Consider the following 144,179-nt stretch of genomic DNA (forward strand, 5'->3'; position numbering starts at 1 on the left):
GATTCTAAGCCATTAAGCATGGTGCACTAAACTATCAAGTAGTCATCATATTGAGCTAGCCAAACGTTTATAATGTCTGCATCTGCTCCTGCAATAGGTCCGTCACCTAGCGGTGCATCAAGGACATAATTCTTCTGTGCAGCAATGAGGATAAACCTCAGATCACGGATCCAATCCGCATCATTGCTACTAACATCTTTCAACACAATTTCTCTAGGAACATATCAAAATAAACACAGGGAAGCAACAACGCGAGCTATTGATCTATAACATAATTTTGCAAAATACTACCAGGACTAAGTTCATGATAAATTTAAGTTCAATTAATCATATTACTTAAGAAGTCCCACTTAGATAGACATCCCTCTAATCCTCTAAGTGATCACGTGATCCAAATCAACTAAACCATAACCGATCATCACGTGAAATTGAGTAGTTTTCAATGGTGAACATCGTTATGTTGATCATATCTACTATATGATTCACGCTCGACCTTTCGGTCTCCGTGTTCCGAGGCCATATCTGCATATGCTAGGCCCGTCAAGTTTAACCTGAGTATTCTGCGTGTGCAAAACTGGCTTGCACCCGTTGTATATGGACGTAGAGCTTATCACACCCGATCATCACGTGGTGTCTGGGCACGACGAACTTTGGCAACAGTGCATACTCTGGGAGAACACTTCTTGATAATTAGTGAGAGATCATCTTATAATGCTACCATTAATCAAAGCAAGATAAGATGCAAAAAAGATAAACATCACATGCAATCAATATAAGTGATATGATATGGCCATCATCATCTTGTGCTTGTGATCTCCATCTCCGAAGCACCATCATGATCACCATCGTCACCGGCACGACACCTTGATCTCCATCGTAGCATCGTTGTCGTCTCGCCAATCTTATGCTTCTACGACTATCGCTACCGCTTAGTGATAAAGTAAAGCATTACAGGGCGATTGCATTGCATACAATAAAGAGACAACCATATGGCTCCTGCCAGTTGCCGATAACTCGGTTAAAAAACATGATCATCTCATACAATAAAACTTAGCATCATGTCTTGACCATATCACATCACAACATGCCCTGCAAAAACAAGTTAGACGTCCTCTACTTTGTTGTTTGCAAGTTTTACGTGGCTGCTACGGGCTTAAGCAAGAACCAATCTTACCTACGCATCAAAACCACAATGATAGTTTGTCAAGTTGGTGCTGTTTTAACCTTCGCAAGGACCGGGCGTAGCCACACTTGGTTCAACTAAAGTTGGAGAAACTGTCACCCGCTAGCCACCTTTGTGCAAACCACGTCGGGAGAACCGGTCTCGCGTAATGTTGGTCTGGGCCGCTTCGTCCAACAATACCGCCGAACCAAAGTGTGACATGCTGGTAAGCAGTATGACTTATATCGCCCACAACTCACTTGTGTTCTACTCGTGCATATAACATCAACACATAAAACCTAGGCTCGGATGCCACTGTTGGGGAACGTAGTAATTTCAAAAAAATTCCTACGCACACACAAGATCATGGTGATGTATAGCAACAAGAGGGGAGAGTGTGATCTACGTACCCTTGTAGATCGACAACGGAAGCGTTAGCACAACGTGGTTGATGTAGTCGTACGTCTTCACGGTTCGACCGATCCAACCGTTACTCCGGCACCTCCGAGTTCTTGGCACACGTTCAGCTCGATGACGATCCCCGGGCTCCGATCCAGTAAAGCGTCGGGGAGGAGTTCCGTCAGCACGACGGCGTGGTGACGATCTTGATGTTCTACCGTCGCAGGGCTTCGCCTAAGCACCGCAACGATATGATCGAGGTGGAATATGGTGGAAGGGGGCACTGCACACGGCTAAGGAACGATCACGAGGATCAACTTGTGTGTTCTAGGGTGACCCCTTGCCCCCGTATATAAAGGAGGGAGGGGGAGGTGCGGCCGGCCCCAAGGGGTGTGCCTGGAGGAGTCCTACTCCCACCGAGAGTAGGACTCCCCCCTCTCTTGCCTTGTTGGAGAAGGGAAAGGGGAGGGAGAAGAGGAAAGGGGGGCGCCGCCTCCCCCTTCCTTGTCCTATTCGGACTAGGGGGGAGGGGGCACGTGGCCTTCCCTAGCCGGCCCCTCTCTTCTCCCTTATGGCCCATGTAGGCCCATTAACCCCAGGGGGGGTTCCGGTAACCCCCCGGTACTCCGGTAAAATCCCGATTTCACCCGGAATGAATCCGATGTCCAAATGTAGGCTTCCAATATATCAATCTTTATGTCTCGATCATTTCGAGACTCCTCGTCATGTCCGTGATCACATCCGGGACTCCGAACTAACTTCGGTACATCAAAATGCATAAACTCATAATAACTGTCATCGTAACGTTAAGCATGCGGACCCTACGGTTCGAGAACAATGTAGACATGACCGAGACACGTCTCTGGTCAATAACCAATAGCGGGACCTGGATGCCCATATTGGCTCCTACATATTCTACGAAGATCTTTATCGGTCAGACCGCATAACAACATACGTTGTTCCCTTTGTCATCGGTATGTTACTTGCCCGAGATTCGATCGTCGGTATCTCAATACCTAGTTCAATCTCGTTACCGGCAAGTCTCTTTACTCGTTCCGTAATACATCATCTCGCAACTAACTCATTAGTTGCAATGCTTGCAAGGCTTATGTGATGTGCATTACCGAGAGGGCCCAGAGATACCTCTCCGACAATCGGAGTGACAAATCCTAATCTTGAAATACGCCAACCCAACATGTACCTTTGGAGACACCTGTAGAGCTCCTTTATAATCACCCAGTTACGTTGTGACGTTTGGTAGCACACAAAGTGTTCCTCCGGCAAACGGGAGTTGCATAATCTCATAGTCATAGGAACATGTATAAGTCATGAAGAAAGCAATAGCAACATACTAAATGATCGGGTGCTAAGCTAATGGAATGGGTCATGTCAATCACATCATTCTCCTAATGATGTGATCCCGTTAATCAAATAACAACTCTTTGTCCATGGTTAGGAAACATAACCATCTTTGATTAACGAGCTAGTCAAGTAGAGGCATACTAGTGACACTCTGTTTGTCTATGTATTCACACATGTATTATGTTTCCGGTTAATACAATTCTAGCATGAATAATAAACATTTATCATGAAATAAGGAAATAAATAATAACTTTATTATTGCCTCTAGGACATATTTCCTTCAACTTTTGCCTTCCGACTCGCCCCGTCGCCCGTTCCCCTTCCCGATGGCACCCATCACCGCCACCGTCCCCGCCGCGCTTAGTTTCTACCCCACCTAGAGGCCACGATGGCCGCGCCTAAGATCTTACTAACGAGGATGGCCTCGACCTGCGCCCTGGAGACTGCGCACATGACGCACTTCTTCAAGATTGACGGGTACAAACTGAACAGGGGCTTTGGCGTCGGCAAGTCCATTGAGTCCGCTACCTTCGCCGTCAGCGGCTAGGACTGGTGCGTCCGCTTCTACCTAGATGATCATACGGAGGATAACAAACACTGTGTGGCTGTCGACATCATGCTCAAGACCGAAGTCACAGAGGTGAGGGTACTCTACGATATGTGGCTGGTCGACCGACAAGGCCACAGGGCCTCAACCACCATGGTTTTCATTTTCATCGGAAAAGACCAATCACTTTGCAACTTATCTACTTAAATGCTAACCAATGAGGTCTGCGGTTTTCTTAGTCACATTGCAAAGTGGGTACATAACTCTGGTTGAATTAGAAGAGTCGGATATGAATCAAATCAAGATCACAAGAAGAGGGGGAGGATGACTTTACTGAATATGTGGAGTTGCGCCGCCGCCGCCCACATCCGAGTTCCCACCTCGCTGCTCCTATAGAATGGCCGCCTCATTTTGCACCACTCTATGCGTTCCTTTCTGTCGAAAGAAAGGGGATAACCGAAGCAGACCTAACGGAGAATGCCGTTAGCTGACAGAACTGAAAACTGACGAAACTGAAAACGACACCTAACACTGAACACAAAACTGTTAATTGAATTTGACACCTACGACTTCAGACACTAGACTGATAGACGAATAAAACCAAAGTCAAAAGAATGGCTAAATAAGGATACAACCAAAGAAGTAAAACAATACCGATGGAAAAGTCAAATGTCACAAACTTTGATCAAGTTTGTGAAGAAAAATATTTACATCTAGAATGCCAAACATATATCATTAGAATTATCATAAGACTTAGTTTCATAATTCACATATTTGGTATTGTAGACATAAATAGTTTTCTTCATAAAATTGGTCAAAGTTTGACTTCTTAAAAAATCTATATACACTACATTATGAAACGGAGGGAGTACTAGTGACAGGAGATAATCCCATTTGTTTTCAGAAAAAATAGAAAGATGATGAATGCTAGTGGCAGAAATGTGGTTACTGCTTTGAAACTTACTGAAGACCCACACCAAACAACTCCGAACAATAATGAAAAAAATGCAAAACACTGAAAGCTGGACAAAAACACTTCCATCAAACACAATGTCTGAGGAGTTGGATCTTACCGACATAACTGAATTTGATAGTATACTGAATACTGAATTTCAAATAATTGAAAAGTTACTCCCAGCATTGAAAAAATGGTCGATCTAAAAAAAAATCCAAAATCTTTATCTTTATCTAATAATAAAGGACCGAGGCTTTCATAGTTCTCCATACGTTAACTCTTTATATTCGTTGATTTTGTGTTAACGATAAAGATTGGTGGATGAGATTTATCTACCTTTTTATTTAAAAGTAGATTTACATAAGGAAAACACGTAGATGGAACACATCAACCTTTTGAGCCAGGACTCTACTCCAATCGACATATGCACGTACACGGTTTGGACTCTACTGCAATTGCCATATGTTGCCGGGCTGCACGTACACTATTTGGTTGTGAGTTCTCCTTTATATGCGTGGCGTGCCTGAACCAAATAGTAGACAGAAAACTGATCCGTTTTCGGTGGCCGTACTCATGTCCCAGGCCGTGGTGGCAGCGGTGACGTCGTTGTCGTTGGCGATGTTGCTATATACGCGGTGTGTCATTGCGGGTCTGGAGGATGTTCCATGTGGTGGGGTTCCGCCGTCGTCGCCGTTGTCGGGGGCGCTGCTACGTGGCGTTTCATCGTGGATCCGCAGGATGTTCAACGCTGGCGTGGTTCCCGCCGTCCCCCTTCGCGCTGCTCAACGGCAAGTTGTCCAGACCATGTTCACGTCCCTGATCTTCGGCGCTGCCTGTTAGGTAATTCAAACAATACCCAGTTTAGTTTTGATGGATTTACTACTAAGTGGTCACGTATATGATAATAGTTGTGTTGAGTCACATATATATAGTACTAGTCCGTGTGCTAGTAGGTTTGGGTAGCTAAGTTTAGTAAAGGTGTGATCAGCGTTGCCGGGTATTTAGATTAAGAAAAGGCAACGTGGCTTAGTTTGTGTTAAAGTAAAAGTACTAGTCATGTTTGGTTCGGAGTGCAGAACAAGTAAAAGTCGGTTTGAGGTCCTGGGTTGGTTGGTGCATATATATATGCACAACTATTGCATGAGTTTATTGTATCAAGGAGAAAAAAGGAGAAAAGCAATAAAAAGGAAAACAAAGGCACGACAAGGGCCCTTGGCTATAAGTTTTGTGTGTGCGTGTGTTCATCGTATTTGATGTGATCGATCCTGTAGGAGAATTTCCAACAATTGGCATCAGAGCAAGGTTGATTTCAAGCCGCGCTTGCCCCAGGGTGGCGACCCGACTAGCGCCTCGGGGCGGGCGATATAGTCGCTGGGTGGTGCAGCGACGAGGGGCGGGTGATATAGTCGTTGGGTGGTGCAACAACGAGGAAAGAGCGGGCGATACGGTCGCTTGGTGGAGCAACGACGTGGAGGATCGGGCGGTAGTCGTTCCACGGATGGACGACGAGAAGGCGGTGACGATGCCGTCGCAAGCGAGGCGACATGTGATTGTCGTTCGGCAGAACAACCAGGAGGAGGGCGACAGGCTGTCGTCGACAATGCGTTGGTGATCATTGATGGTTATGGAGACGTCGAAGTTGCAACACCGAGGAAATCATTGAGATCATCGTTGGGGGGTGCGAGGAAGAGGCGACAAAGTTGCGAGCTGTCGTCAAGGTGTGTGCACATGAGTTCTTGTAAGGAGCGTCCAAGAGTTCAAGTGTGTGAGTCTTCTGCTGCAGTTGAGATGCGTCACTGGCGGAGGAGAATTGCGGGTGAGAGCGGGCGGAAAAAGGAATTCGTGCCTTGAGTTTCCATTCGTGGTGGTGGAGTTCCAGCGAGTTCATATACGGTGGAGATTAGTTGCACGTATATGACGAGTTGTGTTGCTGTTGGATAGGAGGTGTCGTTTGGTAAGTTGCGTCACCAACGACAAAAAAAAAGATGTGAAGGTGTGACGGGTGAAAAGATGTGTCTCCCCATGTGCAAAAAGAAACCGATGTGAGGATGAAGATCAATGTAAAGGTGGACGCGCACCAGTTAAGTCGAGTTCCTGCATGAGGCTATGCGTTTAGTCGGCATGTAGCACGCTAAGATGTGTCAGCGTGACTGGTAGTCCGAATAATCGTTGGTTCCAGTCTGCAAGTCAGTATGAAAAAGAAAAGATGGTGGTGAAGTGGTGGCCATGAAGAGAGAAGTTGTGGTCCGGTTAGTCGCGTCACCGGAGGCAACCGGCGTGACAAGCTGAAGAGATGGTTGTCTGCGCGTTTGGTAAGTAAAGAATCGGATGTTTGGATTAGGGGGTGATTATTAGGTAATTCAAACAATACCCAGTTTAGTTTTGATGAATTTACTACTAAGTGGTCATGTATGTGATAATAGTTGTGTTGAGTCAGATATATATAGTACTAGTCCATGTGCTAGTAGGTTTGGGTAGCTAAGTTTAGTAAGGGTGTGTTAGATTAGGAAAAGGCAACGTGGCTTAGTTTGTGTCAGAGTAAAAGTACTAGTCGTGTTCGGTTCAGAGTGCAGAACAAGTACAAGTCGGTTTGAGGTCCTGGGTCGGTTGGTGCATATATATATGCACAACTATTATTGCGTGAGTTTATTGTATCAAGGAGAGAAAAGGAGAAAAGCAATAAAGAGGAAAACAAGGGCACGACAAGGGCCCTTGGCTATAAGTTTTGTGTGTGCGTGTGTTCATCGTATTTGATGTGATCGATCCTATGAGAGAATTTCCAACACTGCCGACCTTAGCTTCACCTCCCGCGCGTCCACACCAGAGCTCTCGGCGTCGCCACGGTCTTTGCAACCTCGCCGTCGTGGTGCCAGCCATGGAGGAGCGATGCACCGGGCATGCCGCGGTGCTGAGAGCGTGTGTCCTCATCAGGGGCCACATGCCCACCATGCTGGCACTGGCGCTGCCTACCAACCTGGGCATGTCGGGGGTGGATGTGCTATTTCACCTCCGGGTGGTGTCGCACCGGACGGCCGGGAGGCTGTCGAGGCCTTCTCGATTAGTCTACATCCACATGCCCTGCGTCGTCCTTGAGATCATCGTCAGCTGCTTGTTCTACAGGAGCTGCAGGAGGAGTGAAACAGACGAGCTGAGAGAGCTAGAGCCCGAGCAGAAGGTTGGAGATCACCTATCTATCATTTAAAAACTACCTATCGATCTGTTGGTTAGAAAATTTCCTTTGGTAACTCCGGATCCATGTTCGTGTTTCGCAGCAGGACTAGCCCCTCCTTCTCCCGTGAGTATAAAAAAAAACTCAAGCCCGTACCACTATTGTTTTACCCAGCAAAACCCAGAAGCCGTAACGGCAACTTCTGGAGGCGGTTGTTGCACTTCTGGAGGTCGAGCAGGGAGGTATAGCCCTTCTTCTTCTGGTGGACCGGATGAGACATCCCCAGCGGAATAGCGGATAGTGCAACAAGACAACGGACGCTTGCCTGCCGCACCCGCACTCCAACACTAGATGCACGGGTTCACGGCGCACCTTTCTTACGTGGGTTGCCTAGACATCAAGTAAACCCACGATGCACTTCTTCCACAATGCTATTCATTATCGTGGTTTCAATTGCATTGGGCAATTTAGATATTTGGTGCCAAAGCTTGAACAATATTAGTTTTTTCCTATGACATATCACGAGCCCTCGTACCTGTTGCTGCTCTAGATCGAGTTCGTATGCTCTTCTCAAGCCTAGCGTCATGGATATTTAGTTCCTTTGTGATTTTGAGTCAGACCGAGCATGGCAAGTTGGCAACACTACTGCAAGATGATAGTAACTACAAGAGAAAAAAAAAATCATATGTGCAAGGTGAGTCCGCACTTCATTCAAACTCCTTGCTTTTTCTCTTGCTATATCTCTGCCTTATATTTTCTTCTCACATTTTAAAATAAAAATAGATAGTATGAATTTGGCTAATGTGGACTGGTCGACACATGACAGATCTATTTTGGTCTGGATCCTGAGATTCACTTGTTGAGTACAAGGTGCACGTGCTATCTTATAACTCTCTGGTAGTGTGTTGGGGCTGGGGAAGAGACAAGGAGAGAAGAGAACAATTCAACGGGGGAAGAATAGAGAAAGGAGCAGCAAAAACAATGGTCATTGATTCTGTGCTATTGCAACGGATGAACAAATAATGAAGAAAGATGAACGAGGGAAGATAAACCGGAAAACGGAAGAGTGGGTGCTTTCTTGGCAAGCATTGTCATACTCATCATCCACACTTCAAGGGTAACCTTCTATTTAGTCTCAAACTATCAATAGCCATACTTACTATTAGGCTAAATGGTTATGTGATATTTCTTTCTCCTCCGTTGCAATGCACGGGCATGTTTGCTAGTACTGATAAAAACTAAACACAAAGCCTTCATGTTAAAGCTGAACACTAACCAAATAGACTAGCATTTAAAAGGTTTTCAGGCCCCATATTAAATTGTTCTTGACAGTGCCATACATAACCAAACAAAAGATACCTATAAACGAGAGAAGACACATAGTTCGTCCATCCCGCGGAGCGACATAGACAGCTGACATCAGTAAGACATAGATAACAACGACAAAAACTAGAGCATTAACACTGATGGTAATCTTAAATCAGGTTGACGACAACCATCATTTCTAGATTGTCCAATGCACTATTCCTAACAGTGATTAGCACCACTCGGCCAACCTATTTTAGTTCGTTCTCCTCCGTGAATTCCTCCCAGCCATCCTTGCTGAATGCTATACGACCATCTGGAAAAAAGGAAGTGAGGAAATAAATATGAAGGCTAAAGAAGTGAAATGAGAAAATATAGATAGACTAAAAACTGAATGAATGCTAAACTAGCAAACTAACCTACCACTGAAGAAATGAGTACCAGGAGAAAGCTACAGATTACTCACAAAAAAGAGAGGAGAAAGCTACAAATGACTGAAACCTGAATAAGACTGAAAATGTCACTGAACCTAACCATGAAATACATAAATCAATAACTGGAGAAAACTTAAGGACATATATATTGAAGAAACCTGGTAGACTGAGGAATGACACTAAAAAAAATGCCTACCACCAAAACAAACTGAGAAATAAATATCTAAACTGAAGAAAACTCTGAAAAACTGAAAGAAACCTACAATGAAGATGATTGAAACTGAAAGCTAAAAACTGAAACACTGACCAGTCATCTTTAATTTCCATAATAAATCACTGAAAAAATTATCATGGACAAACTGAAAAATTGAAGAGTAATCACTGGAATCATGGAGGCTGATAATAGAGAATACATGGATGCTGATGACTGAAAACACTGCTAAATAATAATCAATGTCTGAAGCCTGATGACAACTAGCACACAAACAAAATTTGAGAAACTAATGGATGAATGACAAGTGAACTAAAGGAAATGACAGAAAAAACTAATCAATGATAATGGATCTAATGACTGAAGAGAAAATAAACACAGATGAATGGAAAGGAGTAAGAATCACTAGAATAGAAACCAATAAATTCTAAACTGACAAAAATCAACAAGGACTAAAGCTACATTATGAAGACAAAACTGAGGAAGACACACAAATAAGAAAAACCGATGCCTTAAAAGACTGAATCAACTACAAGACTGAAACTAGAATTGAGATACTGAAGAATAAACATTACAAAATTAAAATACATAGACAAACTCCTCCTAGAGAATATGCATTTGCATTTCAGTTATTTTATTTGATGTATTATTTAGAGCTCTCGCCCCGCCCCTCCTCTCCCGCCTAGCACCGCGTAGCTTCCCAGCCTCGCCGCCGTCAAATCCCCGCCGGTAGCCCACCCTGTGATTTGATTTTCGGCCGAAAAAAACTAATTTCGGCCGAATTTCGGCCATCTCGCCATGGCCCCGTACATGGCCCTTTCGGCCGAAAATTTTGGCCCAATTTGAATTTTGCGGCCCGGCCCAGCTTCTAGAGCGTTTCTGTTAGGCTTCGACCGAGAGAAAACCACGAGCCCACACGCCCTAACCCTAGAATATCCCTTTCCTCTCGATCCTCCTGTGTGTGGCGCCGCCGCTGCGCACAGGGCACATCTCACACAATGGCGGCTTCTTCGGCCAAGGCGGTCCTACCCTCCTGCCCTCCTCCACGTCTCCTCGCCTCCACCCCATCCACTACATGTGCGTTGCTTCTCCAAGATTGAGGCATGGTGCTCGACGGATGCGGCAAAGGAGCTGGTGGAGCGCGAGCTGACCAGTTCAATGGAGGCAGGAGCATGGAGCAGCGGCAGCAGCATGGTGGGCGGCCGCTTGATTGAATCTTAATTCTGGATGCTTTTATATCTTCCTACTTGAAGTATGTATGCAGTTTTGGTTCTTCAGCAATTTGGCCATGCGGCTCTGCTTTTCTTGTGCTATTTTAGATTAAGGACTGTTGTGCTGCTATAATTATGCCCTATTTGATTCAGATTTTGCTCAAATTTCCGCCGAAATTCTGCTGAATCTCGGACAAATTTTATCCAAAAATTCAAATTTTGTTTCTGCAATTTTGTCCGAGATTTTACCGAAATATTTGAAATGGCCGAAATTCGGCCATCCCGGTCAGGGGCGAAAAAAAATACAAAACGAAAATCAAAACACAGAGCCCACCTCAACCTCCCTCCCCCAGTCCTCTAGCCCTGCCATGGCGTCCCCCAACGCCGAACCTGCTAACCACGGCGTGACCCTCTCCGACGAGCGCGTGTCCTCCGGCGACCGCTGGCTCGACTCAGGGAGCGACTCCTCCGCACGCTCCTACTGCGAGGTCGCGAGCCGCTCCGTGGCTCCCTCGGCACCCCCTGCCCCTGGACGCGCGGCGGCACCACCACGGCAGCCTGCCAGGAGCCGGTTCGGCCCCGCTCCAAGATGCACCACGTCTCCAGCGCCAGCGTGGTCGATGCAGACGGGTTCCAGTAGCCAAGGCGCAGGAACCGCCGCCGTCGCCCGCGCCAGGTCGACGTGGCCAGCTCCGCCTCGCGCCGCCCGCGCCAGGTCGACGTGCCCAACTCTGCCCCACGCCGCCCGCGCAGCCCTTCCCCTGAAGAGGCGCCGGCAATGGCAACGACGATGGGCCAGGCCATGGCCCTGGTCGCGCTCACCGTCACGACCGCAAGCACAGACGCACGGAGATGCAGCCCGCCGGCCGCCCTGATGGCATGGTGGTGGACTGCCTCAGTTGGCGCACCGAAGACTAAACCTCCCATGCGGACGGTGTAGCCATGGCGATGGGCTGGCCTGCTCCGCCCGGTGCGGCAGCGCATACGGCCACCCAGCCTCGGAAAGGCATGTTGTCGTAGTCTAGTCAGCATGGAGCCTCACGCCGTCGTCATCGCGCCAGAAAAGGAAAGGGTAAAAGGAAAGCTAGGCATGCTTTGCCGATGGGCCAGGGCTGCAGGGCTGAGGGCATGTACAATGGTGGCATATTGATACATATGCTTCATGACAAAAAGTAATTTGAGACACCTACATTTATTTTTTTCTCCCCAATGCAAGCTATCATTAGTAGGCCTTATTAAAAAATAGAAAATAAAGACTCTAGTACACATGCATCTCTACTTTCACTCCAACCTTTTCATCTTTTGTCATCGGACCACACTTTTTCTCTTCAAGCACCCGCCTCTTGGAGAGGATCCCGCTTCCCTATCCGAACCTACTTTACGTCATATCCGATCCTACATGGCATGCGAGGCATCACCTTGAGGCTATGCATTGTACATGCCCTGATGGCGCCCTCGTGGACGCGCAGCCAGGCTCGTCAGGGACAGCTGGCGACTCGCCGGTGGCTTCTGCTGCTCTGGACCCCCCGAAATTTCAAATCCGGTGGCCTCCCAGCTCGAGGACGACCCCGCGGGGCCACCAACTGCCGCTCCTTTCCCCTCGGCCTGTCCCTCACCTGCCCCCTCAACCTGTCGAGATCTGGCCGTGCTTAGCAAGGTCCCAGACTCGCAGCTGGCTTCGCCAGCGCTGGCGCCCCACCTTGTCGGGCCAAAGCGGCGTATCCCCCACATCTGATCCCGAGGGGGCGCAAATCCCGTGCGCTGACCAGGTCGCGACTCCGTCCACCCCGTCCGCGCACGCTAGATCAGACCGCACAGGACTCGAGCTTCACGCGGCATCTCCCTGATGCGGCTTGAAGCTACGTCGGTATTTCCCCAAAGAGTAAGGGATGATGCAGCACAACAGAAGTAGGTATTTCCCTCAGATGTGAAACCAAGGTTATCGAACCAGTAGAAGAACCAAGCAACACAACGTAAACAACACCTGCACACAGATAACAAATACTCACAACCCGACGTGTTAAAGGGGTTGTCAATCCCTTCCGGGTACGATGCCTCAAGATAGGCAAACGGACATGAGATAAATTGTAGTAGATTGATAGATCGAACGCCAAATAAAATAAATAAGAATAAATTGCAACAAGGTATTTTTGTGTTTTTAATTAGTTTAATAGATCTGAAAATAAAAGCAAAGGAAAATAGATCGCAAAGGCAAATAATATGAGAAAGAGACCCGGGGGCCGTAGGTTTCACTAGTGGCTTCTCTCGAGAAAAATAGCAAACGGTGGGCGAACAAATTACTGTTGGGCAATTGATAGAACTTAAAATAATCATGCCGATATCTAGGCAATGATCATTACATAGGCATCACGTCCAAGATTAGTAGACCGACTCCTGCCTGCGTCTACTACTATTACTCCATCGACCGCTATCCAGCATGCATCTAGTGTGTTAAGTTCATGGAGAAACGGAGTAATGCAATAAGAACGATGACATGATGTAGACAAGATCTATCTATGTAGAGATAGACCCCATCGTTTTATCCTTGTAACAATGATACATACGTGTCGGTTCCCTTTCTGTTACTGGGATCAAGCACCGTAAGATCGGACCCACTACCAAACACCTCTTCCCATTGCAAGATAAATAGATCAAGTTGGCCAAACAAAACCCAAATATCGGAGAAGAAATACGAGGCTATAAGAGATCATGCATACAAGAGATCAAAGAAACTCAAATACTTTCATGGATTTAAAAAGATAGATCTGATCATAAACTCAAAGTTCATCGATCCCAACAAACACACCGCAAAAGAGTTACATCATATGGATCTCCAAGAGACCATTGTATTAAGAATTCAGAGAGAGAGAGGAAGCCATCTAGCTACTAACTACGGACCCGAAGGTCTACAAAGAACTACTCACGCATCATCGGAGAGGCACCAATGAAGGTGGTGAACCCCATCCGAGACGGTGTCTAGATTGGATCTGGTGGTTCTGGACTTTTCGACGGCTGGAGGAATATTGCGTCGACTCCCCTAGGGTTTTGGGAATATTGGGGTATTTATAGAGCAAAGAGGTGGTCCGGGGGGCACCAGAGGTGGGCACAACCCACCAGGGCGCGCCTGGGCCTCCTGCGTGCCCTGGTGGGTTGTGCTCTCCTCGGAGCACCCCCAGGCGCAGCCAGGGCCCATTACGTGTCTTCTGGTCCATAAAAAATCTATGTAAAGTTTCGTGGCATTTGGACTCCATTTGGTATTGATTTTCTATGATGTAAAAAACATGAAAAAAACAGCAACTAGCACTTGGCACTTGGCACTATGTCAATAGGTTAGTACCAAAAAATGATATAAAATGACTATAAAATTATTATAAAACATCCAAGGTTGATAATATAACAACATGGAACAATCAAAAATTATAGATACGTTGGAGACGTATCAGCATCCCCAAGCTTAACTCCTACTTGTCTTCTAGTAGGTAAGTAATAAAAACAGAATTTTTGATGTGGAATGTTACCTATCGTGTCATATCATATTTGTTTTCTTTATAGCATGGACATTTGGACTTTTATATCGTTCAAAGCAATAGTCTATTTTTGACATGATAATTTAAATACTCAAGCATATCAACAAGCAACCACGTCTTTCAAAATATCAATGCTAAAATAAGTTATCCCTAGCTCATTATGCTCAATCATTGATCCATTCATGAAACACACTCGCATATTAGCTACACCCAATACTCAAGTACGATCATATTGCCTCCTAGTTGGTGCTTTTATAAGAGAAGATGAAGACTCAGATTCAAAATAAAAATTGCATAAAGTAAAAGAAATGCCCTTTGTAGAGGGAAGTAGGGATTTGTAGAGGTGCTAGAGCTCAAAGCAAAAAACTTACAGATAAAAACATTTTGGGAGGTGTATCCATCCCACCAACGAAAACGACTTAGAGTTCCTGTCGGTGTCAAAACCGGCCGATCTCGGGTAGGGGGTCCCGAACTGTGCGTCTAGGCCGGATGGTAATAGGAGGCAGGGGACACAATGTTTTACCCAGGTTCGGGCCCTCTTGATGGAGGTAAAACCCTACGTCTTGCTTATTTAATATTGATGATATGGGTAGTACAAGAGTAGATCTACCACAAGATCAGAGAGGCTAAACCCTAAAAGCTAGCCTATGGTATGATTGTCTGTTGTAGTTGTTGTGTCCTATGGACTAAAACCCTCCGGTTTATATAGACACCAGAGAGGTTAGGGTTACACAAGGTCGGTTACAAAGGGGGAGATACACATATCCGTATTGCCTAGCTTACCTTCCACGTCAAGTAGGGTCCCATCCGGACACGAGACGAAGTCTTCAATCTTGTATCTTCATAGTCTAACAGTCCGGCCAATGGATACAGTCCGGCTGTCCGGAGACCCCCCAATCCAGGACTCCCACAGTAGCCCCTGAACCAGGCTTTCAATGACGATGAGTCCGGCACGCAGTATTGTCTTCGGCATTGCAAGGTGGGTTCCTCCTCCAAATACACCACAGAAGAATTTGAATATAAGGATAGTGTCCAACCCTGCAAAATAAGTTCCACATACCACCGTAGAGAGAATAATATTTCCACAAATCCAATTTGCTGACTTGTTTTGGCAACATGACATCATGCCATGGCCCGGTGCTTATTTGAACCGTTTTTCTTCAACCAGCTCCACACATAACGCAAGGCGGTTTCTTGACACGTCTTGTCAAAGCAGAGATCGTGTTCCCCTAATTACGGGATTCTCATTAATACGGTCGTGGGTAACCCAACCGTGTCTAGGACTCCTAGATTATAGGCAAGTCCAAACGGCCATGGAGAGGACGCTTGATATTCACCCTCTTTATAAAGGGACAAGGTTTTCGCTTTTTCCCTCTCGTGCTCAACCGAACCCTTCCCCCGCCACGAGTTCTAACACCCAAAGTCCAGGTCAGGTGCTCCGGATCTTCAATCATGTCCGGATCCAGCCTTCAAGGCCGATGGATGCCCTCCTCCGTTACGGAAGAGGATATCAAGAAGTTGAGGGAGGCCAGATACCTGACCGCCGAGGTTTCGCATCGGCTGCCTGCCCGAGGGCAGGTCGTCCCTACTCCTGAACGCAACGAAGATGTCGTGTTCATCTCCCATTTCCTCCGAGGTCTAGGCCTCGCTGTGGATCCCTTTGTAAGGGGTTTGATGTTTTACTACGGGCTAGACTTCCACGATCTAGCCCCAGACTCCTTTCTTCACATCTCGGCATTTATCGTCGTGTGTGAGGCCTTCCTCTGCATTACCCCCACTTCGATCTATGGCTCAAGACCTTTGACGTGAAGCTGAAGACAATCGAGGGACAGCACGCAACATGCGGAGGAACATTAATAAGCAAGATTGCGGGAGCTCTGTGGCCAAAAGGTTCCTTTCCAGAGGTGTCCGGATTATGGCAACAGGAGTGGTTCTACATCACAGCTCCCAGAAGTGCCAAGTGGGTGGCTTCCCCCGTTTTTTCCGCTCGGGCCCCCCACCACAACTAATGTCATGGATTAGCAGAGGGCTGAGCTGGGGTCCAGCGAAGGACCTGCCCATACTGCAAAGCCGCATTCAATATCTCTTCGAGGGAGATTTTAATTTGGTTATGGTGATGCAAGTCATGCTGGTTCGTCGAGTCCAGCCTTGCAAACGTCGGCCCCTTCGCTTGTGGGAGTTCAACCCCGAAGGACCGCGCGCTATTCAAAGTTTCCTCGGCCTGACGCACGAGGAGATGTACAAGTCATTCTTCGGACCTCAAACAGAGTGTCCGGACACTACCGAGGACGTGGGCCTGAGTAGCAATCGCACCGCCGAACAAGTAATCCTCAAGCCGAACACACCGTCCTTTATTTATTATGATGTCATTTCTGAGAAGATGATTCGGTGTTCGGCCAGGACTGGCTAACCAAGGCGAAGATGATTTGGTGTTCGGCCCCCCTTCCTGAGGGTTTGGAAAATCCGGTACTGGAAAAGATGCTCGAGCGCGCACCTTGCCCGGAGCCCTCGAAGGAAGATGGGGGGGGGGGGGGGGGGATAATACGGGCGCCAGCAGGCCCCAATCGCTGCCAGTTCCAACCGAGGGAACGAGCGCCTCCTCAAGGGAGGATAACCAAGGAGAATATTCTGGCCTTCTCCCGCTACGGGGGAGGAAGAGGACTGCCTCTGAGGATCCGGAAACCGAGGCCTCCAAACGGGAGAAGAAGTCTCCAACAGAGGGTCCTGCCTCAGGGGGTGCTCTTGCCGCACAAAGTCCGCACGGGGACCAGCTCTCCAACGAGCCGTAAGTGATCAAAAACAAAAAACTTTAATAGTGAAGGTATACTACCTTTCTTCTGAGAAAAATAACCGAAGTATATACCTTGCAGTTCGGATCTTAGCCCTTCTCAGCTGAGCTCGTCTTCGGGGGACCTTCTTCCGGAGATGATGGAGAGCGAAATGCCTCCCACGGACTCCCCCGCTCAAGAAGCGGGCGACCTTGAAGTGTCGTCACGGAGGGCCTCTCCGGATCTGGTGAGGCCAGAAGATAATCCCATAGTCACCCGAAGTCCCCAGTGTCCGGCTCTTGAAGAGAGCAAACAGAAGAGTCTGGCACCGTCTGGTATGCGGTCAGACGTTCTGAGGGAGCTGTTGGAGCGAGCGGCCATCTCAGAAGAACACCGTACGTTGATGGGTACGGTGATGGAAAGAATTTCGTCCGCCGAAAGCTGATTACATGAAGCATTTATGAGTCTACTGACGGGCTTTGAGGTACATGAAATGATATATTTTGGGTCTCTAATGTAAACAGATTGCCACGTCATCGCATGCATGCATGTAGGAATCTTTTTGGATTTTCAGTTTTTAAAATGTTTTATCTCTTAAACAAAAAATCCCATTGAAAATCCGTTTTCACCATTAAATCCCTCGCGATGAGATCTTTGAAACTAGATCCCATGTTGATATGTTTTGATGAATTTTTTTTGGATTAAAAGTTTCCATGTCTATTGCATATGAATTGCCATGATGTTTACATTGAAGTTGCCATGATATGTGACGGTGTCCTGCACTAGGGGGTACTCACCACGTCGTCTCCCGATCTATTAGATTGGGCCGAGGACCCCCGTGGCCATATACTCATGGGCCAGTTCGGACGGCTACCGCATACAAGGAAGATTCCACAAGACTTGGCGATCAAGACAAGGACTTCTCCCCACCGGCGTATTCGGCTAGGACTCTTGTTATCCTAGGCCTCCGGTGCATTATATAAACCGAGGCCAGGCTAGTCAATATACAATATATACAACAATCATACCATCGGCTAGCTTTTAGGGTTTAGCCTCCTTGATCTCGTGGTAGATCTACTCTTGTACTACCCATATCATCAATATTAATCAAGCAGGAGTAGGGTCACTGGTAGAAAAAGGGCCTTTAGTCCCGGTTCAATCCAGAACCGGGACTAAAGGCCCTCCACGTGGCCGGTCCACCTTTAGTCCCGGTTGGTAACACCAACCGGTACTAAAGGAAATTTTCTGATTTTTTTTTGAATTTTTTTTTGAATTTTTTTATTTTCCAATTTCTGAATTATTTTAACCTCTAATCTCTAATCACCCCTCATCACTGCTCAATTTAATCTCTAATCACCCCTCATCATTACAAATCATCTAACTTCCCGAACGGTCACCCATCCTCTCACTACTCCAGCCTGAGTACGCTTAACTTCCGGGTTCTATTCTCCCTCGTTCCCAAGTCTGCACTTGTTGTTTTCCTGACAATAGTAAGATGTCAATCCTATTAACCCTCAGGAATTTAGCTTGAGCATGAAGTCACATATTTCACTGTTTGAGTTTAAAACTATTGTTCTAAAAAACAATAATTTTTTAGTAACACTAATATTTCTTGAATAAGTAGTTTGACCATTGTTTGAGCACAGTTTGACCATAGTTTGACCAGATTTGACCAAAATTCAAAAAAGGTGAAATAATTATTTAATAACACTAATATTCTTGAATAATTATTTAGTAACACTAATACTTCTTGAATAAGTAGTTTGTCCATAGTTTGACCAGATTTACTGAAAATTTAAAAAAACTGAAATTTGAGCATAACTTTTTTTCCTTTTGGAATTTGAGGATTCTACAAATTTGCAAACAGGCCATAGGCGGTCTCCATCGGATGTAACTTTTCGAGTAGATGATTTTTCATATAAAAAACTTTTTAATCCGAGTTCGTATGCAAAAGTTATGCCCATTTTACAAATTCTTGAGAGATTTTGTAAATAAAGTCGAAATTCATATTTATATATTTTCCCAACAACTAGACCACATATCACATGGGAAACTTATTTTATTTTTATTGACATTTCCATCATTTTCTTTTGTTTTTTCTAAAACTGAAAAGGCGGTCCACGGGGGGCGGGGGGGGGGGGGGGGGGGGGGGGGGGGGGGTTTGAAAATGGGACCTTTAGTACCGGTTCGTGCCATGAACCGGTACTATTGCCTCAAAGCCCATTAGTCCCGGTTGGTGGCACCAACCGGGACTAAAGGTCTAACCTTTAGTACCGGTTGGTGCCACCAAGCGGGACCAATGGGCATCGCACCCTTTAGTCCCGGTTCGTGGCACGAACCAGGACTAAAGGGCCCAGGTGAACCGGGACTAATGCCTTAGCCGCACGAACCGGGATAAATGCACCCATTGGTCCCGGTTCTGGACTGAACCGGGAATAATGGGCTTACCCGGCCTGGACCAAAGCCCCCTTTTCTACTAGTGGGTATTACCTCCATCGAGAGGGCCCGAACCTGGGTAAAACAAAGTGTTCCCTGTCTCCTGTTACCATCCGGCCTAGACGCACAATTCGGGACCCCCTACCCGAGATCCGCCGGTTTTGACACCGACATTGGTGCTTTCATTGAGAGTTCCGCTGTGTGATCGACAGAAGGATCGATGGCTCGCCTGCAGATCAACTGCGACTTCGGCATCTTCGTCACCAGCTCGACTGGTCACCTTGGTTCGACCAAGAATTGCGCCCTGTGTTCGGATCACCATGTCCGGACGAGGGCCTTCATCAAACATCAACTCCGATCTCTATCAAGATTACGGAGGAATCATCTATGGAGCTCGGGGGCTCAACGTCAACATTGCCCTCAAGCGACCGTGCTGTTTTTCTGGACAGCGAACTCGTATCTGCCACCACCACCGCCTCGAGTATCGCTTTGACGATCGCTTTGGTGGAATTGTGCGGAATTGAGTCTGCAACAACCCTGGAAAATTTCATCGAGTTCCGATGGAGGAATCTCTGGCAATCCACGATATACCGGAGCCCTGTCAAATCTGGACGAGAATTTGGATGAGTTTAGGGCGTGGTGTCCAGCTTCTAGCTCGGACGTCCTATGGAAGATCCAACCTTTGATCGGCTAGGGAATTCCTATATCTACCACCTCTCAAAATTTCGGCTCCATCCGACCGTCTAAACTCCGGGAACCTTCCGATTAGTGCATCACTTTTCGGATCTGTTTTCTGCGCGAAAACAAATCCGGCCCGAGTTCATCTTTTTTATGAACAGGATTTCAGACATCCCTTTTGAAGGATGTTTTGTATGGGCTATTGTGTTTTGGTCCCCAACACATCCCACTAACTGTAAGATCTTTTGAACATGATCTTCAACATCATGCTGGTGTCAAACCAGTCCGGTAATATTACTCCACGGCTGCCGACCTGCGCTAGACATGGCGTCACTTTGTTGAGCCGAGCTCAACTTCTTCGGATCATCAACTCGGCAAGCCGAACAAGAGTCCGACATCGCGAAGGATAAATCATCACCAACATCGCCGCCCCACGGATTACACGGAGCGGGCATACCGGCATCGCCGCACGGTCGCTTCATCAAGCCGGCATCGACCACGTCACGACCTGCATCGACAGGGCCGCACTATTGCTTCTTCAAGCTAGTGTCCATCACGCCGACCTACTTCGACTCATCGGCTGACATCGAGGCTTCGACATCTCGGCTGGACCGGGAGCTTTGCCATCTCTTCATCAACCTACTCCGGACACTTCGGCGTCACTAGCCGACCAGCTCCGTCACATTAGCTGGGCCGAGGGCTTTGCCTCGGCGAGTCAACCTTTACCAGCATTGCCATGCCGTCGTTTTATCGCCCATCAGGCAATGGGTGTGCGGAGCGGGTCCCAATTTTAGGAATCACCTTCCTTCAGATTGCTACAACAAATAAACCAGGTGCTATTAATCCCAGTATTTTTTGCTTGTTTGGGTTCATTTTTCCCAAGGAATTATTACTCTGGTTTGTCTGTCATATGTACACAGGTCTATCAAATGGTGGCTGCATTAACGACAGTCGCATGGTGGTTCGGTCAGTTTCCGTACATAGTCCGGCGAATGCCGCACTCGGAGCCCGGACCGACCTGTGAATTCAGGCTTTGCCACGCCTTTACCGCATCACGCCGACGCCCTGCATCGACTTGACTTCGACGCCAGGCCATATTTCTTTTATTACTCACTTTGCATAAATTACTTATTATGCAACAATTTTTTTAATTATCATTATTACTATTATCTCCGGTTTGCACTATTTTTTGTGCACAGGAAAATGATCCGGGGACTTCGGCGTCACTCTGCCGGTCTGCATTGATCGTGCTATGTCACCACTTCGGCATGTCGAGCTCTCCGCTCCGCCACCTCGGGACCAGCTTGGGGGATGGAACCTTGCCCCGCATCAAGCTCGGACCGCGTCATCAATACCGAACACATTAACCAGCTAAGTCGCTTTCATGCTCAAAGCTTTAATTTCTAACTTGTGTCCGGTTCGACCAAGCATTATACTTTTTTGGAAAAAAGTTGCTTGTAAAAAACTTTCTTGTCCAAACTTTGTTTGTGACGCATAAATTCAAATACCCAATTCATTCGGGGGCTTCCTTCATGAAGCTTTTCCACTTGCATATGATTATACTTGTACGGCTTCGTTCCTTATTCGTGTATTATGCCACAATATGCACCACATTGACTTAAGCGATTTGCAAGCTGGGTTGCCTCGCTCCTGTGTTTACCCCTACGTTCCCGATTGTTCGGCTAGGGAGTAAAGGGAGCACCTCTGCGATTGTCACGATCGGGTCACCCGAGCCGGACCTCAGACTGGGTGAAGCCGAAAGCTAGCGCTCTTATAGTTATTCAATGATGGTCGGCACACAACGGAACTCATGAGTACAAAAAATCTATTGCACAAGTCTCATAATAACAATGAGCACCGAAGAAAGGTATCGGTGGGGGTACTATTTTCTTCGAAGATGCTTCTTACTCTTCGCAGTAATATAGCATAAGTTTCCTGAGCGCGCTTTGTCTATTACAGCCTTATGGCCTGATTGCCTGGTTATTGGAAACACCATCGATATTCTCGACCGATGGAGTACATAACACTTTTCGGTCCTTGACCGAAGAGGGAGAAGCCGACAGTCGGTTAAGACGTGTTTAAAGTTGGGTTGAACATAGATATGATATAAGTACTTCGGTACATGCAATCATTCTTCTCCCAAGTCACTTGGGAGCTCTTAAGTTTATTTAAGCCGTTTTATAATAAGTGTTCTTGTTCTTAGTCATTGCAAAGTTTTATTATTATTATTTATCACTCCTTTTTTCGACACGAGTGTGCGGTCACTAGCCGGGGAGCCTAATTTCTCTCTCAAAGCCGCTAGAGTTTAGTTTGCTAAGCTGGCTTGATGAGAAGTACTCCGCCCTCGGGATAGGAGGTTGAAGCCGTAGGCTGACCCGCTCGAAGTCTTGAGATAGGATGTATCATGTTAAAGCACGACAGAAGCACTTCTTTTTTCTAAGACCAACTTTCGGATTGGCACCGAACACTTGATATTGTTCGGACGTCATGTTTTTACTGACGTTTCTTGGTTTTCCAAGCTTTTTGGCACTTTTAAACTATTTGTGCTTTTCCAGCATTAGTCTCGCAGTGCAACGCCGGACACCTTTAGGGATTCGGCAAAAACATTCTCAGATATTGCTATATATGCATCGGTTTCGAATTGTGTCTTCGGTCAATAGTTGGGTTGCCCGGCTCCTACACTTGCTTCCTACGTTCCGTTTTGTTCGGCTAGGCGTGCAAAGGGAGAACCACTGCGATTGTGCTTCCAGCTCACATGGTTAAGCACCTTAGTGGAGAAAGCCGAAAACTGACTGTCACAATAAGTGTAAACTGGTCAGCGATCCGACGACTTTGACGGGCCATTCATAACATTGGCCGAAGTGTTTATGGCTTGACCTCGACTGTCGCCGAACACTACCGGGGGCTATTAACTGGCCTCCCAAACTAAATCCTCGATATTTTGCTCTTACATTCGAGCTGAGGTTTCATGATCATGCTTAGCATGACAACCCAAAGAAAGGAACCGATAGCGGGACTATTTTCTTTGGAATACATTTCTTCTGTTAAACAGTAATATAACATATCTCTCTGCGTACCTTTGTTTATAAAACCGTGTGGCCAGATTGCCTTGTTTGTCGTAAATCTTTGCCCTCATAAAGGCTTTATAAAGTAGGACAAACACTCCTCGGCTACTGGCCAAGGAGGTGGAAGCCGATGGTCGGTCAACAAAGTTTTGTACAATGCGGATCCGAGCATTAATGACGTAAAGTACTTGGATACATAGAGTCATTACACATAATTTGTGATTTTACTATGGATATTGATCCTTAATTCGGCCACCCGTGCCCGCAGTAAGGCTCGGGGGCTACTGGGCTTCGGGCTTATTATTTACAAATATTAAAGGGGCACATCGATCCCCTGATCTGGTGTTGCCACCCGACCAGTGTCTCGGGGGCTACTGCATTGCTTGTCCAATGCAGAAAATTTTATGTGCAATATAGTTTCCGAGGAGATTTTGATCCTCAGGTTGGTTGGCCGCACCCAACCTGAGTCTTGAGGACTGAGCACGCCGCTTTTGTGTCCCGAAGTATTCTGCCGAGCTAGGACTTGATCCTCAGGCCGACTTTGCAAATCAACCTGAGTCTCAGCGGCTACTGGGATCAACGGTCTTATGTCATCCTTCATGTGCATCTCGGGTTTTAGACCGATACACACCTTGAGGGCTACTGGCTATATATCTCAGTAGAGAATAAATTGCACCAATAAAAAATATTGACAAAAAATCGGCCCATAGTCGGGGTGGTGCACCACCTCGGAAGCAGTCCGGCATAAAGCTCGGGCGCTAGTGGCTGGCTCCATAGAGGGCATTTCCGGCATTAAGCTCGGCTAAACTCCTTCAACTTTTTTGAACCAAGGTGATATGACACCTCGGATATAGTCCGACATTGGAGCCTGGACACAGTCCGGCATTGGAGCTCGGATATATTTCGGCGTTGGAGCTCGGATATACAGTCCGACGTTGGAGCTCGGATACATAGTCCAGCGTTGGAGCTCGGATACATTCCGGCGCTAGAGCTGGGAAGCGGTCCGACGTTGGTGCTCGGCTGCAAAAGATACCTCGAATGCAGTCCGGTGTTGGAGCTCGGACGCAAGAGGACCCTGCCTCCCAGGAACAACTTCAAACCCGAGGTGTGGCATAAAAATAACAAGGCATTAATAAAGGCTGGAAACTTAAAGGGGCTCCTCGGATACCCGACGTGTAAACTCGTCGAATGCATTTCGGCGATCCTCAAGATCAAAGATAAAGAAGATTTGTTGAACCAGTTTTCAAGACTGGCAACCAAAGATGAAGAACAGTTTGAAAGAACCGAGGAGCGTCCCTAACTTGAAGACCGGTTCAGGGGGCTACTGACGGTGTCCTGGACTAGGGGGTACTCACCACGTCGTCTCCCGATCTATTAGATTGGGCCGAGGACCCCCGTGGCCGTATACTCATGGGCCAGTTCGGACGGCTACCGCATACAAGGAAGATTCCACAAGACATGGCGATCAAGCCAAGGACTTCTCCCCACCGGCGTATTCGGCTAGGACTCTTGTTATCCTAGGCCTCCGGTGCATTATATAAACCGAGGCCAGGCTAGTCAATATACAATATATACAACAATCATACCATCGGCTAGCTTTTAGGGTTTAGCCTCCTTGATCTCGTGGTAGATCTACTCTTGTACTACCCATATCATCAATATTAATCAAGCAGGAGTAGGGTATTACCTCCATCAAGAGGGCCCGAACCTGGGTAAAACAAAGTGTTCCCTATCTCCTGTTAGCATCCGGCCTAGACGCACAGTTCGGGACCCCCTACCCGAGATCCGCTGGTTTTGACATCGACAATATGTTTCAGCTATTTTCTTCTACATTTAAAAGTAAATTTTGACATTTATAAAACGGGGAATTAAGAAACTAGACTTGCCATGAACCATAAACTAAAATTGCCATGATACATGCACGTAAAATTGCCATGGTTCATACAAAAAATAATTTTCATGGTCAAAGTACTGGAGTTGCCATCATCAAAATACTAAAATTGCCATGATCTACAAACTAAAATTGCCACATGGCAACTTTAGTTTAAGCCCTATGGCAACTGCAGTGTAAAAATCATGGCAACTTCTGGCAAAAAAAATTTCGTCGAAACATATCAACATGGGGTCTAGTTTTGAAGATCTCGTCGAGATGGATTTAATGGTGAAAACGGATTTTTAGTTCGCTTTTTTATTTAGGAGATACAACATTTTTAAGCTGAAAACCAAAAAAATTCTGCTGATGTCATCTATTCATACGTGGCAAAATGAGTGGTGATGGAGGCATGTGGGCGATGTGCAAACGCCCACAAGTGTGGGCGTTAACATTTCCATATATTTTTTGATAGTATCGCACATGTTAAGTGTGCCCTGTGTAGATAGTAGCCCCTGAGACTCTGGTTGTCATCGAGAACGGTGGCGAACAGAGGATCATAGTCCCATGTAATAACCAGACTGCCTTTATGTGCAGGTGGTGGAAGCTCCGGTGGCTAGCCAGACTAATGAATTTGCCGAACTGAAGCGGCAATTGGATGCGGCGGACGCCGACATCGATCTTGTTAACAAGCGGCCTGACGAGACACAGGGTAAGTAATATTTTCTGGTGAATGTCACATAATAAGAGCAGCATGATGCCAGTATCTTTAATATGTTGTGACTGTAGACGGAGCTGCCAGCGTGGAGACCCTTCGGGCGGAACTCGCCCGAGCCAAGGAACAAGCGAGGGTTAGTAATGCGGCTGCTTTGAAGGCGGCCGAGGAATTAAGAGCCGAGAAGGCTGCGCATTGCAAAAGCAAAGAGAAGATGGCCAAGATGGCCGTGGAATTAAAAGGCACTGCTGACCGTTGCCAGTTCCTCGAAGAAGAAAACTGAGTCAAGGCAACGGACCTTGAAAAGGCCACGATGGCAACCAAAGACACTCGCTCTGCTATGAGGGCGAAGAAGGAGGAGCTGCGCGAAGCCAGGGATATTGCGGCTGGGAAGCCCTTTCTGCTGCAGAGGAAGTTCGGAGATCCGCGGTATGGCCCTCTGGACCGGCTATGGAGTTCGGCAGACACATATATGGACTTGGCTGCAAGCGCTGTCGATGCGGCCGAATACATCCGAGATCAGACAGATCGTGAAGTGGACAAGCTATTCTGGTCGCAATTTAACGCTCCAGAGCGTCCGCTTCCCTTGACTGATCAGCTAGCCAAATGGGCCGAACTTAATAGGTTGTCCGGGCTTGCCATGAGGTCCGTCGTAGATCATTTGTGGCCGGAGAAGCCGAAGCCGAACAGCTATTTCAGCTTAGTGCAGCAGTTCCTTGGTGCGGTGCCGCGCATTAATGCGATGAAGACGTCGGCGTGCGTAGAAGGCTCGCGGATGGCCTTTGTCCGTTGAGGGAGTCCTGGATTAGGGGGTCTCCGGACAGCCGGACTATCTCCATTAGCCGGACTGTTAGACTATGAAGATACAAGATTGAAGACTTCGTCTCGTGTCCGGATGGGACTCTACTTGGCGTGGAAGGCAAGCTAGGAAATACGTATATGGATATCTCCTCCTTTGTAACCGACCTTGTGTAACCCTAACCCTCTCCGGTGTCTATATAAACCGGAGGGTTTTAGTCCGTAGGACAACAATCACAACATACAATCATACCGTAGGCTAGCTTTTAGGGTTTAGCCTCACTGATCTCGTGGTAGATCTACTCTTGTAAGACCCATATCTTCAATATTAATCAAGCAGGACGTAGGGTTTTACCTCCATCAAGAGGGCCCGAACCTGGGTAAAACTTCATGTCCCTTGCCTCCTGTTACCATCCGGCCTAGACGCACAGTCCGGGACCCCCTACCCGAGATCCGCCGGTTTTGACACAGACATTGGTGCTTTCATTGAGAGTTCCTCTGTGTCGTCGCTGTTAGGCTTGATGGCTCCTACTATCATCGATAGCGATGCGGTCCAGGGTGAGACTTTTCTCCCCAGACATATCTTCGTATTCGGTGGCTTTGCACTGCGGGCCAATTCACTTGGCCATCTGGAGCAGATTGAAAGCTACACCCCTGGCCATCAGGTCAGATTTGGAAGTTTGAATTACACGGCCAACATCTGTGGGGACTTGATCTTCAACGGATTCGAGCCACAGCCGGGCACGCTGCACTGTCGTGATAGGTATGACCTAGCTCTGCTATCAGACGGTACCCCAGAGGCCGCGCCCGCATCAGCTCCGACCCTTAGCTCGGAGCTAGCTGCGCTAATCGAGGACGGGCGGCTAGACACCACCTCAGGGGCTGCAGTCTCAACGGCAATCGAGCCGAACACCAGCATAATCCTCTGCGCAGCCCGTGACTCCAAGGTGCCAGACTCTTCTCCGGACCCCGAACCATCCGCGCCCCTGCGAATCGAATCCGACTAGGCGCCAATCATGGAATTCACCGCTGCGGATATCTTTCAGCACTCGCCCTTCGGCGACATTCTGAATTCAATAAGGTCTATCTCTTTGTCAGGAAAGCCCTGGCCGAATCATGGCCAAAAGAACTGGGATACGGATGATGAAGAAATTCGACGCCCACCCACCACCCACTTTGTAGCCACTGTCGATGATTTAACCGACATGCTCGACTTCGACTCCGAAGACATCGACGGTATGGACGACGATGTAGGAGACGAACATGAGCTAGCACCTATAGGGCACCGGAAGGCCACCTCGTCGTATGACATATACATGGTGGATACACCCAATGAAGGCAACGGCGACGAGATAGAGGAGGATGACCCCTCCAAGAAGCATCCCAAGCGCCGACGTCAGCGCAGCCGCTCTAAGTCCCGCCAAAGCAAAAGTGGTGATGCCGACGCAGGAGATAATAACACTCCGGATAGCGCCGAAGACAACAAAAATCCCCTACAGCAAGAGTTAGATCAGGAGGATGAAGGAGCCAGCTCTCCTAAGAGAGCGGCTGGCGGAGAGGAGGAGGATGACAATTACATGCCCCCTTCGAAGACAAGGAAAGCCTCGGCGACGATGAATTCGCCGTACCAGAGGATCCCGTCGAACAAGAGCGCTTTTAGCGCAGGCTTATGGCCACGACAAATAGCCTGAAGAAAAAGCAGCAGCAGCTTCAAGCTGATCAAGATCTGCTAGCTGACAAATGGACTGAAGTCCTCGCAGCCGAGGAATATAAACTCGAGCGTCCCTCCAAGAGTTACCCAAGACACAGGTTACTACCCCCACTGGAGGAAGAAGCGTATGATACGGCTGATCGGCCACCCCGTGGCCGCGATAGAGAGGCATCCCTACCGAAAGCTCCGCCTCCGCCCCAACGCCATCCAAATAAAAAGGCATGGGGAGATATGCCAGACCTGCGAGACATATTGGAGGACAAAGCAAAGCATTCAAGATCGATCTACGGATCACGAGGGCGCATAACTCTACAAGACGGTAAACGTCACGCCGGATACAGTAAAAGCAAATCCGGTTGGGCCGAACATAGCGGGCAGGACCCATACGAGCTACGTCGCGATATAGCCCAATACAGAGGTTTTTTGAGTCCCTAAACACTTATACCACTTAGGGCGAGGGGCCGGCTCCGTCCGGCTTACAGGCGTGTATCGCGCCCCGAATTCGGCCTTCCGAACACCAGGGGCTTCGCCGAAATTTAAAATTATAGAATTCTATGGCTAAGTGAGAGTGATAAAGCAATATTAGTCCGGTTGCCTTGTTCGTTGTACTGAGCACCTCCCTCGAAGGACCCAAATATGGGAACAAGAGTGCTCAGGTTTATCCTGAACACCCCAGCACTAGCGGCATGGGGGCAGAAGCCGAGGACTAGCCATCTCTCAGATTGGATAAACAGCCAAACAGAAGGTAATATTTTAAATTCACAAAAGCGTTGCATAGCGAATATGATACAAGTTTTCATACATACAGGACAAAACGAGCAAGTCTCATTCAAATATTACATTTTGCGAACACTCATCCACGATAAGACGGGCGCCCGGCAGAACACCCTCGTAGTACATCTCGGGGTGGCGGTGCGCCTTACCCTCCGGCGGCCCCTCCTTGATCAGCTTCATGACGTCTAGCTTGACCCACTGCGTTTTTACATGGGCAAAGGCCCGGCGTGCACCTTCAATGCAGACGGATCGCTTGACGACCTCCAGCCGTGGGCAGGCATCCACAAGCCGCCTCACCAAGCCGAAGAAGCTGTTCGGAAGGGCGTCGCCAGGCCACAACCGGACTATGAAGCCCTTCATGGCCTCATCGGCCGCCTTATGTAGCTCGGCCATCTACTTCAGCTGGTCGCTCATTGGCACCGGATGTTCGGCCTTAGCATACTGAGACCAAAACAGCTTCTCCGTCGAGCTTCTATCCTCAGCCTGGTAGAACAGTGCGGCATCGGACACACTGTGGGGCAAATCTGCGAATGCTCCTGAAGAGCTCCAGATTCGGGTAAGTAATCGGTAATTCACCTTTACATGCTTGCTTTGCATATAGAAAGCCTTACTCGCCGCTATCTTCTTCATCGCGTCGATCTCCTGAAGGACCTTCTGGGCCTCGGCCTTGGCACTCTTCGCGCTCCCACGGGCCGCGGCAAGCTCAGACTCTCTCGTCTTCAGGTCAAGCTCCAACGCCTCGTGCTTGGTCACGAGAGCCTGGAGCTCTTGCTGCACCTCGCCCACCCGAGCCTCGTGCCTCTCTCGCTCGGTGCGCTCCTAGGCCGCCTTTTCTTCGGCCTGGGACAATGCTTGCTTCAGGGTCACCACCTCGGTCGTGGCCCCTGGCAAACATACAATGATCCTGTCATTTAGCAATCGCGTCCTTTTTCTCATCGACAGACGGGGTATTACTTACCCTTGTTCTCCTCGAGCTGCCTCTTAGCAAGGCCGAGCTCTTTCTGGGACCCCTCGAGGGCCTCCTTCAGTACGGCGACCTCCGTAGTCAGTGCGACGGACGCCAGCAGCGAAGCCTGCATATGCATATTGACATACTTATATTAGACTCCTGCGATATTATTTGATCCTCTGTTCGGCTTTTCTTTGTGAACATCGAACAAAGCCTCAGGGGCTACTGTCTATGCGGTAATATTTCTACTACATTTTAAAACACTTACCTCGAAGCCTGTTAGAAGGCTAGTACAAGCTTCAGTCAATCCGCTCTTGGTGGACTGAACCTTCTGGATCACCGCACTCATGATAGTGCGGTGCTCCTCCTTGATGGAAGCGCTGCGGAGCGCTTCCAACATAGTGTCCGGTTCCTCTGGATGGACAGAGGTCACCGGCACAGGCGTCTCACCTCCCTTAGAAGGGGACGACCTACCCGAGCTCGGAGCCGTTGGAGGGTTCGGCGTGTTGTTTGGCTAAGGGCCGAACTCGGAGCTCTCGGGGACCCCGTCCCCTTGGCTCCCGGAGTCCGGAAGGTCGCCTTGAGGCGCCTCCGGGACTGCCCCCTCGTTCCGGTGCCTCTTGAGACAGCACCTCGGTGTCGTCGGCTGGATGAGGGGAGGTGGCGGTCGGGACTGGATCGCTATCCATGTCCGACGCGCCCAGGGAGCCGTCCGAGGATACCTCGATATTGGCTCGGGGTGGCCTGCACAATTGAGTTCGGCGTTAGGGAAAGCAATGCGACAAAGGAATCCTATGGGTTACTTTGGTATCTGAATACTTACGATCTCCCTTGGGGCTTGGCCCTAGGCAACCACTCGTCTTCACTTTCGTCGGCGGTGGTGGAGCTGTCCGGAAGGAGCATCCTTCCCTTCTTGGACCCTCCGGCCTCCCCAGTTGGGGCAGTGTCGGTGTCAAAACCGGAGGATCTCGGGTAGGGGGTCCCGAACTGTGCGTCTAGGCTGGATGGTAACAGGAGGCAAGGGACACGAAGTTTTACCCACGTTCGAGCCCTCTTGATGGAGGTAAAACCCTACGTCCTGCTTGATTAATATTGATGATATGGGTAGTCCAAGAGTAGATCTACCACGAGATCGGAGTGGCTAAACCCTAGAAGCTAGCCTATGGTATGATTGTTGTTCTGTATGTTGTCCTACGGACTAAAACCCACCAGTTTATATAGACACGGGAGAGGGTTAGGGTTACACAAAGTCGGTTACAATGGTAGGAGATCTACATATCCGTATCGCCAAGCTTGCCTTCCACGCCAAGGAAAGTCCCTCCCGGACACGGGACAAAGTCTTCAATCTTGTATCTTCATAGTCCAGGAGTCTGTCTGAAGGTATAGTCCGGCCATCCGGACACCCCCTAATCCAGGACTCCCTCAGTAGCCCCTGAACCAGGCTTCAATGACGACGAGTCCGGCGCGCAGATTGTCTTCGGCATTGCAAGGCGGGTTCCTCCTCCAAGTACTTCATAGAAGATTTTGAACACAAAGATAGTGTCCGACTCTGCAAAATAAGTTTCCACATATTGCCATAGAGAGAATAATATTTATACAAATCTAATCTGCTGACATATTCCGTAGTGTGACATCGCACCATGACCAAGCCTTTATTCGAATCGTTTTATTGTCCCACCTTAGCGTGTCATGCGAGGCGGTTTCCTTGGCACGTCTCGTCGAAGTAGAGTGTTGGGGAACGTAGTAATTTCAAAAATTCTCCTATGCACACGCAAGATCATGGTGATGCATAGATACGAGAGGGGAGAGTGTGATCTACGTACCCTTGTAGATCGACAATGGAAGCGTTAGCACAACGTTTTTGATGTAGTCGTACGTCTTCACGGCCCGACCGATCAAGCACCGAAACTACGGCACCTCCGAGTTCTAGCACACGTTCAGCTCGATGACGATCCTCGGACTCCGATCTAGCAAAGTGTCGGGAAAGAGTTCCGTCAGCATGATGGCGTGGTGACTATCTTGATGTACTAGCGTCTCAGGGCTTCGCCTAAGCACCGCTACAATATTATCGAGGACTATGGTGGAAGGGGGCACCGCACACGGCTAAGAATATGATCACGTGGATCAACTTGTGTCTCTAGGGGTGCCCCCTGCCTCCGTATATAAAGGATCAAAGGGGGGGGGGCTGCGGCCGGCCAGGAGAGGGCGCGCCAGGAGGAGTCCTACTCCCTCCGGGAGTAGGATTCCCCCCTTTCCTAGTTGGAATAGGATTCGGGAGGGGGGAAAGAGGAGAGAGAGAAGGAAGGGGGGGGGCGCCCCCCTCTCCTTGTCCTATTCGGACTAGGGGGGGAGGGGCGCGCGGCCCAGCCCTGGCCACCTCTCCTCTCTTCCACTAAGGCCCACTAAGGCCCATATACCTCCCGGGGGGTTCCGGTAACCTCCCCGTACTCCGGTAAAATCCCGATTTCACCCGGAACACTTCCGATATCCAAATATAGGCTTCCAATATATCAATATTTATGTCTCGACCATTTCGAGACTCCTCGTCATGTCCCCGATCCCATCCGGGACTCCGAACTCCTTCGGTACATCAAAACTCATAAACTCATAATATAACTGTCATCAAAACCTTAAGCGTGCGGACCCTACGGGTTCAAGAACAATGTAGACATGACGGAGAAACGTCTCCGGTCAATAACCAATAGCGCAACCTGGATGCTCATATTGGCTCCTACATATTCTACGAAGATCTTTATCGGTCAGACCGCATAACAACATACGTTGTTCCCTTTGTCATCAGTATGTTACTTGCCCGAGATTCGATCGTCGGTATCTTAATACCTAGTTCAATCTCGTTACCGGCAAGTCTCTTTACTCGTTTCGTAATACATCATCTCGCAACTAACTCATTAGTAGCAATGCTTGCAAGGCTATGTGATGTGCATTACCGAGAGGGCCGAGAGATACCTCTCCGACAATCGGAGTGACAAATCCTAATCTCGAAATACGCCAACCCAACATATACCTTTGGAGACACCTGTAGAGCTCCTTTATAATCACCCAGTTATGTTGTGACGTTTGGTAGCACAAAAAGTGTTCCTCCGGCAAAAGGGAGTTGCATAATCTCATAGTCATAGGAACATGTATAAGTCATGAAGAAAGCAATAGCAACATACTAAATGATCGGGTGCTAAGCTAATGGAATGGGTCATGTCAATCACATCATTCTCCTAATGATGTGATCCCGTTAATCAAATGACAACGCATGTCTATGGTTAGGAAACATAACCATCTTCGATTAACGAGCTAGTCAAGTAGAGGCATACTAGTGACACTTTGTTTGTCTATGTATTCACACATGTATTATGTTTCCGGTTAATACAATTCTAGCATGAATGATAAACATTTATCATGAAATAAGGAAATAAATAATAACTTTATTATTGCCTCTAGGGCATATTTCCTTCACAGAGATTGTGTCCCCTTATTCCGGGATTCTCGTCAATACGGGCGTGGGTAACCCAACTACGCCATTGATTATGGCGCTTGGAGATAACTGAGTTTTACCAGGCTGGTGGGGACACGTAGTTGCGTCCACCCATATAAGGGGATAAGGATCCACCTTTTCACCTACGCCTTCTTCCTCCTTTGCCTATCCATTTTCACGCACTCGAGCTCCAGCGCCCAAGTCCACACTCCCAACCTCAACCTTCTCCAGCCATGTCTGGAATGGTAGGCAAGTGGATGGTCTCCTCCGTGACGGAGGGACACATCAAAAAACTGAGGAAGGCCGGATACTTGTCTAACAACATCGCGTACCGGCTTCCCGAAGAGGGGCAGCTCTTCCCCACCCCAAGGCCCCATGAGAGGGTAGTGTTCCTTCGCCACTTCCTCCGCGGACTGGGCTTTCCTATCCACCCATTTGTCCGAGGACTCATGTTCTACTACGGCCTGGATTTCCATGATCCGGCCCCGAACTTCATCCTCAACATCTCGGCGTTTATCGTCGTGTGCGAGGCTTTCCTCCGCATCCGCCCCCATTTCGGCCTATGGCTCAAGACTTTCAATGTCAAGCCGAAGGTGGTGCGCGGCAACCAGGCGGAGTGTGGAGGCGCAATGGTGGGCAAGATGCCCAACGTGTTATGGCTCGAGGGCTCCTTTGTGGAGACCCTGAAGGGGTGGCAATCGGGGTGGTTTTACATCATCGAGCCGCGCGACCCCGAGGGGGTCGCAGCCCCCGAGTTCCGGTCCAGACCCCCAACGCGGCTCACGTCCTGGAAAGAGACGGGCCTGTCGTGGGGCAGCAAAGGAGAGGTGAATGGACTGCAAACATGCACCCAAACCCTGGTGAACAAGCAACTCAGGCTTGTCAACGTAGTCCAGGTTATGCTCATCCGCCGGATCCTCCCGTGTCAACAACGGGTCTTCAATCTATGGGAGTTCAACCCGGCGCAGCACCGAACTCTGAGCAGGCTCTTCGACACGACGTACGAAGATGCCTGGAAGGTGCTTTTCAAGGGCGCAGAGGCTCCCGCATCCGCGACCGAGGATCGCGGATTCAGCGTGCAGCATCACGCTAGCGCGGTAAGTTGTTTGTACCTTTTACAGGGTATTAGTTTTTCATATTTTAACTCTATGCAGGATCTAAGCTCCCTTACCTTTGACAGGATTGGCAGGCGAAGTCTGGACAGATCGACTGTCCGGCTCCTTTGCCCGAAGACCCAGCCGATGTCCGCTTGGCGAAGCTGCTGGTTCTGGCACCCTATGTGGTGCCGGAGAAGAAGGCCACGAAGAAGGCCACGGGGACTCGAAAAAGTGCCCAGCGCCAGGAGGTGTCGGGTTCATCATCCGATGGCTCCAAGGCGCATTCCTCCGGTGAAGACGAGGAGGAGGAAGAAGAGACCTCTCCCCCTCCAGCGGGGGGAGAGAAGAAAAGGAAGGCCGCCCTCACTGGGGAGGCCGAAGGGTCCAAGAAGGGGAAAACCCTTCCTCCGGACTACTCCACCAACGCCGACGACGGCGGAGAGAAGTGGCCGCTCAGGGCCAAGCCCTTGGCGAAATCGTAAGTATCCGGATACCAGACACTACTATGAAAAGGGCTATAGATGGAATTGACACTAATGGCGCACCAGACATGTGGTGCGCCATTACTATATACTAATGGCGCACCATGTGTTGGTGCGCCATTAGTGTGCAAATACTAATGGCGCACCACGTCCACGGTGCGCCATTAGTAATTTTTTTTAATTTTTTCAAAACTACTAATGGCGCACCGTGGGAGTGGTGCGCCATTACTAGTTGAACTAGTAATGGCGCACCATGCCACGGTGCGCCATTAGTAACTTGGCCCAAACATTCGCCCGAATGCACACCCCCCCCCCCCCCCCCCCCCCCCCCCCCCCCCCGCCCCCCGTGGACCGCCTTTTCAGTTTCAAAAAAAATAAAAGAAAATGATAGAAATGTCAAAAAAATAAAAGAAAATAAGATTCCCATGTGCTATGTGGTCTAGTTGTTAGCAAAATTTACAAACATGAATTTTTGACTTTTTTGCAAAATCTCTCGAGAATTTGTAAAAATGGGCATAACTTTTGCGTACGAACTCGGATGAAAAAGTTTTTATATGAAAAATCATCTACTCGAAAAGTTACATCTAAATTTAACTGGGGGAACCCCGTTAAACATTTTCAAAATCCTCAAAAACCTAACAGAAAAAAAGATACGGGGCTTTTAAGATCCGGAGAGGCAAAAAAATTCAAAAAAATTCAAACTTACTAATGGCGCACCTGCCCATGGTGCGCCGTTAGTATCTTCCCGCCTTCAAAATTCAAAATAAGTCAACAAAATAAAAAAAGTTACTAATGGCGCACCTCCCCATGGTGCGCCATTAGTTTCTTCCCGCCTTCAAAATTCAAAATAAGTCAAAAAAATAAAAATAAAAGTTACTAATGGCACACCTACCCATGGTGCGCCATTAGTATCTTCCCGCCTTCAAAATTCAAAATAAATAAAAATAATAATAAAAAAGTTAGTAATGGCGCACCTGCCCACGGTGCGCCATTACTATGTCGTATATATGGCTGGGCGCACCTCCTCCACTCCACCTCTCCTCCACTCCATCTCCTCCTCTCCTCTCCTCCACTCCATCTCCTCCTCTCCTCTCCTCCACTCCATCTCCTCCTCTCCTCCACTCCATCATCCCTTCTCTCCTCCACCATACTACCCTCCTCCTCTCCGGCGACCTCCTCCTCCTCCTCCTCTCCGGCGACCTCCTCCTCCTCTCCGGCGACCTCCTCCTCCTCCTCTCCGGCGACCTCCTCCTCCTCTCCGGCGACCTCCTCCTCCTCTCTGGCGACCTTCTACTCTCCGGGAACCTCCTCCTCCCTCCTCTCCTCCCCTCCCCTCCCCTCACGGTTTCTCCTCCCTACTCTCCGGTGAGCTCCTCCTCCCTCCTCTCCTCCCATTCCCTCATGGTTTCTCCTTCCTCCTCTCCGATGCTTCGGTGAACTCCTCTCCGGCGACCTCCTCCTCCTCTCCGGCGATGTAGGCGAGCGCCTCTCCGGTGACCTCCTCCTCCTCCTCTCCGGCGAACTCCTCTCCGGCAAAAGAACACGGCAAAAGAACGTACAAGATCCAAAAACAGGAACAAAATTTGAAATAATATCGTGCCAAAAAACGAGCAAAAAAAACTAGCAAAAAATGGGCAAAAAAAACACGATCCAGATCCAAATTCAAAATTCGAAAATAGCAATGGCGCACGGTGGGGGTTAGACGGTGCGCCAGTACTATTTTCCCGCCTTCAAAATTCAAAAATACTAATGGCGCACCGTGGCCTATACTAATGGTGCACCAGTGGCCTATACTAATGGCGCACCGTGGCCTATACTAATGGCGCACCAGTGGTGCGCCATTAGTAAAAATTACTAGTGGCGTGCTAGTAATGGCGCACCAGTGATGCGCCATTAGTAGGAAAAACTAGTGTGCCATTAGTAGGCCTTTTCCTAGTAGTGAGAGTAATTCATAGTATTCCTTTATTGCACAGCTTTCCCTTATGTCGAATATGATTATGCAGCCCACCCAAAGACCGGCTCGACGCATCGTCGAGCGGTTCACTAGACTCGTCGGATGTGAATTCGCTTCCGACGGCTACCTCCCCCCGCCCTACGGACGACGCCGAAGTGTTGTCCCAACAGGTTGCAAGCCAGGAGAAGGTGGTCCTGGAGGCGCCGCAAGGTGACCTCCCGGACTCCAGGAGTAAAGGGGATAAAACCCCGCAGGGCTCCAAGTCCGGCTCTAGGCCGGACACCTCTCTGGAACCTTCAAAGGTTCCAGAGTCCGGCGGGCGACCTCCTTCTAAGAGGAGCAAGCCCACCGTGCCGGTGAACCCCGTCCAACCGGAGGCGCCGGACAATATGTTGGAGGTGCTCAAAGGCGCCTCCATCGACGAGGAGCACTGCACCATTATGAGTGCGGTGGTCCAGAAGGTTCAGTCCGCCAAGAGCGGACTGACTGAAGCTTTTGCTAGCCTTTTAACAGGCTTTGAGGTAAGTAAAGAATGTGTAAATAATATTACCGCATAGACAGTAGCCCCTGATGCTCTGTTTGGCGTTCGGGAAGAAAAGCCGAATAGAGGATCAAATAAAATTCGCAGGAGTCTAACAAAAAGGAGTCAATATGCGTATGCAGGCTTCTCTGCTGGCGTCCGCCGCACTGACCGCGGAGGTGGACACGCTAAAGCAGAACCTTGAGCAGTCCGAGCAAGAGCTCGGGCGTGCCAAGAAGTAGCTCGAGGACAAGGAATGTAAGAAATACCTTGTTTAAATATATATAAAAAGTGTAATTGCAAAAAATGACAAGATTATCGTGGCTATTGTAGGGGCCACGTCTGAGGTGGCGACCATTAAGCAAGCGCTGTGCGAGGCCGAGAAGAGGGCGGCCACGGAGCGCACCGAGCGGGAGAAGTATGAGGCCCAGGTTGGCAAGGTGCGGCAAGAGCTCCAGGCTCTCATGAAAAAGCATGAGAGTTTGGGGCTTGACTCAAAGACGCGAGCGTCCGAGCTCGCGGTGGCTATTGAAAATGCCAAGTCTGCCAAGGCCGAATCCCAGAAGACCCTCCAGGAGTTGGATGCGGTGAAACAGATAGCGGCGGGTAAGGCATTCTTTATGCAAAGCAAACACATAAACGTGAGTTACTTGTTACTTACCCGAATCCGGCGCTCTCTAGGAGCGTTCGCAGATCTTCCCCGTAGCGTGTCTGATGCCGCCACATTCTATCGAGCCGAGGAGGGTAGCTCGACAGAGAAGGTGTTCTGGTCTCAGTATGCTGAGGCCGGACACCTCGTGCCCCTGAGCGACCAGCTGAAGCAACTGGTCGAGCTCCACAAGGCGGCCGAACAGGGCATGAAGGGCCTCATAGTTCGGCTGTGGCCTGGAGAGGCTCTGCCTAGGAGCTATTTCGGGCTGGTGCGGCGGCTGGTGGGGGCCTGTCCAAGGCTCGAAGTCATCAAGCACTCCGTCTCCATTGAAGGTGCCCGTAGGGCCCTTGCCCGTGCTAAGGTGCACTGGGGCAAGCTGCATGCTGAGAAGCTTGTGAAGGACGGGCCACCGCCGGGGAAAGAGCATCGCAAGCCCGAGAATTATTATAAGGATGTTCTGAAGGGTGCCCGCCTTATGGCATATGAATGTTCCAGGGATGTAATTTTTGAGTAAAACTCGCTCGTTTTGTCCCGTGCGCTGAAAACTTGCTCATATGCGCTAAGCAATGCTGTTGGAATTTAAAATATTACCTTCTGTGCGGCTGTTTATCAATTCTGAGAGATGGCGAGTCGTCGGCTTCTGCCCCCGTGCCGCTAGTGCTGGGGTGTTCGGGGATAAACCTGAGTGCTCTTTTTCCCATGTTTGGGTACTTCGAGGGAGGCACTCAGCACAACGAACAAGGCAATCAGACTATAATGCTTGAACACTCTCACTTAGCCATAGAATTCTATAATTTTAAATTTCGGCGAAGCCCCTGGTATTCGGAAGACCGAGTTCGGGGCGCTATCCACGCGTTGGCCGGACAGAGCCGACTCCTCGCTCTAAGCGGCATAATTCTTTAGGGACTCGAAAAACCTCTCGAACAGCGACCAGCTCTCGCTTCATCATGACAGTCAGTTTTAGCTTTCTCTACTGAGGTGCTCGACCCAGCTCAACTGGGGCACAATCGCAGTAGTTCTCCTAGTGCTACCTTAGCCGACATAGCGGAACGTAAGGCACCAAAACATAGGAGTCGAGCAAACCCAACTATTGACCCAAGACATGATTCGGAGCCGATGCATATAATGCTATAAGTTTGGGGTGCCGCACTTCTTAAAGTGTTCGGACTTCTCACACCATATTGAGGGGTACTAAAGCCCCTAGCGTATTTTGGCCGTACCAAAGTGTACGGGTGCAACATGTCGTTAAGGAACATATATTTGTAAAAAAAGAGTAATGCAAAAATAGACAAAAGCTATGCATTGTTTATTAAAAAGGGCTGCGATCAAAGCAGAACGATACAAATAATGCGATAAGCAAAAGGATGGACTATTTAACATGTCCGTTCCAGGGGCAGGCTGCGGAATGGTATGCGAAACAGGTATACTACTCGTGATAGAGACCACTTGGGAGTTCCGTAATGCGGCATGGCTTGTCTGCTTCCCTGGTTCTTGCATCATTTGTGCGGCAATTGAACTACCGAACAGGCCATCCGAAGAATGGAGTCCTGAAAGTAAAAGAAAATTAAAAAATCGGCAGCCCCTGGTGCGGTTTAAGCCGTGTTTCGGGCGTGCTGTGATGGTGCCCCTCCCCCTGTACCCATGGTATTTCTAGGGCGTAGTTATGTACGCGAAGCACTGGTGTCGCATTTTTGCGAGGGCTGGGGTTGGGGCTGCATTGCTACGCCTGCTCGGAACATGCCAGGTGGTCTTGTTGTAGGTTACTCCGGGCGCGCTTGATGGTGTCCGGACGTTTAATGGCCGGACTGGAGAACTGCCTGGAGAGGCTGCTTTGTACTTCCGCTGCAAGGGCCGCCGTGTGCTCCTCCATTCGGAGGGAGCGTTTGATGTTTCCATTGACCATAATTACTCCTCAAGGGCCTGGCATCTTGAGCTTAAGGTATTCATAGTGCGGTACCACATTGAACTTGGCGAATGCGGTTCGCCCGAGCAGTGCGTGATAGCCACTGCGAAATGGGACTATGTCGAAGATTAACTCCTCGCTTCGGAAATTATCCGGAGATCCGACGATCAGAAATTATCCGGCTTAATCCTCGAGGGATCTATGCCCATTTTCCACACTGTATCCTGGTAAAGCAGGTTCAGGCTGCTGCCGCCGTCCATAAGGACTCTAGTGAGATGAAATCCGTCAATAATTGGGTCTAGAACCAATGCGGCGAATCCGCCATGACGGGTGCTAGTGGGATGGTCCCTTCGATCAAAGGTGATCGGGCAGGAGGACCATGGGTTGAACTTTGGGGCGACTGGCTCTACCGCGTATATGTCCCTTAACGCGCGCTTCCGCTCCCTCTTGGGGATGTGGGTTCGTATATCATGTTCACCGTCCGCACTTGTGGGGGAAAACCCTTCTGTCCACTGTTGTTCGGCGGCCGGGGCTCTTCGTCGTCATCGCTATGCAGCCCCGTGTCTTTATTTTCGGCATTTAACTTGCCTGCCTGCTTGAACACCCAACAATCCCTGTTGGTGTGATTGGCCGGCTTTTCGGGGGTGCCATGTATCTGGCACAAGCGGTCGAGTATTCGGTCCAAACTGGACGGGCCACTAGGATTTCTTTTGAATGGCTTTTTTCGCTGACCAGATTTATAGCCTCTGAATCCGGCATTAACTGCCGTATCCTCAGCATTGTCGCCGTTAATGCGGTGCTTCTTCTTGTGGTGACGTGACCTGCCACTACTGTCCCTCGTATCCGAATTACCAGGGTTCTTGGTCATATTGTTGTTACGAGCAAGCCAACTGTCTTCTCCCGCACAAAAGCGGGTCATGAGTGTCGTGAGTGCTTCCACAGATTTCGGCTTTTCCTGTCCAAGGTGCCGGGCAAGCCACTCATCATAGATATTGTGCTTGAAGGCTGCTAGGGCCTCTACGTCCGGACAGTCGACTATTTGATTTTTCTTTGTTAGGAACCGTGTCCAGAATTGCCTGGCCGATTCCTCTGGCTGCTGAATTACGTGGCTTAGGTCATCGGCGTTGGGTGGTCGCACATAAGTGCCCTGAAAATTGTTGAGGAATGCGGCTTCCAGGTCCTCCCAACAACTGATTGATCCTGCTGGCAAGCTGTTAAGCCAATGCCGAGCTGGTCCTTTAAGCTTGAGTGGGAGGTATTTGATGGCATGGAGATCATCGCCGCGGGCCATGTGGATATGAAGGAGATAATCCTCGATCCATACCGCGGGATCTGTTGTGCCATCATATGATTCGATGTTTACGGGTTTGAAACCCTCGGGGATTTGATGATCCATTACTTCGTCTGTGAAGCATAGTGGGTGTGCGGCGCCTCTGTACTGGGCTATATCACGACGTAGCTCCAATGAGCTTTGTCTACTGTGTTCGGCCCTACCGGATTTGTGTCCGGCGTGACGGCTATCGTCTCGAGTCGTGGGGCGCCCATGCAATCTGTAGATCGATCTTGTTTTCCTTGCCTTGTCCTCCAACATATCTCGTAGGTCTGGCGCATTTTCCCATGCCTTGGTACAGGGTGCGGCTTGAGTGGAGGGCCGAGAGGCCTCTCTGTCGCGGCCATGAGGTGGCCGGTCGGCCGTATCAAGTGCTGGTGATGTAGGTTTAAGTGCTTCCTCCTCTAATCGGGGTAGCAACCTGCGCTTTGGGTAGCTCTTGGAGGGGCGTTCGAGTTTATGCTCTTCGGCCGCAAGGACTTCAGTCCATCTGTCGACTAGCAAATCTTGATCATCTCTAAGCTGTTGCTATTTTTTCTTGAGGCTTCTTGCCGTGGCCATAAGCCTGCGTTGAAAACGCTCTTGCTCGATGGGATCCTCTGGCACGACGAATTCATCGTCGTCGAGGCTTGCCTCGTCTTCGGAGGGAGGCATATAATTATCGTCCTCGACCTCTCTATCTGCCGCTCTCTCCATCCTCCTATGCTGAATCTTGCTGGAGGGGGTTTTCTTCGGCACTCTCCGGAGTATTATTATCTCCCGTGCTGGAATCACCGTATTTGCTTTGGCGGGATTTTGAGCGGCGCCGCTGACGCCGACGCTTAGGCTGTTTCTTGGAGGGGTCATCCTCTGCTGTTCCATCGCCATCTCCTTCTTTTGGGGTGTCCACCATGTATATGTCATATGACGAGGTGGCTTTCCAGGGCCCAATAGGCGCTGGTTCTTCATCGTCTCCTGCATCGGCGTCCATGCCATCGATGTCTTCGGAGTCGAAGTCGAGCATGTCAGTTAAATCGTCTACAATGGCTACAAAGTGGGTGGTGGTTGGGCTTTGAATTTCTTCATCGTCCGTATCCCAACCTTGCTGACCGTAGTACGGCCAGGGCTCTCCTGATAAAGAGAGAGACTTTATTTTCTTCAGAATATCACCGAAAGGCGAGTGCTGAAAGATGTCCGTGGCAGTAAACTCCATGATCGGCGCCCAATCGGATTCGATCGGCAGGGGTGCGGAGGGTTCGGAGTCCGGAGAGGAGTCCGGCTCCTTGGAGTCACGAGTCTCGCGGAGTGCGGGGCTGGTGTTCGGCTCGATCGCCATTGGGATTGCAGCCCCCGAGGCGGCGTCCAACCACCCATCCTCGATCGGCGCAGTTGGCTCCGAATTAAGGGTCGAAGCCGATATGGGTGCGACCTCCAGGGCACTGTTCGGTGGCAGAGCTAGATCATGCTCGTCGTGACAGTGCGGCGCGCTTGGCAGTGGCTCGAATCCGTCGAAGATCAAGTCCCCGCGGATGTCAGCCGTGTAGTTTAAACTTCCAAATCTAACCTGACGGCCAGGGGCATAGCTTTCGATCCGCTCCAGATGGCCATGTGAATTGGCCCGCAGTGCGAAGCCGCCGGAGACGAAGATCTGTTCGGGGAGGAAGGTCTCACCCTGGACTGCATCTCTATTGATGATCGTAGGAGCCATCAAGCCTAACGGCGACGACACAGAGGAACTCTCAATGAAAGCACCAATGTCGGTGTCAAAACCAGCGGATCTCGGGTAGGGGGTCCCGAACTGTGCGTCTAGGCTGGATGGTAATAGGAGGCAAGGGACACGAAGTTTTACCCAGGTTCGGGCCCTCTTGATGGAGGTAAAACCCTACGTCCTGCTTGATTAATATTGATGGTATGGGTAGTACAAGAGTAGATCTACCATGAGATCGGAGAGACTAAACCCTAGAAGCTAGCCTATGGTATGATTGTTGTTCTGTATGTTGTCCTACGGACTAAAACCCTCCTGGTTATATAGACACCGGAGAGGGTTAGGGTCACACAAAGTCGGTTACAATGGTACGAGATCTACATATCCGTATCTCCAAGCTTGCCTTCCACGCCAAGGAAAGTCCCTCCCGGACACGGGACGAAGTATTCAATCTTGTATCTTCATAGTGCAGGAGTCCGGCTGAAGGTATAGTCCGGCCATCCGGACACCCCCTAATCCAGGACTCCCTCAGGCGGTCTTCCTTTTCTTGTCTACCCCAGTCAGTGGGGGAGCCTCTTCTTCCTCTTCCTCGTCTTCGGGGAAGAGTGCGCCGCAGACTCGTCGGATGGTGAGTCCGATGACGCCTGGCGTCAGGAACTCTTTCGAGCTCCCTTGGCCTTCTGGATCTTCTCCGGCACCTTATAAGGGGCCGGAGTCAACATCTTTGCCAGAAGGGCGTATGCAGGGCCTTCGGGCAAGGGAGCCGGACAGTCGATTTGTCCGGCCATCTTCTGCCAGTCCTGTTAACGGCACGGGAGTTTAGATCCCGCATAGAATCAATCTATATAGAAAACAAGTATCCTGTGAAAGGTAAAACAACTTACCGCACTGGCGTGGCGCTTGGTGCTGAATCCGCGATCCTCAATAATTGGGGGAGGGACCGCGGCGCCCTTGAACAACACCCTCCAGGCATCTTCATAAGTCGTGTCGAAGAGCCTGTTCAGAGTTCGGTGCTGCACCGGATTGAACTCCCACAAGGTAAACTCCCGTTGTTGGCACGGGAGTATCCGGCGAACGAGCATAACCTGGACTATGTTGACAAGCTTGAACTTCTTATCCACCATGTTCTGAATACATGATTGGAGTCCGGTCAGCTCTTTTGAATTACCCCAGGACAGGCCCTTCTCTTTCCAGGAGGTGAGCCGCATGGGGATGCCAGATCGGAACTCGGGGGCCGCTACCTATGCGGGGTCGCGCGACTCGGTGATATAGAACCACCCCGATTGCCACCCCTTTATGGTGTCCACGAAGGTGCCCTCGAGCCATGTGATGTTGGGCATCTTGCCCACCATGGAGCCTCCGCACTCCGCCTGACGGCCGCTCACTACCTTTGGCTTGACATTGAAGGTCTTCAGCCATAAGCCGAAGTGGGGCTTGATGCGGAGGAAGGCCTCGCACACGACAATGAACGCCGAGATGTTGAGGATGAAGTTCGGGGCCAGATCGTGGAAATCCAGGCCGTAATAAAACATGAGCCCCCGGATGAAGGGATGGAGAGGGAATCCCAGTGCGCGGAGGAAACGGGTGAGGAATACCACCCTCTCATGGGGCTCGGGGGTGGGTATGAGCTGTCCCTCATCTGGGAGCCGGTGCGCGATATCATCGTGCATGTATCCGGCTCTCCTTAGCTTCTTGACGTCTCCCTCCGTGACGGAGGAGACCATCCACTTGGCTCCCGCTCCGGACATGGTTGAGAAGGTAGAGATGGAAGTGAGGACTTGGGCGCTAGAGCTCGAGTATGCGGGAGCGGATGAGCGGAGGAGGAAGAAGGCGTGGATAGAAAGGTGAATCCTTATCCCTTTATATGGGTGGACAAAATTAAACGTCCCCACTTTCCTAGTAAAACTCGCTTATCCCCCAAGCACCGCAGTTGATGGCGCGGTTGGGTTACCCACACCCGTATTGATGAGAATCCCGTAATAAGGGGACACGATCTCTGCCTTTACAAGACGTGTCGAAAAACTGCCTCGTGTTATGTGCGGGGCTCGTTAAAAGAAGCGGTTTGAATAGTCACCGGACCATGACATGACGACATGCTGTCTAAACAAGCCAGCAAATTAGATCTACGAAAAAACATTATTCTCTCTACGGTGAAATGTGGGACTTATTTTGCAGGGTCGGACACTATCCTCGTATTCAATTTCTTCTGTAATGTATTCGGAGAAGGAACCCGCCTTGCAATGCCGAAGAAAACTGCGTGCCGGACTCGTCGTCATTGAAGCCTGGTTCAGGGGCTACTGATGGAGTCCTGGATTAGGGGGTCTCCGGACAGCCGGACTATCTCCATTAGCCGGACTGTTAGACTATGAAGATACAAGATTGAAGACTTCGTCTCGTGTCCGGATGGGACTCTACTTGGCGTGGAAGGCAAGCTAGGCAATACGTATATGGATATCTCCTCCTTTGTAACCGACCTTGTGTAACCCTAACCCTCTCCGGTGTCTATATAAACCGGAGGGTTTTAGTCCGTAGGACAACAATCACAACATACAATCATACCGTAGGCTAGCTTTTAGGGTTTAGCCTCTCTGATCTCGTGGTAGATCTACTCTTTTAAGACCCATATCTTCAATATTAATCAAGCAGGACGTAGGGTTTTAACTCCATCAAGAGGGCCCGAACCTGGGTAAAATTTCATGTCCCTTGCCTCCTGTTACCATCCGGCCTAGACGCACAGTTCGGGACCCCCTACCCGAGATCCGCCGGTTTTGACACCAACACCCGTGTCAAGGCATACTGGGCAGAGATGGATGCTACCACTATTGCGGCGCAAGGTTCGGCCATAGGCCGAGTAGCTGCCGAGCACTATTTTGAAGAGGTTCTTGAGGGTGCTCGTCTGATAGAGTCCCAGTGCTCGAAGAATATTATGTTTGAGTGACATGTATTCCCATTGTAAACACAATGTTTTTAGTAAGGCTGTGTTTATACTTTTGCTGGAAAGTAATGTGATGCCTCCTGTGCGGCCGTTTATTTATATATGTATATAACCTGAAAGATTGCAGTAGTCGGCTTCAACCCCCACGCATACAATGCGGGGGTGCTCGCAAAAAATGCGTGTTCACACTTAACCCAACGTCTTGGTTCTATTAAGGAGGTGATAGTGCAGCGAACGAGGCAACCGGACTATGATGCTTTAACACTTTCACTTAGCCATAGGAGTTTGACGGTGGGGCTACTATATAGCCCCTGGTGGCTCCGCACTCTCCCGAACTCGGGGTGCGTATATGCCTGGCCAGGAAACGGCCCTTCGTTAAAGCGGAGGAATTCTAACATTCCGATAGGTCATCGAGTGGTTGACCAGTCTCGCGCTATATCATGACAGTCAGTTTTTGGCTTTCTCTACTGAGGTGCTTGTCTGGACGAACCAGGGCACAATCGCAGTAGTTCTCCTGGTGCTGCCTTAGCCGATAGAGCGGAACGTAAGGCACCAAAACGCAGGAGCCGGGAAAACCCAACATTTGACCAAAGACATGATTCGGAGCTGATGCATATAAGGCCAAACTCGCGACGCCGAACACTCCCTAAGGTATTCGGTCTTTATGGTATAAACCAGGCCCAAATAGTGCCCTTTGTGAGAAGCCCCTTGTGTCCAGGTACGTGCGGTATTCTGACGTGGCCACATGCCAAGACGTTAGCATCCTTCTCAATTGTACTGAGAATCCAAGGGATGTATATCAACAAGAGACAGTAAAAAAGGTTTACGCAGGGTCTTAATCTAAAAAGAATCCTTGGGGCGGGTCCCTGCTGCACGTCTGCGCCTGTGTCTCCGTTGTGCCGTATCCTGGACGGGTGTAGCACGATGGTCATCTGTGAAAGAGAGGAACTTAAGTGAAAATTTGTCGTGCAAAAAAGTATTTTTTAAAGAAACCATGTATAATTAAAGAGGAGTAAAAATTGCCACTCGTCTGCGCGCCTTGAGCCCCTTTGTATTTGTGATTGCGGTGTGGCAATCAATCCGGTATGAATTACATATGGCTGAGCCGGACTCGTCTAACCGTGTCTGTGGTCTTGACGACCTATCAAATGCTTAGGTAGTGAGGCCATTTTTAGTGTGCGGCTGCCAAGGCCGTCGCACTCTCTTCGGCTGCCATGTGGACCAGGCATCTTGAGCGTGAGGGAAGCGTAATGCGGTATTGCATTAAAGCGAGCGAAAGCTTCGCGTCCAAGTAGTGCTTGATAGCCACTTTGGAACGGAGCAATGTGGAAGGTTAAATGTTTGCTACAGAAGTTATCGGGGAAGCCGAATATAACCTTTAGTAGCAGGGAGCCCGTGCAGTGAGCCCCTGGGCCTAGCATTACTCCTTTAAAGGTAGTATTGCTACGTCAAATTTTTGTTGCGTCTATCCCCATTTTGCGGATTGTATCCTGGTATATCAGATTTAGACTACTGCCACCGTCCATCAGGACTCGTGTGAAGTGGTATCTGTCAATTATTGGGTCTAGTACCTGGGCAGCCCAGCCTGCACGCCGGATACTTGCTGAGTAATCACGATGGCCGAAAGTGATCGATTGAGACGACCAGTGGCAGGACTCCACGGTGACAGGCCCTTGGGCATATTTTTCTGGGAGTGCCGCTTTGTTTCTCCCCTTAATCACGTATAACACGTTGACTGTTTTGACTTATGGTGGAAACTTCTTTTGTTCCCCAGTGTCTTGCTTGAGAGGCTCATCCTCGTCTTCGCTTGGTGTATCGCCCCCCTTGTGTATGGCGTTGAGCTTGCCTGACTGCTTGAAGACCCAACATTCTCTGTGGGTATGATTAGAGGGTTTACCAGGGGTGCTATGGATCTGACATACTTGGTCCAGAATTTTTTTTAGGCTGGACAGTTCGTCTCTGGCGCCTTTCGAGGGCGGCTTTTGCTGACTTGGCCGAGAGCTTTTGAATCCAGTGTTTACTGCCATGCTCTTCGTGCTGTCTTCTTTATTCCGGCGTTTGTTATTGTTGTTGTGCCATGATTTCCCGTTTCCATCTCTTGTTTCGGATGTATTGGGTTGCTGGTGCTGCATCTGGCTAGCCAGCTATCCTCACCCGCGCAAAAGCGGGTCATGAGGCTTGTTAATGCTGACATTGTTCTCGGCTTTTCTTGGCCGAGGTGTCTGGCGAGCCATTCGTCACGGACGCTATGCTTAAAAGCTGCCAAGGCTTCGGCATCCGGACAGTCGACTATTTGGTTCTTTTTAGTAAGAAACCTGTTCCAAAGCTTTCGGGCTAACTCGCCAGGCTGTTGAGTTATATGACTCAAATCGTCCGCGTCCGGAGGTCGGACATAAGTCCCTTGAAAATTAGCCCGAAAAGCTTCTTCGAGCTCTTCCCAGCTTCCAATGGAGTTTTCGGGGAGGCTTTTAAGCCAGTGCTGAGCTGGCCCTTCCAGTTTGAGGGGTAAGTATTTAATGGCGTGGAGATCGTCTCCTCGCGCCATATGGATGTGCAGGATATAGTCCTCAATCCAAACCCCAGGGTCTGTTGTTCCGTCGTATGCCTCTATATTTACGGGTTTGAATCCCTCTGGAAATTCATGGTCCAGCACCTCATCGGTGAAACATAGGGGGTGCGCGGCGCCCCTGTATCTGGGCATGCCGTGGTGTTCGGATGTTTGGTGTGTTGCATCATGTGCTGGAGCGTGCTTGCGCGGTCCATAGATGGATCTAGTTGCTCTGTCCTTTTGATGCGAGCCCTCGCGTGGGTCGCGTATTGGCTTCTGTGCGGTGTTGCTTGCCGCTCTATGTTGGTCGCGAGGTCGTCTATCCGGCCGGGTGGCCATTTTAATTTTTGGTTGCGGGGGATCTAAGGCCTCCTCATCGAATTCAGGTAGCAACTTCCGCTTCGGGTAGCTCTTGGTGGGGCGATTACCGCCATACTTCGCTGCTATGTTGAGTACTTTACTCCATATGATTTGGAGTGTGTCTTGTGCAGCCTTGAGACTTTGCTTCTGCTTTTTTAGACTCCTCGCAGTGGCAACAAGCCTTTGATGGGCATTTTGTTGTTCCGGGTGTCTGTCCGGTGTTATGTCCTCTGGACTATTATCTTTGACAGAATCGGTTTGTTCGGTTTGATTCTCCGTGTTGCCGTGGTCCGGCAGTGGTTCACCCTGCTCTAACGCTGGGTCTATATGATCGTTTTTCTGTCGAGCTGGGATTTGGGGCGGCGCTTACGCCACCGCTTTGACTGCTTCTCGAGGGGACAACCCTTTGGTGCGTCCTTCCGTTCCTCGTCGTCGTTTTCCTTTGGTGTGTCCACCATGTATACGTCGTGTGGTGAAGTGGTTGTCCAGTGCCCTATGGGTAGTGGTTCCTCTTCGTCTCTTGCATCATCGTCCATACCGTCGATGTCTTCGGAGTCGAAGTCGAGCATGTCGGTTAAGTCATCGACAGTGGCTATTAGGTGGGTGGTGGGTGGGCGGTGAATTTCTTCATCATCCGCATCCCAGTCCTGCCGGACATAGTTCAGTCCGGATCCTTCTGACAAGGAGAGAGACCTTAATGAGTTCAGTATGTCGCCAAAGGGCGAGTGCTGAAAAATATCCGCGGAGGTAAACTCCATGACCGGCGCCCAATCGGATTTGATAGGCGGTTCGGAGTCCGTGGCCGGAGAAGGATCCAACAGTTTAACAACACGCCTCTCGTGCAAGGTAAGGTCAATGTTTGGCTCAATCGCCGCTGAGGGTAAGGCCTCCGTGGCGGGGTCCATCCACCCGTCCGCAGAAGGCGCAACTGGCTCCGAATTGAGGGTCGGAGCCGCTGCCGGTGCGATCTCCTGAACACTGTCCGATGGTAGAGCTAAATCGTACTCATCGTGACTGCATGACGCACAAGGCAGAGGCTCGAATCCGTCGAAGATCAAGTCTCCGCGGACATCGGCCGTGTAGTTTAAGCTTCCAAACCTGACCTGGTGGCCAGGGGCGTAAATTTCGATCTGCTCCAAGTGGCCAAGCGAATTGGACCGCAGTGCAAAGTCGCCGAACACAAAGATCTGTCTGGGGAGAAAAGTCTCACCCTGGCCTGCATCGTTATCGATTATAGTAGGAGCCATCAAGCCTAACAGCGACGACACAGAGGAACTCTCAATGAAAGCACCAATGTCAGTGTCAAAACCGGTGGATCTCGGGTAGGGGGTCTCAAACTGTGCGTCTAGGCCGGATGGTAACAGGAGGCATGGGACACAATGTTTTACCCAGGTTCGGGCCCTCTTGATGGAGGTAAAACCCTACGTCCTGCTTGATTAATATTGATGATATGGGTAGTACAAGAGTAGATCTACCACAAGATCAGAGAGGCTAAACCCTAAAAGCTAGCCTATGGTATGATTGTCTGTTGTAGTTGTTGTGTCCTACGGACTAAAACCCTCCAGTTTATATAGACACCAAAGAGGTTAGGGTTACACAAGGTCGGTTACAAAGGAGGAGATACACATATCCGTATTGCCTAGCTTGCCTTCTACGCCAAGTAGGGTCCCATCCGAACACGAGACGAAGTCTTCAATCTTGTATCTTCATAGTCTAACAGTCCGGCCAATGGATACAGTCCGGCTGTCCGGAGACCCCCCAATCCAGGACTCCCACAGTTCCCAACACTTTCCATGCTTAGCTATATCATAGATGGTTCCAAAACAGAAAATAAAGTTTATTCCTTTTTCAACCATACTTTCACTTTCCATGGCTAGCCGTATCCACGGTTGCCCTCCATACCAACACTTTCCAAGGAATTTATTATTTGACAACATGAAGTAAATTCATTTTTCATTTCAGGACTGGGCATCCCTAATACCTTTGCCTTACTCTCGTGCAATGACAAGTGAATAAACAGTCATCTTGAGAATAACACATCTAGCATGGAAAATATTAGCCACCTCTCACCGCTCCGCGAGCGAAATGAACACACAAAAGAGAAGTTTATTTTGAAAATTAGAGATAGCACATACAAATTTGCTTAGAACGACAAAATAATACCGCATATAGGTAGATATAGTGGACTCATGTAGCAAAACTGGGTTAAATGTTTTTGGATGCACAAGTAGAGATCATACTTAGTGCAAAATGAAGGCTAGCAAAAGATTGAGAAGCGACCAACCAAGAAATGGATAATATCATAAGCGAGCATTAAGCATAATTAACACCAAATAATGCACCACAAGTAGGATATAATTTCATTGTATAATTATTGACTTTTGTGCTTGCATAGGGAATCACGAACCTTAACATCAATGTTCTTACTAAAGCATAATTACTCATCAACATAACTCACATATCACATCATCATATCTCAAAACTATTACTAAGAATCAAGTTTATTTTGTCTAATGATCTTCATGAAAGTTTTTATTATATCCTTCTTGGATATCTATCACTTTGGGACTAATTTTTATGTGTTGCTTTTGACAAGCTCAAACAAATATAAGTGGAGATCATGACCATAATATTTCTTTCTTTCTCTCAAATTAACTTAAGTGAAGCAAGAGAGAATTTCTTGAAAATTTTACTGACTCTCAAATAAATCTAAGTGAAGCAAGAGAGCATTTCTTCAAAAATACTAAAGCACACCATGCTCAAAAAGATATAAGTGAAGCACTAGAGCAAGTCCATAGATCATAAAAAATTTAAGTGAAGCATAGAGACAATTCTAACAAGTCATGGCATAATTTTAGGTATCTCAAATAGGTGTGTCCAGCAAGGAAACAATACTTATAACACAAAATAAAACAAGCAAATACTCATATCATACAAGACGCTCCAAGAAAAACACATAGTATGTGACGAATAAAAGCATAGCTTCGAGTAAAATACCGATGGTCGTTAGAAGAAAGAGGGGATGCCACTCGAGGGCATCCCCAACCTTAGTTGCTTGCTATCTTTTGGATAATAGCGGGGGATGCCGGGGAATCCCCAAGCTTAGGCTCTTCTTACTTCTTATTCCTTCATACACCGTAAGATAACCCAAAACTTGAAAACTCTAATCACACAAAACTCAACAAAACCTTCGTGAGATCCGTTAGTAAAAGAAAGCAAATCACTACTATAAGTGCTGTATAAAACCAATTCATATTTTGTTTTTGCATTATATCTACTGTATTCCAACTTTTGTATGGCAAAAAATCATCAAAGAAAACCATAGAGCCATCAAAATAAGCACCCAACGCAAAGAAAACAGAATATGTCAAAACAGAACAGTCTGTAGAAATCGGACTATTTCGAATACTTCTCTAACTCCAAAAATTCTAAAAAATTAGGAAGACATAAGAAATTTGTATATTTATCAACTGCAAAAGGAATGGGTATTTTATCTCTCTCTGGTAAAAAAATGAGAATTATTTTTGCGAGCGTAAAAGTTTCTGTTTTTTCAGCAAGATCAAACAACTATCACCCAAGAAGATCCTAAAGGCTTTACTTGGCACAAACACTAATTAAAACATAACACAATCATAACAGTAGCATAATCTTGCCAACACTCAAAACCAGGAAGCAAAAAGCAAAAATAATTTTTATTCATTGGGTTTCCTCCGAACAAGCGCTATAGTTTTACGCCCTTAGCTAGGCATATAGAAAGGTTCTAAGTTTTGTCATCTTTGGTTCGAGATCCATAAGATAATCTCATGACTGATACATAAGGTGGCCTAATTCTTGTTTTAGGGAAGTGTTCCATACCCTTCCTCAAAGGAAATTGGAACTTAATATTGCCTTCTTTCATATTAATCACGGCACCGATAATGCGTAAAAACGGTCTACCAAGAATAATTGGACAAGACGGTTTGCAATCAATACCAAGAACAATAAAATCTATGTGCACATAATTCTTTCCATATGCTTTTTAATAATAGAATCTGCCAAGTGCAAATTTAAAGAACATGATTCAATATCGGTAAGACCAATCACATCACATAAAGATTTTGGAATAGTCGAAACACTAGCACCCAAGTCACCCAAAGCAAAGCACTCATAATTTTTAATCTTGACTTTGATAGTAGGTCCCCACTCATCATGCAATTTTCTAGGAATTGAAACTTCTAATTCCAACTTTTCTTCTAAAGCTTTCATCATAGCATCAACAATATGTTTAGTAAAAGCTTTATTTTGTTCATAAGAATGGGGTGAATTTATCATGGATTGCAACAAAGAAATACAATAAATCAAACAGAAACTATCATAATTGAAGTCTTTGTAATCCAAAAGAGTGGGCACATCACTAGCTAAAGTTTTGACCTCTTCAAACCCACTTTTATCAATTTTCTCAACAAGATTTTCACCCTCCGAAATATCGGGACACCTTCTAGCTAAAGTTGACTCTTCTCCAGTCCCTTTTTCATCAATCTTAATATTACTAAACAAGGAATCAATAGAAGAATCACCAATCATTTTAAGATCTTCATCACTTTTGCGAAACTAATCACGAGAAAACGCTTTTTCTAAAAATTCTCTTTTAGCTCTAAGCATAGCCGTTCTTTCCTTATTTTCATCCATAGAAACATAGGGAGATTTAATTGATTCTTCTACCTTAGGCACAAAAATTTTCATCTTGAGACTTTCCACATCATGAGAAATTTTATCAACACTTCTAGACAAATCATCAATCTTATTCAACTTTTCTTCTATGGTAGCGTTGAAAACTTTTTGCGTGTTAATAATTTCTTTATTATTATTTTCAAGATTAGAGGTGTTCCTATTATTATTATAAGATCGATTTCCATAGGAATTAACATAATTATTAGAGGAATTACTAGGGAGAGGCCTAGGATTAAAATTACATATATAAGAATTTTTGTTGAAATTATTTCGAGAGATAAAATTCACATCTACGACATCACTATTTTTCTCTATCAAAGTAGACAAAGGCATATCATTAAAATCAATAGGAGCACTTTGATACATCTCCAACGTATCTACTTTTTCTCACGCTTTTCCTCTTGTTTTGGACTCTAATTTGCATGATTTGAATGCAACTAACCCCGGACTAACGCTATCTTCAGCAGAACTACCATGGTGTCGTTTTTGTGCAGAAATAAAAGTTCTCGGAATGGAACAAAACTTTTTGAGGAATTTTTATACAATATATAAGGATTGCTAGAGACAAGACCTACCGGAGAGGGGCCCCTGGGTGGGCACGACCCACCAGGGCGCGCCTGCTCTCCTGGCGCGCCCAGGTGGGTTGTACCCACCTGGTGGCGCCGCTGACGACCCCCTGATACTATAAAATCACATATTTCTAGAAAAAATCAGGGAGAAAGAATTATTGCGATCCACGAGACGGAGCCACCACCAAGGACTGTTCTTCCTCGAGAGGGCAGATCTGGAGTCCGTTTGGGGCTCCGGAGAGGGGGATCTTCGATCTTCGTCATCACCAACCCTTCTCCATCGCCAATTCCATGATGCGCCCACCGGGAGTGAGTAATTCCTCCGTAGGATCGTTGGTCAGTGAGGACTTGGATGAGATTCATCTTGTAATCGAGTTAGTTTTGTTAGGGCCTGATCCCTAGTATCCACTATGTTCTTAGATTGATGTTGCTATGAACTTTCCATGCTTAATGCTTGTCACTTTGGGCCTGGGTGCCAAGATTTTAGATCTGAACCGTTTATGAATTCATCACTATATCCATGTTTTAGATCCGATCTTGCAAGTTATAGTCACCTACTACGGTTATGATCCGACAACCCCGGAGTGACAATAACCGGGCCCACTCCCGGTGATTGTAAGTGCATCTAGTGCCACCCCTAGTTGGTTTTGGAGTATTGACGACAAACCTAGTTGAGGGACTAATGTGTTTGTGAGAATTGCAGGATAACACAGGTAGAAGTCCCTCAATTATTCGGTTTTCCTACCAGAGATGACCCCTAAAAATGTATGAAGATATTGATGTCAAAGGTGGTATGTGAAGATACTCACATTGAAGACTATGACAAGAGAAGACATCGCATGAAGCCTATGGAGCTCGAAGACTTAGATCTTTTGTAGTTCTGTTTCTTCTTTGTTAAGTCATAGGAACCACCGTACTGTTAAGTGGGGTCCAAGTGAACCAGTCAGAATGACTGAAGTGATGCTTAACCAAAACCTATGTCTTCGAGTGAAGACTATGAGAGCGAAACTTGTCCAGAGTCGGACAAGTCAGCTTTGCTTGTAGCCCAAGTAAAGCTGCCGCGTGAGTTTGAAATCTGACCATTGGAACACGTGTCAGTTCCTTAGTGACCCAGGGTCATTTCGGGCAAATCGGGTCAGGTTGCCTAGTGGCTATAAATAGCCCACCCCCTACAACCATAAACGGTTGGCTGCTCGGAGTTAGTGTATGGCTTTTGTCGTTTGAGAGCAACCCACCTCGAAGCCTTTGAGAGAGAATTCGTTGCAAGGATAAAGCCCTAACCACCCAGAGCCAAAGAGAGTTAGGCATCACTTAAGTCTTCTTGTCTGTGTGATCTGAAGACTTATTACACTTGAGGACTGTGAATCCTCCAGCCGGTTAGGCGTCGCGTTCTGAGCATCCAAGAGACATTGTGGATTGCCGGTGAACGAAGTCTGTGAAGGTTTGGGAGTCTACCTTGAAGACTTACCAGAGTGATTGGGCGAGGTCTGTGTGACCTTAGCTCAAGGGGAATACGGTGAGGACTGGGTGTCCTGAGCTGCGTGTTCAGGACTGGGTGTCCGGGACTGTGTGTCCTTAGGTTTAAATACCTAGCCGCCCTAACTAGACGTACAGTTGTCACAGCAACTGGAACTGGTCCAACAAATCATTGTCTTCAACGAGTCACTGGTTTCATCCTTCCCTTCCATTTACTTACTGTTGGTCCTTGTGAAGTCATTGTATGATTGCACTATCTTTTGTCTTCACTGAGTGACTGCTTGTTCTGTTTGGCTTCATAATATCTTCCTACCTGATCCTTACTACATTGCTACTATTAGTCATTGTGCTTTCACTCCATTGAAAACTTGACTATGGTTTGCTTAGTGTAGTCTACCTTCCGCTGCATGGTAATAGGTTTATTTCTATCGTTTGTCTTCATAACTTCCACGTTTTGAAGACTTTCATAAAAATCGCCTATTCACCCCCCTCTAGTCGATATAACGCACTTTAAATTGGTATCAGAGCAAGGTACTCCCTTGTTCTGTGTGATTCGGTTTAACCACCTGGAGTTTTAGCTATGTCGACTGCAGGGATAATTAAAGTCTCTGCTCCGTGCCCCGTCTTTGATGGAACTGAATATCCCTACTGGAAGAATAAGATGCGCATGCATCTTGAAGCCATTGACGTCGACCTATGGTATGTCGTCAAGAACGGCGTTCCCAAGGCTGGAGAAGGCGTCACTGCTGCTGACGTCAAGAAGTTCATTCAACTGGACTCTACTGCCAAGAATATCATCTGTGGTCATTTGACCAAAGGACAGTATGACCGCGTGAGTGCTTTGGAAACATCTAAGCTAGTCTGGGACTGGCTCTCCAAAGTCAATGAAGGCGTCTCAACCCAGAGAGATCAGAGAATCAGTGTCCTTCGCAACCTCTTCAACCGCTTCAAGAGAAATGACAATGAGAATGTCCAGCTCATGTTTGATCGACTCACTGACATCACAAATGAGCTTCAAGCCGTTGGCGCTACTGAGATCACCAAGCATGAAGTCGTCAAGACACTACTGAGATCACTTGACAGTTCGTTTGACACCCTAGCCCTGATGATTCAAGAACGTCCTGATTTCAAGACACTCGATCCGTCTGACATACTTGAGAGGCTCAACACACATGAGTTTCAGCTTTCCGAGAAAAGAGATATCTACGGTCCAAACTATGGGGGAACTCGTGCCTTGAAGGCAAAAGCTGTCTCCTCATCTGAAGAAGAATCTGACAGCAGTTCTGATGATCCTGAAGACATTGGAAGGGAACTTGCTATGCTTGTGAAGAAGTTCCAAAAATTCACCAAGAAGAAAGGCTTCAGAAAGTCTTCCCGATCAAGCTCAAGGAATGATGAAGCTTCTGCTCATGACTACAAGAAGAAAACATGTCACAAGTGCAAGAAACCTGGCCACTTCATCTCTGAGTGTCCGCAGTGGGACAATGAGAACAAAAAGAAGAAGAGAAAGGAATATGACTCTGACGACAAGAAGAAGAAATACTCAAAGTCTTCTTCCAAGTCTTCCTCAAAGTCTTCATCACACAAGAAGAGCTCATCTGGCAAGGCACGTGCGTTTGTTGGCAAGGAAATGGATTCAGAGGAGGAGTCCGCTTCTGAGGAGGCGGAGGTGGAGTCTGAGGAGGAGTCCGATTCTGGCGTCGCAAGTCTGGCTACAACATACATTGCCAAGTCCATCTTCAACACTGAAGACAATGACTTCATCACTGACACCGATGCAAATGACAAGGACTACTCCGCTCCTACCTACTGCTTCATGGCACGCGGTGCTAAGGTAAACACACGCACTACTCACTATCAAACATCTAGTGACGATGACTCTGATTGTGGTTCAAAACCCAGCTACAAAACACTTGCTAAAATTGCAACTGAACAACAGAAAGCCATGGAACATATTCAAAAACTGTTAGACAAAAGCGATGATCTGTTAGGCGCTGAAATGACTCGATCTGAGTCCTTAATTCAAGACATAAAAAATCTTCACGTTAAGTATGAGGAACTTGAAAGTCATCATGAAACGCTCTCAACAACTCATGAAAAGCTTTCCTATGATTATCTCCAAAGGAAGCAAGATCTTGAGAAATTGAGAGTGGCTCATGAAGATCTTCAAAAGGAAAATGAGTGACTTCGCGCCAAACAGATCAGTTCTGCTCAGGAAGGATTTGAACCACCATGTCTTAAATACATTGAGTGTGATAATACTACTTCTGTTGCTGAATGTTCTACTGCTGCTACTGTTGCAATATCTTCAACTATTGATGTGGAAACTAACCCCTCTGCTAAGGATACCACTGCTATTGCTGATGAGAATGCTAGGTTGAAGACATTGCTTCAAATAGGGATGTACAAAAGTCTTAAAGGGCATCAGACACTATGTGATGTCCTCAAAAAGCAGATCTTGAACCGAAACCCGAGGAAAGAGGGTGTTGGGTTCGTAAGGAAAATGAATGCTGATGGCTCTTACTGGAAACCTGAGCAGTACCCCAAAACCACATGGGTTGCTGCAAAGGAATCTTCAGCAGATCCATCCACTCTATCTGGCTTCACTTGTGCAAACCCCATTGTCATTGATGAATCCTTTGATGCAAACTATAAACTGTTTAAGAATTAGAATGGTGAAGTGTTTGCCAGGTACATTGGTACTAACTGCAGGAATGGACCGCCTATGAAGAAGATCTGGGTTCCGAAGAAGTGTCTGGAGAATCTTCCTGTGAATGTCATCATGACACCACACGTGAAGAAGACAAACCCCAGACCACAGGCTTCATACGGTCCAAAGGCTTCATACAGACAGAGGACTCACCTGAGTCGCACTAACGCAAATGTTTTGCAGGGAAACCATACTCAGGCCTATGAATATGAGCACGGTTCATCAAACCGCCATGTTCATAAGACCAAGAACTATTCTACTTATTCTTATGAGTATTATTGTCCGCCTGCAAGACTGCTTGCCAAGGCTCCAAAGCCAAAGTTCTCAGATGCTGCACTTAGACTTATTGCTTCTAAGTCACCCTTGAAGATGTGGGTAGCTAAGAAAGCTTAACTCTCTTTTGCAGGGAAAGGTCTCTAGTAGAAAACCAAAATCGTCTGATGCTATTGCTGGGGACCTTAAACATCTTGTAGGGCGCAAGATCAAATGCCCGAATGGTCTTACTATGTACTTCGTTCCTGAATCGCTTGCTACTCTCCCTATTAGTCCTAATCTGGATCTAAGCTTTCATAACCCACTGGTTCGTCAAATGTTTTTGCTTCACAATTCTCTTCGTGAAGCCTATCCCCCTAACTGCACTGTAGGGTACGACACCAACGTCTTCAGAATGGATTATTGATAGTGGGTGTACCAATCACATGACTGGCAAAAGAAGCCTTCTTATGGACTCAACCCTATGTCCATCCGACAAGAGTCACATCACATTTGCTGACACTGGTAAAAGTAAGGTACTGGGTCTAGGTAGAGTTGCAATCTCAAAGGATCAACACATGGATAAAGTCATGCTTGTTGAATCCCTTGGCTTCAACTTAATGTCTGTCTCAATGCTTTGCGATTTGAACATGATCGTAATGTTTGGAAAATATCACTGCCTTGTTCTAATGGAATCTGACAAGTCTCTAGTGTTTGAAGGGTATCAGAAAGATGATTTTTACGTGGTAGATTTCTCAGTAGGACCACAGCTTGCCATATGTCTTCTAGCAAAAGCTTCAGAATGCTGGCTCTGGCATCGGAGGCTAGGGCATGCTGGCATGAGGAACCTCCACACCCTTGTAAAGAAGAAGCATGTCATAGGTATCGAGGGCATCAAGTTCAAGAAAGATCACTTATGCGGTGCCTGTGAAGCAGGAAAGATGACGAGGGCCAAACATCCCTCGAAGACAATCATGACAACCACTCGACCCTTCGAACTGCTCCACATGGATCTTTTTGGTCCCACTCATTACTCAACTCTTACTACTACTGCTTGTCTCTATGGCTTTCTCATTGTTGATGATTACTCTAGATATACTTGGGTGCACATAATCCTCTACAAGACTGAAGTGCAGGATGTCTTCAGACGCTTCGCCAATCGAGCAATGAACAACTATGGCGCCAAGATAAAGCACATCAGAAGTGACAATGGCACTGAATTCAAGAACACTGGCCTTGATACATATCTTGATACTTTGGGCATCACACATGAATTCTCAGCTCCGTACACGCCACAGCAGAATGGCGTCGTCGAACACAAGAACAGAACACTCATTGAGATGGCCAGAACAATGCTAGATGAATACAAGACTCCAAGAAAATTCTGGCCTGAAGCCTTTGATACTGCATGCCATACAATCAATCATGTTTATCTTCACAAGCTTCTGAACAAGACATCTTATGAGCTCCTTACTGGCAAGAAGCCAAATGTCAGTTAATTCAGAGTATTTGGCGCCAGGTGCTAGATCAAGGATCCACATCACACTTCAAAATTTGCACCAAAAGCACATGAGGGTTTTATGCTTGGATATGGAAAGGATTCGCACTCCTACAGAGTCTTCAATCTCTTTCATTATAAAGTGGTTGAAACAGTGGATGTGCGGTTTGATGAGACTAACGGTTCACAAAGAGAGCACCTCCCAAATGTGCTAGATGAAGTTCCATCCAGCGAATCAATCAAGCTTATGGGAACTGGAGAAATCATACCCTCTGAAGCTCAACCTGAAGAGGAACTTATCATCTCTGCGCCTGATCAACCTGAAGACAATCCCACTAATAATGACAATGATCAGCAAGAGCAAAACCTTCGCCCTGTACATCCTTGTGTTGCCAATGAAGTGCAGATTGAGAGAATAATTGATAGCATCAATGCCCCTGGTCCGCTCACTCATTCAAGGGCAACTCAGCTAGCAAATTTCTGTGGGCACTTCGCATTCATCTCAATAACAAAACCCAAGAAAGTTGAAGAAGCCTTCATGGAACCTGAATGGATTCAAGCTATGCAAGAAGAGCTTCAACAGTTTGAGCTGAATAATTTATGGAACCGGTTAAGCGTCCTGATCCTCGGAAGCACAACATAATAGGCACCAAATGGATATACCGCAACAAGCAAGATGAGCATGGTCAAGTTGTCAGAAACAAAGCTCGTCTCGTTGCTCAAGGATATACTCAAGTGGAAGGCATTGACTTCGATGAAACATTTGCTCCTGTGGCCAGACTGGAAGCCATACACATACTGCTAGCCTATGCAAATCATGATAACATACTTCTATATCAAATGGATGTGAAGAGCGCCTTTCTCAATGGCAAGATTGAAGAAGAAGTGTATGTTGCACAACCGCCTGGCTTTGAAGATCCAAAACATCCTGACATGGTATACAAGCTCAACAAGGCGCTGTATGGCCTCAAACAAGCCCCTTGGGCTTGGTATGACACACTCAAATACTTCCTGAAGAGCAAAGGCTTCACACCTGGTTCCCCCGACCCCACTCTCTTCACGAAGACATATGATGGTGAACTGTTTGTGTGCCAAATATATGTGGATGACATCATCTTCGGCTGCACCAATCAGAAGTACAGTGAAGAATTTGGATATATGATGCAAGAGCAATATCAGATGTCCATGATGGGAGAGTTGAAGTTCTTCCTCGGTCTTCAAATACGATAGCAACGCAACGGCATCTTCATATCTCAAGAGAAGTATCTCAAAGATTGCCTGAAGAAGTTCGGTATGCAAGACTGCAAAGGCTTCGCGACGCCAATGCCAGCCAAACATCATCTGGGTCCCGACGACAATGGTAAAGAGTTCGATCAAAAGGTATACCGCTCCATGATTGGTTCTTTACTTTATCTATGTGCATCTAGGCCAGATATTATGCTTAGTGTTTGCATGTGTGCTCGATTCCAAGCGGCACCAAAGGAGTCGCATCACTTAGCTTTGAAGTGAATTCTTCGATATTTGGCTCACACCCCAACTCTAGGATTATGGTATCCAAAGGGCTCAGAGTTTGATTTGGTTGGATTCTCGGATGCTGATTATGCTAGTGACAAAGTGGATCGCAAGTCTACATCAGGCACATGTCACTTTCTGGGACGATCACTTGTATGTTGGTCTTCAAAGAAGCAGAACTGTGTATCTCTCTCCACTGCTGAATCTGAATACATTGCTGCTGGATCTTGCTGCGCTCAGCTTCTGTGGATGAAGCAAACACTCAAGGACAATGGCATTCATCTGAAGCAAGTGCCACTCTACTGCGACAACGAAAGCGCCATCAAGATTGCCAACAACCCAGTTCAGCACTCGAAGACAAAGCACATTGAAATTCATCATCACTTTCTCAGAGATCATGTTGTGAAGGAAGATATTGATATCATACACGTCAACACTGAAGAGAAATTGGCAGATATCTTCACCAAGCCCTTAGATGAGAAGAGATTTTGCAAGTTACGGTGTGAGCTAAATATCCTGGAATCCTCAAATGTCCTGTGATCAGGCACACATCCTAACACTTATGCATATTGATGACTTAGATGTGCAACACACGAAGTAAAGTATATCTTCAATCAATGAAGACATACATTCTAAGTGTGAATACATTAATGTGGAATTTGACTTCGGAACGCCACGGTAATTGTGCGCCGTGTCTGGGTCTAATACTTCCTATACGGTGGGTAACGCCACCACCAAAGGTTCTGTTCGAAGTGTTTCACTCATGGCGTTACATTTGCTATGTCTTCACATTTGGTTTGGCTTAAATTTCAACATGTCTTCATGATTATCTTCTCTATGTTGAATATGTATATACTAGCGTTCTGTCCTCTACAGCATTCACTTATAGCTATGTCTTCATGTTGAGTCTTTTGAACTAAGTGAATGTGATCGGACCCTAACCTCTCTATGCTCTCTATCTCAAACTCCATCTCTCCAAGTCATATGCATTCTATTGAAACTGTCGAATGTCTTCTTTGCGTCCTTGTCAGCAGAAGATACAGAGACAAACATTAAGTCCGTTTTCAATGCTCATTCCTTCACCAGAAACCCGGAGAAGTGGGAACAACCACCCGACAATCCAGGCGTGCGTGGGACGTGGAACAACCTCCAACATGCTGCATGATGGCCACGTGTTCCTCAGATGTGAATCGCCTGGGGCACCTATGTAATAACACTGAGCCGCCCCTGTCCCTATAAATACACGCCTCACCGCAGTCATTATCTCTTCTTCCACACTCGCACGAACCCTAGCGCCACCGCTAACTCTTGACGACGCCGGCGACGAAGCGCTTCGCTGCCGCAACCTCTCCGACGCCGTCTTCACGCCGACCGCGGACATCGTCTTCTCCGTCGTCGCCGTAGGTGTCCTCCGTCGCCAAGTTAGGGCACGGACGATCGAACTGCTCGGCCTCCTCTTCCACTCCGTCTAGCAGTTCTTCATGTGGTAAATAAAACTTCCTTTTTACAGCCCCCTTGATCCTATAGCTTCGTCACTTTCTACGACAAGCAGTTTCTGTTCACACAAGTTGGATCTCTTACATACTGCATCTCATAATATGCCTAGTATATTCACTTGTATTTCACAAAGTATTTAGATTCCTCACTTGTACTGATCCATGGATTCATACAAATCTGGAACCAACTCCTTATCTATGAGTGAATGTCTTCGCACAATGAGGTCAATGTCTTCTAAACTGATTTATCTTCGAAATCTTCTGAGAATGCATATGACCTCTTCCCCTTCCCTCGCACCGTAATGCTGTCACAGGTACATGTCCGTGGGAGAATCCCTTGGTTCTCATAGTCTGGATTCATTTGCAGAATACTTACAGCATCACATAAATTCTCCCGAAGCCAGTTCCTGTTTGTCCAGCAAGCGAAAACCTTTGAAGCCTTTGAACGTATTGAAGCCTTTCAGTTTAAAGTTCATGGCTTCAGAGAAATTAGCAAGGAAGGGTGGCAGAAAGCGTCGAGGAGAAACATCAAGAGATCTGCCCGATGACCTCTTAGAGCTGTACAAGACAGATCCTGAAGAGGATTACAATCAGCGCAAGACACGAATCCAATGGATTCGACACTATTGGGCAGAACAGTGGTTCAAGTACAGATTTATGACAAAGGAATATGCTGAAAAGAATGCCATCAAGCGACCATGGGGAGACATCCTCTACAAAAATCTTCAACCCAGGACCAGAGATGAAGCCATTGAACAAGGCTTCTATCCCTGCATGGTCTGTGGACCACAGCCTGAGGATGCTGACCCATCGTCACTGCTATGGCGTCGTGATGACAATCTGTTTAAGCGAAACTTCTAGTTTGCCCAGAACTCAGCGAAGCAGAACAAGAAGTCTTTAGGACTAGACTTCAACCCTGGTCCCTCTGCTCCCCGTGCTGATGGTATTCGTGAAGCTGAACCCAATCTTCTTGGGCCCTTCTACAACTTGGAAGGTCTCATCACTCATCGTGGTTCAAGGGACAGCCGTGAATGAGCCTGTAGATGACGCTGAATCAGATGAAGCGCCTGCAGTGCCGAAGCCAAAGAAGTTGAAGCAGCCTAAAGCTTCAAAGCCTGCCTCTGCACCAAAAATCTCACGAGCGAAGCCATTGGCAACTGCACCTCCTGAAGACAGTGTGCAGTCTGAAGAATTGTCAAGCATCTCCAAGCCCCAGAAGGTCAAGATGGCTCTGCCACACACCGGCCAAGAGCTGACAGCTGCTGCCATTCTGCGCAACGATGCCATTGATCTGTCCAGTGATGAAGATCTTGCAGATGACGCTCTTGAGCAACTCATCAAGAGCAAAGAAGAAGCAGAAATCTTCAATGATCTGCCTCTCTTTGATGTGTCAATCATCCACAACTTCATTGATGAATGGTTTGACACGTCCAACATCAGCTTCGAAGATCTGCAACTACCCATTGGCCTTAGTGTCGCCTTCCATGGCGCCATTGCTTCAGAGCTAGCTCTCACTTAGCGCATCGTCGAACTGAAGCAAAAGATTGACTATGAAAAGGCTTAGTTCAAGAAGCATATGGCCAAGCTCAGCGTGCAAGAGGTGAAAAACTTCAAGATTATGCTGCACGAGCTCAAAGAAGCCTTTCTCAAGAAACGCGCAGAAGCTTAGGGTTCTCGGGAGCGCATGAAGAGCCTGGCTGACAAGTGTGTGCAAGGCTACAACGAGGCTGAGAAGCACAAGGCCCTTGGGCGTCCGGGCATTGATCCCAGGATGGCTGCTAAGTAGAAGAAGAAGCCCATTGTGGCCGAACCCAATGCACCAAGGCAGGAAGTAGATCCCATTGTCTTCCCAACTAGCATGACTGGCTCGAAGCCAAAGGCCTGGTCAACCGCTTCAGAGCTGAAGAAGACGAGGACTGCTGAGGCTGAAGCTAGGAAGAGGAAACATCATGAAGCCTCTGCTACTGCCCCCTCCAAGAAGAAGAGGAAGACCAAGAAGGAACGGGCTGCTCCCACAGAGCCCTTGATTGTTGAACCCATCTCCATGGTTCACCCTGACGCTGAACCGCAAGAACGTCAACTAACTGTCCATGAGCCTGCTTTCACAAAGGCTCATGAAGCTGAAGACTTTCCAGTAGCTGATCCCGTCGCTGCTGAAGACATTGGTCACCATGACCATGTTGAAGATGATGCAGTCCTTCCTCAGCTCGAGCACCAACAGGTATCATCGCCTGTGATAACGCACAGCGAACTCATCAGCAATGGTCGTCCTCTGATGCCAATTTCTCAGGATGCTTCATGGGCTGATCGCCCACAAGAGGAAGAAGACTTTGAGGCCCAGCCAACTCCAACTCCACAGGCGTCGCCAGCGTTGCGCAGGCTTCGCAAAGGACCAAGGCCTCCAGTCTCTGAGTCTGAAGCTAAAGCTGCGGAAGACATTCCGGCTGCATCAGCCGATGAAGAAGAGGCCCCACAAGCTGCTACTCCCCTGTCCCACCAAGAAGCTATTCTCGAGGAGAACGTGACTGCGACCGACCCTCCAGCTCGTCAAGTGGAGGTTGAAAATCTTGAGGCTGCCACTACCAACACCAATGAAGCCACTGACGCTGTCATGGCTGAAGCTAATGTGGAGCCTTCACCAACCCAAGCACCAGAAGTCAGCGAAGCCACTGATCCCACTGCTTCTGTTCCTGCGCCTACTGCCGGTCCTCAGTTCGACTATCATGTTGAGCACAGGCCTCAGGTACAGAAGCCAATCCCAAGATTGCCCGGGTTTCCAGGTCCTGCATCAGCACTTGGATCCTTAAAAGTCAATGGCTTCAGAGCAGACAACACATTCTTCAATAGCTCCAGGAACCCCTACTCAAGGGAAAGAATATCATCTGATCGGTTCTGGAGCTATCCGCAGCGAAGCTATTACTCCTGCATTCTATACAATCAAGGTCGCATCTTCCCACACAAGCGTCTTAACATTGAAGCAATAGCTGGTCTGCCCTGTCTGGAAGAAGCTCTGGATTGCTTCAAAGAGGTTGGATTGCTGCCGTTCGTCACCGATCAAGAGCATTGGAATGAAGAGTTGCTGCTCCAATTCTATGCCACACTTCACATCCGCGGGTACAACAGAGATCCGAAGACTTGGGTCCTGGAGTGGATGACAGGAAACGTTCATCACGAAGCCAAAGCCTTTGACATCATTGAGCTCACTGGTCTACCCACTCCTGGCGATCTCTACGAATCTGGCTATCAACTTCACAGTGAAGCTATGGAGAGCATCTTTTAGGAGCCTGAACCTAACATGAGTCAGATGCTCAGTATGATGAAGCCATTGCCCCAAGATGCTGCATATCCCCAAGAGTTCTTTGTTGAAGACCTAGAGTATCTGCCAAGGACTATTTATCACATCATAAGGTGAACTCTCTGGCCCATCAAAGGACACTCTCCACATGCCAAGCTGGAAGGTGTAATGAAGACTTTGGTCTTCTATATTCTTCATGGCAAATGCTTCAATGCCCAGGACTTCTTCATTCGCCAACTTGCTGCATCAGGCTCTGATCTTTTTGGCTTGAAGTTCTACGCCCCATGGGTAATGCGGCTGATCAAACTTCACTCCGCTATCTCATATCAGCCATCTGCTTGCAATCATCGGATCTTTCTGCCTGATGTGGATATGTCTATTGAAGCCATCTATCCTGAGCCTACCAAGGAACCTCTAAGTCTTCAGAATGCGGAGCATCAAAGTTTTTCTCAGAACATTGAACGAGTTGAAGCAGTCACTCGTGTGTATCCTTTGGCTGGAACTACACGTGCACCACATCCTGCCCTTACTGAAGCCACCGACAGCACAACTGCCCAACGACCCAGGAAGCGCACTCGTGTTCTTAATGACTGAGAGCTTCTAGTGGCTCTTCATCAGAAACAGGATAGGCATCATGACTGGCTGAAGCATCAAATGCAAAGCCTCTTGGTGGATGTCAACTGTATTCGCACTCTTGCCACCAAGAATGCTTTTGTTGCCCATGAAAACTCTCGACGCACATGGAAGGGGCTGACGCTGATGTGCTCTGAAGATGATCTTCAAGAGGATGGCTTCTCTGAACGCTTCAAGTTTGACTCCACACCTCCTCGAAGGGCAGTGCTGCGACGCACTCCATCTCTCAAAGACTCTGAGTTCTCTTCCTCTGCTGCAACTGTGAATGCCAGAGTGATCGAGGATGAAGACGATGCCACTTCACCGCCACCTCCTTCAGCATGCTTCGACACTACTCCAAGTTCTTCTGCACCGCCGAACACCACCGACGACCCTGCTGCTTCACCTACTCTTCATGGGAACGAGTAGACGCTCTATGTCTTCAAACCTTTTTGGTCCTTACTGACAAAAGGGGGAGAAGCATATGAGTTTGATAGTCTTCAAGCGGGTCCATATGGGCGGGTGCTTTATATTTTGCTTCGTGTTTACAACTCTCGTTTTGATACATTTGGTTCTTTGAGTTGTAACACTTAAACTCAATGGTCGTCTGCTGCTTATTTGCCACTTTGTGATGAGATGATAAATTTCGCATGTGCGACGATAAATTCCGCACTTAGATCATTTTGCAGACGTCCATTTTCCATTATGCATGTCATTATCTTCAGATGCATAATGAATTGTCATCATAAGTTGAAGAGGATCTCCACAAGTACAACCTGCCATGTGCATTTGCATTCCAAAAGAAAATTACTTATATGCACATCTTCAGGGGGAGCCCTTGCAACTTATGAAGACAATTCCTTATCCTTTACAATTTCACATATTATATTCCCCGTTGAAAACTTCAACTAGTTTGTCATCAATCACCAAAAAGGGGGAGATTGGAAGTGCATCTAGTGCCAGCCCTAGTTGGTTTTGGAGTATTGACGACAAACCTAGTTGAGGGACTAATGTGTTTGTGAGAATTGCAGGATAACACAGGTAGAAGTCCCTCAATTATTCGGTTTTCCTACCAGAGATGACCCCTAAAAATGTATGAAGATATTGATGTCAAAGGTGGTATGTGAAGATACTCACATTGAAGACTATGACAAGAGAAGACATCGCATGAAGCCTATGGAGCTCGAAGACTTAGATCTTTTGTAGTTCTGTTTCTTCTTTGTTAAGTCATAGGAACCACCGTACTGTTAAGTGGGGTCCAAGTGAACCAGTTAGAATGACTGAAGTGATGCTTAACCAAAACCTATGTCTTCGAGTGAAGACTATGAGAGCGAAACTTGTCCAGAGTCGGACAAGTCAGCTTTGCTTGTAGCCCAAGTAAAGCTGCCGCGTGAGTTTGAAATCTGACCATTGGAACACGTGTCAGTTCCTTAGTGACCCAGGGTCATTTCGGGCAAATCTGGTCGTGTTGCCTAGTGGCTATAAATAGCCCACCCCCTACAACCATAAACGGTTGGCTGCTTGGAGTTAGTGTATGGCTTTTGTCGTTTGAGAGCAACCCACCTCGAAGCCTTTGAGAGAGAATTCCTTGCGAGGATAAAGCCCTAACCACCCAGAGCCAAAGAGAGTTAGGCATCACTTAAGTATTCTTGTCTGTGTGATCTGAAGACTTATTACACTTGAGGACTGTGAATCCTCCAGCCGGTTAGGCGTCACGTTCTGAGCATCCAAGAGACATTGTGGATTGCCGGTGAACGAAGTCTGTGAAGGTTTGGGAGTCTACCTTGAAGACTTACCAGAGTGATTGGGCGAGGTCTGTGTGACCTTAGCTCAAGGGGAATACGGTGAGGACTGGGTGTCCGTAGCTGCGTGTTCAGGACTAGGTGTCCGGGACTGTGTGTCCTCAGGTTTAAATACCTAGCCGCCCTAACCAGACGTACAGTTGTCACAGCAACTGGAACTGGTCCAACAAATCATTGTCTTCAACGAGTCACTGGTTTCATCCTTCCCTTCCCTTTACTTACTGTTGGTCCTTGTGAAGTCATTGTATGATTGCACTATCTTTTGTCTTCACTGAGTGACTGCGTGTTTTGTTTGGCTTCATAATATCTTCCTACCTGATCCTTACTACATTGCTGCTATTAGTCATTGTGCTTTCACTCCATTGAATACTTGACTATCGTTTGCTTAGTGTAGTCTACCTTCCGCTGCATGGTAATAGGTTTATTTCTATCGTTTGTCTTCATAACTTCCATGTTTTGAAGACTTCCATAAAAATCGCCTATTCACCCCCCTCTAGTCGATATAACGCACTTTCAGTGATGACCGTAGTTTGAGGAGTTCATGTATTCACTATGTGTAAATGCTTTGTTCCGGTTCTCTATTAAAAGGAGGCCTTAATATCCCTTAGTTTCCAATATGGACCCCGTTGCCACAGGAGGGTAGGACAAAAGATGTCATGCAAGTTCTTTTAATAAAGCACGTATGACTATTTACGGAATACAAGCGTACATTATATCGATGAACCGGAGCTAGTGCTGTATCGCCCTTGGTTATAACTGTCTCATGATGAATATCATCTAACAATTCACCGATCCAATGCCTACGAATTTATCCTTATTGATCTTGCTGCATTACTATTGCTACCATCACTGTTACTGTTACTATTGCTGCTCTCACTACTATCAAAACTACCAAACTACTTTGCTACTGATCACTTTGCTGCAGATAATTAATCTCCAGGTGTGGTTGAATTGACAACTCAGTTGCTAATACCTTCAAATATTCTTTGGTTCCCCTTGTGTCGAATCTATAAATTTGGGTTGAATACTCTACCCTCAAAAACTGTTGCGATCCCCAATAATTGTGGGTTATCAAGACCTAGGCACCGTTGCCGTGGAGCATATCTATATTTGTTGAGTCAGTTGGGATTATTATCATATTATCACTATGAAGAATCTAAAGGATCCAAAGACTAAGATTTATCCCTCTAAGATGAGGGGAGGTAAGGAACTGCCATCCAGTCCTGCTTTAGATTCACCTTCTGTTATGAGTAAACTTGCAACACCACCACATGCTATTAATTCTGATATGTCACAAGTTATTGATGATGCTACTTCTACTATGAATGATGCTTATGATGATGCTAGTACCTTGCTTGATAATGATGATGTGCCACTTGGTGAATTTCTTGATAAACAAATTGCTAGAGTAATACAACATGATGTTGTTGAATCTGATGATGAACTTGAAACTGAAACTCCTGAAACACCTGCTAGAACTAGCCTTCCTAGATATGAATTGCCTAAGGTACTGGACGGTTATGTTATGAGTGAAGAAGCAACTAGAGATATTCTTGCTTGCAATGATAGAGATGATCTAGAGAAATTACTACAAAAGTATAAAGAAAAAATCTTTGAATGCTAGAACGAAATGTGATCCTAAGTTTGCTACTTCACCTATCTGTATTACTGATAAGGATTATGAATTCTGTGTCGACCCAGAGTTAATTACTTTGCTTGAATCTGATCCTTTCCATGGTTATGAAACTGAAACTATTGTGGCACATCTTACTAAGTTGAATGACATAGCCACCCTTTTTACTCATGATGAGAAAACTCGTTATTACTTTATTCTCAAATTATTTCCTTTCTCGTTAAAGGGTGATGCTAAAGCTTGGTACAATACTCTTGCTCCTAGTTGTGTGTGTAGTCCTCAGGATATGGTTTATTACTTCTCTAAACAATATTTTCCTGCTCATATGAAACAAGCTGCCTTTCATGAAATATTTAACTTTGTGCAAAGTAAAGAAGAGAGTCTCCCACAAGCTTGGGGGAGGCTTTGCCAGTTGCTTAATGCTTTGCCTGATCATCCTCTTAAGAAAAATGAAATACTTGATATCTTCTATAATGGACTAACGATGCTTCCAGGGACTTCCTAGATAGTTGTGCTGGTTGTGTTTTCAGGGAACGAACTATTGCTCAAGCTGTAGAATTATTGAATAACATATTGAAAATTATGATGATTGGACTGTTCCTGAACCACCGCCTAAACCCACCCCGAAGAAGAGGGGTATATTATATCTCAATCCTAAAGATATGCAAGAGGCAAAGAAATCTATGAAGAAAAAAGGTATTAAATCTGAGGATGTTAAAAATTTACCTCCTATTGAAGAAATACATGGGATTAACACACCACCAATGCCTAAGGTGGTAGAGGTAAATTCTCTTATGAAGTTTAATGATAATGATAATCCTCACAATATGCATCCTAGTCAATGCCTTCATGAGTTTGAAAACTACATTAGAAAACAAGATCACTTCAATGCAAAGGTTATGAAACAATTGAAATACAATTCTGATATGATTGCCCATTTGAGTGCTTGTTATTTAGAATATCAAATGATGTTAGAGGTGTTGGAAAACATGCTTCTATGGTTCAAACCCAACTAGAACAAGTTGCCAAATCTCAAAGAGAATTACTCGATGAAATGAATCATAATATGCATGACTTTCTTGTTAGAGTTGCAACTAGAGGAGGTAAAATGACTCAGGAACCACTTTATCCCGAGGGACACCCTAAAAGAATTGAACAAGATTCACAAAGAGCTAGCACTAGTGCACCTAGTCCTTCTAAGAAGAAAAATAAAAATAAAAATGATAAGACTTTGCACACTTCTAGTGAACCTGAAATAGAAGAACCTCCTGATAATGAAAATGAAGTTTCTATCTCAGATGTTGAAACTCAATCTGGTAATGAGCACTCACCTAATGAAAAAGATAATGATGAGGTTCATGAATACTCTCAACCAACAAATGATAAAGAACCAGATAATGATATTGAGATAGAACCACCTGTTGATCTTGATAACCTACAACCTAAAATAAAAGATATGCCAAAAGAGACTTTGTGGCTAGGAAACACGATAAAGAAATAGAACCATGGGTTCAAAAACCTATGCCTTTTCCACCCAAGTCAACTAAAAAGAAAGATGATGAAGAATTTGAACGCTTTGCTGAAATCCTGAGGCCAGTCTTTTTGCGTACTCGCTTGACTGATATCTTGAAATGCCTCCTTATGCAAAGTATATGAAAGACATCATCACAAATAAGAGAAAAATACCGGAAGCTGAAATCTCCACTATGCTTGCTAATTATACTTTTAAAGATGGAGTGCCTAAAAAACTTGGAGATCCGGGAATACCAACTATACCTTGCTCTATCAAACAGAATTATGTGAAAACTGCTTTGTGTGATTTAGGAGCTGGTGTTAGTCTTATGCCTTTCTCTTTATATAAAAGACTTGACTTGAATAAACTCACACCTACTGAAATATCTTTGAAAATGGCTGACAAATCAACTGCCATACATATCGGTATCTGTGAGGATGTGCCCGTTGTTGTTGCCAATGTTACTATTTTGACTGACTTTGTTATACTTGAGATGCCCGAGGACGACAACATGTCGATTATCCTTGGTAGACCCTTCTTGAATACTGCAGGGGCTGTTATTGATTGCAATAAAAGCAAGGTCACTTTTCATATCAATGGTAATGATCATACGGTGCACTTTCCGAAGAAACAATTCCAAGTGAATGGTATTAATGTTATTGAAAAATCTCCGACAATCACTATTGGAATTTTTCAAATACCTCTACCTACTGTTAAAAGGAAATATGAAATACTTATTGTTGGGGAAATTCATATCCCCATTGAGGTAACTTAGTGATTTATGAAAGTTGTTCGGTTTCTTACTAATCGAAAGTGGTTGTTAATAAGACTTGATCAACCTTATTAATGAATAATTTTTGAACGCTATGAAGTTGGTGAATTTAGTAAGCACTACTTTCTGTCCCTACTTTTTATTCTCTGTTTTTATTAGTTAAATAAAATACAATGCCATGTTTTGTCTATTTTCTGAATTTCCCCCGCAATAAAAAATGACCCAAATATAAAAGTTCCGAGAATGCCCTGAAAATTTTATATGATTTTTCCTTGAATATTTAAGAATTTTTGGTGCAAAAATAACCAGAGGGGGTGCACCAGGTGGGCACAACCCACCTGTGCGCGCCAGCACCCCCTGGCGCGCCCTGGGGGTTGTGGTCCCCACGTGGGCCCCCTCACTTATCTCTTCGTCCCACATTGTCACCTACCTCAAGAAAAAAATCACTCTCCTTCTCTCTCCCGAGTTCTTGCTCATTTTGCTACCAATTTCGATCTCTTTGCTCGAAGCTCCATTTCTGAAACTGTTTCGGGAGATTGTTGGTTGATATGTGACTCCACCATTTGTCCAATTAGTTTTTGTTTTAGTGGTTTATACTTTGAATAATTAGCTACTCTTGTTGTTACTATAGATGTGCTTGCATGTTGAATTCTTAGTGTTCTAAGTAGTTTGAATGCTTGCTATGGCCTCTATGTATCCCTATGAGTAGTTGCTATTAGTTTTGTGAAGTTTTGTTGGAAAAAATTTGTGGATTGAAAATTCAGATTTTTGTTCATAGGAAAAATTGTACGCGGACATGATGAACCTATTTGGAAGGAGTTCTTCGAGGAGACGATCCTCGGGGGGGCATCCTCTAGTGACAGTTCTGCCCGCCGGTCTAATTACGTTGAACCAAGTGAAAGTTTCACGCGAGATGCAGCCACCAAAACATGCTTATGGCCTTGTGATGAGTATATGATGCAAGTGGGCATTAAGGAGGAATTTGAGCAATATGTTCACAATGCCGGTCTCGGTCCGTACCTCTCAGATAAGTGTGAACAGCGCCATCTTCTCACTGAATCATTTGTCAAAGGATTTAAATATTTTCCACATGAGTCTAGGGTGTCGTTTATGCTTTATGATGAACCATATACCATTTCACTAGAGAACTTTGCTTAGCATTGCAAACATCCATTTTAGGGTTCGCTTGATGAGCTAGCAAAGGCTGAGTATGAGTATTTCTTGACTAGCCTTTGTTACGGTGAAAATAGGGCAGTGAGACAAGGAAGAATAAAGAGCATTCACTTCCCCGCAATTCAGTACCTTGCATTATTTAACGGGAAATGCATAGTAGGCAAGCAAGACTGTAGCATACTTTGCTCGCCGGACTTGAGCCTCATTCACACCGCTCTCACTGGTGAAAGGAATTATAACCTTGGAGCGATTGTTGCACATAGACTTCAGCATAACACCAAAAGTGGCTGCTTTTATGGTGGAATTTATGCCATGTGTTTAGCACGAGGACTGGGTGTTTCACATTTGCCCTTTGACCCTATCCTACCCACTTGATATTTACATTTTGATGCTCTAAAAGAGCATAAGGTTCTCTCGGGAAGGGCTAATAACTTCACTTATAATTTGTTGTTTAACCAATCACATGTTGTTGACACATATTTGCATGCGCCTGCTCTCTTTGATTATGACAACAAGGAAATATATTTTGTTCTTGAGAGCGAGACCCGAGCTCACAACGCAGAAGTATTGGTGGCACAGTGTGCTGAGGCCTCCGGCCCGAGAGCCTCCGTGAGCTACCACGCCGACTACTACCCTCCAGTCTACTGATTTACTACCAAGTTAGACCAAAAGCCTAAGCTTGGGGGAGTATGTGTTTCTCATCGACATTATATTCATGTTCACATATCATTTCATTTGTCGATGTTCACACTTTTTCATTGTATCATCCATGCTTAGATTTATTTTTCTTGCTTTCTTCTTATGTGTTTGAAAAACTTAAGAAAAATAAAAAAAAAATAGTTGTAGTAATTTACTTTCTATGCATGCTTAGTAGTAGTACTAAAAAGAAAATCCAAAAAGATTTCATTGTTCTTCTTTTGCTTGTTGGGAGCTTTCCCGTGTAAATAGTTTTTCTCGTTTTTGCCTTTTTATTTGCTTGTTAAAGAAAACCAAAAACTCCACAAATATTTCAATGTGTTTCTCTGAATTTATTTTCTCTTATTCGAGTTGTACCGAGGAGAAGACCACGATGAAAATGTTGAGTGGCTCTCATATGAATAACTGTTGAACTAATAAGAGCTCATTTTACCTTGTCTTCTCCCGTTGAATAAAATGTTTTGCAGATTCCAGCTTAGTCCATGGCACTCTTGCACTATTATTATTTTCATATCATTCGGTCATGCAAGTGAAAGGCAATAATGACGATATTCGATGAGCTGGCCGTGGCAAAGAGAAGCTGGTATGAACTCGACTTGTCCTGTCTGTGTAAATAAGTTTAACCTAGTGCCCATGATTCAGCCCGTTATGATTAAACATGTTTGCAATGACAATTAGAAATTATAGTTTCTCATGCCATGCATAAGTAGCTGGGACTTAATAATGATTTATCTTGGATATCAACATAGCGTTAAAATGATTGTGATGAAGTATGATGATATGGTATCCTCCTCTGAATGTTCGAGTGGCTTGACTTGGTACATGTTCATGCATGTAGTTGAATCAAAACCAACATAGCCACTATAGTGTTTATGTTCATGGTCTTTATATCCTACTCATGCTAGTGTCCAATGTTACTTATGCATAATGCCTGGTCGTGATCGTTGTTCCTCTTTAGCTGACCGCTTCCCAATCCTAAAATTGCTAGCCTTCGCTTGTACTAAGTGGGGATTCTGCTTGTACATCAAAAACCTTGATCCAAAAGTTATTTCGGATGAGTCCACCATACCTACCTATATGCGGTATTACCCTGCCGTCCTAAGTAAATTTGCATGTGCCACCTCTAAAAACTTCCAAAAAACTATCCATTTTGTGTGCCTGGATCGTTCATGGAACGACATGAGGTGGTCGATATCTGATACTTCTCCAACGTATCTACTTTTCCAAACACTTTTGCCCTTGTTTTGGACTCTAACTTGCATGATTTGAATGGAACTAACCCGGACTAACGCTGTTTTCAGCAGAACTACCATGGTGTTATTTATGCGCAGGAGCAAACGTTCTCGAAATGACCTGAAACTTCATGAAGACACTTTTCAGAAAATAAGAAAAATACCTGCAAAAGATGAAGGCTAGGGGGCCCACCGTCTTGCCACGAGGGTGGGGGGCGCGCCCCCTACCTCGTGGGCCCCCTGTTGCGTCTCCGACTCCAACTCCAACTCCACCTCCACCTCCATATATTGAGTTTTGATGAGAAAAAAATCAGAGAGAAGAAATCATCACGTTTTACGAGACGAAGCCGCCGCCAAGCCCTAAAACCTCTCGGGAGGGCTGATCTGGAGTCCGTTCGGGGCTCCGGAGAGAGGAATCCATCGCCATCGTCATCATCAACCATTCTCCATCACCAATTTCATGATGCTCACCGCCGTGCGTGAGTAATTCCGTCGTAGGCTTGCTGGACGGTGATGGGTTGGATAGGATCTATCATGTAATCGAGTTAGTTTTGTTAGGGTTTGATCCCTAGTGTCCACTATGTTCTGAGATTGATGTTGCTACGACTTTGCTATGCTTAATGCTTGTCACTAGGGTCCGATTGCCATGATTTCAGATCTGAACCTATTATGTTTTCATCAATATATGAGTGTTCTTGATCCTATCTTGCAAGTCTATAGTCACCTATTATGTGTTATGATCCGTTAACCCCGAAGTGACAATGATCGGGATACTTCCAGTGATGACCGTAGTTTGAGGAGTTCATGTATTCACTATGTGTTAATGCTTTGTTCCGGTTCTCTATTAAAAGGAGGCCTTAATATCCCTTAGTTTCCGTAAGGACCCCGCTGCCACGGGAGGGTAGGACAAAATATGTCATGCAAGTTCTTTTCCATAAGCACGTATGACTATATTCAGAATACATGCCTACATTATATCAATGAACTGGAGCTAGTTCTGTGTCACCCTAGGTTATGACTGTTACATGATGGACCGCATCCGGCATAATTCTCCATCACCGACCCATTGCCTACGAGCTTTCCATATATTGTTCTTCGCTTATTTACTTTTCCGTTGCTATTGCTATCATCACTACAAAATACCAAAAACATTACTTTTACTATTGTTACCTTTTGCTACCGTTATCAACACTATCATATTACTTTGCTACTAAACACTTTGCTGCAGATATTAAGTTTCCAGGTGTGGTTGAATTGACAACTCAGCTGCTAATACTTGAGAATATTCTTTGGCTCCCCTTGTGTCGAATCAATACATTTGGGTTGAATACTCTACCCTCGAAAATTGTTGCGATCCCCTATACTTGTGGGTTATCAAGACTGTTTTCTGGCGCCGTTGCCGGGGAGCATAGCTCTATTCTTTGAGTCACTTGGGATATATATATCTGCTTATCATTATGAAGAATTTGTGAGATCCAAAAACCCAGATCTATCCCTCAACTACGAGGGGAGGTAAGGAACTGCCATCTAGCTCTGCACTTGATTCACCTTCTGTTTTGAGTAAGCTTGCGACACCTACACCTTCTTCTGCTATTCGTTCTGATATGTCGCATGTTATTGATGATGCCACTTCTACTATGCATGATACTTATGATGAAACTACCTCTATGCCTGATACTACTGTGCCACTTAGTGCTTTTCTTGATGAACAACTTGCTAGGGCTAGAGAAATTGAAAATATTGAATCTGATGATACTGATGAAAGTGATGATCAAGAACCACTTGCTATTCCTAAGGGTTATGTATTTGATCAAGATGCTTCTTTAGCCATTTTAGCTTGCGAAAATAGAACTGAACTTAAAAAATTATTAGCTAAATAGAGTAAGCAATCCCTAAATGATAGAATGAAACCTGACCCTGCTTTTGCTACTTCACCTATCTTTGTTACTGATAAGGATTATGAATTCTCTATTGATCCTGATATAATTACTTTGGTTGAATCTGATCCTTTTCATGGTTATGAATCTGAAACTGTTGTGGCACATCTTACTAAACTGAATGATATAGCCACCTTGTTCACTAAAGATGTGAAAACTCGCTACTTTTACATCCTTAAAATATTTCCGTTCTCATTAAAGGGTGATGCTAAGATATGGTTTAATTCTCTTGATCCTGGTTGTGTGCGTAGTCCCCATGATATGATTTATTACTTCTCTGCTAAATATTTCCCTGCTCATAAGAAACAAGCTACTGTAAGGGATATATATAATTTTGTGCAAATTGAAGAAGAGAGTCTCCCACAAGCTTGGGGGAAGCTTCTCCAATTACTTAATGCTTTTCCTGATCATCCTCTTAAGAAAAATGAAATACTCGATATCTTTTATAATGGACTAAGTGATGCCTCCAGAGATTACCTGGATAGTTGTGCTGGTTCCGTTTTCAGGGAAAGAACACCGGATGAAGCTGAAATTCTATTGAATAATATGTTGGCAAATGAAAATAATTGGACACCTCCGGAGCCAACTCCTTAGCCTATTCCTAAACCAACTCCGAAGATGAGGGGTATTCTATTTCTCAGTCCTGAAGATATGCAAAAGGCAAAGGAATCTATGAAAGAAAAGGGTATTAAAGCTGAAGATGTTAAGAATTTACCTCCTATTGAAGAAATACATGGTCTTAATTTACCGCCTGTTGAAGAAACATATAATCCAAATCCTTTACCTATTGAAGAAACTCATGGTCTTGATAACCCGACAGAGGTAGTAAAGGTAAATTTTCTCTATAGATATGATAAAGCTGTAATCCCATTTAGTAAGTTTGCTAGCCCATGCTTAGATGAGTTTGATAAATTTATGGCTAAGCAAGAAGATTTTAATGCTTATTTTGGTAGACAATTAAAATACAATTCAAATATGCTTGGACACTTGGGTGATTATATGGCTAACGTTAAAAGTGAACTTAATCTTATTAGTAAGCATGCTTCTATGTTACCACTCAAGTAGAACAAGTACTTAAAGCTCAAAATGATTTGCTCAATGAATTGCATAGTAAAAATAATGATAATGTTGTTAGAGTGGCTACTAGAACTGGTAGAATGACTCATGAACCTTTGTATCCTGAAGGCCATCCTAAGAGAATTGAGCAAGTTTCTCAGAGAAATAATATAGATGCACCTAGCTCTTCTAAAAAGAAGAAAAACAAAAATGATAGGACTTTGCATGCTTCTAGTGATCCTATTGTTGAAACACCTGAGAATCCAAATGATATTTCTATTTCCGATGCTGAAACACAATCTGGTAATGAACCTGAAACTAATGGTAATGTTAATAATAATGATCATGATGATGCTCAACTTAGTAATGATAATGATATAGAAATTGAACCTGCTGTTGATCTTGATAACCCACAATCAAAGAATCAACATTATGATAAAAAAGATTTTGTTGCTAGGAAACATGGTAAAGAAAGAGAGCCTTGGGTTCAGAAACCCATGCCTTTTCCTCCTAAACCATCCAAGAAAAAGGATGATGAGGATTTTGAGCGCTTTGCTGAAATGATTAGACCTATCTTTTTGCGTATGTGATTAACTGATATGCTCAAAACTAATCCTTATGCTAAGTATATGAAAGATATTATTACAAATAAAAGAAATATACTGGAAGCTGAAATTTCCACCATGCTTGCTAATTATACTTTTAAGGGTGGAATACCAAAGAAACTTGGAGACCCCGGTGTACCCACTATACCATGCTCCATTAAAAGAAATTATGTTAAAACTGCTTTATGTGATCTTGGAGCCGGTGTTAGTGTTATGCCTCTCTCTTTATATCGTAGACTTTAGTTGAATAAGTTGACACCTACTGAAATATCTTTGCAAATGGCTGATAAATCAATTGCTATACCTATCAGTATTTGTGAGGATGTGCCTGTTGTAGTTGCAGACGTTGCTATTTTAACGGACTTTGTTATTCTTGATATTCTCGAGGACGATAGTATGTCTATTATTCTTGGAAGACCCTTTTTGAATACTGCAGGGGCTGTTATTGATTGCACTAAAGGCAATGTCACTTTTCATGTTAATGGTAATGAGCATACGATACACTTTCCGAGGAAACAATCTCAAGTTCATAGTATCAACTCTATTGGAAAAATTCCATCGATTATATTTGGAGGTTTTTAATTTCCTCTTCCTACTGTCAAGAAGAAATATGATATTCTTATTATTGGGGTTGTACATATCCCCGTTGAGGTAACATAGTGTTATTCGAAATTTCTCCGGTTCCATGTTATTCGGAATGAGTTCGTTAATAAGACTTGATCAACCTTGTTAGTGGATTCCTTTTGATGATCATGAGATGGATGAAACTAGAAGGCACAACCTTCTGTACCCCACTTTTACTTTCTGTTATTTATATAAAATAAAATAAATATCTGTCTGTCTGTTATCTGATTATCCGTGCAATATAAAAATACCTAAAAAATAAAAGTTCTCCAAATGCCCTGAAAATTAAATATGATTTTTTCTAGAATATTTGAGGATTTATGGAACAAAGAACACACCAGGGGGCCAACCACCTTGCCACGAGGGTGGAGGGCGCGCCCACCCCCCTAGGGCGCGCCCCCCTGCCTCGTGGGCCCGCGGTGGCCCTCCTCCACTTATTCCCGCACCCACACACTTCATCTTCCTCCCACAAACACGAAAACCCAGCTCAAACCCGAGTCCAAGCTCGGTTTGCTGCCATTTTCGATCTCCTTGCTCAAAGCACCTCTCACAAAACTGCTTGGGGAGATTGTTCCTTGGTATGTGACTCCTCCATTGTTCCAATTAGTTTTTGTTCTAGCGCTTTATTCATTGCAAATTTTTTGCTGCTTAGGTGACCCTGTTCTTGAGCTTGCATGTCAAATTTATATGGTCAAAAGTAGTTTTGATACATGATATAGGCCCTAGGCACTTGTAGGAGTAGTTACTATCAATATTATCGAGTTTGGTTTACTTTTATTTCGAAGTTACTAAAAATTTTCAGAATTTTTCAGAGGAAGAAAAATGCTTAGGAAAATGTTCCAAGGTGGTTCTTCAAAGAAGCAAGGACCCAGGCTTGCAATGCGTGATGCTGACGAAGAGCCACCGAGAGACGCTCCCGTGCGTCCTTGTGAGTGGCCGTCTGAAAATTTTATGGATCAAGCGGGAATAAAAGAAGAATTCAACGCATATTTGTGTAACGCTGATCTCGTGAGCTTCGAGGAAGAGAAGTGCAATTAGTATCATGAGCTCACTAGCTCCTTTGTGAGGAGGTTTGAATTTCCCACTTCACATAATTCTCCAACTGTCCTATTTGATCTTTATGATAAATCTTATACCATGGACTTAGAGGATTTTACCACTGCATGCAAACTTCCACAATGGGGTAGTATAAGGGATCCTCGCAAATCTGAATTTAGAGATTTTCTTGCTGATATAACTGTGGGAGAATCTAGAGATATTACACAAGCTACCATAGGGAGCATTTACTTTCCTGCCATACATTATTTTGCTCTCTTCATAGGTAGATGCATAAATGGTAAAGATGAGGCATGTCACGTGTGTGTCCCTGACCTCAGTATTCTTAGGAGTGTTGTGTTAGGAGACAAGTCATATAATTTGGGAGCCATTGTTGCACGTAGGTTGCATCTTAATTGACGTAATGGAGATTTCTTTGGTGGAATTTATGCAACCTGCGTAGCTAATTTTCTTGGTATAGATGTGCGCAAAAATGATATTGAATTACCTCCTGCCTATCTAGATTTTAATGCTATAGTTCACCACCAGTTTGTCGAGAGGAAGGAATCACCTCTCCAGTATCGACTAATCTTTGACAGACGCCGTGTTGTCCGTATTACTCTCCCTGTTCCTGCTTTCTTTGATTATTAGGAAAGAGGAGGATATACTATTACCAGAGAGTAGGAAAATGAGTACATGAGGAGAGAGGAGGCTGCTCGTCGCCACGCTGCAGCTCAGTAGGCGATAGCTGCTGCATCACAGTACGACCCCAACAACTATTATTATGGATATCCGCCAGGCCAGCCGTGGCCATAGACCAACTTAGGCCAAAAGCCTAAGCTTGGGGGAGTACGTATTTCCCACCGACATTACATTTATGCTCACACACTCATTGCTAGATGTCGGTGCTAGTTTATTTTCCTTTTTATGCTTTCTTCTTGTGTGTTTAATAAACCTTAAGAAAAACCAAAAAATTAGTTGTAGCTTTTAATTAGTTTACTTTCCATCCTTGTAGTAGTAATTAAAAAGAAAACCCAAAATATTTCATGTTCTTCTTTTGCTTGTTGGGAGCTTTCCCGTGTAAATAGTTTTATTTCTTTTCTTTTCTTTGGGGGTCGATAGGAGAAGACCATTATTAAATTGTTGAAGGGGTTCTTATATGCATTATTGTTTATCTGACAAAAGAGCCCATATTGCATTGTCTTCTCCTGTTTATTGAATGCCTGCAGATTCCAGCTTAGTCCAATGCACGTGCACTATTATTATTATTATTATTATTCACATCGTTCGGTCGTGCAAGTGAAGGGCAATTATGATGATATATGATGGACTGACTGAGATGAGAAAAACTGGTATGAACTCGACCTCTTTTGTTTTTGTAAATATGGTTAGTTCATCGTTCCTCATTCAACCTATTATGAATAAACATGTTTGCAATGACAACTAGAGATCATAGTTTCTTGTGCCATGCTTGATTAGCTATGAGTTATAATGGTTTACCTTGCGTGCCAACATGCTATTAAAATGATTATGATGTGGTATGATAGGGTGGTATCCTCCTCTGAATGATTTAAGTGACTTGACTTGGCACATGTTCACGCATGTAATTGAAACAAAATCAACATAGCCTTCACGATATTTATGTCCATGGTGGATTATATCCTACTCATGCTTGCATTCGATGTTGATTAATTTTACTGCATGTTCATGACTGTTGTCGCTCTCTAGCTGGTCGCTTCCCAGTCTTTTGCTAGCCTTCACCTGTACTAAGCGGGAATACTGCTTGTGCATCCAAACTCCTTAAACCTCAAAGTTATTCCACATGAGTCCACTATACCTACCTAGATATGGTATATACCTGCCGTTCCAAGTAAATTTGTATGTGCCAAACTCTAAACCTTCAAATAAATATCATGTTTTGTATGCTCGAATAGCTCATGTATCAACTAGGGCTGTCTGTATCTTCCATATTAGGCGGGTTATTCTCAAGAGGAGTGGACTCCACTCGTCACTCACGAGATAAATGGTTGGTCACCGGGATGCCTAGTCCCATGCTTTATGCAAACTAAATCAAAATAATTGCAAACAAAACTCCTCCTGGGACTCTTGTTAGTTGGAGGCACTCATTGTTTCAAGCAAGCCATGGATTGATGCTTGTGGTGGAAGGGGGAGCATAAACTTTACCATTCTGTTTGGGAACCGCCTATAATGTGTGTAGCATGGAAGATATCGCCATATCTTGGTTGTTATATTGACAATGAAAGTATACCGCTCAAAATATTATTCACCTCTGTTTCAAAAACGAGCTCTGGCACCTCTACAAATCCCTGCTTCCTTCTGCGAAGGGCCTATCTATTTACTTTTATGCTGAGCCATCATCCTCTTATTAAAAAGCACCAGTTGGAGAGCACCGCTGTCATTTGCATTCATTACTGTTAGTTTACATTGAGTATGACTTGACTGGATCTCTTTTACCATGAATTACAATGTCTAGTCAGTCCTTGGTCTTTAAAGGTGCTCTACATTTATGTTTTGCGCTCTCAGAAAGGGCTAGCGAGATACCATCCTGTCATATCATATTATGATTGTTTTGAGAAAGTGTTGTCATCCGAGTTTTATTATTATGGCTCGCAAGTTGATTATGCTATTGATATGAGTAAACTTGAGACCTATGCATTATTGCGAATGTGGTTAGTTATAATCTTTTCTGAAAACTTGAATATTGGCTTTACATATTCACAACAACAAGAGCAAACAGAGTTTGTAAAAGTTTTTCTTTATCACTTTCAGTTTGTCAACTGAATTGCTTGAGGACAAGCAAAGGTTTAAGCTTGGGGGAGTTGATACGTGAGGGAGTCCTGGATTAGGGGTCTCCGGACAGCCGGACTATCTCCATTAGCCGGACTGTTAGACTATGAAGATACAAGATTGAAGACTTTGTCTCGTGTCCGGATGGGACTCTACTTGGTGTGGAAGGCAAGCTAGGCAATACGTATATGGATATCTCCTCCTTTGTAACCGACCTTGTGTAACCCTAACCCTCTCCGGTGTCTATATAAACCGGAGGGTTTTAGTCCGTAGGACAACAATCACAACATACAATCATACCGAAGGCTAGCTTTTAGGGTTTAGCCTCTCTGATCTCGTGGTAGATCTACTCTTGTAACACCCATATCTTCAATATTAATCAAGCAGGACATAGGGTTTTACCTCCATCAAGAGGGCCCGAACCTGGGTAAAACTTCGTGTCCCTTGCCTCCTGTTACCATCCGGCCTAGACGCATAGTTCGGGACCCCCTACCCGAGATCCGCCGGTTTTGACACCAACATTGGTGCTTTCATTGAGAGTTCCTCTGTGTCGTCGTTGTTAGGGTTGATGGCTCCTACTATCATCGATAGAGATGCAGTCCAGGGTGAGACTTTTCTCCCCGGACAGATCTTTGTATTCGGCGGCTTTGCACTGTAGGCCAATTCGCTTGGCCATCTGGAGTAGATTGAAAGCTACGCCCCTGGCCATCAGGTCAGATTTGGAAGTTTGAATTACACGGCCAACATCCGTGGGGACTTGATCTTCAACGGATTCGAGCCACAGCCGGGCGCGCCGCACTGTCGTGATAGGTATGACCTAGCTCTGCCATCGGACGGTACCCCAGAGGCCGCGCCCGCATCAGCTCTGACCCTTAGCTCGGAGCCAGCTGCGCTAATCGAGGACGGGTGGCTAGACACCACCTCAGGGGCTGCAGTCTCAACGGCGATCGAGCCGAACACCAGCATAATCCTCTGCGCAGCCCATGACTCCAAGGTGCCGGACTCTTCTCCGGACCCCGAACCATCCGCGCCCCTGCCAATCGAATCCGACTGGGCGCCGATCATTGAATTCACCGCTGCGGATATCTTTCAGCACTCGCCCTTCGGCGACATTCTGAATTCACTATGGTCTCTCTCTTTATTAGGAAAGCCCTGGCCGGATCATGGCCAAAAGGACTGGGATACGGACAACGAAGAAATTCGACGCCCACCCACCACCCACTTTGTAGCCACTGTCGATGATTTAACCGACATGCTCGACTTCGACTCCGGAGACATCGACGGTATGGACGACGATGTAGGAGACGAACATGAGCCAGCACCTATAGGGCACTGGATGGCCACCTCGTCGTATGACATATACATGGTGGATACACCCAATGAAGGCAACGGCGACGAGATAGCGGAGGATGACCCCTCCAAGAAGCAACCCAAGCGCTGACGTCAGCGGAGCCACTCTAAGTCCCGCCAAAGAAAAAGTGGTGATACCAGCACAAGAGATAATAACACTCCAGATAGCACCGAAGACAATAAAAATCCCCTACAGCAAGAGTTAGATCAGGAGGATGAAGGATCCAGCTCTCCTGAGAGAGCGGCTGGCGGAGAGGAGGAGGATGACAATTACATGCCCCCCTCCGAAGACTAGGCAAGCCTCGGCAACGATGAATTCGCCGTACCAGAGGATCCTGTCAAACAAGAGCGCTTCAAGCGCAGGCTTATGGCCACGGCAAATAGCCTGAAGAAAAAGCAGCAACAGCTTCAAGCTGATCAAGATCTGCTAGCTGACAAATGGACTGAAGTCCTCGCAGCCGAGGAATATAAATTCGAGCGTCCCTCCAAGAGTTACCCAAGACGCAGGTTACTACCCCGACTAGAAGAAGAAGTGTATGATACGGCTGATCGGCCACCTCGTGGCCGCGATAGAGAGGCATTCCTGCCAGAAGCTCAGCCTCCGCCCCAACGCCATCCAAATAAAAAGGCATGGGGAGATACGCCAGACCTGCGAGAGATATTGGAGGACAAAGCAAAGCATTCAAGATCGATCTACGGATCACGAGGGCGCACCACTCTACGGGATGATAAACGTCACGCCGGATACAGTAAAAGCAAATCCGGCCGGGCCGAACACAGCAGGCAGGACCCATACGAGCTACACTGCGATATAGCCTAATACAGAGGTGCCGCACACCCCTTATGCTTCACAGACGAAGTAATGGAACATCAATTCCCAGAAGGTTTCAAACCAGTAAACATTGAATCATACGACGGCACAACAGATCCCGCGGTATGGATTGAGGACTTCCTCCTCCACATCCACATGGCCCGCGGTGATGACTTACATGCCATCAAGTACCTCCCACTAAAACTCAAAGGACCAGCACGGCATTGGCTTAATAGCTTGTCAGCGGACTCCATTAGCTGCTGGGAAGATCTGGAAGCCGCATTCCTCGACAACTTTCAGGGCACTTATGTGTGACCACCAGATGCCGATGACTTGAGCCACATAATTCAGCAGCCAGAAAAGTCGGCCAGGCAATTCTGGACTCGGTTCCTTACAAACAAAAACCAAATCGTTGACTGTCCGGATGCGGATGCCTTAGCGGCTTTCAAGCACAACATCCGAGACGAGTGGCTAGTCCGCACCTCGGTCAGGAAAAGCTGAAATCTATGGCAGCCCTCACGACGCTCATGACCCGCTTTTGTGCAGGAGAAGACAACTGGTTGGCTCGCAGTAACAACATATCAAAGAACCATGGTACCTTAGATACCAAGGACGGCAACAGTAGGTCACGTCGCAACAAGCATAAGTGCCGCATTAACGGCGAAAGTACTGATGATACGGCAGTCAATGCCGGATTGAAAGGCTCTAAACCCGGTCATCGGAAAAAGCCATTCAAACAAAGTACACAGGGTCCGTCCAGTTTGGACCGTATACTCGATCGCTCGTGTCAAATACACGGCACCCCAGACAAGCCTGCCAATCACAACAACAGGGATTGTTGGGTGTTCAAGAAGGCCGGTAAGCTAATTGCCGAAAACAAGGACAAGGGGCCGCATAGCGATGACGAGGAAGAACCCGGCAGCCGCACACAGGAGGACAGAACAGGTTTCCCCCGCAAGTGTGGATGGTGAACATGATATACGCAACCCACATCCCCAAGAGGGAGCAGAAGCGTGCGCTCAGGGACGTATATGCGTTGGAGCCAGTCGCCCCAAAGTTCAACCCTTGGTCCTCTTGTCCGACCACCTTCGATCGCAGGGACCACCCCACCAGTATCCGTCATGGCGGATTCGCCGCACTGGTCCTAGACCTAATCATCGACGGATTTCACCTCACTCGAGTCCTCATGGACGGCGGCAGTAGCCTGAACCTGCTTTATCAGGACACAGTGCGCAAAATGGGTATAGACCCCTCAAGGATCAAACCCACAAAGACGACCTTTAAAGGCGTCATTCCAGGCGTAGAGGCCCACTGCACAGGCTCAATTACACTGGAAGTGGTCTTCGGATCCCCGGATAACTTCCGAAGCGAAGAGTTAATCTTCGATATAGTCCCGTTCCGCAGTGGTTATCACACGCTGCTAAGACGAACCGCATTCGCTAGATTCAATGCGGTACCACATTATGCATACCTCAAGCTCAAGATGCCAGGACCTCGCAGAGCTATTACAGTCAATGGAAACACAGAGCGCTCTCTCCGAACAGAGGAGCACACCGCGGCCCTCGCAGCAGAAGCGCAAAGCAGCCTCTCAAGGCAATCTACCAGTTCGGTGTTTCAAAGCCCGGACACCTTCAAGCGCGCTCGGGGCAATCGGCAAATAGACCGCCTGGCGCGATTTGAGCTCGCGTAGCAATACGACGGCCACCCCAATCCCAGCCCAACGACGTTGTTCGTGCCACGCGTACATAATTATGCATTAAAAATACCATGGGCACAGATGGGGAGGTGGAGGCACAACTATGGTACTCCCCAAAACGTGGCCTAAACTGCACCAGGGGCTTCCCGTTTGGTTATTTTTCTTTTTCTTTCAGGACTTCAATCTCTGGAAACACTGTCCGAAAGCTCTATTGCCGAACACATGATACAACAACCAAGGAGGCCAACGACTACGAAATTCCCAGGTGGATTACATATTTCATATAATTCCTCAGCTCGCCCTTGGAAGGGACATAGTCCTACTCTTTCGCTCATTACACTATCTCTATCACTCTGCTTTAATGCAATTTTTAATATACAATGCATGACATTACGACTATTATCGCATTTTTGTTATATGTATACATATCTATGTGTTCCTTAATGACGCCTAGCAACCGTACACTCTGGTACGGCCAATGCACCAGGGGCTTACGTACCCACAATATGGTGTGAAAAGTCCGAACACTTTCACAAGTGCGGCACCCCGAACTTATAGCATTATATGCATCAGCTCCGAATCATGTCTTTGGTCAAATGTTGGGTTTGCCCGGCTCCTATGTTTTGGTACCTTACGTTCCGCTCCATCGGCTAAGGTAGCATTAGGAGAACTACTGCGATTGTGCCCCGGTTCTGCCGAGCCGAGCACCTCAGTAGAGAAAGCTAAAAATGACTGTCATGATAAGGAGAGAGACTGGTCACTGTTCGGCGAGGTTTTTCAAGTCCCTAAAGACTTATGCCGCTTAGGGCGAGGGGCCGGCTCCGTCCGGCTTACAGGCATGTATCACGCCCCGAATTCGGCCTTCCGAACACCAAGGGCTTCGCCGAAATTTAAAATTATAGAATTCTATGGCTAAGTGAGAGTGATAAAGCAATATTAGTCTGGTTGCCTTGTTCGTTGTGCTGCGCACCTCCCTCGAAGGACCCAAATATGGGAACAAGAGTGCTCAGGTTTATCCCGAACACCCCATCACTAGCGACATGGGGGCAGAAGCCGAGGACTAGCCATCTCTCAGATTGGATAAACAGCCAAACAGAAGGTAATATTTTAAATTCACAAAAGCATTGCATAGCGAATACGATACAAGTTTTCATACATACCGGACAAAACGAGCAAGTCTCATTCAAATATTACATTTTGCAAACACTCATCCGCGATAAGACGGGCGCCCGGCAGAACACCCTCGTAGTACATCCCGGGGTGGCGGTGCTCCTTACCCTCCAGCGGCCCCTTCTTGATCAGCTTCACGGCGTCTAGCTTGACCCACTGCGTTTTTACATGGGCAAAGGCCTGGCGTGCACCTTCAATGCAGATGGATCGCTTGACGACCTCCAGCTGTGGGCAGGCATCCACAAGCCGCCTCACCAGGCTGAAGAAGCTGTTCGGAAGGGCGTTGCCAGGCCACAACCGGACTATGAAGCCCTTCATGGCCTCATCGGTCGCCTTATGTAGCTCGGCCATCTGCTTCAGCTGGTCGCTCATTGGCATCGGATGTTCGGCCTCAGCATACTGAGACCAGAACAGCTTCTCTGTCGAGCTTCCGTCCTCGGCCTGGTAGAACAGTGTGGCATTGGACACACTGCGGGGCAAACATGCGAATGCTCCTGAAGAGCTCCGGATTCGGGTAAGTAATCGATAATTCACCCTTACATGCTTGCTTTGCATATAGAAAGCCTTACCCGCCGCTATCTTCTTCATCACATCGATCTCCTGAAGGGCCTTCTGGGCCTCGGCCTTGGCACTCTTCGTGCTCTCACGGGCCGCGGCAAGCTCAGACTCTCTCGTCTTCAGGTCAAGCTCCAACTCCTCGTGCTTGGTCACGAGAGCCTGGAGCTCTTGCTGCACCTCGCCCACCTGAGCCTCGTGCCTCTCTCGCTCGGTGCGCTCCTGGGCCGCCTTTTCTTCGGCCTGGGACAGCGCTTGCTTCAGGGTCGCCACCTCCGCCGTGGCCCCTGGCAAACATACAATGATCCTGTCATTTAGCAATCGCGTCCTTTTTCTCATCTACAGACGGGGTATTACTTACCCTTGTTCTCCTCGAGCTGCCTCTTAGCAAGGCCAAGCTCTTTCTGGGACCCCTCGAGGGCCTCCTTCAGTACGGCGACCTCCGCAGTCAGTGCGGCAGACGCCAGCAGCGAAGCCTGCATATGCATATTGACATACTTATATTAGACTCCTGCGATATTATTTGATCCTCTGTTCGGCTTTTCTTTGTGAACACTGAACAAACATCAAGGGCTGCCTATGCGGTAATATTTCTACTACATTTTAAAACACTTACCTCGAAGCCTGTTAGAAGGCAAGTACAGGCTTCAGTCAATCCGCTCTTGGCGGACTGAACCTTCTGGATCACCGCACTCAGGATAGTGCGGTGCTCCTCCTCGATGGAAGCGCTGTGGAGCGCTTCCAACATAGTGTCCAGTGCCTCTGCATGGACAGAGGCCACTGGCACAGGCGTCTCACCTCCCTTAGAAGGGAACAACCTACCCGAGCTCGGAGCCGTTGGAGGGTCCGGCGCGGTGTTCGGCTAAGGGCCGAACTCGGAGCTCTTGCGGACCCCATCCCCTCGGACCCGGAGTCCGGAAGGTCGCCTTGAGGCGCCTCCGGGACTGTCCCCCCTCGATCCGGTGCCTCTTGAGATAGCACCTCGGTGTCGTCGGCTGGATGAGGGGAGGTGGCGGTCGGGACTGGATCGCTATCCATGTCCGACGCGCCCAGGGAGCCGTCCGAGGATACCTCGATATTGGCTCGGGGCGGCCTGCACAATTGAGTTCGGTGTTAGGGAAAGCAATGCGACAAAGGAATCCTATGGGTTACTTTGGTATCCGAATACTTACGATCTCCCCTGGGGCTTGGCCCTGGGCAACCACTCGTCTTCACTTTTGTCGGCGGCGGTGGAGCTGTCCGGAAGGAGCGTCCTTCCCTTCTTGGACCCTCCGGTCTCTCCAGTTGGGGCGGCCTTCCTTTTCTTGTCTCCCCCAGTCAGTGGGGGAGCCTCTTCTTCCTCTTCCTCGTCTTCGGGGGAAGAGTGCGCCACAGATTCGTCGGACGGTGAGTCCGACGGCTCCTGGCGTCGGGAACTCTTTCGAGCTCCCTTGGCCTTCTGGGTCTTCTCCGGCACCTTATAAGGGGCCGGAGTCAACATCTTCACCAGAAGGGCGTCTGCAGGGCCTTCGGGCAAGGGAGCCGGACAGTCGATTTGTCCGGCCATCTTCTGCCAGTCCTGTTAACGGCACGGGAGTTTAGATCTCGCATAGAGTCAATCTATATAGAAAACAAGTATCCTTTGAAAGGTAAAACAACTTACCGCACTGGCGTGGCGCTTTGCGCTGAATCCGCGATCCTCAGTAATGGAGGGAGGGACCGCGGTGCCCATTAGCAGCACCCTCCAGGCATCTTCATGAGTCATGTCGAAGAGCCTGTTCAGAGTTCGGTGCTGCGCCGGATTGAACTCCCACAAGGTAAACTCCCGTTGTTGGCATGGGAGTATCCGGCGAACGAGCATAACCTGGACTATGTTGACAAGCTTGAGCTTCTTATCCACCATGTTCTGAATACATGACTGGAGTCCGGTCAGCTCTTTTGAATTACCCCAGGACAGGCCCTTCTCTTTCCAGGAGGTGAGCCACATGGGGATGCCAGATCGGAACTCGGGGGCCGCTACCCATGCGGGGTCGCGCGGCTCGGTGATATAGAACCACCCCGATTGCCACCCCTTTATGGTGTCCACGAAGGTGCCCTCGAGCCATGTGATGTTGGGCATCTTGCCCACCATGGCGCCTCCACGCTCCGCCTGACGGCCGCTCACTACCTTTGGCTTGACATTGAAGGTCTTCAGCCATAAGCCGAAGTGGGGCTTGATGCGGAGGAAGGCCTCGCACACGACAATGAACGCCGAGATGTTGAGGATGAAGTTCGGGGCCAGATTGTGGAAATCCAGGCCGTAATAAAACATGAGCCCCGGAAGAAGGGATGGAGAGGGAATCCCAGTCCGCGGAGGTAATGGGTGAGGAATACCACCCTCTCATGGGGCTCGGGGGTGGGGATGAGCTGTCCCTCATCTGGGAGCCGGTGCGCGATATCGTCGTGCAGGTATCCGGCTCTCCTCAGTTTCTTGACGTCTCCCTCCATGATGGAGGAGACCATCCACTTGCCTCCCGCTCCGTACATGGTTGGAGAAGGTAGAGATGGAAGTGAGGACTTGGGCGCTAGATCTCGAGTATGTTAGAGCGGATGAGCGGAGGAGGAAGAAGGCGTGGATAGAAAGGTGAGTCCTTATCCCTTTATATGGGCGGACAAAATTAAACGTCCCCACTTGCCTAGTAAAACTCGCTTATCCCCCAAGCGCCGCAATTGATGGCGCGGTTGGGTTACCCACGCCCGTATTGATGAGAATCCCGTAATAAGGGGACACGATCTCTGCCTTGACAAGACGTGTCGAAAAACTGCCTCGCGTTATGTGCGAGGCTCGTTAAAAGAAATGGTTCGAATAGTCACCGGACCATGACATGACGTCATGCTGTCAAAACAAGCCAGCAAATTAGATCTGCGAAAAAACATTATTCTCTCTATCGTGAAATGTGGGACTTATTTTGCAGGGTCGGACACTATCCTCGTATTCAACTTCTTCTGTAATGTATTCGGAGAAGGAACCCGCCTTGCAATGCCGAAGACAACTGCGCGCCAGACTCATCGTCATTGAAGCCTGGTTCAGGGGCTACTGAGGGAGTCCTGGATTAGGGGGTCTCCATTAGCCGGACTATCTCCATTAGCCGGACTGTTAGACTCTGAAGATACAAGATTGAAGATTTCGTCTCGTGTCCGGATGGGACTCTACTTGGCGTGGAAGGCAAGCTAGGCAATACGTATATGGATATCTCCTCCTTTGTAACCGACCTTGTGTAACCCTAACCCTCTCCGGTGTCTATATAAACCGGAGGGTTTTAGTCCGTAGGACAACAATCACAACATACAATCATACCGTAGGCTAGGTTTTAGGGTTTAGCCTCTCTTATCTCATGGTAGATCTACTCTTGTAACACCCATATCTTAAATATTAATCAAGCAGGACGTAGGGTTTTACCTCCATCAAGAGGGCCCGAACCTGGGTAAAACTTCGTGTCCCTTGCCTCCTGTTACCATCCGGCCTAGACACACAGTTCGGGACCCCCTACCCGAGATCCGCTGGTTTTGACACTGACAATACGTCTCCAACGTATCTACTTTTCCAAACACTTTTCCCCTTGTTTTGGACTCTAACTTTCTTGATTTGAACGGAACTAACCCGGACTGACGCTTTTTTCAGCAGAACTACCATGGTGTTATTTATGTGCAGGAGCAAACGTTCTCGGAATGACCTGAAACTTCACGGAGACACTTTTCAGAAAATAAGAAAAATACCTGCCAAAGATGAAGGCTAGGGGCCCACCGTCTTGCCACGAGGGTGAGGGGCGCGCCTGCCCCCCTAGGGCGCGCCCCCTACCTCGTGGGCCCCCTGTTGCGTCTCCGACTCCAACTCCACCTCCATATATTGAGTTTTGATGAGAAAAAAATTAGAGAGAAGAAATCATCGTGTTTTACGATACGGAGCCGCCGCCAAGCCCTAAAACCTCTCGGGAGGGCTGATCTGGAGTCCGTTCAGTGCTCCGGAGAGGGGAATCCATCGCCATCATCATCATCAACCATCCTCCATCACCAATTTCATCGTAGGCTTGCTAGACGATGATGGGTTGGATGGGATCTATCATGTAATCGAGTTAGTTTTGTTAGGGTTTGATCCCTAGTGTCCACTATGTTCTGAGATTGATGTTGCTATGACTTTGCTATGCTTAATGCTTGTCACTAGGGCCCGAGTGCCATGATTTCAGATCTGAACCTATTATGTTTTCATCAATATATGAGTGTTCTTGATCCTATCTTGCAAGTCTATAGTCACCTATTATGTGTTATGATCCGTTAACCCCGAAGTGATAATAATCGGGATACTTACCGGTGATGACCATAGTTTGAGGAGTTCATGTATTCACTATGTGTTAATGCTTTGTTTCGGTTCTCTATTAAAAGGAGGCCTTAATATCCCTTAGTTTCCGTAAGGACCCCTCTGCCACAGGAGGGTAGGACAAAAGATGTCGTGCAAGTTCTTTTCCATAAGCACGTATGACTATTTGGAATACATGCCTACATTATATCAATGAACTGGAGCTAGTTCTGTGTCACCCTAGGTTATGACTGCTACATGATGAACCGCATCCGGCATAATTCTCCATCACCGATCCATTGCCTACGAGCTTTCCATATATTGTTCTTCGCTTATTTACTTTTCCGTTGCTATTTCTATCATCACTACAAAATACCAAAAACTTTACTTTTACTATTGTTTACCTTTTGCTACCGTTATCACCACTATCATATTACTTTGCTAATAAACACTTTGCTGCAGATATTAAGTTTCCAGGTGTGGTTGAATTGACAACTCAGCTGCTAATACTTGATAATATTCTTTGGCTCTCCTTGTGTCGAATCAATACATTTGGGTTGAATACTCTACCCTCGAAAACTGTTGCGATCCCCTATACTTGTGGGTTATCAATATCTTCCGTACTAAGCATGCTATCCTCAGGTTGAGTGTTTATTCACTTGCCATCGCACGAGGAAATGGGTGGTAGTAGGGATGCCCAGTCCCAAACTACAAAATACAAAAAGGGTTCATCCCTTAAATAATCAAACAAAAACTCCCAATGGAGCCAAAACCTTTACTTTCCGCTTGGGACCACCACTAGCGTGCTTAGCATGGAAGATGTTGATAACTGATAGTCATGAAGTGAATAAGAAGGGTGCATGTCTCAAAATTTCATTTATCTCTGTTTTAAAAATTGAGCTCTGGCACCTCTACAAATCACTGCTTCTCTCTGCGAATGGACTATCTGTTTACTTTTATGTTGTGTCATCACCTTCTAAAAACAAGCGCCAGAAACTAAGTAGAGCACAACGGTCATGATTTATGCATTGTGTGTAGCTAATGTTGGGTGCATCATGACTGGATTTTTTCTACCATGAATTACAATGTTTAGTCGCTGCTCGAACTTTGGAGGTGCTCTGCATTTATGTTTTGCGGTCTCATAAAGGGTTAGCGAGATACCATTATTGTTATATTATATCATGGTTGTTTTGACAACGTGTTGCTGTTTGAGATATCTTATTATTGCTCCCTAGCTGATTATGTCATTGATATGAATCGTTATAATCTTTAAGAGTTATTGTCAACATGGTTAGTTATAATGCTGGCTGAAAACTAGGGTGTTATTTAAGCTTATTTATGCAAACAAGAGCAAAAGAGTTCATAAAAGTTTTTCTTTCTCACTTTCAGTTTATCAACTGAATTGCTTGAGGACAAGCAAAGGTTTAAGCTTGGGGGAGTTGATACGTCTCCAACGTATCTACTTTTTCTCATGCTTTTCCTCTTGTTTTGGACTCTAATTTGCACGATTTGAATGAAACTAACCCCGGACTGACGCTGTTATCAGCAAAACTACCATGGTGTTGTTTTTGTGCAGAAATAAAAGTTCTCGGAATGGAACGAATCTTTTTGAGGAATTTTTATACAATATATAAGAATTTCTGGAGCCAAGACCTACCGGAGAGGGGCCCCTAGGTCGGCACAACCCACCAGGGCTTGCCCCCTCTCCTAGCGCGCCCAGGTGGGTTGTACCCACCTGGTTGCCCCGCTGACGACCCCCTAATACTATAAAATCACATATTTCCAGAAAAAAATAGGGAGAAAGAATTATCGCGATCCACGAGACGGAGCCATCGCCAAGCCCCGTTCTTCCTCGGGAGGGCAGATCTGGAGTCCGTTTGGGGCTCCAGAGAGGCGGATCTTTGATCTTCGTCATCACCAACCCTTCTCCATCGCCAATTCCATGATGCTCCCCACCGGGAGTGAGTAATTCCTTCGTAGGCTCGCTGGTCGGTGAGCAGTTGCATGAGATTCATCATGTAATCGAGTAAGTTTCGTTAGGGCATGATCCCTAGTATCCACTATGTTCTTAGATTGATGTTGCTATGACTTTGCCATGCTTAATGCTTGTCACTTTGGGTTTGAGTGCCATGATTTCAGATCTGAACCGTTTATGAATTCATCATTATATCCATGTTTTAGATCTGATCTTGCAAGTTATAGTCACCTACGACGGTTATGATCCGGCAACCCCGGAGTGACAACAACCGAGCCCACTCCCGGTGATGATCGTAGTTTGAGGAGTTCATGTAGCTTGTTGGAGGCCACAAAGGGGGCTGATGTATGTTTCAATGTGAAGCATGAGGTTTTCTCAGCTCATAAGATAATCTGTGCGATGCGTTCGGCGGTTTTCAGTGCAGAGTTCTACGGGCCAATGAGGGACAAAAAAGGCGCAGCATAACTATCGAACATTTGCAGCCTGCTGCTTTCAGAGGACTGCTTCACTTCATTTACAAGGACTCGTTGCCTCCGATGGATGAGCTCAATGATGAAGAGTATGAAGAAATGCTTAGGCATTTGCTTGTCGCCGCAGATAGGTATGCCATGGAAAGGATGAAATTGATGTGCGAGGGCAAGTTGTGCGAGGTTCTTTGTGCCGAGACTGTGGTGACCACGCTAGCTCTAGCCGACCACCACCATTGCAGCCAGCTCAAAGATGCTTGCATTGAGTTTATGAACTCTTCAAACATAATTTGTGATGTGGTGGCCAGTAAAGGGTATGAGCAACTGAAAAGGGAATGCCCTACTATCATTGTGGATATTTGGGAGAAAACAGGAAAGAGTCGCAAACTTTAGTATGCTGTTCGTGGATTAACTTCAGTACAAAAAAGGCACACCCATGACATTTTGGGCCGAACAATTTTTTTTTCTGTCATACTTATGACACTTCTATGACGATAATGGTGACAAAACCCGGTATAATCATAGATGTGGTGGGCTCCTACTTCTATGAAAAAAAATCATGACAGAAAATGGGCTTTTCGTCCTGGGCGGGACGGAGACGCAGCTGCATGACATTCTTTGGGCCGTCCATGACGAAAAAAACCATGGTAGAAGCGAGGGCAAGGAAAATATCGGGGTGTTCCCAGTTACGGTGGGTGGTCGGGGCCGAGCGATGCATGGAGGTTTGCGCATTTCTCTCGTACACGCACGCGCGTGGGTGCGAGGCGTTGGGCTCTAACTGAACCCGATCGAGGTGTTCGCCTACTGAACCCGAGCGATTGCACTGCAGGCTACGCGTTACTGAACCCGAGCGACAATCGATGGCTGTTAACTAAACCCGATCGACCGATTCCTTCGCTACTGCTGCTAACTGAAGCCGATCGATGCTGCCTCTGGATGAACAGTGAGCGTTGCTTGGGGGGTTTGGGTGAACAGTTCCCGGTGGGGGTGGATGAACAGGGCCCCGTGGTGTTGCCTTTGGATGAACAGGACCCCGATCGATCGAGTCGGTTGGGGCTAGATGAACAGGACCCCGTGGAGGGCTGGATGAACAGTAGACGACGGAGGGCTGGATGAACAGTAGCCCGTGGAGGGGTGGTTGAATAGGAGCCCGTGGAGAGGGCTGGTTGAACTGTAGCCGGTGGAGTAGCGCACGGTGGAGGCTGGATGAACAGGAGCCCGTGGATGAACAGGAGCAGGTGGAGGCTGGAGGAGGTCGATGGTGGATGAACAGTAGCCCGTGGAGGCTGGAGGGGGTCGACGGTGGAGATGAACAATATCCCATGGAGTCCCGTTTTGCGGTACACCACACCCCTCCCGATGAACAGGACCCCCGTTTCGACCGTAGCGCTCCAACACAAGTCCGTTTCCTCCGTTTCGCGGTACGCCACACCCCTCCCGATCAACAGGACCCCGTTTCGACCATAGGAGGTCCGTTTCCTCTGTTTTGTGGTACGCCAGACCCCTCCCGCTGAACAGGATCCCGTTTCAAACGTGTCCAGTCAAACACATGGCCGTTTCCTCCGTTCTTCGGTACGCCAGGCCTTGTTTCCGTCGGCTGTTCCGTCCAAGCCCTCCCGATGAACAAGACGACACATTCCATCCGACCCAGCCTGTTGGCTCCCCATGAACACGACGATGACGCAGTTTCTCCATTCCGACCCAGCTATGTACACGAGCCCTGGCCGTACGTATGCACGAGTAGGCGTTCGAGACCCCGCCCGTATGTACGTACGTGGCCGTATTTTCTTTCTTGCACATTGTCCGCTGTACGTATGCGTACATGCTACGTGCGCGCCTCTACTACGACACGTGCGCGCCTCTACATCGACCAGTATGTACATACATGTTCGTGACTAGAATGACAACGCTACGTACGCTTTGACGAGGTGGGTCCTAACTGTCAGGTACTTCCTTGCGTGCGAGGATGTAGCTGGTGGGTCCCAGCAGTCAGGGGGCGAATCATTTTTTTGCCCGGACGCACTTCCTTGCATGCAAAGATGTAGCTGGTGGGTCCCAGCAGCCAAGGGGAAATGTTTCTTTCACGAAATACGGTGGCCCGTCCGGTGGGTCCCCGCTGTCAGGTGGAGGAATAATTATTTTGCGTGTAATAAGGAGGCACTTCCTTACTGCGGCCTTGGACCCAGCTGTCAGCCTCTCCACGTACAATCCACATCCGATGGAAGCCGTTCCTTGACCACGTTGACCACGCCGCGCCGAAAGCACCAGTGCAGTGGACGACGGCGAGGCCTAGGAAGGGGACGACATGGAGCCGGGGAAGACGCGGCAGTGGATGCCCATGCGGAGAGGAGTACGAGGGTTCACTGGTTCGGCTGCGGTGTGAGGCTATCGTTGCCGCAGAATAATGATGTCTACTACACAACCTTCTTCTTGTAGACGTTGTTGGGCCTCCAAGTGCGGAGGTTTGTAGGACAGTAGCAAATTTCCCTCAAGTGGATGACCTAAGGTTTATCAATCCGTAGGAGGCGTAGGATGAAGATGGTCTCTCTCAAGAAACCCTGCAACCAAATAACAGAGAGTCTCTTGTGTCCCCAACACACCCAATACAATGGTAAATTGTATAGGTGCACTAGTTCGGCGAAGAGATGGTGATACAAGTGCAATATGGATAGTAGATAATAGTTTTTGTAATCTGAAAATATAAAAACAGCAAGGTGACGAATGATAAAAGTGAGCGTAAATGGTATTGCAATGCGTTCAAAAAAGGCCTAGGGTTCATACTTTCGCTAGTGCAAGTCCTCTCAACAATAATAACATAATTGGATCACATAAATATCCCTCAACATGCAACAAAGAGTCACTCCAAAGTCACTAATAGCGGAGAACGAACGAAGAGATTATGGTAGGGTACGAAACCACCTCAAAGTTATTGTTTCCAATCAATCCGTTGGGCTATTCCTATAAGTGTCACAAACAGCCCTAGAGTTCGTACTAGAATAACACCTTAAGATACACATCAACCAAAACCCTAATGTCACCTAGATACTCCAATGTCACCTCGAGTATCCATGGGTATGATTATACGATATGCGTCACACAATCTCAGATTCATCTATTCAACCAACACAAAAGGACCTCAAAGAGTGCCCCAAAGTTCTACCGGAGAATCACGACGAAAACTTGTGCCAACCCCTATGCATAGGTTCATGGGCAGAACCCGCAAGTTGATCACCAAAACATACATCAAGTGAATCACGTGGTATCCCATTGTCACCATAGATACGCACGGCAAGACATACATCAAGTGTTCTCAAATCTTTAAAGACTCAATCCGATAAGATAACTTCAAAGGGGAAACTCAATTCATTACAAGAGAGTAGAGGGGGGAAGAAACATCATAGGATCCAAATATAATAGCAAAGCTCGCGATACATCAAGATCGTATCACCTCAAGAACACGAGAGAGAGAGAGATCAAACACATAGCTACTGGTACATACCCTTAGCCCCGAGGGAGAACTACTCCCTCCTCGTCATGGACAGCACCGGGATGATCAAGATGGCCACCAGAGAAGGATTGCCCCCTCCGGGAGGGTGCCAGAACGGGTCTAGATTGGCTTTCGGTGGCTACGGAGGCTTCTGGCGGCGGAACTCCCGATCTATTGTGCTCACGGATGTTTTTAGGGTATATGGAGATATATAGGCGGAAGAAGTACGTCAGGGGGGCCACGAGGGGCTCACGAGGGTGGAGGGCGTGCCCAGGGGGGGTGGGCGTGCCCCCTGCCTCGTGACCTCCTCGCAGATCCCCCGACGTGCACTCCAAGTCTTCTGGGCTTCTTTCTTTCCAAAAATGTGTTCCGTGAAGTTTCAGGTCAATTGGACTCCGTTTGATTTTCCTTTTCTTCGAAACCCTAAAACAGGGTAAAAACAGAAACTGGCACTGGGCTCTGGGTTAATAGGTTAGTCCCAAAAATGATATTAAAGTGTATAATAAAGCCCATAAACATTCGAAACAGTAGATAATATAGCATGGAGCAATCAAAAATTATAGATACATTGGAGAGGTATCAGCATCCCCAAGCTTAATTCCTGCTCGTCCTCGAGTAGGTAAATGATAAAAACCGAATTTTTGATGCGGAGTGCTACTTGGCATAATTTCAATGTACTTCTTCTTAATTGTGGCATGAATATTCAGATCCATAAGATTCAAGACAAAAGTTTAATATTGACATAAAAACAATAATAATTCAAGCATACTAACTAAGAAATCATGTCTTCTCAAAATAACATGGCCAAAAAAAGCTATCCCTACAAAATCATATAGTCTGGCTATGCTCTATATTCACCACACAAAATATTTAAATCATGCACAACCCCGATGACAAGCCAAGCAATTGTTTCATACTTTTCATGTTCTCAAACTTTTTCATTCTTCACGCAATACATGAGCGTGAGCCATGGACATAGCACTATAGGTGGAATAGAATGGTGGTTGTGGAGAAGACAAAAAGGGGAAGATAGTCTCACATCAACTAGGCGTATCAACGGGCTATGGAGATGCCCATCAATAGATATCAATGTGAGTGAGTAGGGATTGTCATGCAACGGATGCACTAGAGCTATAAATGTATGAAAGCTCAAAAAGAAACTAAGTGGGTGTGCATCCAACTCGCTTGCTCATGAAGACCTAGGGCAATTTTGAGGAAGCCCATCATTGGAATATACAAGCCAAGTTCTATAATGTAAAATTCCCACTAGTATATGAAAGTGACAACATAGGAGACTCTTTGTCATGAAGATCATGGTGCTACTTTGAAGCACAAGTGTGGTAAAAGGATAGTAACATTGTCCCTTCTCTCTTTTTCTCTCAATTTTTTTATTATTGTTTTGGCCTTCTCTTTTTTATGGCCTCTTTTCTTTTTTTATTTGGGCTTCTTTGGCCTCTTTTATTTATTTATTTTTGTCCAGAGTCTCATCCCGACTTGTGGGAGAATCATAGTCTCCCTCATCCTTTCCTCACTGGGACAATGCTCTAATAATGATGATCATCACACTTTTATTTTCTTACAACTCAAGATTTACAACTCGATACTTAGAACAAGATATGACTCTATATGAATGCCTCCGGCGGTGTACCGGGATGTGCAATGACTCAAGAGTGACATGTATGGAAGAATTATGAACGGTGGCTTTGCCACAAATACGATGTCAACTACATGATGCAAAGCAATATGACAATGATGGAGCGTGTCATAATAAACGGAACGGTGGAAAGTTGTATGGCAATATATCTCGAAATGGCTATGGAAATGCCATAATAGGTAGGTATGGTGGCTGTTTTAAGGAAGGTATATGGTGGGTTTATGGTACCGGCGAAAGTTGCGCGGTACTAGAGAGGCTAGCAATGGTGGAAGGGTGAGAGTGCGTATAATCCATGGACTCAACATTAGTCATAAAGAACTCATATACTTATTGCAAAAATCTATTAGTTATCGAAACAAAGTACTACGCGCATGCTCCTAGGGGGATAGATTGGTAGGAAAAGACCATCGCTCGTCCCCGACCGCCACTCATAAGGAAGACAATCAATAAATAAATCATGCTCCGACTTCATCACATAACGGTTCACTATACGTGCATGCTACGGGAATTACAAACTTCAACACAAGTATTTCTCAAATTCACAACTACTCAACTAGCATGACTCTAATATTACCATCCTCATATCTCAAAACAATCATCAAGTATCAAACTTCTCATAGTATTCAACACACTCATAAGAGAATTTTATTATTCTTGAATACCTAGCATATTAGGATTTTAGTAAATTACCATGCTATTAAGACTCTCAAAATAATATAAGTGAAGCATGAGATTTCATCTATTTCTTCAAAATAAAACTACCACCATGCTCTAAAAGGATATAAGTGAAGCACTAGAGCAACAACAAACTACTCCGAAGGATATAAGTGAAGATCAATGAGTAGTCGAATAATTATGCAACTATGTGAAGACTCTCCAACATTTAAGAATTTCAGATCTTGGTATTTTATCCAAACAGCAAGCAAAGCAAAAGAAAATGACATCTAAGAATAGCAAACATCATGTGAAAAAGCAAAAACTTAGGATCAACCGATACTAACCGATAGTTGTTGAAGAGGAAAGGTGGGATGCCACCCGGGGCATCCCCAAGCTTAGACGCTTGGGAATTCTTGAAATATTATCTTGGGGTGCCTTGGGCATCCCCAAGCTTGAGCTTTTGTGTCTCCTTAATTCCTTTCACTAGTCGTCAACCCGTGCATTCGCACGGGCTAGTTTAGTAATCTGCAATAGGTTGACTTTTGAGACTACATTTCATTTACCGGGAGTAATTAAATTGGGAATTCTCAAATTTCTATTGGAACAGTTCCATCTTGTCCTATGACCATACATGTTCAACAGTCAAATCTTATCGTAGTTAAAATTTTATACTTAAAATAACATAATATGAAATGACTCGCATATACTCAAATGTTCTCCATCTAGATAAATATAATCCAATTATTTAACAACCTCTAAATCTTGGTATATGATCCCTTCAACACATTGAAATTAAATTTTGTTGATTGTTCATTAACTTGGCACCTATTCCGACCAGTCTCTGGACTACTTAGGAAGTTTACTTTATATATAAGATGAAAGAGCCTCACAAAATCAACAACACAAACAATTAGACCTTTTTAAACAGAAAAGGAATAGATGCACGCATCAACGACCATTTTTTAGTACTTCTTTTCTTGTTCGAAACTTTTTTCATTAGAAGACAAAAGCCTAGTCCATACCTAATAAAATAAACCATGCATAGAGAAAATGGTCATTCCGTTTAGCTTGTGTACATGTTGAGATGGTTGCACTTCGGTGCATCTGCTTTGCTTCGATCACATCAAAATGTATTGATCTAAACATGTTCACTTTCATTATATTAATCATTTCCTAAAAATAAATGCTAATATAATAACATATAGACAAAAGTAAACTGTTCTGGTCTCTATTTTGAATTCACACGAAATTTGTCTAGTAAGGTATATACAGAGACCTTACTAAAATAATTTTGTATATAATGAAACCAAAAGAAAACGTAAATCCATATATAGCGAAATACTGATACAATATTTACCTGAAATCTTATTTATATAATCAAACAAATCGATGCACATACCTCGTATCCATTATCTGCACCCTATATATGTCGTTCCAACAATTTAATATGCATGTTATTCCTAACGTGGTAGTTTGCCGAGTTATCTTTTTTCGAAACTCAGCAATGGCTGTTTAAAATGTTTGTTGAGTGCCCAATAATAAGAACTTAGAAAAGTTCAAGATTGCTCACGTCCGTCCAACCAAGTGTCGTTTGCCGAGAACAGAACTGGGCAAACACAATGCCAAGTTGTTTCTAGGCTTTGCCGAGTATGCTGCAAACTTGGCGAATTCGGCGATTCCAGTAGTGACATGACATTAATAATAAAGTTTATCATGTTCACGTTCCAAAACAATGAACAGTGTAAAAGAAAGTAACTATCATTCCTGAATGAAGACTATTCTTGGGTGCATGCTTAGTTTTGTTGCTTGTATGTAAGATTGACCTTACTAACATGTCACCCTGGAATTCGGTTGCATTTAGTTGGGGTACGGGAGGTGTATTGGGTTTGACTACCATGGAGTTATTTCATACGTTTACATAGGTATGGGTTACTGGACAAATAATCTGATCATATATACGTTGCAAAATAAGAAACAAAACATGTTTAACATATCTGTCTACTCTCAAAAACGAAACACGTATTTACCATATTTTTACCCTAGATTAACTTACAAAAATTATTGTGCGTGGACTGATATCAATTTCAATTGTTACTTATTAGCAATACAAAGTCAGAAAATATTATACTACCTCTGACTGTTAGTACCCTAACAGTCAAAAAACCAATTCGAGAGAAGATAGGCAACTCTTACCTCCGATGCATTAGGCAGTGCAAAGTTTGGCAAGATGGTGACCTGATGAGATCTAGGATTCATGCATGGCCTATTTTGCATGGCGGGGTTGCCATAGTTCTGCTCAAATTCAGTCTCACGCATTCAGAAAGGTTAATTAGAATCCATCCAATTCTGTGATCTGGTGGCTTTTGTGGATAAGGTCAAAAATTCTTCCTGCATGAAAAATCTATTGCATGGAATATGAGCATTTTCTACCTTGCTGATAATAACCCCTGTGCCCAACAACGATGCTAGCCTGCGAAATGATTCACTGGTCGTCCTGGAAATTGAGAACATTAATCGCATATTATGCCTGGAAACTGAATAAAAGATTAATCGGTTGGAATTCTTATAAAACACATTAATCAGGCCCAACATAGAACGTGAGAAACTAAATGCACATATAGGATAGAACCTCAGAAGCACAGTCCAAGTATAAGACGTCACAAAAACAAACTGGACTGCGAGATAACTTCTTTTTTACTCATACCATGGGCATCCGTAGTCCCTCAATGGACAACTTCATGGGCTCGATTGAATAGTTGTGCATTGATACGTCCATACAATCAAGGGAGACATTGATCATATTAATAGAATTGGCTGTTTTACAGTACGTGTCAAAATGAGGAATAGGGGGGGGGGGTGTTCAATGCAGATTTGATGGTAGAAGAAAATGTGTCATGATAATTAGGGTATAAAATATGAAAAATTGAGAAAACAAAAGAGAGACAAAATCAGTGATAAAAATATGAAACTTGTTTTGTTGAGTGAATCCCCATGCTCCAAATAATAAAAAATCACATAGCCTGACTGATTTGAGAGGGTATAATTATATATGTATGCTTTTCAGCTATCACGGACTAACACCTGTAAGTTGTTTGTCTTGCCTAGTTAATTACTTTATGAACCACAATGTTTCTTAGATAACGCTACCTGCAGACAAATAGCTTGTAGAGGTGCATGTTAAAAAGACACTGTAAGTAAATAAGAAAATATTATACTACCTCAGATCAAAAGTTTCTTCACACGCTTAATCCATCACCAGACCACTTGCTTAATGGTGAGCTTATCACCGCGTCCTCGGCCTCGACGGTGCTGCAGCAAAGAAGAGCTTCCCATATGCACCCTGGATGGATAGGCTAAACAATGTTAGAACTGACATACTGCAGACAAACAACATTATATTTACCTAATCAAAAGATTGGGTTGGGTGATGTTTAAAAGATCACTGTATAGTGGATGGTCCTGCATTGCACTTCATCGACCAATTTTGTATAACCTGTGGAGGCACCCAATTATATAATCAGTAGATGACGTTCATTATCTGCATTGAAATCTCGCTTTTCTCAAAATTGTCACTGGATCGAACTCACTGCATTATCTTCATCATCTGCAACACACACACACACACACACACACAGAGAGAGAGGGGCTAACCGCACCAGGAGAAAGTGGCGAAGGCCTATCCGCAACGCCCAATTATGTATAACTTGTGAGGCAGCCAATTTGATGATGTTCATCACCTACATGCAAATCTTGCTTTTCTCATATTTGCCGCTGGATCTAACTTGATGTGTTCTCTCCATCATCTGCAACAAACACAAAGAGAGAGAGGCTAATGGCACAAGGAGGAAGAGGCCAAGGCCTATCCGCCATGAATTGGTGGAATTAGATTTAGTCTGGAGATGTGATTTGCTGCTGGATCTAACACGCCGCCAATGAAACGAAACGCATGAGAAAGACAATTGTGGGGGATAGAGAGAGAGGAGATGCCTGCGGGGAGGAGAACGCACTGAGGTTAGGCGATGGAGACCACAACCAGGACCATAGCCAGATTGCGGCAGGAGGCGACCGCATATGGAAGGGGCGATGGAGACCTCGACCAAGAGCTCTCGATCAGGGTTTAGGCTGAGGCGATTCCTTGAGTAGACAAATCGTGGAGGCTAGGGAAAGTAGATCGGGACTCTTATTTAGTTTTGGAAGAGGCCGTGGAGTATGTTAAGTTTTTTTCGGTGGAAGGATGTGAGGCTTTTTTGGGTACAATTGAGATTAGATTTTTTTTCTTTTTTGTTGGAAGGACGTGAAGTTTTTTTTTGAGGATTACATGAAGCTTTTATTAGGTACAGTTGAGATTGGATTTTTGTTCTTTAGTTTGGACGTGAAGTTTAGGTACAATTGATATTGGATTTTTTTTTTCTTTAGAGAAAATGTCTTTTTCTGACAGAGGATTTTATGATCAGATCTACACCGTTATAATTCGGTCCCACCAGATGAACGGCTCGTAAAATCTAATTAACGTGGTAATTTTGTGGAAGTCTGTAATTAGTATAGGTATATAGATAGATAGATAGATAGGTAGATAGATAGATAGATATCACGGTCTCCCTAAATCTCAAAAGCTTCATCCACACAAAACTGAACAAGGACTCGTGAGGTAAGTTAGTATAAACCATTGCAAAAACCTTATCATACTCTACTGTAGCAGATCACTAAAATTATTATTCAACATTGCATACTAAATTCCTCTGCATATTTAATAGTCCTATCCTCAAATAGAATCATTAAAGAAGCAAACATATGCAAACAATGCAAACATAACAGCAATCTGCCTAAACAGGATAGTCTGTAAAGAATGCTGCAACATCCATACTTCCCTAGCTCCAAAAATTATGAAATAAAATTCCCACTGTAGTAAACTTATCAGAGCTTAATATGCAAAAGGTTTCAACATTTTATCACATTCTGACTTTTCTAGGGAATTATTGCAACAGCGGTAAACTTTCTGTTTTCAAACAGCAACATGTATACTTATAACATAAGCATAGTAAAGGATATCAATGCCACTTTTATTGAGATAAAAGATGCAATACAATGTTCTAAATAACTGCAAGCAAATCCTAATAAAATAAATTGATGCTCCAAGCAAAACACATATCATGTGGCGGATAAAAATATAGCTCCAAGTAAAGTTACCGATGAACGAAGACGAAAGAGGGGATGCCTTCCGGGGCATCCCCAAGCTTAGGCTCTTGGATATCCTTGAATGTTACCTTGGGGTGCCTTGGGCATCCCCAAGATTAGGCTCTTGCCACTCCTTATTCCATAGTCCATCAAATCCTTACCCAAAACTTGAAAACTTCACAACACAAAACTTAACAGAAAACTCGTAAGCTCCGTTAGTATAAGAAAATAAATCACCACTTCAAGGTACTGTAATTAACTCATTCTTTATTTATATTTGTGTTAAACCTACTGTATTCCAACTTCTCTATGGTTTATAAACTATTTTACTAGCCATAAATTCATCAAAATAAGTAAACAACACATGAAAAACAGAATCTGTCAAAAACAGAATAGTATGTAGTAATCTGGATCAAACTTATACTTCTGGAACTAATAAAATTCTCAAATAAATTTCTGGACCTGAGGAATTTATCTATTAATCATCTTCAAAAAGAATTAACTAAATATCACTTTTCAAATAAAAATGGCAGCAATTCTCGTGAGCGCTAAAGTTTCTGTGTTTTACAGCATGATCAACAAGACTTTCCCCAAGTCTTCCCAAAGGTTCTACTTGGCACAAGCACTAATTAAAAGCATAAAACAACATATAAACAGAGGCTAGATGAATTATTTATTACTAAACAGGAACAAAAAGCAAAGAACAAAGATAAAGTTGGGTTGCCTCCCAACAAGCGCTATCGTTTAACGCCCCTAGCTAGGCATGATGATTTCAACGATGCTCACATAGAAGATAAAAATTGTAACATAAAGAGAGCATCTTGAAGAATATGACTAGCACATTTAAGCCTAACCCACTTCCTATGCATAGGGATTTTGTGAGCAAACAATTTATGGGAGCAATAATCAACTTGCATAGGAAGGTAAAACAAGCATAACTTCAAAACTTTAAGCACATAGAGAGGAAACTTGATATTATTACAATTTCTACAAGCATATGTTCCTCCCTCATAATAATTTTCAGTAGCATCATGAATGAATTCAACAATATAACCAGCACCTAAAGCATTCTTTTCATGATCTACAAGCATAGAAAATTTACTACTCTCTGAAGGAAATATGCCCTAGAGGCAATAATAAAGTTATTATTTATTTCCTTATATCATGATAAATGTTTATTATTCATGCTAGAATTTTATTAACCGGAAACATAATACATGTGTGAATACATAGACAAACAGAGTGTCACTAGTATGCCTCTACTTGACTAGCTCGTTAATCAAAGATGGTTATGTTTCCTAACCATGGACAAAGAGTTGTTATTTGATTAACGGGATCACATCATTAGGTGAATGATCTGATTGACATGACCCATTCCATTAGCTTAGCACCCGATCGTTTAGTATGTTGCTATTGCTTTCTTCATGACTTATACATGTTCCTATGACTATGAGATTATGCAACTCCCGTTTACCGGAGGAACACTTTGTGTGCTACCAAACGTCACAACGTAACTGGGTGATTATAAAGGTACTCTAAAGGTGTCTCCAAAGGTACATGTTGGGTTGGCGTATTTCGAGATTAGCATTTGTCACTCCGATTGTCGGAGAGGTATCTCTGGGCCCTCTCGGTAATGCACATCACATAAGCCTTGCAAGCATTGCAACTAATGAGTTAGTTGTGAGATGATGTATTACGGAACGAGTAAAGAGACTTGTCGGTAACGAGATTGAACTAGGTATTAAGATACCGACGATCGAATCTCGGGCAAGTAACGTACCGATGACAAAGGGAACAACGTATGTTGTTATGCGGTCTGACCGATAAAGATCTTCGTAGAATATGTGGGAGCCAATATGAGCATCCAGGTTCCGCTATTGGTTATTGACTGGAGATGTGTCTCGGTCATGTCTACATTGTTCTCGAACCCGTAGGGTCCGCACGCTTGAGGTTTCGATGACAGTTATATTATGAGTTTATGAGTTTTGATGTACCGAAGGAGTTCGGAGTCCCGGATGAGATCGGGGACATGACGAGGAGTCTCGAAATGGTCGAGACGTAAAGATCGATATATTGGACGACTATATTTGGACATCGGAAAGGTTCCGAGTGATTCGGGTATTTTTCGGAGTACCGGGTAGTTACGGGAGAAGCAATGGGCCTTGATGGGCTTTAGTGGGAAGAAGAGAAGGGGCCAAGGGGATGCTGCGCCCCCCTCCCCTCTAGTCCGAATTGGACTAGGGAAAAGGGGGCCGGCCACCTCTCCTTCTCCTCCACTTCCTTCTCCCTTCCTCCCCTCTTGGTGGACTCCTACTAGGACTTGGAGTCCTAGTAGGACTCCACATCCTGGCCGCACCTAGCCTTGGCCGGCCTCCTCCTCCTCCATCCTTTATATACTAAGTCAAGGGGCACCCCATGAACACAAGTTGATCCACGTGATCATATTCTTAGCCGTGTGCGGTGCCCCCTTCCACCATAATCCTCGATAATATTGTAGCGGTGCTTAGGCGAAGCCCTGCGACTGTAGTACATCAAGATCGTCACCACGCCGTCGTGCTGACGGAACTCTTCCCTGACACTTTGCTGGATCGGAGTCCGGGGATCGTCATCGAGCTGAACGTGTGCTAAAACTCGGAGGTGCCGTAGTTTCGGTGCTTGATCGGTCGGGCCGTAAAGACGTACGACTACATCAACCAAACGCTTCCGCTGTCGGTCTACAAGGGTACGTAGATCACACACTCCCCTCTCGTTGCTGTGCATCACCATGATCTTGCGTGTGCGTAGGAATTTTATTAAAAAATTACTACGTTCCCCAACAGTGGCATCCGAGCATAGGTTTTATATGTTGATGTTATATGCACGAGTAGAACACAAGTGAGTTGTGGGCTATATAAGTCATACTGCTTACCATCATGTCATACTTTGGTTCGGCGGTATTGTTGGACGAAGTGGCCCGGACCAACATTACGCGTACGCTTACGCGAGACCGGTTCTCCCGACGTGCTTTGCACAGAGGTGGCTTGCGGGTGACAGTTTCTCCAACTTTAGTTGAACCGAGTGTGGCTACGCCCGGTCCTTGCGAAGGTTAAAACAACACCAACTTGACAAACTATCGTTGTGGTTTTGATGCGTAAGTAAGATTGGTTCTTGCTTAAGCCCGTAGCAGCCACGTAAAACTTGCAACAACAAAGTAGAGGACGTCTAACTTGTTTTTGTAGGGCATGTTGTGATGTGATATGGTCAAGACATGATGCTAAATTTTATTGTATGAGATGATCATGTTTTGTAACCGAGTTATCGGCAACTGGCAGGAGCCATATGGTTGTCGCTTTATTGTATGCAATGCAATCGCGCTGTAATGCTTTAATTTATCACTAAGCGGTAGCGATAGTCGTAGAAGCATAAGATTGGCAAGACGACAACGATGCTACGATGGAGATCAAGGTGTCGCGCCGGTGACGATGGTGATCACGACGGTGCTTCGAAGATGGAAATCACAAGCACAAGATGATGATGGCCATATCATATCACTTATATTGATTGCATGTGATGTTTATCTTTTATGCATCTTATCTTGCTTTGATTGACGGTAGCATTATAAGATGATCTCTGACTAATTATCAAGAAGTGTTCTCCCTGAGTATGCACCGTTGCGAAAGTTCTTCGTGCTGAGACACCACGTGATGATCGGGTGTGATAGGCTCTACGTTCAAATACAACGGGTGCAAAACAGTTGCACACGCGGAATACTCAGGTTATACTTGACGAGCCAAGCATATACAGATATGGCCTCGGAACACGGAGACCAAAAGGTCGAGCGTGAATCATATAGTAGATATGATCAACATAGTGATGTTCACCAATGAAACTACTCCATCTCACGTGATGATCGGACATGGTTTAGTTGATTTGGATCACGTGATCACTTAGAGGATTAGAGGGATGTCTATCTAAGTGGGAGTTCTTAAGTAATATGATTAAATTGAACTTAAATTTATCATCAACTTAGTCCTGGTAGTATTTTGCAAATTATGCTGTAGATCAATAGCTCACGTTGTTGCTTCCCTGTGTTTATTTTGATATGTTCCTAGAGATAATTGTGTTGAAAGATGTTAGTAGCAATGATGCGGATTGGATCCGTGATCTGAGGTTTATCCTCATTGCTGCACAGAAGAATTATGTCCTTGATGCACCGCTAGGTGACGGACCTATTGCAGGAGCAGATGCAGACGTTATAAACGTTTGGCTAGCTCAATATGATGACTACTTGATAGTTTAGTGCACCATGCTTAATGGCTTAGAATCGGGACTTCAAAGACGTTTTGAACATCATGGAGCATATGAGATGTTCCAGGAGTTGAAGTTAATATTTCAAGCAAATACCCGAGTTGAGAGATATGAAAGTCTCCAACAAGTTCTATAGCTAAAAGATGGAGGAGAATCGCTCAACTAGTGAGCATGTGCCCAGATTGTCTGAGTACTACAATCGCTTGAATCAAGTGGGAGTTAATCTTCCAGATAAGATAGTGATTGACAGAATTCTCTAGTCACCATCACCAAGTTAGTAGAACTTCGTGATGAACTATGATATGCAAGGGATAACGGAAACAATTCCCAAGCTCTTCGTAATGCGGAAATTGATGAAGGTAGAAATCGAGAAAAACATCAAGTGTTGATGGTAGACAAGACCACTAGTTTCAAGAAAAAGGGCAGAGGGAAGAAGGGGAACTTCAAAAAGAACAGCAAGCAAGTTGCTGCTCAAGTGAAGAAGCCCAAGTCTGGTCCTAAGCCTGAGACTAAGTGTTTGTACTGCAAAGGGACTGGTCACTGGAAGCGGAACTACCCCAAGTGATTGGCAGATAAGAAGGATGGCAAAGTGAACATAAGTATATTTGATATACATGTTATTGATGTGTACTTTACTAGTGTTTATAGCAACCCCTCAGTATTTGATACTAGTTCAGTTGCTAAGATTAGTAACTCGAAATGGGAGTTGCAGAATAAACAGAGACTAGTTAAGGGTGAAGTGACGATGTGTGTTGGAAGTGGTTCCAAGATTGATATGATCATCATCGCACACTCCCTATACTTTCGTGATTAGTGTTGAACCTGAATAAGTGTTATTTGGTGCTTGCGTTGAGCATGAATATGATTTGATCATGTTTATTGTAATACGGTTATTCATTTAGGTAAGAGAATAAATTGTTGTTCTCTTTACAGGAATAAAACCTTATATGGTTACACACCCAATGAAAATAGTTCACTGGATCTCGATCATAGTGATACACATAATCATAATATTGAAACCAAAAGATGCAAAGTTAATAATGATAGTGCAACTTATTTGTGGCACTGCCGTTTAGGTCATATTGGTGTAAAGCACATGAAGAAACTCCATGCTGATGGGCTTTTGGAATCACTTGATTATGAATCAGTTGATGCTTGCAAACCATGCCTCATGGGCAAGATGACTAAGACTCTGTTCTCCGAAACAATGGAGCGAGCAATAGATTTGTTGGAAAATCATACATACTGATGTATGTGGTCCGATGAATATTGAGGCTCGCGACAGGTATCATTATTTTCTGATCTTCACAGATGATTTGAGCAGATATGAGTATATCTACTTGATGAAACATAAGTCTGAAACATTTGAAAAGTTCAAAGAATTTCAGAGTGAAGTTGAAAATCATCGTAACAAGAAAATAAAGTTTCTACGATCTGATCGTGGAGGAGAATATTTGAGTTACGAGTTTGGTGTACATTTGAAGCAATGCGGAATAGTTTCGCAACTCACGCCACCTGGAACACCACAGCGTAATGGTGTGTCCGAACGTCGTAATCGTACTTTACTAGATATGGTGCGATCTATGATGTCTCTTACTGATTTACTGCTATCGTTTTGGGGTTATGCTTTAGATACGGCCGCATTCACGTTGAATAGGGCACCATCGAAATCCGTTGAGACGACGCCTTATGAACTATGGTTTGGCAAGAAACCAAAGTTGTCGTTTCTGAAAGTTTGGGGTTGCGATGCTTATGTGAAAAAGCTTCAACCTGATAAGCTCGAACCCAAATCAGAGAAATGTGTCTTCATAGGATATCCAAAGGAAACTATTGGATACACCTTCTATCACAGATCCGAAGGCAAGACTTTTGTTGCTAAATTCGGAAACTTTCTGGAGAAGGAGTTTCTCTCGAAAGAAGTGAGTGGGAGGAAAGTAGAGAACTTGATGAGGTAACTGTACCTGCTCCCTTATTGGAAAGTAGTTCATCACAGAAATCTGTTCCTGTGACTACTACACCAATTAGTGAGGAAGCTAATGATGATGATCATGTAACTTCAGATCAAGTTACTATCGAATCTCGTAGGTAAACCAGAGTGAGATCCGCACCAGAGTGGTACGGTAATCCTATTCTGGAGGTCATGTTACTTGACCATGACGAACTTGCGAACTATGAGGAAGCGATGATGAGCCCAGATTCCGCGAAATGGTTTGAGGCCATGAAATCTGAGATATGATCCATGTATGAGAACAAAGTATGGACTTTGATGGATTTGCCCGATGATCGGCAAGCCATAGAAAATAAATGGATCTTCAAGAGAAAGACGGACGCTGATATTAGTGTTACTATCTACAAAGCTAGAATTGTCGCAAAAGGTTTTCGACAAGTTCAAGGTGTTGACTACGATGAGAGTTTCTCACTCGTATCTATGCTTAAGTCTGTCCGAATCATGTTAGCAATAGCCGCATTTTATGAAATCCAGCAAATGGATAAACAAAACTGCATTCCTTAATGGATTTATTAAAGAAGAGTTGTATATGATACAACTAGAAGGTTTTGTCAATCTTAAAGGTGCTAACAAAATGTGCAAGCTCCAGCGATCCATCTATGGACTGGTGCAAACATCTCGGAGTTGGAATATACGCTTTGATAAGTTGATCAAAGCATATAGTTTTATACAGACTTGCGGTGAAGCCTGTATTTACAAGAAAGTGAGTGGGAGCACTACAACATTTCTGATAAAGTATATGTGAAAGACATATTGTTGATCGGAGATAATGTAGAATTATTCTGCAAAGCATAAAGGAATGTTTGAAAGGAGTTTTTCAAAGAAAGACCTCGGTGAAGCTGCTTATGTATTGAGTATCAAGATCTATAGAGATAGATCAAGACGCTTGATAAGTTTTTTCAATGAGTACATACCTTGACAAGATTTTGAAGTAGTTCAAAATGGAACAGTCAAAGAAAAAGTTTCTTGCCTGTGTTACAAGGTGTGAAGTTGAGTAAGACTCAAAGCCCGACCATGGCAGAAGATAGAAAGAGAATGAAAGTCATTCCCTATGCCTCAGACATAGGTTCTATAAAGTTTGCCATGCTGTGTACCAGATCTATTGTATACCCTACACTGTGTTAAGCAAGGGAGTACAATAGTGATCTAAGAGTAGATTACTAGACAGCGGTCAAAATTATCCTTAGTGGAATAAGGAAATATTTCTCGATTATGGACGTAACAAAAAGGTTCATCGTAAAGGGTTACATCGATGCAAGTTTTTGGCACTGATCCAGATGATTCTAAGTCTCAATCTGGATACATATTAAAAGTGGGAGCAATTAGCTAGAGTAGCTCCGTGCAGAGCATTGTAGACATAGAATTTTGCAAAATACATACGGATCTGAATTTGGCAGGACCGTTGACTAAATTTCTCTCACAAGCAAAACATGATCACTCTTTGGGTGTTAATCACATAGCGATGTGAACTAGATTATTGAATCTAGTAAACCCTTTGGGTGTTAGTCACATGGAGATGTGAACCAATCACATAAAGATGTGAACTATTAGTGTTGAATCACATGGCGATGTGAACTAGATTATTGACTCTAGTGCAAGTGGGAGACTGAAGGACATATGCCCTAGAGGAAATAATAAAGTTATTATTTATTTCCTTATATCATGATAAATGTTTATTATTCATGCTAGAATTGTATTAACCGGAAACATAATACATGTGTGAATACATAGACAAACAGAGTGTCACTAGTATGCCTCTACTTGACTAGCTCGTTAATCAAAGATGTTTATGTTTCCTAACCATGGACAAAGAGTTGTTATTTGATTAACGGGATCACATCATTAGGTGAATGATCTGATTGACATGACCCATTCCATTAGCTTAGCACCCGATCGTTTAGTATGTTGCTATTGCTTTCTTCATGACTTATACATGTTCCTATGACTATGAGATTATGCAACTCCCGTTTACCGGAGGAACACTTTATGTGCTACCAAACGTCACAACGTAACTGGGTGATTATAAAGGTACTCTACAGGTGTCTCCAAAGGTACATGTTCGGTTGGCGTATTTCGAGATTAGGATTTGTCACTCCGATTGTCGGAGAGGTATCTCTGGGCCCTCTCGGTAATGCACATCACATAAGCCTTGCAAGCATTGCAACTAATGAGTTAGTTGTGAGATGATGTATTACGGAACGAGTAAAGAGACTTGTCGATAACGAGATTGAACTAGGTATTAAGATACCGACGATCGAATCTCCGGCAAGTAACATACCGATGACAAAGGGAACAACGTATGCTATTATGCGGTCTGACCGATAAAGATCTTCGTAGAATATGTGGGAGCCAATATGAGCATCCAGGTTCCGCTATTGGTTATTGACTGGAGATGTGTCTCGGTCATGTCTACATTGTTCTCGAACCCGTAGGGTCCGCACGCTTAAGGTTTCGATGACAGTTATATTATGAGTTTATGAGTTTTGATGTACCGAAGGAGTTCGGAGTCCCGGATGAGATCGGGGACATGACGAGGAGTCTCGAAATGGTCGAGACGTAAAGATCGATATATTGGACGAATATTCGGACATCGGAAAGGTTCCGAGTGATTCGGGTATTTTTTGGAGTACCGGGTAGTTACGGGAGAAGCAATGGGCCTTGATGGGCTTTAGTGGGAAGAAGAGAAAGGGCCAAGGGGATGCTGCGCCCCCCTCCCCTCTAGATCCTGGCCGCACCTAGCCTTGGCCGGCCTCCTCCTCCTCCATCCTTTATATACTGAGGCAAGGGGCACCCCATGAACACAAGTTGATCCACGTGATCATATTCTTAGCCGTGTGCGGTGCCCCCTTCCACCATAATCCTCGATAATATTGTAGCGGTGCTTAGGCGAAGCCCTGCGACGGTAGTACATCAAGATCGTCACCACACCATCGTGTTGATGGAACTCTTCCCCGACACTTTGCTGGATCGGAGTCCGGGGATCGTCATCGAGCTGAACGTGTGCTAAAACTCGGAGGTGCCGTAGTTTCGGTGCTTGATCGGTCGGGCCGTGAAGACGTACGACTACATCAACCAAACGCTTCCGCTGTCGGTCTACAAGGGTACGTAGATCACACTCTCCCCTCTCGTTGCTGTGCATCACCATGATCTTGCGTGTGCGTAGGATTTTTTTTTAAATTACTACGTTCCCCAACACTCTCCACATAAGAAAGATTCTTCTCATGAATAATAGTGGGAGTATCATAAGAGACTCGAATACAATAAATTGCTTCCACATTAAAAGAGTAATGTTCAGAGAAGGGGTAATCATAATCATGACAAGTTTTATAAATATAATCACTACTTTTTATAGCATAAGTATCATCACAATAACCATCATAAGTAGGAGGCAAGCTATCATCATTATAAACTTGCATATCAAAACTTGCGAGACTAAAAATATCATCTTCATTAAGCGTAGCATCCCCAAGCTTGGGACAAACATTAATTGCAGCAAATATATTCTCAAATATGTCATCCTCATCAAACATAGCTTCCCCAAGCTTGGGCCTTTTCGTATCATAAGCATAATCACTCTCATCATTAATAGTATGGATAGCACCAATAGTATAGCAAACATTATTATCATATTCTTCCAAGCAAGTACCAAAAAGATTTTCAAGATCATAAGAAGTATCATTATCTTCCCAATCATAATCATCACAACAAGCAATAGGCATAACGAGATCATCATAAAGTGTATCATCTTCATTTTCATGAGGCACAACAATAATAGGAGAAACTTTATTTGGGAGAGATACCTTTTTACCTCTCTTCCTTTTTCTTTTCTTCCTCTTCACCACATCATGTGGGGGTTCAATCCTCTTTTTGGAGCTCCTTATTAATGAGATTGGTTGAGTAGAAGGCTCCTCCTCGTTACATGATTCATCATAAGAAATAATAGGAGGATATTGGGAAGTCTCTTCCCTTTCATTAGTATTCTCTTCATCTTCTATTTGTTTTCTTTTCTTTATGTAATTGGCAATATAAGGATTTTCAATGCAATTCACCGCACAATACATATAAATCTCTTCCAGATCAATATCGAGGAATTTCTTGAGGTTATATTCTGGAATATGCTTAGTTTGACGCTTCAATTCTTCATAACCCAAAAGCAAAGTTAGTTCATTATAATGCGCAAGGGAAATCAAGTCATCACAATTTTTGGACACGATTCGATCATGAAACAATTTGCATTTGATATTTAAATGACCATGTTCATTGAAAAGTTCACAAGTACGGTAAAGATATTTTAAATTTTCTGCACTCACAGCAAGACTTTCTTGCAACATTTTAATTTCTAAATATTTATGCCTCTCGCAATATCTATCTTCCCTATTTGGTGCGTACTTGCAAACCCAATGCACTCCACAAAAATTGACATGTTTATAGGAGGCAATTTCATCATAACTAGTGCAATCATCATTAGCATCATGGATATTCAAAGAATTCGTACTAACAACATTGCAATCATGCTCATCATTCACATATTTAGTTCCAAACAATTTAATGCATTCTTCTTCTAACACTTTGGCACAATTTTCCTTTCCATCATACTCACGAAAGATATTAAAAAGGTGAAGCTTATGAGACAAACTCAATTCCATTTTTTATAGTTTTATTTTATAAACTAAACTAGTGATAAAACAAGAAACTAAAAGACTCGATTGCAAGATCTAAAGATATACCTTCAAGCGCTAACCTCCCCGGCAACAGCGCCAGAAAAGAGCTTGATGTCTACTACACAACCTTCTTCTTGTAGATGTTGTTGAGCCTCCAAGTGCAGAGGTTTGTAGGACAGTAGCAAATTTCCCTCAAGTGGATAACCTAAGGTTTATCAATCCGTAGGAGGCGTAGGATGAAGATGGTCTCTCTCAAGCAACCCTGCAACCAAATAATAGAGAGTCTCTTGTGTCCCCAACACACCCAATACAATGGTAAATTGTATAGGTGCACTAGTTCGGCGAAGAGATGGTGATACAAGTGCAATATGGATAGTAGATAATAGTTTTTGTAATCTGAAAATATAAAAACAGCAAGGTGGCGAATGATAAAAGTGAGCGTAAACGGTATTGCAATGCGTTGAAACAAGGCCTAGGGTTCATACTTTCGCTAGTGCAAGTCCTCTCAACAATAATAACATAATTGGATCACATAACTATCCCTCAACATGCAACAAAGAGTCACTCCAAAGTCACTAATAGCGGAGAACGAACGAAGAGATTATGGTAGGGTACGAAACCACCTCAAAGTTATTCTTTCCAATCAATCCGTTGGGCTATTCCTATAAGTGTCACAAACAGCCCTAGAGTTCGTACTAGAATAACGCCTTAATATACACATCAACCAAAACCCTAATGTCACCTAGATACTCCAATGTCACCTCAAGTATCCGTGGGTATGATTATACGATATGCGTCACACAATCTCAGATTCATCTATTCAACCAACACAAAAGGACCTCAAAGAGTGCCCCAAAGTTCTACCGGAGAATCACGACGAAAACGCGTGCCAACCCCTATGCATAGGTTCATGGGCGAAACCTGCAAGTTGATCACCAAAACATACATCAAGTGAATCACGTGGTATCCCATTGTCACCATAGATACGCACGGCAAGACATACATCAAGTGTTCTCAAATCTTTAAAGACTCAATCCGATAAGATAACTTCAAAGGGGAAACTCAATTCATTACAAGAGAGTAGAGGGGGGAAGAAACATCATAGGATCCAAATATAATAGCAAAGCTCGCGATACATCAAGATCGTATCACCTCAAGAACACGAGAGAGAGAGATCAAACACATAGCTACTGGTACATACCCTCAGCCCCGAGGGAGAACTACTCCCTCCTCGTCATGGAGAGCACCGGGATGATGAAGATGGCCACCAGAGAAGGATTGCCCCCTCCGGGAGGGTGCCAGAACGGGTCTAGATTGGCTTTCGGTGGCTACGGAGGCTTATGGCGGCGGAACTCCCGGTCTATTGTGCTCACGGATGTTTTTAGGGTATATGGAGATATATAGGCGGAAGAAGTATGTTAGGGGGGCCATGAGGGGCTCACGAGGGTGGAGGGCGCGCCCAGGGGGTGGGCGCGCCCCCTGCCTCATGACCTCCTCGCAGATCCCCCGACGTCCACTCCAAGTCTTCTGGGCTTCTTTCTTTCCAAAAATGAGTTCCGTGAAGTTTCAGGTCAATTGGACTCTGTTTGATTTTCCTTTTCTTCGAAACCCTAAAACAGGGTAAAAACAGAAACTGGCACTGGGCTCTGGGTTAATAGGTTAGTCCCAAAAATGATATTAAAGTGTATAATAAAGCCCATAAACATTCAAAATAGTAGATAATATAGAATGGAGCAATCAAAAATTATAGATACGTTGGAGACGTATTAAATAACAGGGGGTGAGGGTGAGTGGAGGGATGGCCTGGCCAGCAGTGGGAGTAGTAGGGGGTGGTGAGGCCTCCGCGGCAGCACAGCCGACAACGGGAAACAGGAGCAGGCGGCACGACCGGAGCTGCTTTGGGCGGCTGGAGCAGGAAGACCAGAGGTAGAAGAAGCACGACGACCATTGGATGGACATCGTACGGTCACTGCAGCTAGAATCGTGCATATTGACTAAGTTGACAAAGCCCTTGGTACACGTCAACTTAGTAGGCCCACAGGTCAGCTTTCGAAATGGTGCGCTCTAGATGTCAGGGGGAGGAATCATTTTTTGGGCGGGTGAAGCTAGAATATCCGAGATTGAAGAAGAAGCACGGCATCCGTTGGATGGACATCCAACGGCCACTGCTGCTAGAACCGTGTGTTGACTATAAGTTGACAAAGCCTTGCATACGCGTTGCTACCTCTTGAGCACTGCGTTGGTTTTCCCTTAAAGAGGAAAGGGTGATGCAGTAAAGTAGCGTAAGTATTTCCCTTAGTTTTTGAGAACCAAGGTATCAATCCAGTAGGAGATCGCGCTCGAGTCCCACGCACCTACACAAACAAATAAGAAGCTCGCAACCAACACGATAAAGGGGTTGTCAATCCCTTCACGCTCACTTAAGATAGTGAGATCTGATAGATATGATAAGATAATATTTTTGATATTTTTATGATAAAGAGAAATAAAGATGCAAAGTAAAATAAAAGACAATAGAAATAGCAAAGTGTTGGAAGATTAATATGATGGAAGATAGACCCGGGGGCCATAGGTTTCACTAGTGGCTTCTCTCAAGAGCATAAGTATTACGGTGGGTAAATGAATTACTGTCGAGCAATTGATAGAAAAGAGAATAATTATGAGAATATCTAGGCATGATCATGTATATAGGCATCACGTCCGTGACAAGTAGACCGAAACGATTCTGCATCTACTACTATTACTCCAGACATCGACCGCTATCCAGCATGCATCTAGACTATTATGTTCATAAGAACAGAGTAATGCTTTAAGTAAGATGACATGATGTAGAGGGATAAACTCATGCAATATTATATAAACCCCATCTTTTTATCCTCGATGGCAACAATACAATACGTGCCTTGCTTCCCCTGCTGACACTGGGAAAGGAGACCGCAAGATTGAACCCAAAGCTAAGCACTTCTCCCATTGCAAGAAAGATCAATCTAGTAGGCCAAACCAAACTGATAATTCGAAGAGACTTGCAAAGATAACCAATCATACATAAAAGAATTCAGAGGAGATTCAAAGATTGTTCATAGATAAACTTGATCATAAACCCACAATTCATCGGATCTCGACAAACACACCGCAAAAGAAGATTACATCGAATAGATCTCCAAGAAGATCGAGGAGAACTTTGTATTGATATCCAAAGAGAGAGAAGAAGCCATCTAGCTAATAACTGTGGACCCGAAGGTCTGAAGTAAACTACTCACACATCACCGGAGAGGCCATGGAGTTGATGTAGAGGCCCTCCGTGATCGATGCCCCCTCCGACGGAGCTCGGGAAAAGGCCCCAAGATGGGATCTCTCGGGTACAGAAGGTTGCGGTGGTGGAATTAGGTTTTCGTGGTGCTCCTGGATGTTTGCGGAGTACGTGGACTCATATAGGAGGAAGAAGTAGATCGGTGGAGCAATGAGGGGCCCATGAGGGTGGAGGGCGCGCCCACGGGGGTAGGCGTGCCCCCCTGCCTCGTGGCCTCCTCGATTGTTTATTGATGCCCACTCCAAGTCTCCTGGATGACGTTTGTTGAGAAAATCACGTTCCCGAAGGTTTCATTCTGTTTGGACTTCGTTTGAAATTCCTTTTCTGCGAAACACTGAAATAGGCAAAAAAAACAGCAATTTGGGTTGGGCCTCCGGTTAATAGGTTAGTCCCAAAAATAATATAAAAGTGTAAAATAAATCTCATTAACATCCAAAACAGATAATATAATAGCATGGAACAATAAAAAATTATAGATACGTTACAGACGTATCACGCGTCAACTCTTTTTTTTTTTAGGGGACGCATCAACTTAGTAAGGCCACAAGTGTGTGGCAGAGAACTATAGCCCATTTGAGATTTGTAAGAATGTGCGGCCAATTTTTGAATTCTAATGGAATTTACTACAACCCATTTACAGTTTGTTAAAAGTACAACCCATTTCAACCAACCGTTCAAAATAGAATTCAATAAAATTTCCCACATTTTGATGGGATCCGAAATATTTTTAAATTTCTAGTCAGATTAAGTAAAATTCCAATATAAATTTATATTACGTAAAAATCCAATGAAACATTACGCTCGCAACAATTAATGAAATTAAAATTTTCAATATCCAAAAATAATATTTTATAAAGTAATTACGTGTTTGGTGCATTTTTTATAGTTACTGCCCAGTTTTTATAATTACATCCCATTTATTATTTATTAAAGCACATTTTCTTGTTAAGCCTAATGCATCCCTCCTAAGAAAGATTTGCAGCCCAGCGGGGCGGAGAATAACAACTTGACCTTGCCTGGATATTCCTAAAAAAAGAATAGCTGGGCTAGCCATTTTCAGCTTGAAAAAATTTAATATCTAGGTTGGATATCTGGCCTGGGCTAGACGGGCCACAGCCCGCCCAGTTAATACCTGCAGCAATGTTTTCGTTGTTGTTCAGAGGAGAAAAAATATTATCTGGGCTAAACATCGCTCAAGAAAAACTCTGCAGTGCTCACACCTCAAAAACACAAATACTGCTCGAGCTGCTTGGTCCCAGCTATCGGCCGCTTCTTGTGCAATTCTCTCGTTTATTGACTACATAGGTTGACAATGGTGTGGGACCGTGATGTCGGAAACCAGGAGGAAGCAAAAAATATAGTTTTATATACTAATAAGGAGGCACTTGCGTACGTGCGGCTATGGCCCTGGTGGGTCCCCAGTATCATCCTCTCCAAGTAAAGTCATCTCCTCATCCTCATGTCCGTTGACCATGTTGACAATGCGAGACGGCGGCGCCACGACGAGCGCAACAACTCGAAGGACAACGGAGAGGGCCTCGCGGGCCCTATGGATGGTCTGATACAGCGCCTGCTGCTCATTCGGGAAGCCAGGATCATAGGGCCACATGTCCGTGATGGCATTGTCGTTCGCTTGTTCACCGGTGCTCGTTGAGGAGACGGAGGTTGCAGCACAGGTCCTCCTGCACTGGTAGCTCTTCCGCCATTAGGGCGTCGAAGTGTGGCCGCACCTGCTCTATGGTGAACACGGCATGAACCGGCTTGGACAGTGGCGCCGGCTCCTGGTCGAAAGCGACGTCCATTGTTTGATTGTCGTCACTCAGATCGGGGAGCTAGCTGGCGAGCCAGCATGTCCGGCTGCTGGACCAACCCGATGCCAAGCACGAGTTTGACTGCCCTGGCCCACCCAGACCGCCTCCCTCGCCCGCGCACGCTTTTCGCCCGAAACGGTCAGTGCCGCCCGTCCCGCTTCCCGGTGCAGGCGATTGCTCCGCCTTCAAACGACACAAGTGTCGTCCGTCCGTCCTTCTACCGCCCATATTAATGATACGCGGTTGCCGAGGCGGCTACTCCGGCGCCACATGTCCATCCCTCCGTCGCCCACTATTGCTATATAAACTGCTGCGCTGGCTATAGCCGCAGTCATCCGCATCCGTTCCCTTTCTCCTGTCCACACCACTACTGCCCACCATGGCTTCCTCGCGCTCTAGCGCTCTTCGGGACGGGCGGACGATGGACCACAAGGAGATGGCAGCCATTGCCGCCGACTGGCTGGCCGGTAGGCAGCCGGAGGACGACGACGTCCCAATGGAGAACATGGTACTCGATGATCTGGCGCCAACCCCCTCCTCCGCGCCATCCTCGCCGGTGCATTGCACCATGACCATCGGCGAGGCCCGTGCCCAATATATGGACACGGTGAGGCAGAAGCGTGAGGAGCAGTTCCGGGAGGTGCATGCCGACGCCGCCTACAACCACCATCTCCTCCAGGAGCATCTGCAGGCAGAGGAGCAGATCGCCGCGGAGCGGGCGGAGCAGGAGGCGCTGCTCGACTCATACCCGCGAGGGCCGCCTCAAGCGCTGGCAGTACCGCATGCGGGTGGCGGAGGCTGCGGCCGCCTACAAAGAGGGTGATGAAGTGGGCGAGGCGCTGTTTCGCAAGACCGAGGATGAGGCATAGGACAATGCCGGCTCCGACGAGTCCTCGCTCCACTGGCGTCGACGAGGCCCTGCTCTGCCGAGGCCCCGCAGCGCCAACAACGAGGCAGAGGACACCGCCGGCTCCGCCATGGCCCCACCCTGCCGGCAACAAGGGGGAGGATTTCCCCCGCTCCGCCAAGGCGCCGCCCGCCGGCAACGACATAGAGGACATCGCCGGCTCCACCAAGGCCCTGCCCCACTGCCAATGAGGCCGCGCCACACAGAAAACGAGGAAGAGTAGAACACAGTAGGTCGCCGCCGCTCGCGTCCAAGTAAGGCCACCGCTGCTACCCTCCGGATGAAGCCAAGCTAGGCGGGTTGACCACTGACGGTCGGTTAGCTTCTTGGTGGCAACGTGGAGTCGGAGAGCTATGTTGGAGAAAGATGCCTTTTTAGTTGAAGAATGTATGGAATGTAATGAAATCCAGCATGTTTATATGAAATCCGACCGTGTATGAATGAATTTATTTCGATTAGTTCAAATTCTTATATCACTGGCATTGGATGAACATGCAAAACAATACGTACTGGCATTATTCCCAGGGTGATCACCTCGTTTGCAGCAGTTTCACATGTACTCCCTCCGGTCCTTTCTAGTCTGCATACAAGTTTTGTCTGCAGTCAAAGTATCTCTACTTTGACCAATCTTATAGAAAAAAGTATGCACTTTGACAATGTGTGAAGTAAAAAGGAACAGAAAGGGTACAAAGAGTTTGAGCAGCTTTTTAGCCAATATTTATTTCACAACTAAAGAAAAAATGGATCGATGCTGCTGACAGCAAAGGGCGTCCCATTCAAAAATATCAAATGCATGTCTTCTTGCTAAAATCAATGAGCAAATTTGACAAGGTTGTCCCATTCCAAAATATCAAATGCCTACGATTGTGGAATGGGCAGGGTTTGCCATCAGTTCAGACATTGACATGGCACCTTGTGCTAAATAAACCAGCTGTTCTTTTTGTGCAATTCTACCAAAATCAACCAAATTCGCGCGTAGCTTGTATGATTTCGCCCTTATGTGTTGCAACTCCTTTAACTTATCGGCACCTCCTTTCTTGTGGTGGAAATGAATGATTCGATGTATTCGTGAACATTTTGTGCAGTTCCCATTGAAATCAAGCTGAGCAACTCTGTTTGCACAAATACAAAAAAGTGATTAGTATAAAGCAAACTATACTATGAATTGACAGGTTAAACAGGCACCTACATGGTCCATGTAGAGCACACTTTTAGAAAAATGGAACTCACCAGAAAGAATCCTAGAACAACATTGTACTCGCGCATCACAGCAAGAAAATGGAGATTTGTCAGTCCTTCTGACTTGAAGTTAGTTTGGTCTTGTGGGGAGTAATGTAATCATCCTTCAACTGCTCCTTCTGATGAGAAGATAGACAGGGCTTCTTCATCCTGGCATAATCGGAACTAGTCACTTCACGTACTCCATATTCTTCTTTAGAGGAGGATGATCATGTTGTGCAAAGAAAAGAGGACAACTAAATGCTAGCATCCATGTTTGCTCGAAAAAAAGGAAAGGAAATATATAAAACAACACAGATGAAGCGCTTCTCAAGGACAATACCACTTTTTCATGATAGTATCTAAACAGTAGCACAACACCAATAGAGATGACAAAGCTCAATCATATGGATGAAATTAGTGGGCGAGTGTCAACCTTTGTCAGGAGGCTTATTGTGTAGATCATACAGATGAAGCACTTCTCCGAAACCATCTGTTGCTATCTACTATGGTGGCCATGCTTACCATATACTCCTCGATTAGTTTAATGTTTCCAACATCTTCTTGTGCAGTTCCACTAAAATATATGGTATCTTCAAAGAAGATCCCTGTTTGCACAAGTAGAGACAGTTACGTATTACATTAAGAGTGGCATCAAATCAGTGGCAAAACAACTGCTCGTTCCAGCCATAGTAATAAATTAAGATGCAAAACTATATCATTACTTGTGTCATCACAGTTCCAGTGCTTCATTACAGCACCGGGAGTTGATTTTTGTTTTTCTTCCGCTTTTTCTCCCCCTTCATCACTTGGTTCAATAATAGACAAGCTTCACCTTCAATGTAAGATTTGGCATGTCAATTAGGTTGCACAAGTATAGCACTAAACAATGACATTAATTTTCTGATGAAAGTGGCAAAATACAGGCCAACAGTTGTGAAATATCCTTATCTTACCTCAATGGGACATTACGGTGCACATACAGATTGGAAGTCTTGTCTCCATTTGTGCAGTTCACTGAAATCAAGCAACATTACCGTACAAGTAGCAAAACATATGAAAGCACACTACAGAATCATGTGAAAGAAGGCTAGTACTGACCTCTCATGACGCGGAATTCAAACAACTCACAAGAAGAAGATCTGAACCAAATTTGCCAACACGGATAGGAAGTAAGATCTCCTCTTGTGCAGTTCCACTAAGATCAAGCAATCAAGCAACGTTGTCGGTGTGACATTTTGGTTGAACTGCACAAAACACTCTTAAAACAAAAGTGTTTTGTGCAGTGCAACAAAAGGTCACAATGGCAACGAGGTGAAGTAGATAACCCTGTTTACACAGAGGTGCAAAGGAAACAACTAGTGGTCAATAACGGTGGATGACACAGAAGCCAACAAAAAGAAGCATCTACCTTATCTAAATGGGAAAGAAAGCAAGCCAGTAGCATTTATCAAATGGTGGCATTGATTAATATTAACAGAGAGATTATATTAACAATAAAATTCGTTAAACATGTAATTTGCTTTTAACTGTGGCATTGCATCAATTTTCCTGCGGCATTATTAGAGGGTGTTTCTTACAGGGACATTTTGGTGGAGGACTTAAAAAAACTCCGTGTCAGTCCCATCTAAACCAAACAGGAGGGACTTTTAGGGACTAAAAGTGGGCATTTGGGACTAAAGAAAGAAGACCCCGAGGGAGAGTCTTTTTGAGACTTTTTCCAACAGTTGCCCCTGCCACGCATCGCAACTTGTTTCTATTAGTTCATTACTAGGGGTAACATGGTCTTTTAGCGTGTCATTTAATAACCTCTAGTCCATGTTTAGTCCCTGGAACCAAGAAGGTAGGGACTAGGGAGTTTTTAACCAAACAGGGCCTTAGATTAACAACAGCTAAAGAGTTACATGGGACAGTGGACGCACCAGCACCATGTGCATCTACCGATGTAATGGGGTGATGCACAGTCTGTTGCAAGAAAGAACAAACAACCAAGGAGCATATTTCTGTTGGTCCCTGTTTTGTTATCTTTAGACACCTTTCCCTATGTGAGCGCAGCAAATCTAGTCCTGCTCAAACTCTACAGCCTTGTCCCCAAAAACAAAAGATCAGTTCGTTACAGATGTTGGTACTGCGTTTGTCATTGTTTTCCCTTTTCGACCAACGTAGGTGTTGGATAGCCAGTTTGTACTAGTACTTCCCCCCTTCCTTTCCTCTTTGAACCACGTCCTAGATTTATGCTATACAACTTTCCCCACTACTTTCCCCCATTCCTTTCCTCTTTGAACCACGTCTTAGATTCATGCGATACAACTTTCCCCACTACTTTCCCCCTTCCTTTCCTTTTTGAACCACGTCCTAGATTCATGCTATACAACTTTTCCCACTACTTTCCCCCATTCCTTTCCTCTTTGCACCACGTCCTAGATTCATGGTATACAACTTTCCCCACTACTTTCCTGTTTGATCCAACACCTAGATTCGAGTGCAGAAGCGGAAAAAGATCACATGTAGTTAGAGCAATGCATATGGAATAAGTAAATTATACCTTAAGGTTCTTGGGGTGTGGTTCGGTGGGCGATCGGAGGCCGTTCGGCCCACACTATGTATGACGATGAAGAAGAAGGGGTCAGAGGCCCTCTCGCCCGCCGCTGGGTGAAAGTGAACAGCTGCGCCGGTAGTGGATTCCCTCCCTCGCCGACGGCGACAGTGTTAAGCCTCCTTCCCTTCCCGGTGAATAGATCCTGCTGGCTCTTTGACTAGCAGTGAGGGGAGAGAGAGAGGCCAACGAAATCTTGTTTAGATCTGGAGAGGGTGAGAGAGTGTGAAGAGAGCAACTACAAGCAGACCAACAGTGAGGGAAGAGAGAGAGGCCAACGAAGTCTTGTTTAGATCTGGAGAGGGTGAGAGAGTGTGAAGAGAGCAACTACAAGCGCTGAGGCTCCAGCGTGTATATATATACTTGAGAGTGTGTGAAGAGTACAAACCCTAGAAAACAAGCGCCGAGGCTGCAGCTGATCGTATAGCTCCGTATCCATCCATTTTGAGCAGTCAAAGAATCCTCCTGGCACGAATTATGCTCAAGTGCAGTTATCGAACCCGAGACCTCAAGTTTGATGAGCGAACAGGCTAACCAGCTACACAACCCACCCGTTATGTTCAACGAGAGGAAAATAACCTTTTATACATTCCTGCATTCGTGTGACAAGCATGCCGTGTTTTTTGTGTGGGAGTCATTGGGATTTAAATCATAATCATGTCATGTGGCTTTGGTTGTAAGACTATCCACAGTGGTGCAGAAATAATGCAGCCTTAGTCACCTTACCTCTCTCCACGTAGTATGTTCGGTCCCACCAGTCATAGGGTGGAACAAACAAATTAATAAGGACAATTAAAAGCGCCAGCGGTGTATCTTACCTCACACATCTCGCTACTGCTCGGGAACACGGTCCAATTTATCCCTCTGTTCACTCACGTACTATTTTAAGTGAATCCTTATTATAACATGTACACAATTTTGGGCACTTGTATTCGACCTAAGTCAGTGTGCCACCGTATCTCGTACGACTCCCTCCGTCTAGGTGTAATAAGTCACGTTAGAAGGTGCAGCGGGACCTAAGGTGCAAGAATATTGGAGGAGAAGGAGAAACTTGACCGGTCATTCCTCCAATCAAAGCCCTGATTTCTGTCTCTAAACGCAACAATTAATCCAAACAACTAAGAGATGTCGTTTTAGCTACCATGCAGGGCCATGTATTAACTCGCATGCAAGCCGACTTTGATTTCTTAACTGATCAACGCATAGTTGCGCTCCATGCATTGGGTTTCTGGGGGAGATAACAAGGCAGAGTAAGGAGCGTTTGGTTAAATTTCTTAGGCTAGTCATAGTGGTGAGTAATTTGGACTAGTAACATGCATATGTTACTAGTCTATGTTACTACTACGCGAAGTTTGCCGTCGGAAGCGAGCCGATCTGGCTCTCCTGAGCTAGCAAGGTTTTTCTAGCCCACCCAAGCTAGCTGGCCCACAAAGGCTAACATATTTTAACAGTTCCAAACGCCTAACCTTGCCCGGCTATGCTATAAGCTGTTCTTGCTAAGGATCCAAACGCTCCCTAAGTAACAACGCTTGCTAGCAACGAGGCCAGGAGGGGATTGAGATGCGAAGTTAATTGACGATGCCTAAACATTTTGGGAATATCTGATTTCCGTAAGATGACTTAACACCTAGACGGAGGGACTCCTACTCCTCAGTCCAGGTTTGATGGAATATTCGTCACCTCTTCGCTTCTTGTACGTACTCCATTTGTATCTCACTTCCTGTGGCTTCGCACTCGCATGATTTTCCTACTCTATGAACCTGTGTGTGCGTGTGTGTGTGTGTTTAACAGCATGTGTGTGTGTTAGAGGGAGCGACAGATCGACCTACTCCTACAGAGAGGTGGTGTGTAGTGTACGATTTTAGCCGCGAGAGTCGATGCATCCTCTCGTTTCCGGGCGTCCGGTAGGGACAGGCGGACAGCTGCCACGCCCGCTCCTGACCAGCCTGGCCCACCCAAAGCCCCTCCATCGCCAGCGCGCACTTCTCGCCCGAAACGGTCAGCGCCGCTCCACAGAATCGGTGCCGCATTCATGCCCGGGTAGAGCAGACGCGACCTCTCACTGGCGCCTACGTTGAAGAGAGACGCTGATTCAAGAGTGATGGTTGCTTCGTTCGTCCAACTTACTACTGGGTCTATGTGATTTGACGGCTCATTGGTCATTATTACTGAGGTGGTAGGACTGCTGGATGTCCCACGCTTTCGGCGAAAGGAGGTAGTACTACTAGATTACAATTTTCTCCATTCTTACGGTGGAGGAGTGCAAGAGCAGTGAAAACACGCAGGCTCAGTGATTACATGGCCTACCTCACACTATCACCATATTTTCTGGACACCATGCACCACCTAATTAACTCTTTACATAGTACTCCCTCCGTTCCTAAATATAAGTCTTTGTAGAGATTCCACTAGGTGGACTACATACGGAACAAAATGAATGAATCTACACTTAAAATGCATCTATATACATCCGTATGTGGTTCATGGTGAAATCTCTACAAAGACTTATATTTATGAACGGAGGAAATACTAGTATAGTACGTACTGTAATTTATCAGCGAGATAGTACAATGCTATGAAGCTTCCAGCTTCTTTACATGTATCTTGCGTCCAAGGTTGCCCGTTGCAACATTTCATCAAATACAAAGGAGACTAACATGCATGCTATTCCATCTCAATGATTGACAAATCATAGCAAATATGTACTCCCTCCGTTCCGAAATAAGTGTCTCAACTTTATGCAGGGGGTGTTTGTTTCTAGGGAATTTTTAGTGTAGGGACTAGAAAAATTCCCTCTTAGAGACTTTTTAGCCAAACAGGAGGGACTACTCGGGACTAAAACTTGCTTTTTGGGACTTAATGAAGAAGACTCTCAAGGAGAGTCTTTTTTGGGACTTTTCCAACAATGCCCCTCCCTGCACCCATTGCCCCGCCGCCCCATGGTGTTGTTTGGTTGTTATTTTTCTGTATACTGGGGGTAACATGGTCATTCAATAACCTCTAGGGAGGGATTAGGGACATTTTAGTCCCTGAAAACAAACAGGGAGGGACTTTTTAAGGAGTAGGGACTTTTTAGTTGGGACTAGAAAAAGTCCTAGGACTTATGAACCAAACAGGGCCTCAATATGGAATACATACGGAGCAAAATGAGTGAATCTACACTCTAAAATACGTCTATATACATCAGTGTTTGGAGTATGTACTAGTAGTTCATATTGAAATCTACTAAAGGACATATATATTCTAAACAATATGATAATCTCTCTAACCAAGGTAGTAGTAGGGACGAGGAGTAAACGGAGGGAGTAGTAAAATTTTCTCATCGTCCTGCGAGCCACCGCGTGCGTGGCGAGGGAGCGGGCGTAAGGCATACAGTACTACTACTAGTAAGCAAGCTTCACCTCATCCTACGAGCCACCGCACCCGTGGGCGGGGGAGACGGCGTACTAAGCAAGCTTCTCCTCTTTCTACGATTTGACGGGACACATCAAAAGTACTCCAGTGTATAGAGCCTTGCCTCTAAGGTAGGCCCCACATGGTTTGCCTCTTTTTTAACATAACGCGTCAAGTCACAATTTGTTTTGTTCACCCGTGGTAGACGACCCTCCCTCCATCTAGTGGACAACTAGTACACGTGTCAAATTACCACGTGGGCTGCCTTTTCGTACAGAAATGAGCTCCACCGTGTACCCGCGTGGGTCTGGTTGGGAAAGAGACGGGAGTACGTGCGCCGTGTGTGCACCTCTTCTCTTCGTGCATGTCCCCCACCTACGTGGGTGTGTGTGAGAGATACAAACCTAGAAAAATGGCTTGTGCATTTGTGACTGTTTTTGTTTTGGGGGGAGGTTGATTTCGTGAATGTATTTGTGGGAATATGTGTCGATGACATCTCAAACAAAATTTTGCATGCAATGTGTGTGAAATGGAGGCCTATCCATATCATATATAGAGGGCCGGGCGATCCACGAGAAGAGAGGGAGGGTTCATAGATATCGATAGAGTCGAAGAGAGGATCAAGTGGGTGGGTGCGAGATCGATGAAGAGAGCCATCGAAATTGTGTGTGTGTGTGTGTGTGTGTGTGCAAGTCAAAGATATAGGGCAACTGACCTACCAGAACGTCAGATGGCACATGTCAAGTTTGTGTCTGGCAGGGAGACATGACTAGAGCGCTCGATGTATCAGTGTGTGTGTGTGTGTGGGAGGGGGTGGGGGAGGGGTAGGCAGAGGCCTAACTATAGAGGTAGAACGACTCGTATATGTGTTGAGAAGGAGAGACCCATCTAAGTCTTGAGGGAGATCGGTCGACATCCATACATAAGTGAAGGACGGGAAATAGGATGGGAGAGAGAGAGGAGAGAGAGAGGGAGAGAGAGGGGTAGAGTGTTGGATGGGTGATGGAGTTGCTTCTCGAAGATGGTGGGAGAGGCCTACTAGACAAACTGAGGGTGGAACTGCAATATTATCAATAAAAGTGGGGATGTGTTTCTGTGTGTGCCTATGCGTGATAGATCTGTCGGGACGCATCCATGGATGATGAAGGGGAACCATGTGTTTGCTAAGAAAACCTAACTATATCGGTAGATCAATTTGTTGTTTGTCGGAGGAAGGGAGAGATATAACTAGTGAGGTAGATCGATCGACGCATGGGGAAAAACGAGTTATAAGGACCTAGCTAGCTATATGTATAGCGTGAGATCGGTCGGTGTACGTCCATTTGTTAGAGGAAAATAAGGCCCGGCGAGACGGATAGACAGAGAGAATGGAGCTAGGAGGTGGTGCGAGAGGCCCAGCTACTAGCTAGATAGGGGGAGGAGTGTGCCGTTGTGAGATTGATGAAAAGAGGGGCGAGAGTTTACACGTGTGTGGGACCATATGAGAGACAAGAGGCAAGGACACATAAAGGAGAACATTGAAGGTGCGTGTGTATGTTGTAGGCAGACATCGCTGGAGAGGTTTATCGATCGGTGTGTGTTAGAAAGGAGTTGTGGAGACTGTGGGAGAACGACCTAAAGAAAAAATGAATGTGCGCGATGAATAGAATGCTGAGGGAGGGGGAGGGGGAGGTGGGCGTGTGCATGCACGACAGAAAGTTAGTGGTAGCTACAAAGGTTAGAGGACTGTGTGGGTGTAAGAGACTAACAAAGATCATAACTTGATATGAAAGTGGATTCATATATTTTAATAGGAGATCATAGTGTTTTAAACATATGCATGCATGAATATAGCGGTGATACGCGTGTTGTGGTTTGCACATGTTATACCATAATGTGATAATGCATGGCGTTTGCAACTCACAGCTAAATGTCGAACAATCTAAACCATACTATACATCGAACAATCTCACATTTTATTTGAATTTGTGATAATGTGTGGCATTTGCAGCTTACAACTAAATATCGAACAATCTAAACAATACTATATAGAACATTCTCACATTTTATTTGAATTTTGTGGTAATGTGTGGTGTTTGCAACTCACATCTAAATAGTTGTAGGCATAGAGGGCGGGACACCATACATAATGTGATAGACACATTACACATATCAGACATGGTTTAGATTATGAAGATCTAGCTAGAGCTTGAAATGTACTATGATTTGAAATCAACATAAAGTGGATTCAAAGAATCGAGTTCGAGTTCATATATTACACATAGTTCATATGCAACTCGAGACTAATCATGTGGTGTGCTATGAACATAATACACAAACGATGGTTTAACTTGACAATAATGATGATTGTAGATCTTATTAAAACAAAGAAACGAATTCAAATGCTTTGACTTCACAACAATCATTATTGTAGATCTTATTCAAATAGAGAAACGAATTCAAATTTAGTTCATATTGAAGCGGTAGTATATACGTTTGGAATGCACTAAAACGTTCATTTGAATAGTAGGTTGCATGCATTATACACGTAGCGAAATATTTTAATTGAACATAACATGAATTCAAAGTTTTGAATGACATTTGTAGTGCGAATTGATTTGGTACAGTACACGTTAGGCTTGTCCGGAAATTTCAACCCGTGCTTTGTTAGCCCGGAATATTTAAGATATATCTTTGTTTCATTGTGCTCCGACAACACCCTCCATCTCAACCCGCGCCTTGCTATTCCAAAATTACAACGCGCGCGAAAAATCCGACCTCCTGTGAAATCCTGACACGCGAAATACATGTAATACCACTGAACCAAAAGAACTGCCTCAAATCGGTGGGGGTACTTTCGTAACTTACCCCACATTTCGGACAAGCGCGTCCCTAAGCCATGGTTCCCCACTCCTATCCCATCCGTCCACCCATTCGTATACCGAGGCCGGGAAAACCCGCGAAGCCCCACACCCTCCTCCGTCCGCCACCCAGCCGGAACCTCTTCCCCGACGACGTCGTCCACAGCAACACCTTGACGTCCCTCATCCACCGTACCAGATGAGGATCAGTTGTCGATCTGGTCATCCCGCCGGTTCAGCCACCCCGTCCTCCACCTCCAACGTACCGGATGCGAACATGCCGTTAACAGGCTTGCCATGGGCCGGCCCGCCACCTTTTGACCAAGTCAAATGGGTCGCCCTTTTCATAGGAATGGGCCTCTGTTGGGCCGTGCCACGTGTCGACGTATCATAGGCGCTTTGGGTCCAATGAGTGGATGACATCTGTCCCAACGGTGAGCCGACACGTGTTTCTTCCAGCCAATGATGATTTTACACGTGGAAAATCCCCATTAGTTGGGGCTGTTAACGGGTTATCGGATCCAAAACCGGGCCCGATTGCTTAACGGCGTTTCGTTACGGTGGATGTCACGTGTCGGTCACCCTTAACAAAAGCACTTCTGTGACGCGCGATTTATCGTCATGGAAGTGGACACTTCCGTGCTGATAATTTTGGTAATGTCATGGAATATTTCTACGACAACACAGGTATGACTATCTTAATTCTGTCATAAATTTGTCATGGATGTACATGCATGACGAAAAACGTGACCTACTGTGACAAACACATATCATCACAGAAGTGTATTTTTTGTGTGGTGCTTGAGCGTAGTTACTTAAGTTGAAACCTTAGCAACATGTGATTACTTTGTCTATTTCTCAAGTACTTAGATCTTTTGGAGAAGGGTAAGTTTTGCAAAATGTTTGTGATATGTTCTGCCTGTTATATGAACCTATGCTATGTCCGTAACATTCTCTAATATGTTTTGCTCTGTTGACTAGCAGTACGTTTACTGTTTATGTTTTTTCTTTTATGTGCTCATTTCATTTCCTAAAGCAGTGAGTAACTATCTTCCATGACCACATCTATCGTGAAATGAGATAAAACTTCAGCAAATATCAGCATTATTGCAAGTGATTTAGGAAAATGATTAATCGGTGCCGAATTTTTATATGTATATTATGGAGATGATAATCATACACTGTATTCCTAATATGTCTGTTAATATACGAATATCTTAATTGTTTGCATCGTTGTTCCAACCTGAACATTTAGTTTCATTTTTGTTACCATGTGTTTTTTCTTTATTTGGTGGCTGGTAAAACCTTGAGACATTTATTTCCACTTAGCGATTTTTGAACAAAACATGTGCAAAACCAGCTTCTCCAGCCGGCTTTACTGTTCTTTGCCGTTCCTTACCGAGTACTACAATTCTGCATTGTTAAATCAAACAATTTATAGAGACACTATTTTGACTTGATAAGCTCTGGAATAGGTAGCAGATTAGTTGCCCCTCTTGTGATCTTTTCTGCGGCCTACCTGCAGGATTCATGACGAAAAAGAAAGCTAAACTAGTTGTGTTCTTAGTGGAGAAATTTTCTGTAAATGCACTGGTCTTGAGCCTGCATGCTATGTTACAAGATGCTTATTTCTTTTGAAGAGAGATTTACTTGGCATACTTCCTTCAGGATTCTGGAGGTTCTGTTTTTTGGTCCTTCCAACGGACCCTCCACTCCACATTTGTGTTGCTCTGTTCCTGGACTAGTGACAGAGCAAGCTAAGTTGCTTCACTCATACCCGGGATTTCTATACATAGCAACTTGGTTTAATCTACCGGAGTTGTGTTAGGGTTTGTAACACTGACCGAGAGTTATTTCACTTTTTCGCCTCACTTATGGTCAGGTTTTGCTGAATTGGTGAGATTGACCTGTTATTTCTCTTACGGGGGAAATTATATGTATGAGTTAGCTAACTGGCGGCATTGCCTGACGAATGCGCTTTACTGTTGCAGTTCCATGCCGTTATCTGATCCTAGGTTTAGTTTTGAGATTTTGGCGATTAAGGGGGATTGGGGAATCGATGCTCGACGTGGTGTGCCACTGGGCAGTTCTGTCCAGCTTCAGAACGTGAGATGTGATGCATGTGCCACCTATTTCCCTATTGGGATTTAGAATTCAGTGATTTTCCCTATGACATTTTGCCCAAGTTGCCAGGTTTTTGTACTATGTTAGGGGAGGTCAGTTCGCAGATAAACTCTGAGCCTTTGAGCTTTTACACAGAATCTGAGCTTGGCGTGCTTTGATGATCTGCTAGTTGTCTTCAAGAACCTTTTTGGTGTGCAAGAGGGAAACACCCCATCTGTAATTCTTCTATTATTTTCTTCTTCAGACTTCTTCACATAAGAGTCTCGGGAGTCGGATTTAGATCCAGCAGTTGTTGCAAGAATTGCAAAACATCCTTCGACATTATTTTTTGTGAAAGGCCCAAGGCCATATATTGCATATCACAGGTCCTTACAAACACACCCATTTCGCCTAAAAAAACACTCATACAAAAATAAAATAAAATAACATCCAAATACTTGTCATCTTCTTCCTCCTCTGTCCATTGGCGGCGCTGTGAGCATAGCTCCATAATGTCTCCGGGACTCCATCTCGACGTAGCAAACATTTTTAAAAAAAACTAAGACCTTGTAGAAGCAGCGGCCAGGAAGTTGCATGCGTAGACAACATCTTTTGGCATGTGCTGGAAATGATAATGTTGCTAGAGGTACCTTTTTTTAGGATAGTTAGAGCTCGGTGTTGTGGTACTGACAAATCGGCGACAAAAGAGTACAAGTTTTATTGTTTTTAAAGTAAATGAGTAGAAATCAGTCTTTTTTTTTCTAAGTGGGATTTTATTTTTGAGACAATTTTGAGGGGAAGTTATTTTAGTGGCATTCAAGCGGAGCGGATACGGTTCTAGGCTTCTAGCAAGTACCAACGACGTGTTGCTCCTCGCACTCGGGTATTGAACCTGGCCAACAGCATAAGACCTGCGTACTTCCAGCACACAGCGACATGTTCGAATGCTTATATTTTCGTTCATTTCTGGCCTTTTTATTTTGTTTATATTAAAAAAATCTAAAATTATATATTCAAAATTGAATTTACTTATGTTTTAAAAAATTGTTCATCACACATCTAAAATATGTACATGCAGTGTACAAAATATCCCCACTTTTTTAAAATATTGATAGCATTCAAAAAAATGTTTGTGTCATTTAAAAAATGTTCAGTTGTTTACCAAAAAATGTTCATGATTTTAAAAAAAATTATACAATTTTTAAAGGTGTTTGTGTAACATAAATAAAATATTGTACCATTCAACAAAATGTTCTGTAACATTTTTAAAACCATGTTCACATGTTTCAAAAAGTATGTTCTTGAAGTATTAAAAAGAAATACATCAATGTAAAATATGTTTCATATCATGCAAAAAACTGTGCAACGTGTATTTGAAAAAAGAGTTTAACATGTTCGAAAACATTTTTCACATGCATTTCAAATTTTTATACAATACAAAAAAATGTTTGTATAATTTAGAAAATTGTTTTGTACCAGTCACAAATATGTTTCAATGTGTGTTTGAAAAATGTTTTACATGTATTCCAGAATATGTTCAGAACATACATTAAAAAATTTCACCACGTATTTCAAAAAACTTCAATGAGTATAAATTTTCTTGTGTATACGAAAAATGTGCATTGTGTATTGAAAAAGTAGACATTGATTGAAAGAAAGGAAAAAAGGAAAAAGAAAGAAAAGAAGAATGCCAAAGAAAACCTACACAAAAAGCACAAAGAAAAAAAGAGGGGGAAAAAGCACAAAAGCTTCTAAAGCCGGCCATCGCATCTTCATACAAACATTTTCTGAGAGCTACTGTATTGCGCCGGCCCGCTACCGTCACACCAGAGGTGAGGTGAACGATTCTCTTGGTACGGTCGAGATATATCAAAATCACCAGTTAAGGGTTACCCCTTGCAAAGGTCACTCCCCACCTTCTTTGGTGCTGACAAGTGGCTCACTGCATGTCCACCATATATCGCAATTTGGACGTTCCCCTCTTTCGTAGATTCATTTATTCAAAATATTTTGTCTCCTAAACGGTGCGTCCAAATACAGAACCGTTTCCTATGTTGAATTTCTAGCCGATATCTCTGAAACTAGATCCCATGTTAATAGTTTTTGGTGAACTTTTTTTACAAAAAACCTTGGAAACTGAATAAAAATAAAAACAATCCAAAGAATAATAAAAAAAGGCAACAGAAAAATAAATATAAAAAAGCCCGGAGCCAAAAAGCACAGTTGCCGTTTTCAATTTCTTTGGAAGTAAAGGCTATGCTTCTCATGGAAGCAAATCTGTGCTTCTCGCGGAAGCACAGTTGTCCTTTTGCCTTTTTCATGGAAGCACAATTGTGCTGTTCCCTTTTCGAAAAGCACAGTTTGTGCTTCTCGTGGAAGCACATGATGTATTTTTCACTTTTCTAGAAAGCACAACCGTTCTTCCCGCTAAAGCACACGTTGTGCCTCTTTGCGGGAAAGCACTGCTTCCCAGAAAAAAAATTCCTCTAAAACCTAGGAAAAACTAGTCAAAAGCTAAAAATGCCCCAAAAAATGATCTAAAAGTCGGAAACACATACAAAAAAATAAAATAAAAAACCAAAATCTAGAGGGAACCCCTACACGTGACACATGGCGGCGTCTGGGCGCACCATTTTGTACGCTCTCAGGCCAAAAAGCGACCCTTTTGATAGCCCCACAAATGGTAACCCTTAGTTAGTTGCTCCCGAGATATAGACGACACATCCTATATGCCGTCCGCAAATAGAGGTGCCTTCGCCGCAGTAGCCACAGGTGTGCCAACCCAATTCGTGGCAGTGCGTGCTGTAGGTTCGTTTAATATTTCTTTTTGTTTGTTTTCCTATTGCTTTTTTCTTTGTTTTTATGTTTGACCTTTTCTTTCTAGTTCTTTCCATTTTTTGTTTGTTTGGGTTTTTATTAATACATATTAAGAAATTTTTTGATTCATGGTGAAGAATTGATTACTACACGATGAACATTTGTTCGTTTTGGTTTTTAAGTACATGGTGAACAATTCATTAGTATACAATGAATATTTGTTTGTTTATTTGGTTTCCTAATACATGGTGAACAATTCGTTATTGGTCATTGTATATTAAGAAAATGTTCACCTTATATTACAAAAAAGTTAAGTGTTTAGAGAAAAGGTCAGTGTGAATGTAAAAGAAATTCACCGTATATTATAAAAATGTTAATCTTATATTAGCAAAAGTTCATCGTGCGTTATAAAATATTCATCGTGTATTAAGAAAATATCCAACGTATATTAAAGGAATGTTAAATATATATTTAAAAGATGTTCAATGTATATTACCAATAGTTCACTGTATTAAAGAAATGTTCACCATCAGTTAAAAAAAGGTTCAGTGTCTTTTTAAAATAATGTCCACTATATTATTAAAATGTGTATATTACAGAAAATTATTAAAAAGAAAATACACTTTTAAAAAATGTAATGCGCTCACACCTGACTGTTTGACTCCTGCAGGCATTGAATAGGGGGTCTTGATATACCCCTCACAGGGTACCTCAAAACAATGGGAGCAACTAGCGGGTACTCCTTTGGACGCTACCGTAGATGTCACCTTTTGAGCCCCGGGAGCGCGCCAAGTAGTGCGCCCAACCGTCGCCATGTCGCGCTTTGAACGCACCCTTAATTTTTTTTCTGCACGCGCTTTTGTTTTATTTTTCTAGCATTTTGTTTTTTTCTTAGTCTTTTGCAAGTTTTAACACAATTTTCCCTTGGTTCTCGAGAAGTAGTGGTTTTTCAGGAGAAGCACAACATGTGCTTATGCAAGAAGCGCGGTTGTGCTTCTCGAAAAGGGAAAAAACATAGTTGGGCTTTCCCAAAAAAGGAAAAAGCATAGCCCGCGCTTCCATGCGGTACACAATTGTGCTTTTTGAAAAAATAAAAGCACAGTTGTGCTTCTCCAAGAAAAGAAAAAGCACAGTCAGTGCTTCCACAAGAAGCACAATTATGCTTTCCGAAAAGAGAAAAGTACAACCTGTGATTCCTAAAAAGAAAAAGATACAGCATTTGCTTCCGCGTGAAGCACAACTATGCTTCCTAAAAAAGAAAAACATAGTTGTACTTCCACGAAAAAAGGAAAAGCACAACCTGTGCTTCCAAAATTATTTTATGAAAAAGCACTGACCGTTTGTTTTACGAGTTTTGGACCTTTTTCGGTTTTCGTTCTCTTGGTTTTTATTTTTCTAATTTCCTTTTTTGATTTCCATTGTTATGTGACAAAAAAAATATTGTCGAAACCTATTAACATGAGACCTAGTTTCAAAGACCTCGATGTGAGAAGTCCAACGTGAAAGCTGTTCGTGATATGAACGCATAGTTCAAGAGATAAACTGTTCTAGAAAAACGAAACTAAGAAAAATGGAAACTATCAGGTTGAGATCAGAGGCATACATACAGTGGCCACTTGTCCGAACCAGAGAAAGTAAGAGTGACCTTAGCAAAAAGTCCCCCTTAATTAGTGATTTCACGAAGCAAATTTACGAAGGCCCATAGACATTTAATGTTTGTGCCTACTTTATGGCTTCAATATAAGATGCAAAGCCATGGAAAAAAGAGTAGTGTATTATCCCTACTTTATGACTTTGATATCCAAGAACAATGCTCCATCCATTTAGACACACATAAGGTGCAACTTTCCAATAATTATTTGACTACCACTACCTCTGCAATTAAATATAAGACCTTTTCGCAGTTCAAAATTTGAATCGCAAAACCCTCTTATTTTTAGTTAGGAAGGTTTTACTATGCATGATAATATGTTGGTAGAATATGGATGTGGCGTGCTTGCATTCTCCATGTCATCCAATGGCCCCCTCCCCCTTTTCACGTCGGTGTTCTTTTACTTTATAAATAAATCTCATATATTTGTACTTTCTCTTTTCCCAATTCGGGCATGGGACAACCTCAAACGATGTAGGACACAGGTGTAGAAGCCGCCTCAAGTTTTTCCACACATGCCTCCTCCGGCTCTATCGCTTGATAAAACCATACAATAAGCCAGAGTGGTGCAAGGATAGACTTTCGCAATGCTTTTCTTTCCCTTCTTGCAAGGTGACTAGGCAAAGTTTTCCTCCATTCAATCTCCGCTAACTAGCCCACGAATTCGCCTCCCCTTCGCCTGCCGGTTCGGTGGCCAATAGAGAGGAGGCGAATCCAAATGCCTCGGCTCTGGCTAGTAGTTTGGTTGGGTTTTAGTCGTTTCTTCTTTGAGCCAATCTTCCGGGCTCCGATCCTCCAAAAGTTCATGCATCAGGATGGATTACACGAAGCTCCAACGTACATTCATGCCAGCTCTTCAGGGTGGCGTGGTTAGGATTTCTCATCGTGCATACCCAACGATGAGATTTGGTGCCAGGTTCTTTAGATCTATTCAAGAATTCAACAACAACAACCGTGGCTTTATGGCGCTGGTCCTTAGTGGCACGTGCACGAAGACTCCCGGCTGTCATCAGCAAGGTTAGGCCAGCTCCGGTTGGGAGCGAAGGCAAGGACATCGATGTAATTTTTATTATGTTTGGTAGCGGCTGTGGTCGTTCGATGGTCCATGCATATCGATGTAATTTTTATTATGTTTGACGTGATTTGTACTTCGAGTGAATTTTTACAATTGATCTGATCCTTTTATAAAAAAGACAGAGTTCCATAGCGGACATGTCACGGAGTGGGCACGTCCTGAACCCAGGGGCATTTGCACCCACTTTTGAAAAAAAAAGCATTTTAAGCATGTTTTAAAATGTCAAAAAATATAAAAGAAAATTTCATGCATACATGTTGCCAAATGTGTGTGGGCGGCACAAAGTTTTGTAAAAAAATGTCTTTTTGTTGCCTCTACAAAAAAGACAAATTTTAGTGCTTCTAAATAGCGTTTCACGACATAATTTTTTGTCTTTTTTGCATAGGCCACAAAAAAGTTATTTTTTTCGTGAAACTTTATGCATGCACATATAATATGAAGACGTACCCATGCAACCTTTTTCAGATTTTTTTAGTATTTAGAAATGTGTTTTTCAAAGTGGGTTCATATGTATCCGGATTCATCCATGCACTTCCCACATGTCACCTCGTTGGTTGAACAACGGCTCTCCTAGTCACACATAAATTGGGAGATAATTCCGCGTGTGTAATGGGCAATTCCATTCACACTATGAGAATGAATTTATGCAGAATAAAAAAAGATTCCACTTCTCATGAAAGAAAAATGGGATTACAAAACATTCAGAGTTCACACACTATCCATTTAATTTTTCCTTTTCAAAGTTATAAAATTTCGGCAAGTTGGAATTGGAATGGGAATCTGTCATGGAATAGGTGTCTGAATCAAGTTTTATTTTTTCTGGTTCAGGCCGGAAAACCCAGTTTTCAAATAAAAATTAAATTCAAAAAATTGTAGCGTCAAAATATATTTAATTTAACCCCGTTTCTACTGGTGGTCAGAAGGCCTCCTTTTGAGCAGAAGGGCGCCTGTTCGGTTCCTGCGTACTGCAGCGTGACCACTTTTTTTATTATTATTTTTGAATTTTTAGGAGGGTATTCAATTTTTTCAGGGTTCACCAAAATTTCCAGAAACCGGCCCGGCCAGCCTGTTTCCGAATTGGTCTCAATTCAGCTTGTATGGAATCCGTCTTGGTCAGTTTTTTGGTAAGCTGTAATTGGAATCCTTCATGGAATAGTTGGGCCGAACAATTTCGCCATATAATTGCAAAATTCTTTTCACCAACTGTACTCGATTGTTCCCACCACTCGCTGTGCGCTACTGCCGCCTCGCGAATCGCCCCATCGCTGTTCCCCTTCGCCGCGGCTCCCATCACCGCCGCCGGCATGCTTAGTTTCTGCCCACCTAGAGGCCAGCGATGGCCACGCCCGAGAGCTCACTAACGAGGACCGCCTCGACTTGCGCCCCCGAGACTATGCATGGGACGCACGTCTTCAAGATGGACAGGTACAGCCTGTACAGGGGGCTTCGGCGTGTTAAACGTAGCATTGTACGTGACATAGGGATAGATAGAGATAGATGTTTAAGTGCTTCAGCTGGATAGATAGCTTATCTTCTGTAAACCGAACTCCTTTTATTCTCTCTTATCCCTTCTCCTCTAAGGATGTAATCTTAACAACTTGTATGCGTTGTCTCAGGGATGTGTGCCCCTGCCTATAAACATGCACGGCGCCCCCTCATACGAGGGTAAGACGCTTTCTGCCTATCACACATGGTAATCAGAGCATCCCTCTTCCAATACATCTAGCTTTTCCAATCTCCATTAGTGCATAGCATGTCTTCCTCCGGCTCCTCCCAGATCGGCCTCAACAGCCAGGTCACGGAGAAGCTCACCTGTACGAACTACGTACTGTGGCACGTCCAGATCACGCCACAGCTAAGGGGAGCTGGCGTCTTCGGCTATGCCGACGGTAGCACGCCGGAGCCAGACCGCTTCCTTCCTGGCAAGGACAAGGACGGCAAGGACTCCACCGAGCCCAACCCTCTCCACCCAATCTGGGTTCGGGAGGATCAATAAGTGCTCGGGTACCTGCTCAATAATCTCTCCAAAGAGGTGTTGGTGTAGGTGACCGCAATCACCACGACGCATGCGCTCTGGAAAACCCTGGCGGCCATGTTCTCCTCGCAGTCGCTCAGCCGCGTTAACAAAATCCGCACGGCTTTGCTTCATGCGCAGAAGGGAACTCAGCCGATCGCCACC

At 45.3% G+C, this 144,179-nt stretch overlaps 2 pseudogenes; both read left to right on the top strand.

The window, feature by feature from the left end:
* Positions 1-11,123: 11,123 nt before the first annotated feature.
* On the top strand, positions 11,124-96,762 carry LOC125519394 (annotated as a pseudogene).
* Positions 96,763-143,336: 46,574 nt separating this feature from the next.
* LOC125524218 overlaps positions 143,337-144,179 on the top strand; it is a 6,329-nt pseudogene continuing 5,486 nt past the window's right edge.

Source organism: Triticum urartu, chromosome 7 (assembly GCF_003073215.2).
Source record: "Triticum urartu cultivar G1812 chromosome 7, Tu2.1, whole genome shotgun sequence".
NCBI lineage: Eukaryota > Viridiplantae > Streptophyta > Magnoliopsida > Poales > Poaceae > Triticum > Triticum urartu.